General features: G+C 42.5%; 2 protein-coding genes across 3 annotated transcripts; both read left to right on the forward strand.

The window, feature by feature from the left end:
* The first annotated feature begins 12,045 nt into the window (after positions 1-12,045).
* FCRL4 (Fc receptor like 4) lies at positions 12,046-35,278 on the forward strand. The gene is given in 14 exon segments (XM_087441261.1): positions 12,046-12,100; positions 13,826-13,846; positions 18,027-18,281; positions 19,377-19,631; positions 19,922-20,206; positions 21,046-21,333; positions 27,358-27,471; positions 27,895-27,957; positions 28,627-28,654; positions 29,520-29,602; positions 29,834-29,902; positions 34,036-34,067; positions 34,167-34,204; positions 34,206-35,278. Coding segments are annotated over 14 exon segments (1,746 nt in total). The 5' UTR covers positions 12,046-12,069; the 3' UTR covers positions 34,390-35,278.
* Positions 35,279-52,440: 17,162 nt separating this feature from the next.
* FCRL5 (Fc receptor like 5) lies at positions 52,441-96,624 on the forward strand. Of its 2 annotated transcripts, XM_087441258.1 has the most exons (18): positions 52,441-52,557; positions 61,904-61,924; positions 63,181-63,435; positions 64,405-64,659; positions 64,960-65,244; positions 66,838-67,122; positions 69,863-70,141; positions 73,000-73,278; positions 76,147-76,425; positions 84,626-84,904; positions 88,058-88,336; positions 91,256-91,534; positions 91,978-92,094; positions 92,770-92,797; positions 93,792-93,874; positions 94,074-94,142; positions 96,337-96,368; positions 96,445-96,624. In XM_087441258.1, exons 1-18 carry the CDS (start codon positions 52,527-52,529, stop codon positions 96,532-96,534), a joined length of 3,225 nt encoding a protein of 1,074 aa, XP_087297384.1. In that variant the 5' UTR covers positions 52,441-52,526; the 3' UTR covers positions 96,535-96,624. The 2 variants fall into 2 exon arrangements, with proteins under 2 accessions (XP_087297384.1, XP_087297378.1); XM_087441252.1 differs by lacking the exon at positions 64,960-65,244.
* The last annotated feature ends 47,555 nt before the right edge of the window (positions 96,625-144,179 follow it).

Below are 144,179 nucleotides of genomic sequence, written 5' to 3' on the forward strand. Positions count from 1 at the left end.
GACATGCTTACATTTGCAAACAGCTGTTTGCTCTTACAAAACTAAATATCTGGACCATTTGAAGTTTACAAAACTGAATCCTATGTTGCACATACAGTGTGAAACGTAAATTCTGAAACTGATTTCTTGGTGCAGAAGAAAAGATGTCAGGTTTCTAATTTCCCAGTCAACAAATAATGAATGATGAAAAACAAAATAGTATTAATTCATGCCAGCATTACAATTTGTATTTTTAAAATTTGGATTTAAAATCTAATCTCCAATTTCACACATGCTTGTGTGATGTTGTACACACATCCAATAGTTTGGTAAAAATGATTAAACTTTTATTGCATTCTGGCAGTGATTTTTCTCACACTTTGCTTTCTTTACTCTACCTCACCTGCCTGGCTCTCACAGGCTTTGAATTCACACCCCTCCATAAGTTGAGTCAGATTAAAACAGATGCCAAGGGCACCAATCTATGAAAAGCAATTGAACCGGAGTAAATTGGTTAAATGTAAACTCGCCCCACTCCCATAAAGTAGAAAGCATCCTCCAGTGTAATTTTTTTAAACATGCTTCTCTAAAGCAGCCTTCTCTCTGTCAAGGTTTTTGTGATGTGCAATTCCAGCTAAAAATGGGTAGTCACAGATTAAATTTAGCAGCCAAATGATGAATAGTTTAATGGTGTTTACTAGCGAATAAGTGATTTTACCTTAGTGTCTAAATTTTAAATTATTTAATATACAACCTCCCAGTGAATTGCCAGGTTTGGAAAATCACAAAATCTAACTAAAAATTATGGCATTTAAAATTTTATTTTGCTGATTATTTTTCAAAATGTTTTGACCAAGGGAAGTGAAGTAATAAGAAAATCAGTTTCTACAGGTAAACACAATCAATGGAAAAGCAGTATCTCCCTTCCCCTTCCAAACAAGCGTTAGGTGGCCCCCTAACATTTGCAGGGCCCAGGCCGAGAGTATAAATAAAGGCCTTCAGTGTATACATCTGGAGGTTTAAAAGTTATAAATAAATCTAGTAAACTAATAAAATATGTTTTATCCTCCTACCTTGACAAATATACCTTTATAAGGACCTGGTAGTCCAGGTTCAAATATAAAATTCTTGGATCCTTGGAATTCCATGCTGGAGCATGGCGCCATAAGGAAAACAAGTGCCGGTCGCCGGTCCCAAGCTTGCAGCTTCCTCATTCTCTCCTCACCTCCAGCTCCATTCTAAAGCACAATACATGTGTACAAGCCAGCCTGCACATCCAAGCCTCTTACACATCCCTCAAACAGCGGTGCCTTGGCCATCCCTCAGGAAAAGATAAGCAAACGAGGCAAAATGTTAACAATTGATGAATCTAGATGAAGAGTGTACAGGTGTTCATTGTATTATTCTTGCCATTTTTCTAAAGGTTTAAAATTTTTTCAAAATAAATTCATAGAGAGAAATGAAGGTTTTGATATTTTAAAAAATTAAGTAGCAAAGTGGATTTGCCTTGACCTGTATAGCTTGTAAGTGATGGAGCAAATCCATAGCCGGGCCTTAGACTTCAAATCTAGTGTCTGTTCCACTCCCTTTGTCACATCAATGTGGGTCTGTGAATCTGGGATAGATGACACTAAGGAGCTGTGATTCTGTTCTCATTTGGCCCAGTTTTTGCGCAAAAAGATCTGTATGTTCAAGAAGATGGAGGAGTCGCTACTTAGAACAAGTAACCATCTCTGAAAAGTCTCGAAAACCAAAGAAGATTGTCTTTTGGCATTGGAGGTTAGAAATATTCTTATCTTTTGGCAGGGAAAATGAAATAAGGCTTCCAGACAGCACTAGCCCACGAAGAAGTCTAACAGCTGACTCATTGCCTTTTCTTTGGAGTTCAAAGTTGGCTATTCCAAGGAATTGTTCCTCCATCACTAGCAAATCAGACTCCACACAATGGCAACAGAAACCACAGCTGCTAGTTTGGGAGCAGAGGATGTTAATAATGAAAACAACAAATTTATCTGTCCAATATTTTTCCCCTCATAAAGCGCTCTCAAGACCACAGGCTCCCTATCACTTACTTAAAAATGCGTAATTTTCCCCCAATACTAAAGAACATACCCTGCATCCAGATTTTGAATTCTAAATATCATTCTCCATTGAAAGGAACCAGGACTCTTTGGAGAAGTGGTTGATTCTACAGATGGGGCAGGAAAATACAAACCAAGGCTAGAGCATCTGGTGGTGCCGAGATGAAAGCCAGGAAGTGCTCAAGAAAGCAAAAAGATGAGGGCATGTCAAAGGGAAACAGCAGCTAACCTGAAAGAACTCCCAATGGCCAAAGCTGAAACATTTTGAGCAATGACATTAATAAAGTAGCATTGGATTATTACTCAAAGTATAAAATAAATATACATGAGTCCGTAGTGATATAAACAAATGATTGAATGAATGGACAAATACACAAACAGACAAACAAATCAATAAATGAGGGAGAGGAGACAAATCTTCCTTACAGAAGTGGAACTTAATCCCCTACCAGCCCCACTCCCTGAGAGTGGGCTGGACTTAGTGACTTACTTCCAAACAATAGAGTATGGAAAGGGACAAATGGTAACTTTACATTGAAGAAACCTAGCATCCACTACCATAACCAAGTGATCAAGACACACAGGCCCTTGCAATAAATCATGTCGATATCATGTATCCCCTGATATGATTGACGAGAAGCACACTCTGCCTCCGTAGTATTCTTTCTGAAAACCCGTAGCCCCAGTCCAGTCATGAGAAAAACATCAGACAAACCCAGATTGAAAGACATTACAAAATATCTGACCACTGCTCCTCAAAACTGTCAAGGTCATGAAAAACAAGGAAAGATTGATAAACTGTCCCGGCTGAAGGAGATTAAGGAGAGATAATTAAATGTAGTGTGGTAATTTGGATGAGACACTGGAAGAGAAAGAGGATATTAGTGGAAAAATTGGTCAAATCTGAGTAAAGCGTGGAGTTAAGAGTAATGTAACAACCTTGGTTTCTTTGTTTTGACAAACGTACCACTACAATGCGAGATGATAACATTAAGGGAAACTGAAACCGGGTGAGGGATATATAGGAATTCTATTTACTATCTTTGCAACTTTTCTGTAAGTCTAAAATTATTCCAAAATTTAAAGTGTATTTTCAAAATGTAGAGTTTTACATGCTTCTTTTTTCTATAAGAAAAAGTTCAGAATTTTCAGTTTCTTACATTTTCCCTAAATACAAGTATTACTGTCCCTCATTAATATAATTAATAAATTAATTATTATAAGTGCAAGCAGTGTCCCTTATTAACATAATTAATATAATTCTGATTAGTCAAACAATTGCCTAATAAATTGTGGCACATGCTATCCATGGCCAACGTTTTGAAATGAAACCACAGTTTGGCACCAATAACCGAGGCATTTATGTCAGTGACTCAAACACAATGACAAAATAGTACTCGACTTACTTAAACTATTTAAACTTTTACATGGTGGTTGTAAACATGATTTTTGCGTTTTGAAATCTTATATAATGTCATAAGACTAAAGTCTTATTTGCTAATTGAAATTCAGTCTTTCAACAAAATTGATGCCAGAAATAAGAAAATACAAGACGCGATTTCAACTTCCCCTCAATCTTTAGTCAAGCAATAATATTTGAGTTCTTAACTTACTTAAAATACTCTTTTGCTGGTAGAATACTGTATCAATCATAAAATGCTTTCCAGTTCATGGTCTGAAGATAATAATAATGATTTCTTGAGTATTTACCTTGTGCCAGGCACTGGGCCATGAGTTCTACATCATTATTGCATTCACACATACATCAATATTGACATCCCCAAAGTGGATATTATTTTTATATCCTTTTTTCTCATGTTGAAATTGAAATCTAAAGAGGCTAAGTACTTGACCAAAGTCACACAACTAATAAGAAGATGAGCCAAGATTAGAATCCAGGTCCATCATGTCTTACTCCTCCTGAAACAAATGAAGTCAGCTACAAGATGACAGAAAGGTCAGAGAGTTAGGTGACAAAGGACACAAGTGCCACCCTGACACTCTTTATGTTCCTTTGGTGCCTTGTGTCTATGTCTACTGTGGCCTTACCATGTTTTTTTAAGTCTTTAAAAGATACATTTTCTTCATCTTATTATAGTTCTAAGGCCATGAACATTGCCTGGAATATAACTGATGTTCAATACAGACTCTAGTTGGAGAAAGAAACTACTATATGGAAAAATGATGTTTAGTAGAGAAATACCGACTACATGTAATTCACCCTATGTCTGTTATCCTCCCCTCATAGGAAGGTCAAGCATCATTTATTCACAGATATAGTGAGGGTTATGATGACGGTGATGGTGACGGCCTTCCATCTTTGTCCATGCTCATCTCTCAGTCCTAGAAAGACTTCCTTTCAACTTGGGTGTTACTTCCACTAGGAAGCCTCTCTTGGTTCCCCAGAACTGGATCATATTTCCTTTCTATTGGAATATCAAAGCACTTTTCACTCTGTATTTAACTCCCTGCTGGCTTTTCTGTCTGCCTCATAGAAGGAAAGCTTGTTGAGTCTTGCTTACCTCTATACTCCTGGCACCTGGCACCATCCCTAACATACAGTTAAACTATCAATGCGTATTTGTTGAGACATTCTTGTAGCAGATTTTAGATTCTAAGATCTTTTTTTTTTTAATTTTTTGTTTATTGCAGTAACATTGGTTTATAATATTGTATAAATTTCAGGTGTGCATCATTATAACTCTATTTCTGCATAGATTACATCATGTTCACCACCCAAATACTAACTACAACACATCACCACACACATGTGCCGAATTATCCCTTTCGCCCTCCTCCCTCCCTCCTTCCCCTCTGGTAACCAACAATCCGATCTCTGTCTTTATGTGTTTGTTGTTATTATTTTCTACGACTTAATGAGTGAGATCATACGGTATTTGACCTTCTCCCTCTGACTTATCTCATTTTGCATAATACCCTCAATATCACAAATGGCTGGATTTCATCGTTTCTTATGGCTGAGTAGTATTCCATTGTGTATATATACCATATCTTCTTTATCCACGCGTCCTTTGATGGGCACTTAGGTTGCTTCCAAGTCTTGGCTATTGTGAATAAAGCTGCAATGAACACAGGGGTGCATGTATCTTTACGCATTAGTGTTTTCAAGTTCTTTGGATAAAGACCCAGCAGTGGAATAGCTTCGTCATATGGTAGTTCTATCCTTGATTTTTTGAGGAATCTCCATACTGTTTTCCATAGTGGCTGCACCAGTTTGCACTCCCACCAGCAGTGTATGAGTGTTCCCTTCTCTCCACATCCTCTCCAACACATGTTGTTTCCTGTCTTGTTAATTTTAGCCATTCTGACGGGCATGAGGTGATATCTCATTGTAGTTTTGATTTGCATTTCCCTGATGGTTAATGATTTTGAACATCTTTTCATGTGCCTGTTAGCCATCTGTATATCTTTTTTGGAGAAATGTCTATTCAGGTCTTTTGCCCATTTTTTAATTGGGTTGTTAGTTTTTTCGTTGTTGAGATGCATCAGTTCTTTATGTATTTTTGAGATTAACCCTTTATCAGATGTATGGCTTGCAAATATATTCTCCAAATTGTTAGGTTGTCTTTTCGTTTTGTTGATGGTTTCCTTTGCTGTGCAGAAGCGTTTTAGTTTGATGTAGTCCCATTGGTTTATTTTTTCTATTGTTTCTCTTGCCCAGTCTGACATGGTGCTTGAAAATATGTTGCTAAAACCTATGTCGAAGAGCGTACTGCCTATGTTTTCTTCTAGAAGTTTCGTAGTTTCAGGTCTTACATTCAAGTCTTAATCCATTTTGAGTTAATTTTTGTGTATGGTGTAAGGTAATGGTCTATTTTCATTTTTTTGCATGTGGCTGTCCAGTTTTCCCAACACCATTTGTTGAAGAGACTTTCTTTTCCCCATTGTGTGTTCTTGGCTCCTTTGTCAAAAATTAGAGGTCCATAGATGTGTGGGTTTATTTCTGGGCTTTCGATTCTATTCCATTGATCTGTGTGTCTGTTTTTGTGCCAGTACCATGCTGTTTTGGTTACTATAGCTTTGTAGTATATTTTGAGACCAGGGAGTGTGATACCTCCAGCTTTGTTCTTTTCTCTCAGGATTCCTTTACCTAGTCGGGGTCTTTTGTTGTTCCATATAAATTTTAGGATTCTTTGTCCTATTTCTGTCAAAATTGGTGTTGGAACTTTGGTAGGGATTGCATTGAATCTATAGATTGCTTTAGGAAGTATGGACATCTTAACTATGTTAATTGTTCCAATCCAAGAGCAAGGAATATCTTTCCATTTCTTTGTGTCTTCTTCAATTTCTTTCAGAAATGTTTTATAGTTTTCAGTGTACAGATCTTTCACCTATTTGATTAAGTTTATTCCTAGGTATTTTATTCTTTTTGCTGCAATTGTAAGTGGGATTGTATTCTTAATTTCTCTTTCTGCTACGTCGTTGTTAGTATGTAGAAATGCAACTGATTTTTGTATGCTGATTTTCTTACCTGCAACTTGACCGTATTCATTTATTACTTCTAAAAGTTTTCTGGTGGATTCTTTAGGGTTTTCTATATATAAAATCATGTCATCTGCAAATAGTGACAGTTTCACTTCTTCCTTTCCAATTTGGATCCCTTTTATTTATTTTTCTTGCCTGATTGCTCTGGCTAGGACTTCCAGTACTATGTTAAATAGGAGTGGTGACAGTGGGCATCCTTGTCTGGTTCCTGTTCTTAGAGGGATAGCTTTCAGTTTTTCACCATTGAGGATGATATTAGCTATGGGTTTGTCATATATGGCCTTTATTATGTTGAGGTATTTTCCTTCTATACCCATTTTATTCAAGTTTTTATCATAAATGGATGCTGTATCTTGTCAAATGCTTTCTCTGCATCTATTGAGATGGTCATGTGATTTTTATTATTCATTTTATTAATGTGATGTATCACGTTGATTGATTCGCGAATGTTGAACCATCCCTGCATACCCGGAATAAATCCACTTGATCATGGTGTATAATGTTTTTAATGTATTGTTGTATGTGTCTTGCTAGTATTTTGTTGAGGATTTTTGCATCAATGTTCATCAGTGATATTGGCCTGTTATTTTATTTTTTTGTGTTGTCCTTGTCTGGTTTTGGTATCAGGGTAATGTTGACTCCAAGAATGAGTTAGGGAGCTTCCCCCGTCCTCAATTTTTTGGAAGACTTTGAGAAGGATAGGTATTAAGTCTTCTTTGAATGTTTGGTAGAATTCAGCAGGGAAGCCATTTTGTCCTGGACTTCTGTTTTGGGGGAGGCTTTTGATTACTGTTTCAATTTCCTTGCTGGTGATTTGTCTATTCAAATTCTCTATTTCTTCTTGATCCAGTTTTGGAAGGTTGTATGATTCTAAGAATTTATCCACTTCTTTCAGAGTGTCGAATTTGTTGGCATATAACTTTTCATTTTATTCTCTTGTACTCTTTCGTATTTCTGAGGTATCTGTTTTAATTTCTCTTCTTTCATTTCTGATTTTCTTATTTGAGACTTCTCTCTTTTTTTCTTGGTGAATCTAGCTAAAGTTTTGTCAATTTTGTTTGTCATTTTAAAGAACTAGGTCTTGGTTTTATTAGTTTTTTCTACTTTTTTTTTTAGTCTCTATTTCATTTATTTCTTCTCTGGTTTTTATTATTTCCCTTCTTCTACTGATTTTGGGCTTTGTTTCTTCTTCTTTTTCCAGTTGCTTTAGGTGCATTGTTAGATTGTTTATTTGAGATTTTTCTTGTTTGTTGAGATAGGCTTGTATTGCTATAAACTTCTCTGTTAGAACTGCTTTTGCTGTATCCCATAAATTGTGGCATGCCATATTTTCATTTTCATTTGTCTCCAGGTATTTTTTGATTTCTCCTTTGATTTCTTCATTGACCACATCGTTGTTCAGTAGCATTTTGTTTAATCTCTACATATTTGTGGCTTTTCTGATTTTCTTCCTATAGTTGATTTCTAATTTCATACCATTGTGGTCAGAAAAGATGCTTGGTATCATTTCAATATTCTTAAATTTACGTAGACCTGATTTGTGGCCTAATATGTGATCAATACTGGAGAATGTTCCCTGTGCATTTGAAAATAACGTGTATTCTTCGGTTTTTCGATGGAATGCTCTGTATATATCTACTAGGTCCATCTGTTCTAGTGTGTTATTTAAGGCCAATGTTTCCTTATTGATCTGTTTGGATGATCTATCCATTGGAGTAACCGGAGTGTTCAAGTCCGCTACTATTATTGTGTAACTGTCTATTTCTCTTTTTATGTCTGGTAATAATTGCTTTATATATTTAGGTGCTCCTACGTTGGGTGTGTAGGTGTTTACAAGTGTTATATCCTCTTGTTGGATTGTTCCCTAATCATTATGTAATGCCCTTCTTTGTCTCTTTTCACAGTTTTTGTTTTAAAGTCTATTTTGTCTGATATGAGTATTGCTACCCCAGCTTTCTTTTCATTGCCATTTGCGTGGAGTATCTTTTTCCATCTCTTCACTTTCAGTTTGTGAGTGTCTTTAGGTTTGAAGTATGTCTCTTGTATGCAGCATATATATGGGTCTTGTTGTTTTATCCAATCAGCCACCGTATGCCTTTTAATTGGAGCATTTAGTCCATTGATGTTTAAAGTAGCTATTGATAAGTATGTACTTACTGCCATTTTATAACTTTTTTTTTCAATGTTTTAGAAGTCCTTCTCTGTACCTTTCTCCTTCTATACAGAATTGATGGTCTCTTTAGTTTGACCTCTGTCTGAAATCTCTACTCTTTAATTCCCTTCCTCCTTCATTTTATGTTTTTGATGTCATATCTAACCTCTTTTTTGTGCATTTGTATCCGTTACCCTCTTATCATGGAAATGGATAATTTTTCCTATTTGTGGTCTTCTCTTTTCCCCTTAAATCAGTCCCCTTAGAATTTCTTATAGCACTGGTTTCTTGGTGACAAAGTCCTTTAATTTTTGCTTGTCTGGGAAACTTTTTATCTCTCCTTCCATTTTGAATGATATCCTTACCGGGTAGAGTATTCTTGGCTGTAAGTTTTTTCCTTTTAGCACTTTAAATATATCATGCCACTCTCTTCTAGCCTGTAAGGTTTCTGCTGAGAAGTCAGCTGATAGCCTTATGGGGTTTCCTTTCTATGTAACTTGTCTTTCTCTTGTGGCTTTTAGGATTCTCTTTATCTTTAATTCTCGAAATTTTGATTATGATGTGTCTTTGTGTGGGCCTCTTTGTGTTTATCTTGTTTGGGGCTCTCTGTGATTCCTGTACCTGGATGTCTGCTTCCTTCCTTAGGTTAGGGAAGTTTTCATCTATTATTTCTTGAAATAGTTTCTCTGCCCCTTTGTCTTGCTCTTCTCCTTCTAGGACACCTATAACATGAATGTTAGTGTGCTTGATGTTGTCCCAGAGGTCCCTTAGACTGTCCTCACTCTTTTTAATTCTTTTTTCTTTTGCCCGTTCAGCTTGGGTGATTTCTTCTAATCTTTCCTCTAGCTTGCAGATCCGTTCTTCTGTATCCTCTACTCTGCTTTTGAGTCCCTCTAGTGAATTTTTCGTTTACAGTATTGTATTCTTCATTTCTGATCGGTTCTTTTTTATATCTTCCATTCCTTTGTTGATGTTCTCACTGAGTTCATCTATTCTTCTCCCCAAAACAGTGAGCATCCTTAGCACTCTTTTTTTTAATCTCTGTTGGGTAGGTTGCTTATTTCTGTCACTTAGTTCCTTTTCTGGAGTTTTGTCCTGTTGCCTTACTTGGAATGTATTCCTTTGCCTTCTCATTTTTCCTCTTTCCCTGTGCTTGTGTCTGTGTATTAGGTAGGTCAGCTACGTCTCCTGTTCTTGGATAGGTGACCTTATATAAGTGATGCCTTAGGAGGACTGCAGTGTGCTTTCCTCAGTTCTCAACATTCCAGGAGTGACCCCTATGTGGGGTACGTGTGTCCTTCTGTTGTGGCATGTTTGCTCTCCCTGTAGGTTCCCAGGGAGGCTGACTTATACTCCTGGCCAGCTGTTGTAATGCTCAGCTGCTTGTAGTGGTTGTGGGCCCTTCAGTCTGTTTATTGGGTGTGGGAAGCCCCAGCACAGTTGGCTTCAAGTTCTAATACCACATTTGTGTTGCAGCATTTCTTTTAAGTGAGTAGGCCCCCAGCATGGCAGGTTAGGCTCAGGGTCTTACAATTGTTATAAGCCTCCAGCCTTTAGGTCTCTTGTCAGCTCTCTGAGGATTGCAGCTGGGTGTGGGTGGCCTTAGGCATGGGAGCACCCAATTGTTTCATGCTTTGGAAGGTGAGGCACACCCCCTATGTGGGTCTTTGAGAAGCGCAAGTCTTCTGCAGCTGACAAGCCCCGCCACCCACAGGTCCACACGCACATTCAACACACTCTTGCCCCATGTGCACACTCCAACTTCCTGAAGTGGACCCAGTCTCTCCACAGCAGGAGCCCCACACACTCCACTACTGCCCCACACTCTCCACCCACTCCTGTGCACCCCCTGCCCCACTGAAGTGGGCTCAGTCTCCAGGCTGCAGAGAATCCAGTCACCAATCTATGCAGGCCCACAAGTTGCCTGAGGGCTTGTTGTTGGGTGGGGCTAGTCCCTAGGGTGGGCTCTCTGCCCTGGCTGAGCTGGATTAAATCGGTGCTCTAGTGGGTGGGGCAGCCCCTGGGCTAGCAGGTCCCAGGGAGAACTCCAATGGTGTCTGTGTCAGCACGCCCACATCAGGCCATGACAATGGCCGCTGCCAATGTCCCAGTCCCTGGCGAGGTCTCATCTCTCACTGCAATGCACTCCGAGCCTATCAGGTGAGTCTTTTTTCCCCAAATCACTGTGCACCTTTTTTTCTGTTGATTTTAGGTTGCTTTCTGAAACGGGTGAGTCTGCACGTGGGCCCTTTAAGAGCCGGTTTTCATTTCTTTGTGAACCAGCTTTTCTGGGAGTACTCCCCAATGTTTTGGTAGCAGGCAAAGTCAGATATTATGCCCCTGGTCTCGATTGCACTGGGTCCACAGAATGCCTACAGTGGGAGGGCTCCCCGGCTCAGGGCCCTGCTCATCCAGGGAGGGCTGGGTACCTTTGGGCTGCTCCCAGGCGGCCGTGAAGCGCTGCAGCTTGTGAAGGCGGCACTTTTTCTCTCCAGAAGGGAGTTTCTGTGTCTGCCACCTCAATTAGGATTGTCCTTTGTTGCAGGAGTTCCTCTTATCCAGTTTTCAGTTCTGTCTCAGGGGTAATTTTTCCACGAGTAGTTGTAAATTGGCTGTGTTCGTGGGAGGAGGTGAGTTCAGAGTCTGCTTACGCCACCATCTTGAATTCTCTCCTAGATTCTAGGACCTTAAGTTAAAAATTTTATGGTCCATTCTCCAGGGAGAGCATGATGGGGCTGTAATTTACTCATCAATTTGTCTCCTACTGAGATCAAAGTTTGTAGCTTTCTCTGAGACAGATGAAACAGAATATTTTCATATATGTGAGACAAGATGTGAGTAGTTAGGATTCAAATGCTTCATTATATATAGATGGTCAGTTGAGTGGTCTGGCAGAGGCCATCAGGATTCAGGCATTTCTGCCTTGAATGAGAAGTTCTCCAACTCTGGAGTGATTCAGGTACATCCTTGGATTATGTGACTCTCAAGAGGACTGCAGTCTTGCCTGGTATCTGGTAGCAGAGAAACTAAGTTGCAGTTTCCTTGGAAGACAGAGTCTGGAGGGTTATGATGATCAAATGATGATCAAAGCCTTGAGAAGCTATTCACATCAAGATGTCAAAGCAGTACTTAAATAATTCTATTAAGTATTGATTTTCATTATTGGGGTTCTCTCACGCTACGTAACATGCTGTTTGATATTTTAAGAAAGATCCCTCTACTTCCTCTTTTCGCTTCATTAACGTGACCAGCTATACTCAGAGAAGTACCTTGCTGAGTTCACTCCCCAGCTGTAGGAACCAGCCTGTCTTCTAAGAGCTGCTCCTCCTCGGGCTCTCAGAGCAGTCTTCCATGCTACTGTGGGCGTCCTTGCTGGTTCTCGGTAAGTGATGGAGTGAAAGCCTTTGCTTGCTGAGAAACCTGAACTTCTCCATGAGCAAAGGCCTCTCCTCTGGGCTGCTGAACAAATGGATTTTACTCCCATTTCAGAATAGTAGAAAATGAGCAAAGGGGGAAGATATTGATTTAATGGTATGAGAAAAAAAATTGATTTCCAGAAGTGTCTTCATCATTTGCTTTTAATTGCCTACAGAAAATTCTTCCTATTCCAAAAGTGGGCTTATTTTCCATGCAAAAAAACTATAGCCAGATTCAGTTACCTCCCTAAATACAGGTCATGAAGACCCAGGGTAAAAGATGAACTGCGTCCCTTGTGAAAGGACCATGTCCTAATTGTGAGCTGATGTAGAATGATCTTCTGCTGAGAATAGTTATTTCCTTCTCTGTGTTTAAGATCAAACCTGCTCTGATGTTTGCAAAGAGCATGAGAAGAGAAGAAATAAGATGGTTTCCCTTTGATTTTTATCTTCCCTGCTTCTGTACTATTTGTCAATATTTGTCCAAATGAGGTTCTCATTTCCTAGTAGCTCAACCTGGGGAAATAAAGACCTGTCAGTCATTTGCACGCTAAATCTTTATTAAGCATGTTTGTCTTGTTCTCAGCTGTATCTCCAGACTCTAAGTATGGGAAGAGCTATTAGTGTGGCTGGCTCATCATGGGAACTCAGTAAATAGAGAATGACTGGGTATATTGGACATGGTGCAGTGCGGGCACTGCAGAGAACTCAGGGACATGGAGGACATGGCCTCTGCCCTCAAGAGCTGACTCCCCTATAAGGAAATTGAGTACAGATGCAAGAATATTTGACTTGGCAGTACAAGAAAAATATTACACAATAGGTCATAGGATAATGTAGATGATAATAATTAATTCCTGCTGGTAATAATTAATTCTTGCTGAGCCCTGACTATACCAGATACTCTTCTAAGAATATTCCATGTATTAATTTATCTAATCTTCTAACAATCAGTGAGATGGAATTGCTATGAACCCTATTTTACAGATAAGGAAACTGAGGCACAGAGATGGTCTCTTGTCTTAAGTTTCATGCAGTAGTACAGTGACAGTGTCACAGCTCGGACCCATAATCTAACATTAGAACTATGCTTTTAACCACAACTCCATCCTGCATGTCCAATTATGAGTTCCAAATGAACTGTGATGGTCGTGTTCTGAGTCAAGAGAAGAATGAGGGTGTTACAGCCTAGAGGCATCTGAGAAGGCTTCATGGATGAGGTGGGATTTCATCTGGGCCTTAATGCATGGGTGTGACTTGACTTCGCTTGGTACTGAAGGAAGAGAATGACATTCCGGGCAAGAAGATAGTGAAGCCAAGTCTTGGCAGCAGCTTCAGTCATAATAAAAAAATACTGACAGCAAGTGTTAATTGAAGACTTGCTAACTTAACTCATTAAAATAAAACTATGAGGCCACTTTTTGGGCCCCGTTTTACAGATGAGGGAACTGAGCCTTGGCGGTTTTATGTAGTTTGTCCAGGATCATACAGCTGAAAGTCAAACCTGTTTCTGCCTGAGTTAACAGCCTGAGCTTTTGGTCATGGCGTTATCTTGCTTCTCTGTGGTGGGTGGAACTGGACGTGTTTCTCCTCTTCTCTGTTGGAAGAAGAGTGCGGGCAGGTGAGCTCTCAGGATGCAATGGTTTGGGGCTCCTTGCCTTGTGCTGATGTCTGGCTCCTGACTTTTGCAGCTCCAGTCGGTGGACCAGTTGGTAAGTCTGCCTTTTCTTTTCTCTCTTATGTTTCTAGATCCTAATAACCATTGTGTGTCTCAAATACTGTAAGAAGAGGCCTTGTTGTCCCTGCATCCTTTTCCTGAGGACTGCAGGCACATGAAAACATCACTCTGCCTTGTAATTCTGACCTTAAGAGTTTGGGAGTTACACTCTCAGACGAAACCTGCCATTGTGCTGGATGAACTTGAGGGGCCTGGGATATATGTCATGGAGTTCAAGGAGAGGGGGTGCCCCCACCTGATGTGGGATTCTAGCCAACCTGACAGAATGCATAGAATCCTGAGATGGGAAGGAGAGAAATAAGCCAATGCCTCCATGGGGGAGGCCGGGGTACAAACAACTTGACTACTTCTCCATATCTCCTAGCTCCAGCTCAACAAAGCACTGCCCTATCCATGTGTAAGCAATTTATCCCAAACTTCAGCATAGGAGGTAGATATTTTTCTGTTAATAGCTCAAATCATGATGACTTTGAGCCCCCATCCTACTGGTCAGCAGAAAGTCCAGCTTTCTACTAGAAGCTGTCTCCAGGTATTTTGGCAATCCCTGTGGATTCCTTCAAGTCCATGGAGTCCATCCTGGGGGCTGCTTGCTGTCAGCTCCCACCAGCGGGAGCCACAGCCCCTTGGTGCACAGTGTCCCCTGCAGTTCCTGGATCTACGGTTCTCCCCTTTAGTGCTGTGGACACAGACCATTTCCCACAAACCCCTGCCTAACTGGGAAGAGATTGTAACTTGGCAACACTTTTCTAATGGTTCGAGGATGGAAAAATAAGATATAGAGAGTGTTTTACATCAGCTACTAGATGTGATTAACTTCAGAACCCACTAACTCCGTCCCAGCTTCAGGGAGGCCCAAACAAGATGTGTCTCCTCCTGGCCATAGGGCCACTGGCATGTAGCAGGGCCAGCTTACCTGGACCAGTGAGGAATCTGGCTGCTTACACCAAAGGAAGTCCCTTCCCTCCAGCACAGGACCTACTGCCAAGTCTCCATGCTCCCGAACCCAGGTGCTTCCCAGGAACAGAGACAGTGGGGATTTCTATTCCCTTCAGGAGAAACAACCCCGTACCCACTGTGGACACAGGATAGTCTGAACCAACCTCTAAAGAGAAAGAGAAAAAAAGTCTGCAGAAACATAAGAATAATTTACATTACCAAATAGAACTTTTAGCTTCTTCGTGTAAAACAAGCATTCAGGTTACTCGACAGTTTTTGCCTCTAAACAGAGGGAGAGTGTTTCCTTTACATTTGAGTATAACTAAAACACCTATTTGGGTAGTTTTTCCAGAAAAAGGTAAGAATATTCAAAGTCTCAAGCTTTAAAAAAGCAATTGTTTGTAAGCCCAAAATGTAGACATTGATCTCAGTATAAAGGTACTAAGGAAAAAAACACACTTAAAGTGATTCCACTTAAAATTTTACAGTAAATAGCGTACCCCCAAAATTGAGATTTTATTTTTGAAAAATAAAACAATACAACTAGAAATCATTTGTTTTATTTTCTACTTCACAGAATATAGGTTACCATAGGCAATTTGTAGAACAAAGCATGAACCTAATATTGATTTTTTTTTTTTTTCTTTTTGCTATGTGGTCGCTGCCACAGCTTCAGGCATCATGACTGTTCAAGGCAGGAAGTGGGGGAGGGGGATGGGGAGAAGTGAAACTGTAAAAGAGCTTCCCAGTATGCTTCTCTCCTTCCACCATAAAGGAAAAACCTTCCCCCGGAATCCCTATCCCTTAGTCCACTCCTAGCCTTATTCCTCTGACATCTCTTTATCCAGAACATGTGTCTGGGAAAGTTAGTGCTTCAGTTTTTCAAACCCATTGGTGGGCAACAGGCTCGAGAGAAGGGCATTGGGACTGACTTTCAGAAGCCAAACAAGTATTTTCCCTAGTATTGGTTTCTCCTCTTCAATTGTTAACAGATCTTTTTTACTACTCTTGTCAGTGACTTTGTGAGCCATCAGAACTGTGGTCCCACATAACTTTTACCAACTTCATGAATTACTGCATCTTTGCAGAATCTGGAATACCACTTTGCAATAAATTTTCTTTGTATACCTGGTGAAAGATTAGCCTATCAAGGCACTGATCTTTCAGCAGGCTGGGTAGTAGCAATAAAGGGAAAGGATGCTTGAGTAGATGTTTCCTATCATGTGTAAATTGACTTGTAATTACTTTGTGTGGTAATTACTCAGGGAAGGAAAGTTTTTCCTCTATCCTCTTATGTTTTATAATGGGGGCCTGCAAATTAAACTGACAAAGACAGACTAGCCAGAGAAAAGATATTTTTATTCACTACTTGCAGGAGAACACAGAAAAGATGAGGCAAGGAGGCGGTTGGAATTTGGGGCTTATATGCCATCTGAATAGGGAAAGGGGAAAGGGAGAAGGGCACTTAGGGGAGAACAAATGACTTTTAGGAAAGACAGAAAGGCTATGAGAGAGCAGATGAGAGCTATGACAGTTTTGTGACAATATCTGTTCAGGTGTGCTGCACTTCCAGTCTCTCGTGATAAGAATCAGTCTTTCCTAGTTGCTCCTGGGGAGGCGATTTATGACAATTGAGTTCTTTCGTGATGCTTTTAGATAGATAAGGGTGTTCAGAATGAAAAAAAAAACATATATAAAATCTATTTTCAAACGCCATGAGCTCAAAATAATTTTCATGCCACAGTGGTATATTCCGGACGCCTTCAGTTACTAGCCCTCACAACTACAAACCTCAGAAAATAAGCACTGACATAGATATAGTCTTATATCTTATAGATAAGAAAGAGCCTCAGTAACAGTTTCTTGTTGGGGAAATATAATTCAAAACAAAATCTTCTCCCAATCCAGAAATCTTCTCCACAAAAGATTAAACAAAGTATACTTTTATTCTTAAATAAGCATTAAACCAGACTGTGATGTGCATCACAGATAATCCACTAAGATGTTGCAAAGACAGAGACAAATCTCGCATTCTTATATAGCCATTCAGATACGACCTGTTACATACATGTTTTCAAGACTAAACTAGCTCTCAATTAAGAGGTCTTGACACTGCACCTTTTGTCACACATAGTTCATCCTATCTTTATCATGATAATCAGGGAGACCACCGTGTTAGCTAATTGGCTGTCATCCAGAGGAGGAGTAAACCTTTCATATCTTTAGGACTGGAGATCGTTTTGCATATTGGAGCAAGATGCCCTCCAAACTTAGGCTCTTATCCTCCCACAGGAATTGGGAGACAGGGAGCTATCCTCCTAGATGTCTCCATTTTGAAAAGACAGATCCTCTTGAGAAAGACACTCCAGAGTTGTGAGACTAGCAAGGGGCTTATTGAGCCACTATAAAGATTTATATACATTTGAGAGAAATTCTGAAAGAAAAGGGAAAGACTGAGAAACCTTTTCCCTTATTTGCAACAAGGAGAATTAAACATCGAAGTTTTAATTTGTATTTACTTTTACATTCTCCAGCTTCTGTCCATCAGTGTTTCAAAGATCTTAAAGCCTGATTTCATGCAGGGCCCATATTTTACTGTCATGCAAGAGTATGTTCGAGGTTTAGGGGGATAGGAGCACCTAGCTCCTCCCACACTCATGCTCTTTGTAGCTATTCAAATATAATTCTCACTTTGGACAACAGCCTGCTCGCCTCTCCCTTACCTACTTCTTGTTGGTAAAAATACAGCTTAGACCCTTTTCTATAATTGCATAATTGACCCCAAAATTCCTACACTTCCTCCATCACATCTCCCACCCCACCACATGCCCATGCCACATAACTGCTCATCTTAGAGAAGTGTCTGTAACATCTCGAGCCCGGGCAGGAGGGAGTCCAGGAGGAGTCTACTTGAGGACCTGGTCCATCAGAAAAGGTAAGGGGGTTGTGGGCCTCCCATCACTGATCTTTCCTGGTGAGTCGGTCCTGCTGGGGTTGCCCTCTGAAAGGCCAATCTGCTTCTGTAGACCACGGAGCAGCCCCTGCACCGCTGGGTAAGGTGGGCACAGGTGGAGAACTTGCAACCTGTGGAAACAGTAGCCCTCCCAGGAGGCTTTTTAGGGATTCTCCAAAGCCAAGTCCACCTGTCTGTCCCACACAAACCACTGTGGTGGGGGCTACAGGCACCTCCATCTCAGACTCATTTCTCTTCTCCTCAGCAACTGCACCCAAACCCACGATTTCCCTCAATCCTCCATGGACCACCTTCTTCAGAGGACAGACGGTGAATCTGACTTGCAATGGATTTCACCTCAAGGCACCAGGGAAAATAAAATGGTACCGGCGGTACTCTGGAAGAGAAATACAAATCAAAACCCCAGGCAACACCCTTCAGGTCCATTTTTCTGGAGACTACAAATGCCAGGCCCAGGGCTCACTGCCAAGTGACCCTGTGCACTTGCTCTTTTCTTCAGGTGAGAAAGAAGGTGAATTAGTTAAAACTTTTAGAAATGATCTCGGTACATCTTAGCTCCCTGGAGTTTCCAAGAACTGAGGTCCTTCATTCCACCCTAACACTTGACCTCAGCTACCTTCAATTTCACATTCTACCTCATGGTCTATAAGTGTTTTCCTAGCTACTATTGCTATTAGAGTTTAAAATTAATTTAATCAACAGACATTCTTACACATTTACATAGTTAAGGAAAGAAGTTGGTTGTAGGGGATTCAAAAATGAAACTGTCTTAGATCATGCCCTCAAGGACTTTATAGCCTCCTACAGGAGAAGTTACACATACGTGAATGTACTGAGCACAAAGCAGAAAGTGAAAAGTCCCATAAAACAAGAGTTCAGAGGTGGGAAACCTCCAGCCTCAGGCCTTGTGTCCCCACCTGTCCTAGTATCTGTCCCTTCTCTACTCCTACTTTTCTCTCTAACTGACACTCATTTCCCTTTCTGTCCAGTTTTGCCTGCTGTAGAGGTAATGGTTTGGATTGCTACACAGGCTCTGCTCTATAGGAGTAGGCATTCACTGCAGTCATCTAAGAGAGAAAGGATAGAACTAATGTCTAATTAGAATCTGAAGAGCAAGAGAATGTCCATAGTGGACCACATTCACTGTCCCTCGACCCTGGATTTGTGGCTGTGATAATAAGCCTGCTACATAGCAGATTCTGATGCACTGTGATGCTTCCCAGGATATTTCTCCAAAAGCAACCTCTTGGATGACTCCTGCTCTGAGTTTTGATGAGCAAGTTGGTGTTGATCTTTGCCGTATTCAATGACGTCAGGGATTTTGATCACACCTCCTCTCAGCTTTTTCTCTCCATATTAGAATCCTTATATTTTTAATTGGTCCTTGAATGATTAAATAAATGTGCTTGGGATTTATTTAGGAAGTGTATCTGAAGCATGTCACTGATTTGGAAGGAAAGAGGTGAGCTTGGGTCAGGAGACTAAATCCTGTGGAAGAAATAAAGAAGAAAACAACAAAGCCTTTGTAACTCAAGATACACAAAGGAAAGAGGAGTGCCCTGAATGACATATCTTGTCTCTGTGTGGTTTCCAGACCTCCTCATCCTTCAGGCCCCACATTCTGTGTTTGAAGGTGACGCGTTGGTTCTGAGATGCCGGAGAAAGGGGAAAGAGAAACTGATTGCTGTGAAATACACTTACAAAGGAAAAGTTATCTCTCATTCTAATAAAACCTTGGATCTTTTGATACCACAAGCAAGTTCAAATAACAGTGGCTATTACCAATGCATTGGATCTATGGACAAAAATTATATACTTAGATCAAGTTACAAACTTATTAAAATTCAAGGTAAACCCTTCATTTCATATAGATTTGCTTAGTAATGTCAGTGTGGGGAAATTGGGTATGACAGGAGGGGATTTGTGTGTTGATAAAAAAACTCTGGATAAATGAGAAGGCTAAGTCCTCCAGGAGGCAGAGACAGTGGAGTAATTGGACTTAAATAAAATGTGATAGAAGAGTCAATAAGTTTATCTTGCTATGTGTCTGAAGTTTCGTAGGACTGAGAATCCAAGCCTGCCTCTCCCAGGGTTCTAAATACCCTCCTGCTGAGAACTTGATTCTCCTCTTCTCTCTAGAACTATTTCCACGTCCAAAGCTGCAAGTCACAGCCCCCCAGCCAACAGAGGGAAATTCTGTGAACTTGAGCTGTGAAACACAGCTTCCTCTAGAGCGGTCCGACACTCGGCTTCACTACGTCTTCTTCAGAGATAACGGGGTCGTCCTGTCAGACTGGAGCACATCCCCAGAACTCCAGATCACAACCATCTGGAAAGAAGACTCAGGATCATACTGGTGTGGTACTGAAACGGTGACCCGCAGCGTCCGCAAACAAAGCCTCCCGCTACAGATCCGAGTGCAGAGTGAGTGTTGGAGAGCCAGGTGGGCTGGCTGGGGCTGTGGCATTTTCCCTGACTGCTCCTTCTTGCCCTATGGGGGTAGGGACTACCCAATACAGATGGATTTCTCATCCTGATGGAGGCACCTGGCTTAGACTAAGAAGTGAAGTGCTATAATAAAAGAAATATAGGATTTCATTTCCACTTCCATTTCTGTAAAAACTCAGTCTTCCTTTGAAACTCTATCACCTCGAAATGATGGAGATGATCCATGGAGTTAGATACAAGAGTTGGGGAAAATAAAACAAAAACAAGAAAACAAGGTGTCCTGCTACTGAGTTGACAGATTTTAGAATGTCAGATCTTGGGGAAAACTATTTAGGAGATAAGCATCTACCTCTTCCTAATCAGTAGCAACAAGTAGTAACGTGAGTGCCTGTGATGTGTAAAGCAGAAGAGAAGGACATACATGCATACACACAAAGATAAATACGATGAGTATCAACTTGTCTTAAGTACCAAAGCAGGACTTCTGGAAATGGGTGTGGTCCAGCCCAGTGCCGTGATGGCCACTACTGCTGTTACCTATGCCTCAAAACAATCCAGACCTCCAGCTAGGACATCAAACAAAACCCAAATGCTTCTCCAGAGTTAGCCAATTTTTTTCTCCTGGAGCCTTGTGTGTTAGGATGGAGAACTTAAATTTAGTGATGTTCTAGGTCCAAAATCCACAGTCTGTGAGCTACAATGCTAACAACTGCTAAAGAGTATATCTTAAAGTCACATAAAAAGTGACCCTGTCCAACATCCCAGCCCTGCCCTCCCCACACCAGGCCCTCACGTGTCATCTTGTTTGCACACAGGAATCCCTGTGTCTGGAGTGCTTTTGGAGACCCAGCCCCAGGAGGGGCAGGTGGTTGAAGGGGAGACGCTGGTCCTTGTCTGCTCCGTGGCTGAAGGCACAGGGGACACCATGTTCTCCTGGCACAGAGAAGACACAAAGCAGAGTCTGGGGAGGAAAAGTCAGCGTTCTCAGAAGGCAAAGCTGGAGATATCTGTTATCAGGGAGAGCCATGCCGGGGAATACTACTGTACAGCTGACAATGGCTATGGCCTCATCCAGAGTGAGGTAGTGAACATCACTGTGAGAAGTAAGTTTTAACCTCCATTTACCTTATTTATTCTCAACTTTCTCAAATTAGGGGTGGGCATTGCCAACCCTATCTTTGTGATTCTTCTTTTTGTATTTTGCCGTCTTCTATTGCCACAGACAATTTCTTCCATTAGAATATTAATAATCCAGGTTATGATGAGGTCCTACAACGAGGTAATGTTGGTCAGGAGCCATTGTGCACCTTGGAGATGATTTTGTGCCTGTACTCTGATCCATTGTGTGTTGATCTCAAAGAGCAGCCTTAACTCATTAACGGTGTTTTAGGGTAGAGTACAGTTCTATCATCCTAAGTGTCAACTATACTCTCCTTTCAGTAAATCATCCACAGCACATCAAACCAGTCTCCTCAAGTATGATAGAACCAAAGTCACAGGGCATTCCTTTACTCCATTACTGTAGGCCTGAGAGAATCTCAGTACCCAAATTGTATGCAGGTCAGGAAACCCACAAGAGAGCAGATACAGAGCAAGTTATATCCACTGAGGAGATAAGCCTTCCTTTGGGATCCCACAGTTCAAGCTTATGTCTTTCTCTTCCTCTGTCCCCAAGGGACACAGGGCAAGTCAGGTTCCCATTCAGCTTCCTTGGCACTAAGGAAATGGTTTCTACTAACTGAAATTCCTCATCTATCTCAGATTGCATCCTTGGCTAACCTATAAAGCTAGCTTTTATTGAGGAGCTACTAGAAAGCTAGATTTCCTTGCCTTTTTTTTTTTTTTTACAGTAAAATTCCTCAAAAGAGTTAGCTCTTCTCATTCTCTTTACTTCTCCTTTCTCTCAAACCCATCACGATCAGGCTTGCTTCATTCCACCAAAATAACTCTTGTGAAGATCACTTGTGACCTCCATGTTGCTCAAATCAATGGGCAACTCTCAGTTTCTGTTTTACTTGACCTATCACCAGCTTTTGACACAATTGATACTTCCCTCCTTGAAACACTTTCCTCCTTGACTTCTCAGACACAATTCTCTCTCAGTTCTCTACATATTCATCAGACACTCCTTTGAGGTTTTATTTACTGGATCCTCATCATATTTTCAACCTTTAAATTTTGGGGACTCCCAGGGCTCTGTCCTCAGACTTCTCTCTATCTGTGCCCACTCTTTAGATCATCTTACACAGTATTTAAATGTACTTATGATTTCTATATGCTTATGATTCCCAAACTCAATCTATAGCCTAGACCTCTAGTCTGAACTCAAAACCCATATATCCAAGTACCTAAATCAACTACTCTGCAGGAATGGCTAATTGGGTAACTCAAACTTAATTCATCGAAAACCAAACTGTTGATTTTCACCCAAAATCTACTCCTGCTTGGAGCCTCCCCTTGGTAAATGTTAAACTCCATTCTCCTAGTTACTCAGGCCAAAAAATTGAGCATCATTCTAGACTCTTCTTTTTATTTCATCCTCCATATCTAATCTACTTGCAAGTGCTAATGGCTCTACTTTCAAAATATAGCCAGAATCTGACTAATTTCCACCACCTCCACTGCCACCACCTGATCCAAACTGCAAGCATTCCCTGCCTGAATTATTGCAATAACACCCTAACTGATCTTCTGCTTCACTCATTGCTCCCCACAATCTATTCTCAACACAGCATCAGAAGCAACTCTCTAAATCATAAGTCAGATCCTGTTACTCTTCTGCTCAATACCTTCCCCTGGTTTCCTATCTCCTTGAGAGTGAGAGCCAACATCTTCTCAGTGGCCCACCAGGTCCTGATGATCTGACCTCCTACTACTCTGACCTATCTCCTCCACTCTTCCCTCACCTTTGCCACTCTAGCCACCATGGCCTCCTTTCTCTTCCTCAAACATTCCAGTCGCACTCCCACCTTGGGGCCTTTGCACTGCTCTTCTCTGATGTCCTCATGCTCACCATCTCACTTCCTCCAGAACTTTACTCACCTTTTCACTGAGACCTTCCCCAACCACCCTATATAACATAGCAGCTCTTCACCAAGGTGCTCCCTCTCCAGGTCCTGCTTGATTCTTCCTCACAGCACGTACCACCAATCGCCATGCCACATAGTCTTTGTTTGCTGTTTGTTCCCAGCCCTCCCATATGAGCCTCAGGAAGATAGGGCTTTATTTTGACTACTATTGTATCCCAAGTGCTTGGACTAGTGCTTAGCTCATATTATATATTCAATAAATATTTGTTGAATGAATGAATTTTATATACATCGTTTTTGTTGATCATATTAACAATCCTAGAAGATAAAGATATTATCTCTATTTTGCAGAAAAAGAATGTGAAGCTCAGAAAGGTTTGGTAATTTGCTTAAAGTCACAAAGTTTATAGCTAGCAGCCCAGATTTGAACCTCAATGCAATCATTTAGCTCAGAGAGACAGAGAGTATTGTCAAAGTTCTCCAAAGAAGTACCACGTAATCAAGTACTCATCATCAACCACACTAAATAAGCAGAGAACTGTGCTGTTTATGTCAGTGGTCAGCCCTGACAGAGCTGTGAACCTAAACAGTGTGGTTAGCGGCTCTGGGAAGGGCCTGCTATGCTAATGGCCCAGCTGCTGTGCAATTTTCCCTTCAACTCCCTGGAGGCAAGTCTTATAATCAAGCAGGGTCCTCGCAGGCCAGGGGACTGACATATCTTTCCACAAACGATGCCACAGGAGGGTCTGTATGTCACTCTTGAAATTTCTTAGTGAGCAGCAACATTGGGTGTGATTCCCAGCAGAGAAGGGTAGAGATTGAGCAGGGTGTTATCTTAATGGCATTCCAAGAATCAGCTGGGGAGGGGAAGAAGATAGCAGAGCTGAAAACGGCCAAAGGGCGCCCCCTGAAGACTTTTGAATGCCCTAAAATCCAGAGTGACACTGAAGGGAGGAGTGCTGCTTCTCCAGGAAGGCTCTTATACTGAGAAGTTTACTTTGGGGAGCCCCAAGTTTGCAATCCCTGAAGAGGGTAATGGTGAATTTGTTGGTCATTCACATCCAAGTGTGAAATTACTCATCTTCCTTTTGGAGGTTAAGGTCATCAAAATGAATTAGCCTCTTTTGATTCAGTCAGTGAACTGGTCACCTCATACATGTAATTTCACTTTACTCTCACAACTACCTTGCAAGGCAGATGTCATTGTCTGTTAAGGAAACAGATGATCTCAGGGATTAAGCAGATGTCAAGGATTCAGTTGATATATGACGAAGCAGAAATTTCTCCCTAAATCTTTTTTATTCATGGACTGTATGCAAAATCTCTGTGCTTAGAAGTGACAGAATTTCTAGCAGGAGAGAAACTCTGAATTAGCCTGGAGTACTAGGCTAATGTGGGCTCTCTTAGCTCATGCTGCTGTAAGAAAATACCATCCACATGGTGGCTTTAACAACAGAAATTTATTTCTCACAGTTCTAGAGGCTAGAAGTCTGAGATCAGGGTGCTGGCAAGGTCAGGCTCTGGTGAGAGCTCTCTTCCTGGCTTGCAGACAGCTGTCTTCTGGCTATGTCCTCACATGGCAGAGAAGGGGAAGAGAGAGAGAGATCTCTGGTCTCTCTTCTGCTAAAGACACTAAGTCCATCATGAGGACGCACTCTCATGACCTCATCTAAACCTGATTACCTCCCAAAGGCCCCATCTCCAAAACTCACACTGGGAGTTAGGGCTGCTTCCATGTATGAATTTTGCAGGGAAGCAGTTCAGTCCATAGACTGGGCTGAAGTTGGCTGGGGTGGTGCTGTGTGGGAGCAGACCTAACTTGTGGGCAGGTCCCCTAAGCTGATCAGAGGGCAGCATGAGGTTCCTGAGGGCCTAGGGCATAGTATGAGGGCAACCAAATAAGAGTTAATACTTACATAGACATAGCACTTGTCACGTGTCAGGAACTGTTCAAAGCACTTTACATATATTAACTCATTTAATCCATCAAAAACAGCGCTACTATAGTTACTTATTCCCATTTTACGGATAAGAAAGCTGAGGCATGGGGGGCTTAAATAATTTTCCCTGGCCACACAACTAGTAAGTGGAGGAGCCAGGATTCTAACCCAATGGTCTAATTCTAGACTCCACGTCATTCATTTTTTTTTCCCACCTTTATTGAGATATAATTGACATACAACATTGTGTTACTTTAGCGTGTACAATGTGATGATTTGCTATATGTATATATTGTGAAACGATTACCACAATAGAGTTAGTTAACGTATCCATCACCTCATAGTTACAATTTTGTGTGTGTGTGTGTGTGGTAAGAACTTTTAAAATCTATCTTAGCAACTTTCAAATATATGATACAATATTCTTAACTATAATCACCATGCGTACATTAAACTCCAGAATTTATTCATCTTATAACTGGAAGTTTGTACCCTTTGACCACCTTTATACATTTCCCCCCTCCTCCAACCCCTGCCCTGGCAACCACAAATTTGTTCTCTATGAGTTTGCTTTTTTTTAGATTCCACGTATAAGTGAGACCATACGGTATTTGGCTTTCTCTGTCTGACTTATTTCACTTAGCATAAAGCTCTCAAGGTCCATCCATGTTGTCGCAAATAGCAGGTTTTCCTTCTTTTTAATGGCTGAATAATATTCCATTCTACACGTGTGTGTGTGTGTACATATATATACGTGTGTGTGTATATATATATATGTATATCACATTTTCTTTATCCATTCATCCACGGATGGACACTTAGGGTGTCCACGTCTAGTTATTTTAAATAATGCTTCAGTGAATGTGAGAATGCAGATGTCTCTTTGAGTTAGTAATTTCATTTCCTTAGGATATGTACCAGGAAGAGAGATTGCCGGATCACATAATAGTTCTATTTTAATTTTTTGAGGAACCTCTATACTGTTTTCACTAGTGGCTGCACCAATTTACATTCTCACCAACAGTACACAAGGTTCCCTTTTCTCCACATCCTCACCAACACTTGTTATCTCTTGTTTTCTTGGTAACAGATGTTCTAACAGATCTGAGGTGATATCTCACTGTGGTTTTGATCTGCATTTCCCTGATGATTAGTGGTGTTGAGCACATCTTCATGTAGCTATTGGCCATTCATATGTCTTCTTTTGAAAAAAGTCTTTTCAGGTCCTTCACCCATTTTTAAATTGGGTTATTCGGGTTTTTTTTTTTTTTTTTTTTTTTGCTACTGAGTTGTATGAGTTCCTATTCTAATTCTGATATCTAATAATTCTAATATTATTAGATATTAACCCTTTATCAGATATATGATTTGCAGGTATTTTTCTCCCATTCTGTAGGTTACCTTTTCATTTTGTTGATGGTTTCCTTTGCTGTGCAGAAGGCTTTTAGTTTGATATAGTCCCATTTGTTGATTTTCACTTTTGTTGTTTGTGCTTATGGTGTCATATCAAAAAAGTCATTGCTGAGACCAGTGTCAAAGAGATATTTCCCTTATACTTCCTGCTAGGAGTTTTATGGTTTCAGGTCTTACATTTAATATATTTTGAGTTAATTTTTGTGGAAGTCCAGTTTTATTCTTTTGCATGTGAATATCTGGTTTTCCCAGCTACTCCCTTTCTATTAAGAGACTATGTTTTCTCCACTGAGTATTCTCTGCTCCCTTGTCAAATATATGCATGGGTTTATTTCTGGGCTCTCGATTCTGTTCCAATTGTCTATGTATCTGTTTTTATGCCAATATCAATTTGTGTTGATTATTCTAGCTTTGTAGTATATGTCAGTGGAAAGAGCTGGCTGCCTTTCTCCCCTTTGCCGCAATCCACTCAGACTCTTAACTCTTGCCCTCTACCACTTCATAGTGAGTCACTTCCTGTCACATACAGGCTCAGGGCTGAGCTCCCCACAAGCGGAAGGCTGCATCCTGTGCCACACCAGCCCCGGCCTAGCCCTGAGGGGCCTCATAAGTCTTAGCCCATTAGATTCCTCCCTGTCCCAGGGCTCAGGACCCCAGGGAAGCTGAGGAAAAGTTTCAGGGCATCAAGGCAATTCTAGGCCCTAGATCTCTCCCTCTGTGTCTCATACAGGCTCTTCCCCCTCAGGTGCTCTGGGTTATAGAACTGGCCTTATTGCTGCGGGAGCCACTGGGGTGTCGCTCAGCATTCTTCTCCTGGCTGTGGCCCTGATGTTTTACTGCTGGCACCAGAGGAAATCAGGTTTGTGGTGTCTCTTACCCTTTGCTAGAGTCCCTGCCTTAGACACCTCAGCTATTGCAGCCTCAGTAACCACCAAGCCACCATTCTCTACCTCACTACCCCAACACTCACAGACATACTCACACCCTTTCCTTAAAGGGCACTTTTCTTAATAGATGCTGTGGGTGAGGACTGCTCGTTTCTAGTTTGGTTTACTAAGCCCCAAGTGAAAGGCAGGAAAGAAGTAAAATTTTTAACGTAAAGTTTCAAAAAAGTTTTAACAGTTTCCTTGGGCAGTTTCTTTGGTTCATACAGGCTGGTCAACTAGATACTTCTGCCTATCCTAAATCCCCCGTAAATGGACCATCAAAATAAACCAAAAGGCTCTGTGAAGAAATGACTGGGAATGGGAGCTGGTTAATCTCTCTTCCTCTTCCTCCTCAGAGACTTCTTCGAGTCCAAGCCGGAACCCACTATCTTGTGTTTCAATGGCCCAGCTCTCCACAGGTCAGCCTGCCAGCTCCTCCCCTACCTGGGGGAGAGGGTTTCTCCCTGGTACCACCTGCCACATGCTTCCAAAGTCTTGTTGCCTTAGCCTAGGTCAAGCTAGTTTCAGATGCCAGAAAACTTGGTGTGGAAGACAGGCACAGAAATTTTTTTGGTTCTAGAACAATCACTCACATCCTTCAATTCTGTCTCTTAATTTAATTCAATTCAACTCACCAGACCCTTCTGAGCACCTTCTGTGGGCCTTGCACTGGGCTGAATGTAGGGAGCTTAAGACCTCTGACCACAAATCTCCTTAGCAAGCCCAAGTCGGAGCCCGAGGTTCCTCTGGGCATGACCACAGATGCTCCTCAAAGTCCACCTACAGCCCCTCACTACTCTACAAGAGACAATTTGGTTATTTTCAATATTTCCTGAGGTGTATCAACACAGACTTAAATCTTAATCAAGTCTCAAATAATTGCATATTTAACCCAGGAATGTGTAGCCCTGTTCCCAGCAAGTTATATGTTTTGTTCCATTTTTTTTCACATCATTTTCAGGAGAATTTGGGACCGGGTCCATGTTTGAATTTTCTGGTGACCTCTCTTAGGCAGCTCCTGTGTGTGAAGTAGTATTTGAGAAAGAGCTCCCTCTGCTGACATAAATGTGGCTTTGCTTATTTTGCAGGAGGTGGTTTTCTGAGAGACACAACCAGGTGAGGCCTCAGCTTTCTGGTTTCCCAAGAATAAAATACGCAGAACTGTGGGGTTGCAAAATTAGGTCAAGTGATTTCTCTGTGTTTCTAAGGCTGGGTGCTCCCGTTTTCACATTCATTGAAACAGCCAAAATCACAGCTTGCATAAACCTTCTAGTAGTTTGTATTATAGATTTTGGATGTATTTAGATCAGTTTCTTATCTGAAATTTATCCATTTATCTAAAATGATGATATCAAAGGTTATAGATTTTCTAGTTTATTTATTTCTGGTGCAAATAGTCCTATAATTAAACAATGTATTACTATAACTATGTGTAAAATGACTATCTGTTCTAGATTTTCCAGGGAAGTCACATTTTCTAATAATCTTCTTTTTGCTCCACATGTGCACATATATTTGTCAGATTTTGTGTCTTTAACTTTGGTTTGGAAAGTACGGTCCTCTGCTTCTGTCTGTATCAGTGTCTCAGTCTTAGGTTGTAGCCAGGGACTTGGAGCATGGACTATGTCTAATTCCTTCTTGAATTGTCCAGACAGGATGATGTGAAGACACTACCTCCTGCTGATGAGGTCAGGTTTTTTAACCAATTGTGAGTGGCCATTTTATCTATGAGATGACTGTTACTGTGATGTCAGAGGCTCTCTGGCTTTTTTCCCAGGCAAACTGCCCATACCACAGCCCCAGGGTTTCTTTTAAAATACAACCTGACTCTATATAGACCTATTGAAGGTGTGAAATTATTCAGGGCTCCCAGTCCCCTGGTGTCTGCTGACTTCCCTCCATTCCCCTGTCTCTATGGCTATTCCAATCTTGTGCATATTATAATGTTCCAGGGATGATCATGTGTTTCTGTGTCTCACAGGAGTCCTCCCACCCCAGGCTCAAGAGGGCCCTTCCATCCCACATGCCCTGCCCCAGTGGAGCTGCAGCCATTGTATGGCACTGGTAAGGATTCCCCAGTAGGAAGCTGCTCCTGGCCTGAGCCGGGGAAAGATAATGTGCTTTGAGGACTGGCAAAGCCCCCTGGTCTCCATAAGGTGTCCCAAACCCAGACATTCCCAATAAACAGTTGCTTCATCATATGTCCAAGAAGAGTGGAGAGGATGCTTAGGAAAAACATCTGCAGCACGTACCACTGCCTGAGACAGCCTAGAAAGTGTTGTTTTTTATTTCCAGCGCACACCAAGGAGGGAGACTTGGTATATTCTGAGATCCAGTTTATTCAGCTGGGAGAAGAAAGGGAAGGTAAGTCACTGGGGAGAGATTTTGGCTGCAAACTACATTCATTCAAGACATTTTTATTGAGCACTTCCTATGTGCTGGGTACTGTTGTAAGCACAGGGAGTCAATTAGTGAATAAGGCAGATAAAAATCCCTACAGTGTGGTGCTTAGACTCTGAAGAGAGAAGATAGACACTAAAAAATACATAACGTATTTTTTCTGAAGATCAAAACAAAATTAAACATCCTTCTGATAGACATTGTGATCATGAAGGTGTGTGTATGAGGGTTGCCCTTAAGTAATGAATGAATGTTTACAAAGCACCTACTATGTGGTGAGAACATTTATATATATAAATGTACATATATATGTAGCACACACACACACACATATATATATACACACACATGTATATGTTTGGTTAATCCATATAACAACCCTGTGTAACCAATATACCGAACAAGCAAGGTTTATGATTTAATTACAAAAATTTTCCGTCTCCTAGTGTCTTTTTAAACTTTATTTTGTGGGACATCTTCCCAGGCACTCAGGATGAAAATTCTGGCAGCCAAAGGCTTTTCAACACATTCTCTATTCAGTTAGGTGACAGACAATGGTGGACACTTTATGTCACAGTCTCAATTTAGTAGCTAGGATACCTAGTTCAAGATGTTAATCAAAACTTCCCCTCCCTTAGTTCAGGCAAATTTCAGAATGGATGTTGATGGATGGTAGGGATGAGAAGGTGGACAGGACAGAGTTGGCTTCTCTGTTTCTTTGGTTGGCCTCCCCTAACTAGCCTGGAGGGTGCTGGGGGAAGGACTTACTCCAATTAGTATCTTGGAAGCTGGTTTCCACTTCTCTGGGCTGGCAGATGCTTATGTGGGCACTCTCCCTTGTGAAGTGCAGGCGTGGTCTCTTCTGAGGTGTCCTGCTGGATCCCTCCTTCCTGAAGTTTCTTTGACACAGCTGATGCACTTCTAATTCCAGAGTTGTTTGCAGCTCCTTCACTGGCCTCACTCCCAGTTGATCGCATCCAGATTTCTGCTGCTGGAGTCCCTTGGTAGCTGTAAACCCCATTGGACAGGACCCAAAATGACCACACTGCTGCTTGTTCTCTCTCCCACGTGGACCACATCTGTCCTTGGGAACACTTGGACATTTCAGGTCTGCGCTAATCCAGCAACATTCTTCTGATCCAATAACGAGCTGTGTGTCAGAACTCTCAACCCTGTAGATTGGTGGCTTTCAAATATTTTATTGTAACCCACCATAAGAAATGCAAATTGTATTGTTAGCCAGGGTGAATGTGCACACGCACACACACACAAATACTGACACATAACTGAAACAAAAGCTGTATGAGACAATACTTAGTGTGATACACTCTATTTTCTATTCTACTCAAATGTATTGTTTTAATCAGCTTTTTGAGGTATAATATACATATAATCCACTAATTTTAAATGTACAGTTCAATTAATTTTAACAAATATATACAATCACAGAACAACCACCACAATCATGGTGTAGAACATTTTCAACACTTCGAAAATCCATTCATGCCCCTTTGCAGTTAATCTCCTCCCAGCCCCACTCCTGGCAACCAATGATCTGCTTTCTGTCCCTATAGTTTTGCTTTTCTATAACTTCATATAAATGGAATCATATATAATATACTGTTTTTATCTGGCTTCTTTCACAACATAATGTTTTGCAATTCATCCATATTCTAGCATATTATAGGGAGTTCACTACTCTTTTTTTTTTTTGATATGTAAAATATTGTACATATTTAATGTATACAACTCATGAGTTTGGGGATAAGTACATACCAGTGAAACAATCACCACCATCCAGGCCACAGACATATGCATCATCTCCCAAAGTTTCCTTCCACCCTCTATATTATTATTATTATTGTTGTTGTTGTTGGTATTATGTGTGGTAAGAACACTTAAGATCTACTTTCTTAGCAAGTTTTAAGTATACAATAGAGTATTGTCAGCTACAGGCACTATGCTGATAATAGATCTCCAGAATTTATTCATCCTGCATAACTAAAACTTTGTACCCTTTGACAATTACCTTCAGTCTCCCCTCCTCCCAGCCCCTGGAAATCACCATTCTACTCTCTGCTTCTATGAGTTTGACTATTTTAGATTCCACATGTAAGTGAGAACATACAGTATTTATCTTTCTGTGTCTGACTCATTTTACTTAGCATAATGTCCTCCAGGTCCATCCATGTTGTCACAAATGGTAGGAATTCCCTCTTTTTTAAGGCTGAATAATATTCCATTGTATATGTATATCACATTTTCTTTATCTGTTAATCCATCAGTGGACATTTAAGTTGTTTCCATATCTTGGCGATTGTGAATACTGCTGTGATGAACATGGGAGTACAGGTATCTCTTCAAGATCCTGATTTCAATTACTTTGGATAAATACTCAGAAGTGGGATTGCTGGATCATATGATAGTTTTATATTTAATTTTTTAAGGAACCGCCATACAGTTTTTCATAATGGCTGTACCAATTTACATTCCCACCAACAGTGTACAAGTGTTCCCTTTTCTCTACATCTTCCCCAACACTTTTGTTTTTTTGATAATAGTCATCCTAACAGGTGTGAGGTGATATCTCATTGTGGTTTTGATTTTTATTTCCCTGATTATTAATGATGTTGAGCACCTTTTCAATACCTGTTGGCCATGTGTATGTCCTCTTTGGAGAAATGTCTGTTCAGGTTCTTTGCCCATTTTTTGATTGGGTTATTATTATTATTATTTTGACTATTGAGTTGTGTGAGTTCCTTATAGATTTTGGATGTGAATCCCTTATCAAATATATGGTTTGCAAATATTTTCTCCCATTACAAATATTTCCATTTCTACGTATGGCACCTCACTTGGGAGTTTAAAAATACCCAGTATCTTTGTACCTAGTAGAAATTTCAATTGTAACCTGATCCTAAACTTATTTTGCAAATGAGATTAAGGACTTTGACCAGGTCACAAAACCAGTAAAAGACCAAGTCTTCTGTTTTGCTGTTATATCTGCTGTTTATAGTGCCTATTACTATATTTGGCCAACATATATCATCTGATCACCTGCTTTGTCTGTCACTTTGATTCTCAGCCATCTCCACTAATCAGGACCTTTTGAATGGTGGAATTAGAACTGCCAACAATTTGCTTGGGTTAATTGGGTGCAACTTATAGTGTTACCCTGATCATTTGCTGTTCTTCACACTCTGTATTTGACATATTTGTCAAAATATTATTATAGCTGAGCATTCTGTTGGTGGACTAGTTATATTTTAGGCACTTTGTGTATTGATGATCTGTAGTAAGATTTCTTCACCAGTGCTTCAAGGTTTGCATGAAGCCCCTGAGGTTGTATGCAAAGTTCCGTGCATATGACTATTTTTCTGGGAAGAGAGTATATAGGTTCTATCATACCATTAAAAAGATCTATAACCCCAAAAGGTCTATGGTAGGATTATGGTAAAAAAAAGAAACCTCAAGTGTCCCAGGATGTATCTTTTTTTCAGGCTCTATCTCTCCACAAAATTACTATGTGTTTCTGATGATTTTATCTTTTTCTCTGAGACTCTTAATTTCTAACATAGTATCTGACAAATCATGCCTGCTAAACATTTTTCTCACTGTGGCTCCATCTCTAAGAAATTGTGGCAATAAAATCAAGAACTAGAATATGCTAATGTAATGTGAGAAAAACAGGGTATACATATGAAGAGCTGTCATTGGAACTTGCTGAGCAATCAGGGGTGAACTTTGAGGTTTGGGGTGAGATGGAGGTGCTATAAGTTAAGAGAGGAAAGAACTAAAACTAAGAGACAAATTGTCTCACATCTGGTAAAGGAAGGGAGTGAGATTTCTTGGCATGGTATTGAGGGAAGACTTTACAGATCAATGGAGCTTGAAAAGAACTTTGCGAGAGCTGGATTAAGAAGTGATAAAACAGAAAATCACAAGCCTTGTAGGGCATGTTGGGGGTCAGGGTTAGGAAAACCTGACAGTCAATGGAAAGGGCTCAATGGCTCCCAGCCTCTGGGCAATAAGCTAGAAGACTGAGTTCTCAGTGTATCCAGGTGCCTGTAATTCAGTGGTTCCCTTTCTCTCCACAGCCAAGACCTCCAGAACATCTTTAGAGGACAAGGTGAGTTTCATCTCCTGTCTATTTTCTCTCCCTCTACTACCTATAGCCCCATACTCCCTTTCTCTTCACAGTTCTTCTTCTATCTTCTTTCCACCCCAGCATGCCTCCGTTGTCTACTCGGAGGTGAAGACACGGCACAGGTGATTCAACTGGAAAGGTCCGCTCTAATGATGAAGATGCCGTGGAAAGTTGCAACAACGTCCTACTCATGTGGCTTGTCCCTAATCCAAAGCCTGTAGCTCAGTGCAGCCCTCAAGGTCTCTGGAGTTACCAGCTGGTTCCAACTTCCCAGTTCTTCTTGCCCATGTGCACTGACTCCTGATTCATCTACTCTGAAGTGTTGATGGGATAGCTCCTGAAAGACTTCTCTAAAATAACCAGGATCCATAGTTAGCTATGGAAGACCCTGTGTACCTGCTCTGAGCCTAGCCTAATGTGTTCCCAAGGGTCTGATTTAGGGAAAAGGAATAAGGAGGGAGAAGGACTGATGTTGAAAAACAGAAGTGTCAACTTTGGTGAATTGGGATTTGCACATAGAATAGAGTGAGTGACTCAGGTCTCTGTTTAATACATCTACAATAATTCTTCCACTGGGGAATCACCTGCATCAATTGGTTTCACTATGAGTGGCTGCACAGGTACTTTGCAGACCGTGCATAGCCCCTTCCCTCCTGCTTACACTGTTTATACTGTCAGGATTCAGTTGTAGATGCAAGAACCCACTCCAAATGGTTTACAGAGAAAGAAATTTAAAAGAGGATATTATATACTTTGCAAAATCGTCAGAAGAGTTGGAGAGGCAGGCTGTAGGCTGAGCTTCCAAAAGCAAAAACTAATTATGTTAATATTATTAGAGACAAAGATTTTTAACATTAGAGAAAAGAAACACAAATATAAAATTAAGAAGTTAAGTAACAACCCTCCAAACCCAAATTTGAATTGGAAGTATCTGTTTAAACTGATGACAAACTCTGCCTTTTTAAAAAAGATATTTATTTCCTAGGTCTGTCCACTGAAAAGACTCAGAAATAATTACCAACCCAGTAACACTGAACATCAATTGCACATGTTGTAGTCTCTAAATACTGTTTCCTACTCAAAGGATATAGAGCCACCTTTCTTGTAGGAACTGTATCTTTGAGTTACCAAATAGTTGATGTGAGAATAATTCTTCCAGTAAATAAAGAAGGAATGAAAGAAATAGAAAACCACTATTTTGTGTGGATATTTCATGCTACACCTACTGGTTAAGTTAACATCAAAAAACAGACAGCCTAACATTACGTACCTCTTGGTGGAAGTATTCAATACCACCTACAAAGTATTCGTGCCCAAGATATCAAAACTGAATCCAATCAAATCTCTAGATCTAACTACCAAATTACAGGAAACACACGGGACAAAGGAATATGTTAAATACACCATGGGACTGCAGTCAGCAAAATTCAAACTGTGGAAAAATTCTACAGGACAAATGACCTGGTTTCTTCAACAAATAAATGACAAAAAAAGGAAGAGAAAAAAATGAAAGAGAGAGCGAAGACCGATAAATTAAATGAGACTTGAGACGGACATATCAAGCAAAAGGAATGAGTGGGCCTTGTCTGAATCCTGACTCAAACAAATCAAGCAATCACTTATGAAATACAAAGGGAAAATTGTACGCTAGTATTAAGAAATTATTGTGTGTTTTGGATATGTGATAGTTTTGTGGTTAAGTTTTTACCAAAAAAGGAATTTACATATTTTAGAATTCATACTGAAGTATTTGTAGATTAAATGATATGATTTTGCTTGAAATAACCCAATAAAGGGAGGTGGTAGGAAGTAGATGGGGGTAAGATGAAACAGGATGGGTCCTGTGTGCACATTTCTGAAGCTGGGCGGTGGGTACATTGCAGGATTCTGAAGGAGAGCTTATACTAGTCTCTGCTTTTGTATGTTTTTAATTTTTCACAATAAAACGTTAAAATAGCTATAACTGGAATACCACCTCATTTCATCACCTCCAGTGCTTCCACCCTTGTCCGAGGCACCTCTCAATTTTATTTACAGTAATGGATTCATGTCTTCCTTCTTTGTCTCTTTCCTCCCTACAGCCCATTCTCAGCACTGGGGCCACTGTGCTCAAAACCTTGCAATGAATTCTCATCTCCCTTACAGTAAGAGCCAGAGTCTTTAAGTGCCCGCAATGCTCCACCTGATCTTTCCTCCTATCGCCTTTCTGGACGCATCTCCTACTACTTTTCCCCTCGTGGCTTAGCTGCAGGCACTCTGCACATACCAGGCAAACACCCACTTAAGGCCTTTGCATTGGCTACTCCCTCTCCTTAGAAAGCTCTTCCTCCAAGATATTCGCCAAGGCCTTGAGGCCCACCCTGAATCACATAAATTTGGAAATTACTTTCACCCATCTTCAGCACTTCCAATTTCCCTTCTCTGCTTCACTTTTTTTTTCTCCATAGTACTTATTACTTTAAAACATACTATAACATTTACTTATTTATTATGCTTGTTGTACATCAGCCCCTTGGAAAGTGAGTTTCTTTTTTTTTTTTTTTTTTTTTTGGTGAGGAGATCAGCCCTGTGCTAACATCTGCCAATCCTCCTCTTTTTTTGCTAAGGAAGACTGGCCTTGGGCTAACTTCCATGTCCATCTTCCTCCACTTTATATGGGACGCCACCACAGCATGGCCCGCCAAGCGGTGCGTGGGTGGCGCCCAAGATCCGAACCGGCGAACCCCGGGCCACCACAGCGGAGTGTGCGCACTTAATCGCTTGTACCACTGGGCTGGCCCCGGAAAGTGAGTTTCTTAAGGGCAGCAATCTTTGTCTTTTTTGTTCACTGATATATCCTGAGTATCTAGAACTGTGCCTGACACACAGTAGGTGCTTAATAAATACTGTTGGGTGAATGAATTGTCTATTTCATTGCGGAAAATCACTGCCCTCTCCAAATGGAAGGGATCCAATGTGAACAATCTACTACCACATAGCAAGCTGGCCCCTCAAGGATCTGGCACTTTATCAAACTCAGGTATGGCCTCTGTGTCTGTCAGGTTGGGCAATTAAGAGTGGCCAGATTGGCCTTGGTGAGCAGATGCTTATATAACTGAGTCCATACAGCCCTCTGCGTCTTCCACCAATGCCACTGCATACATGAACTCTTTGAGCAATCAGTCAGGGGAGTAGCTAGGGAAAGAGGCTGACTGACATTCACCTAGGGCAGGTTATCATGTCCCTCGGATTATTGAGATCTTCCTCCACAGCAAGGCCTTTTGTGAGCAATCATATAAGACACAAATAGTCTCATACTCTGCGTCCATTTGGAAAAGTCCTCTTGTATAACTTTCCCCTAATCTTCCAGTTTTGTTCTCTGCAAACCCCAGACCTGTGGCCCCTGCTCATGAATCAGAGTAGACTCTCATCTCGGGATATCTCATCTTCCAGGCAAAGTGGACCACTGGATGTGCCACTAAAAGTTCTGCCACTGGCGGAATTCTTCTTCATAATCCTTCAAGGACTCCCTGGAGTGAGGCTACAGTGCTACAATAGTGCCCTCAAGCTGATTCTGGCATGTTTATACCAGGACAGACTTTTATTCCTCCTCTGTCAACTGGTCATTGGGAACTCACCACCAGGCTATAGTTGTTGGTTGAGAGAGAGGTAGGAGAGCAACAGATTGAGCCAGTCATCATTTATTCAACTTACAGGTGCCTTCAGGTGCCAGACCTTCTGTAAATCACTTCCACTTAGTGAAGGAATGATCCTGGACATGTATGAGTTCTTGGTTAGTGGATCAGACAACTTCCAGCTCACCATGAACAGCTCAGGTCTCTGGTGTGCCATGTTCAAATACTCAGTGACTACCTGATCCAAGAGCTTTATTAAAAAAAAAAAAAGGTAATTACTTGAAGAGGGCACAGATTTGCTCCAAAATCCTAGGGTCATTGGCTAGTTATTCTCCTGTCAAGGCTTGCTACAGCCTCCACACAACATCCTGATCAGCCATAGCACTTTTGGATGCTTTGGGTGTGCTGAGTCATAAAAACTAAGGACAGAACTGATTGCACTGTAACCTAGACATGCTGAAAACCTCCTGCTTGCTCAGGGGCCCACTCAAAGATAGCAGCTTTATGTTATTGAGTCAGAATAGGGAAACCAAATGTGATATATGTTGCTTCCAATATCCAGAGTTCTATCAAGTGTTGGCATTCTTTCTTAATAGAATGGGAGCAACAACTCATCTTACTTTGAAAGGACTATCCCAACATGTTGCAAAGGGCCAGTTACACTGTAAAACCCAGGAAAGGAAGGATTACATGTCAAAAGAATTAAAAGAATTTATGAATTCATAGCAGCAAAAACCTGGATATTTTGCTGAGGATAGTAGGCCAGAGGGAGAAAGATATTTTGTTTGGAGCTAAGTTAATGGATAGAGATGCACTTGGGAGAGATTCTGGATTCAGTGTATAAACACAGCAGCTGCAAGTGGTCCTAATTAATTGCTGTCTTGATGGATCAAAACTTATACTCAACAGTGGCCTGGGCTAAATGAAGCTGAGACAGCAACAATTCCTTGGTATAATGTAGTGGAAAGATTCAAAGATTTATATATATGAGATTAATGAAGTGATTTATCAGGTATGACCCACTCACATACACCCTAACTGTGTCTCCCAAGAGGGTCCGGAGGACACTCCTTTCCACACAGCATTGAAAAATGCATTAGTGATAAAAGTCCAAGTATCTTTGAAAAGCATAATACAAACAGGCCGGGGAGAAAGGTGAGGACACTGCTTCTGAAATAGGCTCCTTGATTATGATGGAGTTCAGGGTAGCAGAAACCAAGGAAGGCATGGCTACTCTAATAGGAAGCAAGGCAAGAATGCTAATCAGAATACTATGGCTGACAAGGACTTTGGACCATGGGACCAGTACAGATATGCAGACCATATCTGTATATCTGAAAACAAAACAGAAGCCTGGCTTGAATCATCAAAGAGAGTCATGGCCACCCCATTTTTTTGTGCCAATTACTCTATCAATCAGAGTTTGGTGGCAGACAACAGAACCCACTATAGCTGATTTACAAAGAAAGGGATTTAATATAGAGTATTGAGGGAAAGGCTGGAGAATGAGGCTCTAGTCTGAGCCCCCAGGAGCAACTCCCAGAAGCAAACTGCCAAACCGTCCTGGCAAGAGAGTAGCCACTCCCCCACAGGTGACTCAAGATACACAGGGCCTCTGCTGCTACTGAAAAATTTCCAAAATCAAGAAGTTGCTATAACTGCCATTCAACATTGCCTAACTGTAGACTGACCAGGCAGTAGAGCTTGCCTTCTGTAGTGCAGAAGAATAAAAACACCCATCTCTACCATCCAGCTTCCAGAAAAGCCCACAGCAGCAATTTCATTAAGCCCAAGTCCACCCCTAAGTCTGGCAGGTGATTTGTTTAGTGGAGGAGAGGCTATGTGCAGAAACACTGGCTTCACTCTTCCCATCTCTATTGAACAAGAAGTCACGTAGAAAGGATCGGTATTAGGAGAGCCGTTCTTATCCGCCATAATAGTTCTTTTAGAACGCTTTGTTTGTGCGTTCGTATACTTTAGTGTAACTAGTAAAAGTCACAGGCAGGGGAGTGTATCAAAACAGAACAGGGGCTTTTAAATCCAAGAGATTTCAGTTCAAGTCTTGAATGTGCCACTTATTAGCTAAGTCCTTAGACAAATTACTTAAATTTTGTGGATTCAATTTCCTTCTAAGAAGAATGAAAATAATATGTACCTTGTACAGTTGTGAGCACATTCCGATCTCAAGACTTTTGCCCTTGTTTTCCCTCTGGCTGTAATGCTTTCCTCCCTGATAGCTACTACTTGTTCCCTCTCAATCTCTAGTGCGGACTCAAATGTTACAATTTCCCTGAGGTCTTCCCTTACCACCTGTTTAGGATAGCCACATCTCCCAAACCCCATCAACTCCTGTCCTCCTTATGCTACTTCCTATTTCTCCAAAGTACTTTTCATCATCTGACATTCTAAAATTTTTCTTATTTGTTTATTGTTTGATTACCCCAGCTATAATTTATGCTCTGTGAGGACAGGGACTTTTATTTGTGGTGTTGACTAATGTATCCCCAGTATGTCTTTCAGAACCCGAGACAGGGTAAGCACTTAAGTAACATTTGTGAATTTGTGAATTACGAGGATTATATAAAGCAACGAATGTAAGCGCCTGATAATGTGCCTTTTGAATATCAGCATTCAATACACGTTAATAATCAGTATTAGTATTTATTAACTTAACATATTTTCTAGGTCAACAAATATTTATTGAGCACTTAGTGCAACAAACATAAAGACTGATCAGAAAAAGTTCCTCTCCTTAAGAAGTTTCCAAAGTAATGTACTGGAAGAGATAGATACATAAAGAAATAGTTTCCATGTAACACATTACATGGAAAGTAACATTACAAGCGCATTTAGCCCATATGTTAGGGAAAGTAACATTAACAGTTGTAACAGATAACCCCAGAAGTCCTGGGAGCTTTCCAAAACAAAACATCATTTACTCTCAGGGTGAAGGGCAAGCACTGTGCTCCACACAGTCATTCAGGAACCCAAGCTCCTTACATCTCATGGTACTGCCAACTTCAGGGCTCCCAATCTCTCTGCAAAAGGAGAGAGAGTGTAGAAGGTCACCCAAGAGACTTTAGGAGCCAGCCCTGAAAGTGGCATGCACTCATTCCTCCCACAGTCCATCAGCCAGAACTAAGTAACAGGTTCCCCGCCTTACTCAGGGGATGGGAAAAGCAATCCAGCTGTGGTCCAGGAAGTGGAGGGCATAGATTTTGATGAGCATCTCAGGCAGTCACTACCCCTCCTGACCAAAGGAAACTTTTCTGGAAGAGATAGCACATGGTAATGGAGAGAGCGTTTGACATGTGGAGCCAAGAAGATCTGAATTCAAATCCAAATCATGATTAGTAGCTATGTGACCTTAGTTAAGTTACTCTCAGTTACTCAAATACCTTTTCAGAGATGAAAAATGAGAATAACAGTAGAATCTAATTCATAAACTTACTGTGAGGATTAAATGTGTGAAACCTTGAGCACAGTGCCTAGAACACAGCAAGCGTTTAATAAATGTTAGCTATGAGGAAGAGGAGGAGGGAGGAGAAGGAAAGAGGGAACAGAAAGAAGAAGAAAAGGAAACTGAGTTGGAGAACTAGACACAGAAACCACAGGTTGGGGAATGATGAGAAGGACATTCAACAGAAATAGAAAATGTGCAGAGGCAGCATCTGTTCAGGAAATTACAAGCAGTTTAGCATATTTGCAAAATAAAATTCTCTTTACTGGAAAATTGCATCAGTCTGGAAAGGGTGAGACCCCAGTAGGCCTTGATGCCATAAGGAGCTTTATCTTGTAACTATAAGGAACCACTGAAGATTTTAGTCAAACAACATGTTTCAGATTGGTCCTTCAGGTAGATCTTTCCGGTGGCTGTGCAAACAATCACTTCAGGGTGGGAGAGATGGGTGACACGGAGAATGGCTGGTGCTGTTACTGTCATCTAGGGTAGAGGAACAGGGCAGAGCCACAGAGGTGGTAGAGGGGAGGGGTACAAAATTTGTTTGTAGGAAACTCAGTAAAAGCAGTTGATCCTTTGGATGTGAAGGAGAGCATCTAGCACAACTCCCAGGAATCCAGCTCAGACAACCAGGGAAAAATGATGGTGCCACAAATGGAGATAGATTGAAGTATAATTTACAAACTCTTCAGCACACCACAGTCCCACCCAGTTCTTCTCAATCTTGCATTTAATGGGCCAGAATTTAATTTTCTAAATTTGCTCCCCAAAAAACTTCTTGAAACTTTGAGATTCACATCGGGTTTCTCTCCCCTGGCCAATCATTTTGTGGCCCAATAGTTTTTAAAAAGTTTAGTGTATTTTTGACAGTTCCTTGCCTCTACCCTTGAGTCAAGTTAGAAAATTTACCTAGATAGTCTCTATGATCCTTCCATCTGGTATGTTTGATCATCCTGCTATACGCACCATCTGCCTTCAGTTCACATCAGCTGCATCTCAATTTCTTGCTTATTACATTTAATACGATCTCTAAAGCTAAGTGTGAACTTGAAGTAAGATGTAAAAACAGCCCCCACCCAAATGTCAGTTCAAGAGTCTCAGAAAGAGGAACCCCAAGATAAATATACCATTTACGTTTATGCAAAAGTGTGTTGGGTTTTCGGACTTCCCAGAGGCATGGAAAAATAACACCTCAAAAATTTACATAAGCTGGAGGGGCAGGGGGAAAGCCTCAAACCAGTCGGCTTCTATTACTTTCCGGTTAAAAAAAAAAATGAAAGTTTCATTACAAAAGGAAGTCAGCTTATCTGCACAGGGCCCTCTTTTCCTGAGAGCACAAGAAGCCAAAATTCTCCTCAGTAAGCTGCTGAGGACCATGGAGAAGACAGTCGAGTTAGATCCAGGGATGGCGACATAGTTTTCAAGGCCCAGTGAAAAATGAAAATGCAAGACCCCTTGTTCAAAAAAGGGAAAAAATGCTGTTAAATGCACTAAAATATAAAGCTTTTCCCTTTTTTTCCATAGTCCTTGACTTGTCATGATGTTATTTATTTGCTATTTGACATCATTCTGAGAAAAGAACAAATAAAATTTTAAATTATTAGCATGAATTTTATTGTTCATCTTTGTATGTTGCAATGCCAACTTTAATTGCAAATAGAAGAGAATTTTACTCCCATGGGGAAATCACTGAAATTAGACAATTTGTATTTCACAGCTCATAAGTGCAAATGCATTTTTTTCTTATGAGAAGAGTTGAAATGCCGCAAAAAAAATCTCTCAACTTTTTAACTTTTCTTAATATGTACACATTCTACCAACACTTTCTGATTAATGATAAGTGAGGAAGGACTGGAAGGCAAAGGAACTACATGTTGCCCTATCTTTCTCTTTCTTTCTATGTTATTTTCAGCATAAGTGATAAGCTAATAAAGGAAGAAAGATGTAAGAGATGTAAGAAAGATGTAAGAAAGATGTAAGCTAATACATGTAAGAAAGGATACAACAGGGCTCCTTGGTCATTCAAGTTTCTTAGGACATGATTGCCTTTTGACTACGTTTGAAGCAAGTTCTGGTTCAAATGGAAAGCATGGCTTCTTGGGGATGTCAGTCATTGACGCAGTATGCTTACTTTGTGCTTGCTTTGAGTCGCTGAACTCCCACACATCGTGGATCCAACTGGAATTCTGTGTTCATGGGGTATTGCAAATGCTATTTGCAAATGGGCAACAAGGAAGGTGGACACACATATTGCAGATATCTCCTCTGCTCATGCGCAGATTCCACTGTCCCATCAGACTTCAGTTATAAAACACAAGTTTGAAAATAAAATTATTAGCAATTTCAAGACAACAACAGCAGAGCATTAAACCAAGCTCAGGGCCTTCCTGCATGCAGGACCCTCTATGACTGCACAAGTCATTAGCCCATGAAGCCAGCTGTAGTTAGATGTTTTCCTCAAGTCATGAAAGGCTGGTCAGAGGCCTTCTCCAATGGAGAACCGACATTCTAGAATCAAACAGGCCCAAAACAAATTCTAACTATCTTTTTCTAAATTCTTCATAACTATTTGAACCCACCATTGGAACTTATAGCTATGCTAGTGCTGGGATTAGAAGGCAATTGGAACTGAAAGCCCCAGGCTGAGAGCAGCCTTGGTGAAAAAGTTACTGCGTAAATGCAAAAAAGAGCTGAGGTCAGAGTTCAGGGTGGCAGGCTAATGAACTTCATAACTGCCATTTATGCAGCATCTACTATGTGCTTGTGAAATATACTTTGCTAACGTCTTATTTAATCCCAACAGCAATTAGAAGGCAAATACAATTAATATTTGCTTTATAAATGAGGAAACTGGGACTCAAAATCTTGCATAATTTGTCCAAATTCATCCAGATGGTAACTGACAGAGCTAAGATTCAGTTTCATGTCTGTCCAATTCGAAAACCCATGTTCTTCCCACACATGCAGCTTCCTCCCTGGCCAACCATCAGAGTCTGAATAGACGAGACAGATAGTATACTGAGATGGTTGAGTTGGAAAAGAACCACAGAGAGGAGAAGGGTCTTTTTGCAGAGATTTTAGGTGAGATTCACCTTGGCAGGTTCAGCATGCAACCTAAGACAGGGAGAAAAGTTTGTTTCACAAACGTAATGAAAGGTTACTGTTTCAATTATTTTTTTCCAAATATAAACAGGTAGGTAAATAAATAAGAAATAAAAATCATTATGAACAGACTAATAGAGGGTATTCAGAGGTTGAATTAGGTGAGGGAAAAGGGCATAGATTAGAGAACTAGCAAAAGGTTGGAAGGTTGGGGAGCTTTTGTTCCTGGAGCCCTGTGCAAGGTTGCAAAGCCACAGCATACAAAAAGAGTATGGCCAGCATTCACGGACAGAAGTCAAGGGCCAGCCTAATCTGACAATGTCCCTTCTGGAAAACAGTAGCAAGTGTTCAAAATGGCCCAAAGGCATGAGAAGCTTGCCTCAGAATCCCAGAAAGTCTGATGGTGGATATCAGACATTTCTCTCTCCATCATCTCTGACTGTTGCTCTTATTTATCAAACTCAGGCAGTACCCTAAAGAAAATTGTGATATATTCCAGTAGACTCTTAACAAATCTTGATATCCTAGCGGAGAGGATTCAAATTGCAAACATCCATTCACAAAGTACTGATACATGCTAACCTGGACGAGCCTCAGAAACATTACACTGAGAGAAGCCAGATACAAAAGACTACATGTTGTATAAATCTGTTTCTATGGTCAGAATAGGCAAAGCTTAGAGAAAAAAAGTAAAGTAGTAATCTGTTGCCTGGGGCTGTGGGTGAGAACAGAGACTGACTGCAAATGGGCACCAAGTTTCTATTTGGGGTAGTGGAAATTTTTAAAAATTAGATTGTAATGATAAAACAAGTGAATTTTGTCATTGAAAATTAAACTTCAATAGTTATTAAATATATGTGCATTCACCCAATGATTTTTCGTAAGCATTCATTACCACAAGTAAAAGCATTTTGGTAGAAAAGCTGGAGTGTAGAAAGTAAATAGAGCATTGAAAGAGCAACAGATTTTGGTGTCAGATGGATATGGGTTTTGTATATGCTGAGCATACATTATCACCTTTGATTTTCACATCAACCCAATGAGTTGGGTGTAGTTGTCTGTTTTAAAAAGGAAGAAGCTTGAGAGCAAGTTTAGTAATTTGTTTTAGGTCATCCAGCTGGAAAGTGGCAGAGCCCTGAGTCTCTGGTGACAGAATCTGTGACCCTTCACCTCTCTGTTGTGACAGAATATTGCCTGTGAGCCTTTCCCTCAGCAAATGACCTGATAGTAACATTTAAAAATTAAAACCTCCTTTTGTCCTGATCTGTTTACACTGCCAAGACTCCCTCTTCATCTTTATCAACGCTGTCTCCCCAGTAGAGTCTATGAGACTTTTCCCCCAGTTGCTTATGGCCAGAGCATCCTCTTCATCACACACAGTTGCCCTCATCACTCAAAGAGCTCCTGCGAGTTTCCACCCCTTTTCCAGATTGAGAGAGCCCTGACAGCTGTGCCAGGCCCATCCAATGGTCATAAGATTACTATGGTTAATTCCCCTTTCCTACTTTAAATATGTCTCTCCCTTTGTCCTCCAAAAACCCTTTGGCTTTTATCTGTATGTGTTATAAATAGTACAGTGTGCATTTATAAACTACAGAGCACTGAGTTTCCATTTCCTGCCATCAAGGACTCAGAATAGGCACTTAATAATTGCTTTTGAGATATAATCATTTAACCGTGGAAACTGCTGCTGCTGCTGCTACAGATGGCTTTAGAACAGCGTTGTATCTAGATTCTTATTCCAATGTGTATGACTATTGAATCTCTTCCATTTGTTAGGCTCATGCTCAGACAGATCTGGATTCCAGTCCTGGCTCTCTCACTTATTATCTGTGAGTCTTTGGGCTCAGTTTTTATCATCTAGAAAATGAGGATAATGATACCTGCCTGACAGAATATTGCCTGTGTTATTTCACTGTCTAACTGTTTTAGTGCTGATGCAAAGATTAAATAAGGTAATATATGCAAAGTACCTGGTGTGTGATGCTGTACTATAGTAAGCATCCAATACATGCGAGCTTTTAAGGTAAGGATCTCTTTCAGTTCAGAATAAAAGCATATCTACCACATTTTCTTTTCTGAAATCCATAACAAATGACAAAAAAAATGAAAAATGAAACTCCAGCTTCAATGAAACTTTTGAAAAGCCACATCCCCAACTCACAAACTCTGAAGAGCTGCTTCTAATCCAGTGAAAATCAAACTAAAACAAGGGAAAAAAGAAGCTGAAGCGAACATAGACCCCTATACACACCTCTAGGAAGAGCTCCAAGTTCTCCAAAAGTAGGCGGCAAAGCCTTCAAGGTCCAAATCAGTGACCCCTTACACAGAAGGCATGATTTGGGGGGTATGGAGGCTGCAGAAGCACGCCGGCATCCCACTGAACCAATCAAAGGGCAGAGACAGTAGGGCTGAATGGAGCAGCCTTCAGACATCAGAAGAGATGGTGGATGGTACTGGTTCTACAGGTGCAAATGCTGTGAGCTGAAGAGCAGTACATGCTAAATCCCTATACATAAGTCCTATGAAATATAGGATTCACTTCAAGCCAGGAAGACCCCTTCTTTACCCTCAAGACAGAGAACATGGCAGAGATGATGAGGAAATGTCCTGAAACAAGATCACTAAGCTGAAGCTGTCTGCTGCACCAGCTCACATCTCCTGATCACTTCACACACTGTTCCTCAGTTCATAGACAGCTAGGAAAGTATGACCCTCATTCAGAGATAAGCTATAACTAGAAGATTACTAGCTTGGGATTCAGGCATGTATACAAGAGTAATTCTGGCAAAGAGTATAGCCAGAAGAAGAGCCATACCACCAAGTCAAAGGGGAAAAATTCAGATGATCTCTTCCCCATGATATCAAAGGAAATTTTTTAAGTTCTCTTTTTTATATAGTGGACACATTGGGATTGAAAAATAGAAGAAAATAAATAGAAGAAGATTGAAGGTAAATTAATATAACTTCAAAAAGGGAAAAGGAAAATAAGCCATAATAAAATCAGAAAAAGGAAAAAGAATAAAAACTGCTAAAACATACTCAGTAATAAAAGGCAGATTTGAGAAAATTAAGCAAAATAAAATAGGAAAGAACAGAGGGTTAAAGTTATTACAGGGAAAATAATTTTTATGAGTGGGACATAAAAGATATCCAATATGGCCATAAGTGGCATTTTGAAAGAAGCCAACCAAATAAATGCGAATTAAAAATATAAGAAATAATAGAAGAAAGCATCTAGAACACTGATACAGAATTGCCAACAAGATATATTCCAATGAAGTTACCGCTCTTCAAAGATAAAGAATTTAGTTGGGCAAACCAGAAAGGATCAAGTCATGTGGAAAGGGGGAAAAGGCAGTCTTGAAACTTCTCCACAGCTGCATTCAAAACTAGAAGCCGATAGATCTATGTTTCAAGAGAAGAAAGTTTAACATAAGAATTTTAAACCCAGCTATCTTTTAAGAACAAAGGCAAAGACGAATACTTTCTAACATGCAAGAATTCAGTGACTTTAGCCCCCATGAGCCTTTAAGACAAAACATGACTTAGAACTAGTACTGAGTATTGAATCCACTCAAATATAGCACAACATTAAGAAATTGTGAGAATTATGGTTATAGGATTTGGCATAAATGTTATAAATTTTGAAAATATAGAAATTATTTCTAATAAAAATCAAGAGGTGAAAAAGACGAAAGCATATGGGAAAAGGTAAAAGTAGGCTGCTTTCTTCCTTTTTTAGCAGGAAATAAATAGATATTGTCAAATCAAGAAAGAGAACTGTAAAAATACTAGAGTTACAATGCTAACCAACAAAGAGAAATAAAAAGAAACTATGACCTTTTCAAAATATGAGCAATGTAATGCATTTTTAAAAGAAAATATAGACCAGGGATCAAAAGAAAAGAAAGCAATTAAAAGAGAACATTTGATAACATGAAATTAGATAACAGAGCTAAGACAAACATACTTGTCATATGAATATATAAATGTGATAAATAATTCTATAAAAGAAATAGAGAGATTTGGGACCTCAAAATGAAACCTGGTAGATTTTTACATATATTACATACAAGAAATAATTCTAAAACAATATGACCTAAGAGATAAGTTAAAGTGATGATAACAGCATACCAGGAAGACAAACAAACACGTACATTAATATCATGAAATTAATTATGACAGTAATATCAAATCTAATTCAAAGTAAAAGAATACTATTAAATCGGACCAAAAGGGCACAATATAAGGATAAAGAGTATAATCTGCAATGAAGATTAGTTATGAATTTCCATACAACAGATCACATAATTTTACAATTTATAAATTGACCAAAAGTAAGTATTATGTGAGAGTACAGAAGATCTATGTAACATTTAAAAAGCTGGCTATAATAAATACATGTAAAACTTTCTATCCTGAAGATAAAGAATACATCTCCTTTTTAAAGGTCCACAGAATACATAACAACAACAACAACAACAAAAGACTGTATTAGGTCACAGAGAAAAAAGTCTCAACAAATTCCAGAAAGTAGAATATATATATACTCCATACTCTTGGACTAAAATGAAATGATTAATAAAGTGTCATTACTAATAGCAAAAATAGAAAAAGAAAAATTTACCACCTGGATATTTGAAAACTCTTTAAAAATTCCTGTTTCAAAGCGGAAACCAAAACTGAAATTATAAACTATCTAGAACATGCTATAATGAAAAGACTGTATACGAACTTACAGAATATGACTAAAGCACAGAAGAAAATTCATAACCCTTAGCATTCACATTACTAAATAGGAAAAATGAAAATAAACATTCAATTTAAAAATTTAGAAAAAAATATACCTAAGGAAAGCAGAAATTTACAAATTAGAAAACAAGAAAAAGAACTATAATTAAATTCAAGAGCTGATTATTTTGAAATAAATATATAGAAACAAATACCACGGAAGAAAATATAGAATTGTCCTCACATAAGAAAGGAAATCTAAACATATAAATTTTCACAGTAGAAATTTAGACAGTTGCCAAGGAACAACCTTATAAAAAACCATCAGTACAAGATAGTTTCACAGCTAACTTTTCCTAATTTTCAAAGAATGATAATTACAAAGCTATTTAAATGGTCCTGGAGCACACAAAAAATAGAAGGAGCCTTCCTTAATATGATAATGATTATATATCTCAAGACAAAAGTCAGATTCACGTTTAATGAAGAGTACTAAAATAATTTCCAGTAAGTCTGGAAAAAAGCATGGTAGTTTAGAATTGTTCTGGTAGTATGTTTCAGTCAGGAGATGATAGTTTACGCTGTGGTAACAAACAATTCCAAAAATTGAATGACTCATCACACAAAAGTTTATTTTTAATTCAACTTACGTGTCCAACTTGAGTGAGGAGCAGATTCTGTTCCAGACACTCAGAGACCCAAAATGGTGAAGCTGATAGAGGCTTCACCATTTTGTACCTGCACTGTCTGGATGTATGGGTTATTTGGATCCTGAGGCAAGGGAGGTGATGAACAGACATAGCACACCTACTCTTGTATATTTCAGCCTTGAAATAATGTAGACCACTTTAATTCACAGCCTATTGGACACATCTAGTTATGTTGCCCTCTACTATATGGGAACTTGGAAATGTGGAGCATATGGCTACTCAGTGAGCAGTAAAAGTGTGCCACATAGTACTAGCCAATGAATAATAATCAAGAGAAATAAAACATTAGAAAAATTAGAAAGAAAAAGGTAAAATTAAAACATACATCCATAACAAGCAGAAGATATGCCATAAAAGAAATCAAGAGCTGAGGTAGACTAAAATTAGTAAAGATGCAGATTTGAATGACATGATTAATAAGCGTGATCTAATAAGAAAAATAAACCTTAAGACATGAGGCTGGCCGTGTGGCAGAGTGGTTAAACTCAGCGCAGTCTGCTTTGATGGCACGGGTTTGCAGGTTCATATCCCGGGTACGGACATACGCCACTCATCAGCCGTGCTGTGGCAGTGAGCCATGTATAAAGTGGAGGAAGATTGGCACAGATGTTAGCTTAGAGCAAATCTTCCTCAAGCAAAAACAGGAAGATTGGCAACAGATGTTAGCTAAGGGTTAATCTTCCTCAGCAAAAGAAAAAAAAAAAAGGTGCATATAACCTTCAACTCGATGGGGACAGACGCTCCTGCACTTGGGACTCTTTCGGACCTTGCCCTCTGTACTTCTTCATCTGGCTGCTCAGTTGTATCCTTTATAATAAAACAGTAACTGTAAGTATAAAAAAAAGTGAATATAAACCCTCACATTATACACAAAAATCAATTCCATTGATATTATGGATATAAAGTAAAGGTAAAATAAATAAAATTTCTAGAGAATAACTTAGGAGAATGTCTTTATAACCTTGGTGTAGAAAAATTCCTTAGAAGGGATGGAAAAAGCTATAATCATAAAGGAAAAGATTGGTAAATTGGACTACATCAAGGTTAGAATGGTTGTTCATCAAAAGGCATTATCAAAGAGCGAAAAAGCAAGCCACAGATAAGGGGAAGACATTTGCAATACATATCCCAAAAAAGGATCCATAGCCACAGTTTTAAAAGATCTACAAAACAAATGAGAAAGATTGAAACCAATAGAAAAATGGGGAAATATTCAAGTAGACATTTCACATAAAGAATATCTAAATCATCGATTAAAATATGGAAAGATGCTCAATTGCATAATTCACCAAGGACATGAGATTTAAAACCACATTGAGATAATCCTAGCAGAACGGCTAAAATTTACAATACTATAATACCTATGTCAGCAAAGATTTTAGAGCAATGAGGACTCTCACACACTGGTTGGTGGGGTGTGAATTCACATTGGAAAATAATTTAGTAGTACCTTCTAAACTGAATGTATGCAAACCTTACAAGCCAGGAATTCTACGCCCAGGTATATACCCAATAGAAATGTGTGCACGTGTGCTTCAAGAGACATATACAAGAATATTCATAGCAGCACTCTTTGTATTATCTCGAAAAGCATGTAAAGGCTCCTTGTTCTCCTTGAAGTCCTCCTGCTGGATTGAGATGGATTAACCTCTATTTACTCTTATATGCTTTGCTTGTCTCGGAGTGCAGTAGGTCAGATGTGACATATTATATGTAATGTGATGTAGATTTGTAGTTATGAAATTAAATTTTCCCTTAGGAAGGCCAAAGTATGGACCCAGAAAGAAAGGGTAGGAAAAATTATTTGAAAGGAAGAAACTGGCATTCCTCATAGCAGCTGTCTTAGGGATCTTGGTTGACCAGTATGACAGGATGAAAATGTGACTTTTAAAAAGTTATAAAATCAATACACTCACATAGTAATTTTTAAAAAAGCTTTGCTTTGGCCCTGTGGCTTGGCGGTTAAGTGTGTGAGCTCCGATGCTGGCTGCCCGGGTTCGGATACCAGGCGCGCACCGACGCACCGCTTCTCCGGCCATGCTGAGGCCGCGTCCCGCATGCAGCAGCTAGAAGGATGTGCAACTATGACATACAACTATCTACTGGGGCTTTGGGGGAAAAATAAATTAAAAAAAAAAAAAAGCTTTGCTTTTTAAATGAAATGTCTCCTTCCCATCCATAGTTCTTAAATGTAACCACTATTTCAGGTATACTTTCCAGGGGAAAGAAAGGATACTTACATCAGTTTATATACACATATATTCTATTTTTTACATCTACCCCAACGGGATAATAGTACAAATACCAATCTACTCTCAGTTTTTTCTCTTCACATTGATGGGGAGGGTCTTGCCTTCTTACATGTGCAGATCTACCTCATTCTTAATGGCTCCATTGCATGTCTTTGTATTGATGTATCAGAATATTCTTAAACAGTCCCATGTCCGTGATCTTTTATGTGGCTTCCAGTGTTTTGGCAATTATTAATGATGCTACAATAAAAATTCTTTTAGAGCTATCTTCATACACTTACTTTCCTTAAGGTAATTTCCCAGCAATAGAAAATGCAGGGTCAAGGGTATGCACTTTTTAAAAATCCTAACATGTATTTTCTCACATTGATCATAGGCCAGGAAACTTTGATTAGTAGTTAAAAATGGGTACTTCCACTTCCTTCTTTCTAATTCACTAACGCATCCTGCTCTTCGAAAAACCAATTTCTCAGATGTGCTCCTTGGGGCTGGTGTGACAGTGCGACACTGTAAGACCAAACCTGAGAAAACCTCTCTTTTGGTCCCAGCCCTGGGCAGGCCAGGACTTCATGCTGCTGTGGGTGTCACTGCTGGTCCTGGGTGAGTAGAACGGCTTGACATGGGCTTTGGGTGGGGTAGGGACAGCCTCTCTCTCCACCACGGGCCTGGCCCTTTCTCGGGGCTCAGAGGTTCTTTCCTGCCTGGGGAGATTACATTCTTGGGCTTCACCATAAAGCTCAGGGATTCCTCCCTTGAGACTGAAGGAGTGGTCAGAGCTGGAGTAAACCTTCAACCCTACAAAGAAAGAAACCACAGTGACCACAACTGTTAAGGGTCTATTGTTTTTTTTTTTTCTACAAAAAATATTACTTCGTGAAGTCCAGAAAATTGATTATGTTTGCTCGTTCATATTGTATTATTCAGAGAAGACCTTGTATGACCAGCCTAGATCCTGATGCTAGCCATGGGAAGGCAAAGTTGCTAACATAAAGATGTCTCCTTCTTCTGCACACAAACGCAAACCACAGCAGTGAGTGGCAGATGAAGAACACAGGGAGGGGGAGGAGAGGACGGGGACACAGAGGGGGAAGTGAGTAAGGCAAGGGACAAACCTAAGACACGTGACATTCTGTCTTTTTCCTCCTAGGTTTATTAAAGTATAATTGACAAATTAAAATTGCACATATTTAAGATATACAAGATGACGTTTTGGCACACATATATTATGAAATAGCTACCACAATCAATCTAATTAACATTTCTACCACTTCACATAGTTGCCTTTTGTGTGTGTATCTGGCGAGAACACTCAGGATCTACTCTCTTAGCAAATTTCAAGTATAGGTTAGTATTAACTACAGTCACTATGCTGTACATTAGCTCCCCAGAATTTATTCATCTTACGACTGAAAGCTTGTTTCCTTTGACCAACGCCTCCCCTGTTCCCCAACACCCCACCACTTGGCAAACACTATTTTATTCTCTATTTCTGTGAGTTCAACTTTTTTTAGGTTCCACATATAAGGGAGATCACACAGTATTTGTCTTTCTCTGTCTGACATTTCACTTAACATAATGTCCTTAAGGTTCATCCATGTTGTGGTAAATGATAGGGTTTTCTTCTTTTTTTAAGGCAAAATAATATTCCACTGCATATATATTCCACATTTTCTTTATCCATTCATCCATCAGTAGACATTCAAGTTGTTTCCATATTTTGGTTATTGTGAATGATGCTGCAATGAACATGAGAGTGCAGGTATCTCTTCAAGATCCTGATTTCAATTCTTTTCGATATATACCCAGAAGTAGGATTGCTGGATCATATGATAGTTTTGTTTTTAATTTTTTGAGGAACCTCCTAACAATTTTTCATAATGGCTATACCAATTTACATTCCCACCAACAGTATACAAGGGTTCCCTTTTCTCCACATCCTCACCAACGCTTGTTATCTTTTGTCTTTTAGATAATAGCTATTCTAACAGGTGTGAGGTGGTATCTCATTGTGGTTTTGATTTGCATTTCCTTGTTGATTAGTGATGTTGAGCATCTTTTCATATACTTGTTGGCCATTTGTATGTCTTCTATTGAGAATATTTATTCAGGTTCTTAACTGTTTTTTAACCAGGTTATCTCTTACTGTTGATTTGTTAGTGTTCCTTATACGTTTTAGATATTAATCCCTTATCAGATATGTGGTTTGCAAACATTTTCTCCCATTCTGTAGGTTACCTTTTTGTTCTGTTGATTGTTTCCTTTGCTGTTCAGAAGCTTTTTATTTTGATGCAATCCTATTTGTCTATTTTTCTTTTGTTACCTGTGCTTTTGGGGTCATATCCAAAAAATCATGTCCCAGATCAGTGCCAAGAAGATTTTCCCCTTATTTTCTTCTAGTAGTTTTATAGTTTCAGGTCTTATATTTAAGTCATTAATCTATTTCGCTCTGATTTTTGTACATGGTGTGATGTAAGGGTCCAATTTTATTTTTTTTAGGATGGATATTTAGTTTTCCCAGCACCGTTTATGGAAGAGACTATCTTTTCCCCATTATGTGTTCTTGGCATCCTTGTTGTAGATCAGTTAACTGTAAATGTGTGGATTTATTTCTGTGCTCTCTATTCTGTTCCATTGCTCTATATGTCTATTTTTATATCCGTTTTTAATTACTATAGTGTTGGAATACAGTTTGAAGTCAGGAAGTGTGATACCTCCAGTTTTGTTCTTCTTGCTCAAGATTGCTTTGGCTTTTCAGGGTCTTTTGTGGCTCCAGATGAGTATAAGAATTTTTTCCTATTCCTGTGAAAAATGCCTTTTGAATTTTGATGGGGATTGTATTGAATATGTAGATCGCTTTGTGTAATATGGACGTTTTAACAATATTAATTCTTCCAAACTATGAACATGGTATATGTTTCCATTTATTTGTGTCTTATTCAATTTCTTTCAACAATGTTTTGTAGTATTCAGTATAAAGATTGTTCACTTCCTTGGTTAATTTTATTCCTAAGTGTTTTATTCTTTTTTCTGCTATTGTAAGTGGGATTGTTTTCCTAATTTCTTTTTCAAATAGTTCATCGTTAGTGTACAGAAATGCAACTGATTATTGTACACTGATTTTGTATCCCGAAACTTTACTGAATTCATTTATTAGTTCTAACAGTTTTTTGGAGTAGTATTTAGAGTTTTGTCTATAAAAGACCATACCATCTGCAAACAGAGACAAGTTTTACTTCCTAGTTTCTGATTTGAATGTCTATTTCTTTTTCTTGCATAATTGCTCTGGCTAGGACTTCCAGTACTACATTGAATAGAAGTGGCTAGATTGAGTATCTTTGCCTTGTTTCTGATCTTAAAGGAAAAGCTTTCAGCTTTTCACCACTGGGTGTGATGTTATTTGTGGGCTTGTCATATATGGCCTTTACTGTGTTAAGATAATTCCCTTCTATACCTAATTTGTTGAGAGTTTTTGTCATGAAATCATGTTGAATTTTGTCAAATGCTTTTTATGCACCTACTGAGATGATTGTATGATTTTTAGCCTCCATTCTGTTAATGTGGTGTATCACATTTATTGACTTGCATATGTTTGGTCTCGTTGCATCCAGGGATAAATCCCACTTGATCATGGTGTATGATCTTTTTAATATACTGTTGGATTCAGTTTGGTAGTATTTTGTTTTAGGATTTTTGTGTCTATGCTCATCAGAGTTATTGGCCTGTAATTTTGTTTTCTTGTAGTGTACTTGTTTGGCTGACCTTATAAAGTGCGTTTGGAAGTGTTCTCTCCTCTTCATTTTTTTGGAAGAGTTTGAGAAGGATTGGAGTTAATTCTTCTTTAAATGTTTGGTAGAATTCAGCAAGAAAGCCATCTGATCCTGGGCTATACTTTTTTGGGGGGGCTGGTTTGTTTAATGATTCAATCTTCTTACTTGTTAGTGGTCTGTTCAGATTTTCTGTTTCTTCATAATTCAGCCTTGGTAGGTTGTATGCCTCTAGAATTTTATTGATCTCTTCTAGGTTATTCAATTTGTTGGTGTATAAAGTTCATAGTGGTCTCCTTGATTGTTTATACTTCTGTAGTATCATTTGTAATGTCTCCTCTTTCATTTCAGATTTTATTTGTTTCTTCTTTTTTTCTTAGTCTAGCTAAAGGTTTGACAATTTTATTTATCTTTTCAAAAAACTAACTCTTTGTTTTGTTGATCTTTTCTATTGTTTTTTAAATTCTCTATTTGATTATTTCTGCTCTAATGTTTATTATTTCCTTCCTTCTGCTAACTTGGGGTTTCTTTTTCTAAATCCTTGAGATATAAAGTTAGGTTGTTTGTTTGAAAGCTTTCTTTTGTTCTTAATGTAGGCATTCAATTGCTATTAACTTCCCTCTTAGAGTTGCTTTTGCTATATTTCATAAGTTTTAGTATGTTGTGTTTCCATTTTTGTTTCTCTTAAGATATTTTCTGATTTTCCTTTTGATTTCTACTTCGACCTATTGTTTATTTGGGAGTGTGTTGCTTAATTTCCACTTATTTGTGAATTTTACAGTTTTCATCCTGTCATTGATTTCTAGTTTCATACCATTGTGGTGAGAAAATATACTGATATAATTTCAATCTTCTTAAATTTGTTAAGAATTGTCTTGTGACATAACACAGGATCTATCCGGGAGAGTGTTCCATACTCACTTGAGAATAATGTGTATCCTTCTACTGTAGGATAGAATGTTCTGTATGCATCCATTAGGTAGACATATTAGATATATAGACTATTGGGTCTACAGTGTTGTGCAACTCTGCTGTTTCCTTAATGATTTTCTGTCTGAATGATCTACCCATTGTTGAAAGTGGGATATTGAAGTCCCCTACTATTATTATATTGTTATCTATTTCTCACTTCAGTTCTGTCAATATCTGTTTTATATATTTAGGTGCTCTAATATTGGGTACATATATGTTTATTATTGTTAAATCCTCTTGATGAATTATCCCCTTTATCGTTATATAATGACCTTCTTTGTCTCTTGTTACAGTTTTGAGTTAAAATCTATTTGTCTAAGAGTAGAGTCACTCCTACTCTCTTTTGGTTACCCTTTGCAGAATATCTTTTTCCATCCCTTCACTTTCAGCCTATATATGTCCTTAAAAATATAAAGTGAAACTCTTATAGGCAGCATATAGTTGGATTTGTTTTTTTATGCATTCAGCTACTCTATGTTTTTTATTGGGAAATTTCATCCTTTTACATTAAAAGTAGTTATTAATAGGTAAGGACTTACTATTGCCATTTTGCGAATTGTTTTCTCACTGTTTTATAGTTCCTTTTTTCCTTTCTTCCTTTTCTATTGTCCTCCTTTGTGATTTGATGACTGTTTTGTGGTGGTAATGCTTTGATTGCTTTCTCTGTATCTTTTGTGTATCTACTACAGTTGTTTTATTTGTGATTACCTTGAGGCTCACTGAGAAATCTGATAGTTAAATAGTCAGTTTAAACTAAGAACTTTACTTCCGTCACATATAAAAACTCTACACTTTTCTTCTCTTACCTTCACATGTTGTTATTGATGTCACAATTTATATACTTTTATAGTACGTATACATTAACAAATTATTGTAGTTATAGTTATTTTTAATAGTTTTGTCTTCTTTAACTTTTATACTAGGGTTAAACATTATTTACATACCACCATTATAGTATGCTATGTTCTGAATGTTTTCTTCCACAAAAAATTCATATGTTGAAGTCCTAACCCTTAAAGTGATAGTATTAGGAGATGAGGCCTTTGGGAGGTGATTAGGTCATGAGGGCAGAACCCTCATGAATAAGATTAGTGCCCTTATAAAAGAGATCAGAAAGAGCTTTTTCATCCATTCTGCCTTGTGAGGTTACAGTGAGAAGATGATTGTCTATTATGAAGTGGATTATTACCAGAGATAATTATGCCAGTACCTTGATCTTGTACTTTCCAGCCTCCACAACTGTGAGAAATAAATATATATTGTTTATAAGCTACCCAGTCTATAGTATTTTTGTCATAGCATCCTGAATGGACTAAGAAATAGGATTAGAGTGCTCTGAATTTGACTACATATTTATCTTTACCAGAGAGTTTTATAATTTTGTATGTTTTCATGTGCTAATCAGTGTCTTTTCATTTCAACTTGAAGAGCTTCTTTTAGTTTTTCTTGTAAGACAGGTCTAACAGTGGTTAACTCCCCCAGCTTCTGTTTGTCTTGGAAAATTTTTATCTCTCCTTCATTTTTGAAGGAAAGCTTTATCAGGTATAGTATTTTGGGTTGGCAGTTTTTTCTTTCACTATTTTGAATATATCATCCCACTCTCTCTTGGCCTGTAATATTTCTACTGAGAAATCCACTGTAAATCTTACTGGGGTTGCCTGGTATATGATGAGTCATCTTTCTCTTGTGATTTCAAAATTCTCTTTTTGTGTTTGACTTTTGAGAATTTTATTACAATGTGTCTTGGTTTAGACCTTTTGATGTTCAACTTATTTTGGGGTTCTTTGGGAATCGTGGACCTTGGTGTTCATTTTCCTCCTCAGACTTGGGAAGTTTTCTGTCATTGTTTCTTTACATAATCTTTCTGCCCTTGTTCTTTGCTCTTTCTGGGACTTCAGTAGTGTTTATACTGGTTTTTGTAATGGCACCTATAAGTCACCTAGGCTTTCTTACTCTTTTTCATTGTTTTTTCTTTTTATTCCTCTAACTGGATAATTTCAAATGACTTGTCTTCGAGTTTGTTGATTCTTTCTCCTACATGATTGATTATGCTGTTGAAAGTCACTATTAAATTTTTCAGTTCAGTCATTGTATTCTTCAGCTCCAAGATTTCTGTTTGGTTCTTTTTTATGTTTTCTATTTCTTTGTTAAAATTCCCATTTTGTGTATGTATTGTTTTCCTGACTTCATTTAGTTGTCCTTGTTCTCTTATAGCTCATTGAGCTACTTTAAGACAATTATTTTGAATTCTTTGTCAAGCAGTTCATGGATCTCCATTTCTTTAGGGTCAGTTACTAACATCCTATTAGTTTCTTTGATGTTGTCATGTTTGCCTGACTCTTCATGATTTGTGCAGCCTTGCATCAGTGCCTGTGTATTTAGAAGAGCAGACATTCATCCAGTCCTTACAGACTGGTTTTGGCAGATAAATATCTTCTCCCACTGCTTCCCTTGACTTATAGGACTGCCTCCAGGATCACGGTTGAGCAGGGCTAGAGTTGGGTCTTGTGGCTGTTGCTGGGTCTGCAGTTGGGTCCACAGTTGGCAAGCTGTTACCAGGAGCATGGATGTGTGTGATTTCTCTTGGGTCTCAGTATGCTCTTGTTGGGTCTCTTGGCTGGTCCTTGGGCAGCAAGGACTACATTTGGACTGCAGTAGAGTGGGACTGGAGCCAGGTCACAGGATTGCTTCAGCAACAGCAGTCAGGTCTGAGGTCGGTGGGCATGTTACCAGGGCACAGATGGGCATGGTTCCTCTTGCGTCCCACGGCAGAAGGGGCTGGTGGCAGAAACATGGACAAGCAGGGCTAGAGTCGAATCCACAGGGGGATGGGACAGCTTTCACATTGCAGCTGGGATTATAATCAGTGGTCCTGCCGCCAGGGCACATACCTGCCTTCTCAAAGTGGCTGTCCTTCGTCTTTGGCTCCACTGGGGTTTCACAATCCCCTACTTGGATCTCAGATATTCCCACTTTTGTCTATAGATTGCTGCCAAATATTTGTTTCTGTCAGGGGGAACAAAAGGTGGAGACCTCCTATTCCTCCATCTTGCTCATGTCACTCCCAGCACACGACATTCTAATTATGCCTGTGAGTGTGCATAAGTCTCTATCAATTCATACATATAAACAGGTTGTTTGTTACCAAAGTTGAAAATATTAGAATAAAATATATTTATTCATTTGTTCACCAAAATTTTTTAGTAACATTTATGCACAGCACTGTACTAGGTGCTGAGAATAATGGGAAGATGCGGGAGGCAGTATTTCTGTGCTCAGGAAGCTCATTATATAGAAGGGCCCCCAGCAAGGTCAACGTACAAGAAACAGCTGTGTAACAAGATCACGGTTAAATAATTGTCCAGGAAAATTTACCAGTGATGGTGCAAGCAGATAATAAACTATCTGCAAGTAGCTGGTAATGACTTTATGAAACAGAGAGAAAGTGGGAGCTGGAGGGGGCAGGAATGGAGTGGAGCACAAGGTAATAAAAAAGGACGCTCTAGTTGGAAGCTGCATGAAATACTTCAGAAATAGGAAGCACATCCCATTGTAGCACCAATACAGAAAGGCAGAACAGGGTAATGGACAGGAGCATGCACTTTGGAGTCAAACAGGATGGGTTTAAACAAATGGGCTCAAAACTCCATCCTGTCACATACTATCTACTTAACCAGTTTCTCATCTGTAAAATGGGGATAATCATAGAACTTATCTCATAGGGATATTGACAAGATTACATGAAATAATATATGTGAATGTCTACCACATAGAATACACTCAGAAAAATATAAACTACATTTAAAACAATACAAAATCCATTGTGACCAAGATATCTAGGTATTGGCAAATAATCCATTGTTCCCTATAAAACACTTAGGTTTAGATTGCTCCTCCATCAGCCAGCCCCACGTGGACAGGGACAATCTCTCTCTCTCTCTCTTTCACTGCTGGATTTCCATTGCCTTGTCCAGTTCCTGGCACGTGGTTGGCATTCCAAAAATTTTTGTTGAATGAATGAACAATCTGTCCCTCATCTGGAATGTCTGATCAATTTATAAACTTGCCAATTTTGCCTCCTTTCTCTCCCCATTACCCATTTCTCAAACCTATATCCTCCCTTCTCTACTTACTGACCTAGTTCTCTAATTGATTACATAATGAACAAATATTTACGAAATATCTCATATGTGCCAGGCACTGTTATAGGTCCTGGGGAACACATAGTGAACGCAGGAGAAGTCCCTGATCTCACAGAATTTCTACTCTAGAGAGGGAGAAGTAAACAAAGTAAACAAGTAAGTAATTTAGGTAATTTCAGATAAACACTCTGAAGAAAATTAAACACTATCTTCTCTTGCCTGCCTTCTAACAAGTCTCTCTGCTTCACATCTGGTCTCACTGAAGCCTACTCCCTGACAGAGTGATCCATCTAAATTACAAATTCTAACCTTGACACTCTCTTACTTGAAACCTTCCATGGATCTCCATTGCTTTCGTAACAAAATCTGAGCTACTTACCATCCATGACTTGGGCCCTGCATGCCTCTCTAATCTGATTTCTCCCACTACTCCCTACTTTCCAGACCCCCCCCAACTCCTGAACACCAATGCTATTTCTTCACTTTTGTGCCCTTTCTGCCTTGATTACCCTCCCCATCATCTCTTGCCATCCACAAACACCTTTTAAAACTGTATAGGATGCAATATTCCTGCAGGTATCTCCACAACGTGATGTTTTCAGAGGAGTTTTTCTGGCTTGCTGATTGGAGAACATCCTATCCTAAGCCCTGCACATTGTTCTCATTCAGTTTGCTCAAACATCACTTCCTTCAGGTACATCTCATGGTTCACTCACATTTTTCACCACACATACACACACCATACACACTGGGATGGGTGGCCATTCTGTGTATTCTATTACTGCATTTACACCTGTATGACAGTTCTATTACTTTGCTTCATGTTTCTGTTTCCCCCACCAGTCAACTTCTTACTAGCAGATACCACTTTTCATTCATCTTAGAGGTCCAAGCACAATGCCTAAGGTACATAGACATTTAATAAATGACTATTAAATTTTAAAAAATGAATTTTTAATGAAAGAAATAATAAATGGACAGAAAAAATAGGCGTTATTTTTGAAAAGCCAAAGAATTCTTGCCATGTGCTTATCTTTGGTTCTTTATTTCTTTATTTATATTTTGCAGCTCCTGTCAGTGGACAATTTGGTGAGTTCTCCTTTCTTTTGCTCTTCAGTGTCTCTGGATTAGAACGTCTCCCTGATAAATATGAAACATTTGTAACAGCTGTTTGAGGATCCCCAATATCTCCTGTTTTTCTTGCCAAGACCAGTGGAGATGTGAAAGTGTCACCTGGTCTATTGACATTGCCCAAGGGCCAGGATAGCTTCATGGTCACCCTCCGAACCTCCCTGGAAGAAGTGGCAAGTGCATACGCAGCTCCTGGCCTTTGCCTTGCCCTGCACTTACTCTTATGGCAAATGGACTCCAGTTAACCAAACAGGACGTCTTCAACTCCAGGACAAATGTGCAAGGCTTGGGATAGGATGTTCTCCAATCAGCAAGCCAGAAAAACTCCTCTGAAAACATCACGCTGTGGAGATACCAGCAGGAACATTGCATCCTATACAGTTTCAAGAGTAAAATCCTCCAGGAAATGTGTGGGAAGCAGAAGAACATCCAACAACTGAGCCCTTAAAAGGAAGAAATGCACAAAAAGGGGAGATTAGGGGAGAATACAAATTGTCTATATCACATATTTTCTTAGTTCTGACTCTTTTTGCCATTCTTCTGGGTCAGAGAATGTCTGGGATATTTGAGGACCCATGAATAGCAAGAACTCTCTTCAGTTTCTCTCCTTGTCCAAAATCAGCTGCCCTAGGGTTTCATTCTTGTCTAGGTCACCTCTGGACTCCAGTGAATGACTTGTCCATTCCTTGCTCAGCCACAATTAGCTATGATGGGATTTTTCTGGGCATTTGAATAATCATGTATAAAACGAAGGTGTTAGACAAGTTAATCTCTCAAGCTTTTCTCAGTGCTAAAATCTTAAGATAATATAATTTATCCTTTTATGAAAAGTGCAAAATTGTGATTTAACAACTCCTTGGGAAGTTCTTATGGGTTTATGAACACGATGAAGTGGCAGGGGCAGGCGGTGACTTTCTCTAGGATCCAATTCCACAACAGGCTAACTAGCCATTTTTTCTCATCGACATTTGGTAGTGAATCGTGCTGGTATTGCCCTCTTAAAATCATTTTGCTCGTTGCCATCCCCTGAGCAATCACTGTCCCCTGGAAAGGTGAGTTCTTTGGCTGACAGGCAGCCTTGAGCTCTCAGTGAACTTCCCAGGGGGCTTTCTTAGGGATTTTCCAAAGCCAGATCCTCCACTCTGTCCCTTACAAACCATTGTGATGGGGACTGCAGGCAACTCCACCTCAGACTTTTTCTCTTTCCTCCTCAGCAACTGCACCCAAATCCGTGGTTTCCCTCCATGCTCCATGGACCGTTGCCTTCCAAGGAGAGACGGTGAAACTGATTTGCAATGGTCTTCACTTCAACCCAGCACGGAAAGCAACATGGTACTATTGGTACCATGAGGGAAAAATGTCAAGCAAAACCCTAAGTAACACCCATGTGGTTCATGATTCTGGGGAGTATAGATGTCAGGCCTCTGACTCACTCCCGAGTAACTCTGTGAGGTTACTCTTTTCTACAGGTGAGAAAAAAGTGAAAGAATTAAAAATTTTTGAAATCATATTGTTATGCAGAACCTACCCAATATTTACTCCTTCAAAATCTATAGGAAGAGGACTGAAGAATTTGTATTTTTTACAAGCTGCTCAAGTAAAAAGAAATTTGAGAAGCAATTTATTTGAATGGTTCCTAAATCTATGTATGGTTTTAAGACTACATAATTTACTTGAAATAATAAGCAGTATGAGGATTGTTCATATTTACAGATAGATATACACAGATAGGCAGATAGATAGACATAGAGAGAGAGAGAGAAAAGAAGAAACATTTCCTTTTTTGTCCTAAAGCCACCTGTTTTGGATTTGAAGCAGTATCTCCCTAGTTATAATGCTCCTTAATTTAGTGAACAAGGAAACAATATAGTAGCAAGGAGCAAAAAATATGCTAATCTTCTTTGACCTGACAATTCCCCTCTTAAGAATTTACCTACTGAAACAATCATAGATATGCACCCCCAAAACTGAAGGACCTTAAATGGTCAAGAAAAGAACACTCATTAAATAAATTACATTGTTGCCGTTGAAGGAAAATTTTGTAGCCATTGAAAACTAGGTCCAGGCATGATATTGACAACAGAAAAGTGTTCATTACATAGCAAGTGAAAAGCAAGTTATCAAATAGATAAATAATGTTACAATTTCGTAAAACGAAAAAAATACACACAGACTCTCACATACATGCACATGGAAAAGAGAACTGTCAAAACGTATGCCAAAATCTGGGTGGTGAGATGATAGGAGGTTTTTATGTACATTTCTGCTTTCCTAGTTTTCTCAAGGCATATGTGTTTATTTTAATATCAGAAAGCAGAATTGACAATTATTTTAAGAATCCTTTTTCCCCATCCTCATTCCTATAAAATCTACTTGATAACAAAAAGAAAGGAGAAACAATGGGATGAAACACATAAGTGGTCTTGTGTTTCCTACAGCTAACCTGATCCTGCAGGCTCCACTTCCCGTGTTTGAAGCCGACTCTGTGGTTCTGAGATGCCGAGCAAAGGCGGGAGTAGCAGTGAATAATATGACACTATACAAGAATGATAGATTCCTGGCATCCCTTCATAAAACTTCTGACTTTCACATTCATCAAGCAGATCTGAAGGACAGTGGTGAATATCGCTGTAGTGGAGTTAAGGAAAAGTGTTGCTCTGTTACTTCAAACACAGTCAACATCCAAGTCCAAGGTAAAGCCTTCATTATTTGTGAAGTGGGTTAGTCAAAAGGAGGGTCCCTGAGGTTGTGGAGGGAGAATAGGAAGAAAAGGGTGGACTGGAGTACTATTGAACCTCAGGGCACATTCTTGCAAGGAACAGAGAAAGTGCAACTGTGCTTTGGGCTGTAGGATGTTAGGAATCAAAAGTGGCATCTCTTTCTTTGCCCGCTTCTGTATGCTCTGCTTGTGGGTGCTGAGGATGAATTATGTTTTTATCCAGAGAAGTTCCAAGCCTCATTGCTCTGAGGACTGTTGTGATCCTTCTCTCTAGAGCTGTTTCCACCTCCCGTGCTGAAAGCCAGATCCTCTTGGCCCACCAAGGGGAAACTAGTGACCCTGACTTGTGAGACCCAGCTCCCTCCACAGAGGTCAGATGTCCAGCTCCAGTTCCACTTCTTCAAAGGTGGACAGACCCTGGGGTCAGGGTGGAGCAGCTCCCCAGAATTCCAGATCACTGCCATAAGGAGAGAAGACTCAGGGTCTTACTCGTGCGAGGCACAGACAGTGACTTCCCGTGTCTGGAAACAGAGCCAGACGTCCCAGATATATGTGCAGAGTGAGTGTCAGTGGGTTCTGAGATTTACTGGGACTGGGGCTGGGAAGAACCAGGCAGAACTGCACATCTTCTTGGGCCACTGGTCCATGTCGAAAGTGCTTCTTATACCTGTGGGAATGGGATGAAGAAAGGTATGAGAGAAGAAACCTCAATTCTTATGGACATCTTAGAGGAGCTTAGAAACAAGAAACTCTAAGAGAAGACTATTTTTTCTTTCAATGCTATGAGATACAACTCTTTCTTTGCCCTCTGAAAGCTCTCTTCCTTGACATCACTATTTTTTCCTGCTAGGCCCATAGGCATAAGCTGTGGGCTATGGCAGAGCCCTCTGGCTGGGCTGGAGGGACTCTGCTCAGCCAGATGGACAGATTCCTAGAATGCTAGATGCCTGGAGAAGAACACTTCAGAACAACAAAATCAAAGAACAAAATCTTTGGGAATAAATAGTTACAACTTGATGTCACTAGAGATGGTTGTGTACCCACTATTGCTTTTCTCTAAGTCTCTGAAGTTGTATAGGTTTCAAGCATGACTGCTAATCAATGGTCAAATGCCTCCCCAGATTAAATCTGACCTGTCTCATGGGAAACCTACTTGAGCATTAGGAAGGGATGCATAGTCTGGGGTGCATGCTTTCCTGAGTGATAAAGGAGTGAAAGTGGTAGCATGCTCCAAAAATTCACTCCCATTTCCAGGCCAAAAAGAAAAAACATGGTTCTATAACTCTGTTTCTTCTAAAATTCCTAGATTTTATTAATCTATTCTCCAATCACAGGGAACAGGTGTTTCTTAGGTCACCAGTTTAAAGAATGAGAATTCAGGGGAGGTGGAGAGGGTGTTATCCAACAATTGCAACACAGTAATTTCTAGCATAGGATCTCCCTCAATGTAACTGATGGAACCCCAACCTCATGCTCTACTCCCACTCTGTTCAGGTATCTTGATCTTCAAGACTCCAGGACGATTCAAAAAAGCACTGCTCTAAGCCAACCTCATTATGTGAAACCACACACACCTAGAGTGTGGAAACCTTTCATCACAGGTTTCCCCACTTAGGGGTACTGTCCTGGGTTCACCTTCTCTGACCATGTAACTGACAAGCTAGAGGGGTTAAGACGTGCTTTCCTGAGGGCAAGCTTACTGTATATGCGAATGATTGATTTCCAACTAGCCGCTGCAGTTACCACAGCTCCAGGACAAGTACCTCTAATGCCAAGTCTCCCTGTACCCTTCACCACCACCACTACTTCCCTCAAGCAATGCCACTGTTGGGCACTGGGTGTAATATATGGAATGACTGGTCCAAGCTTTATGAGGGGATAGGTAAGACATGAGGAAAGGTGGGCAGTGTTGCCTCTATTCGTTAAGCCAGATGCTCTGCAAGATCATTAGAGAGTAGAAGGTCTCCCAAGCAATGGAAGGAACACAGTCTCTCCATCACTTCCTCCTTCTTCTCAAGGACCAAGCCCAATTCCATTCCAGGCCAACATCCCACATTGGATCAGCAGATTTAGCCCTTCCCATCCTGTGACTCTTTTCCAGTGATGAGTACCCCACTGCCAAGAGTCCCATATGTCATTTTTATTCATTTAGGAGTTGTTGCCAATGTTCAAATACATACCCGCCCAGCCCTAGAGTTGGTGTTTGAAGGGCAGGAACTGGTCCTCACCTGCTCAGTAGTTGGGGTCCCAGGGGCCGTCAGAATCTCCTGGTACAAAGGATCAAATAAGCAGCGTATGAAAACAAAGATTCAGAATTCCCTGAACGCAGAATTCAAGATCTCGATGGTGAAAAACAGTGATGCTGGAGAGTATAACTGTGAAGCCAGCAACGGTCACCTCATCCTTCAAAGCAAGCCAGTGACCATCAATGTGAAAGGTGAGTCTGCCAGATATTATCTGAGGAACGGGTTATCAAACTTAGTGAAGATCATAAGGCAGTTGGGTGGGAATGGATATCGATAGTTAACAATAATTTAATACTCTGAATAACCTACCATGAGTTAGACAGAGACTAGCAGGAGGGGGAGTTTGGCCCAGAAGGATCTGTGGGCAGTGGGAACTTTTGGAACTCTTAGAAATGGAGGTTAGAGAACAGGCTCGGTGATTGGCACATGTATAAACCCTTTATATTTACAAATTCCCTCTTAGTTTAAGGAAATCACTCCTGGGAATAAAGCCAGAACAAATAGGATGTTAGAACCAGGTCTGATCTGGCTCTACGTCTCTCAATAAGACTCCTGGATTTAAGGATGTGCAGGCACCCTCCCTGACCACCTGGTTGTGTCTTTCATCCCCAGTGACACATCCTTTCTTCACCCTCAGGGCCGCTGGGGCACAGGATGCTGCAAAGAATTTCACTGTGAAACCAAGGGAGCCTCTCTCCCATCCTATATCAGTTTTATCATGAGGCTGAAATCCTGAGGACCCCAGACCCCTATAGCTGAGGAGCATCCCTCAATCTCTGTGCCCACAAAACAGTCTGGGAATGACTCCTGTGCTTAGACAATGGCCTGGGGACCCAGCTAGCAAGGACAGGCCAGTCTCCATCAGAAGTGAGTTAACTCTGACCACCAGAAGTCACAGCGAGGGTCAGGTTGCATGTTCCCCCACAGTCTAGAGACTCCAGCTACAAAGATTTACAGGCTTTTGGCTCACGTGGGATCAAAGCAGGCTTGTTGCCTCTGCTTGGCAGTTCTGAGCTCCTTCCTGTGACCATACTCTCAGGAACTCAGGAATTCCTTAGAGTGAATCATCAATGGGAAAATGTACCATCTGACCAAAACTCCACTAACATAGCTTTGAAACTTTTCAGAGTTCAAAATTTGTCAGTTCAGCAATCTCTGGCCAAAGAGAAATTACACAGTTCAGCTTTGTTTGGCTTAGATGATACTCAGTCCTTGATTCTTCTGTCAATCAACGAAAGTACAGCCACTCCTGGTTAGTCTTTCTCTTACTGCTCTCCAACAAATCTCTACTCACTTACCTGCTTCCTGTTCCTCCCCCAAGTCATCTGCATTAGTCTGTTCAGACTTCCCTAACAAAATACCACAGACTGGGTGGCTTAAACATCAGAAATTTATTTTTTCACAGTTCTGGAGGCTAGAAGTCCAAGATCAAGGTGCCAGGAGGATTGGTGGGAGCCCTAATGAGGGCTCTCTTTCTGGCTTGTAGTTGGCTACCTTCTCAGTGTGTCCCCACATGGCCTTTCCTCTATATGAGGTCAGAAAGGGAGACAGGTCTCTGGTGTCTCTTCCTCTTCTTAGGAGGACGTCAGTCTTATCTGATTAGAGCCCCACCCATTTAATCTCATTTAACCTTAATTATCTCTTTAAAGGGCCTGTCTCCAAATATAGTCACATTGGGGGTTATTGGAGGTTAGGGCTTCAACATATGCATTTTGGAGGGAGAAAACTCAGTTCATAACACCATCCTAATGTCCCCATTGGCTCCCAGATCTTTGAACAAGTGTCTATCTCTTGTGGGCCTCATTCTTCAATGAGCCCAGATGCCATCACACCCCTTAATGTGTCTGCAGCATCTCTCTCTCTCTCTGTCTGGTCCCCGACATCTGTAGAACTCTGTTTTTTTCTCTTTCTTCTTTTGTCCTCTGAAGGCCCAGATGTCTGAGTACCGAATCAATTTCAGTAGCTCACAAATCATTTCTTTTTACCAGGGATATGGAGGTATCCCTTCATATGTTGTCCCAATTAACAGTTAATTTTTGACAGTAACCAATGTGCAAATCCCTGTAGGATACAGAGACAGGTAGCAACATCATTGATACTCCAAAGATGTAACTACGGAGGTAGGGAGAACCCCAGACTTCATCACCTCCTTTACCAGTATATGATGCCATCCTGTCCTCAAAACTGTGAAGGTAGTTATGATGGTGAGAGGAAAACAGCTTCTGTGGAGCCCTGTGCCATCCCCTCTATTCATGGCAGACTCCAGGCCCACTGTTAAGGAGATGATGTGATTCAGCACTGGACCAGCAGTCAGGATACAAAGCCAACCCCTGGCTGGCCCTGGAAACCAGCCTGCTAGGTTAGGCTAGGCGTCCTAGCCTCTTGCTGACTCAATTTTCTCACCTGTAAATAGAGAGAGTCAGGCTGGATGCAGGGAAACTGTAGGAACAGAGGAGAAGGTCCTAGAAAAGTATGTGAATCTGGAAAGGAAAAGGGTTAAGGGCAGAGCCCTGAGGTCAACCCCAGTGAATGGAGAAATAGAGAAGAGGGACTGAGAAGAAGACTCAAATGGCTTGGGAAGGGAGGGGCACAGCTCTTCTACAGTCATACAGCAGGGGGACGGAACAGGGTAAGGGTGTGGGTCTTATGGTGGCAAGATAAAGGACTTCTTTCCCGAGAGTGGTTTTCCTTCTGGAAAACAGGAGTGAGGTCAACTAACAAGGGGGGACAGCAGAGGAGAAGGGGCCAGAGGTCTGATGGGAAAGGAAGAGACTAGGGTGAGGACAGGAGAGAGATGGTGAGAAAGGCCTGGGAGGTTGCTGATCCACCCTGAGGGCTGGTGGAGATGAGACTGGCCATTTCACTGGCCATTGGTTGAAATCTATAGTAAGTGGTAGAAGTAACCGTTGACTAATTTTTTCTCTCCCTCAGTTCCCGTGTCTCATCCTGTCCTCACCCTCAGCCCTCCTAGGGACCGAGCTTTTGAAGGAGATGTGGTGAGACTTCAGTGTGAAGCCCAGAGAGGTTCTTTTCCCATCCAGTATGAGTTTTTTCATGAAGGTGTAATTATCAAGAAGATAGAAACCACTTCATGGAGAACAAGTTTCTTCAGGTTCACTCTGACTGCAGAGCATTCTGGGAACTACTACTGTACTGCTGACAATGGTCGGGGGACCAAGCAGAGCAGGGCAGTGCACCTCTCCATCACCAGTAAGCCCTCGGTTCTGTCATCATCCATCTTTGGCCTTTCTCACCAACCCCTCCACAAATGTGTTCTCACCTTCAAGTTTTCTCTCCTTCTTGCTTGGGCTAACCCAATGTCCTTCGAGACTCCTTTGCTCACTGAAACACCTCTCTGCTGCTTTTGAGCCTTGTTCCTTGAGCAGCCGAGGTGCCATCACACCCCTGGCGGTCGATACAACAGCTTTCCTCTCCTGGCCCCCAAACACTGAGGAGCCAAATGCTTTTCTCTTTCTTTCTACTTGTCTGTGAATCCCTAGGTGCCTGATTTTTATTCAGTCAATTGTTCTCAGTAGCTACAACATCAGTTCCCAGGGGCACAGAGGTGTCTCTTGTCCCTTTCATATCAGTTATTGATCATGAATAGTGTACAAAACCATGAAGGATACAAAGACAGGTAGCAGGATCACAGTTACTCCAAAGATGTCCCTCTTGCTTAAATATTTTCAGAATTGCTTAGGCAATTGTGTGAGGGAGAACCAGACAGGGGAGAGGTTGGAAGCGGGGCAAGAGATAGCCCCTTATAAACAGAGATGACTTCACCTCTGCTTCCTAGGCTTACTGACTCAAAGGCAGTGAAAGGAATTGTGAACTAGTTATGAAGTTAAATGGTTTCTGTTGAGCCTTGAATCTCAGTATCGTGCCATCTATGTGTGGCCAAATTACAAGCCCAATTTTAGGGGACAGGGTGATTTGGGCGTATACTGGTGGCAGAGACTCTGGTCCTGGCTGGTCCTGGAAGCAGCCTCAGTTTCCTCTTCTATAAAAAAAATAGAACAAGGCTGGAGACAAGCTGGAATCTAGTCCCTCAAACAATAGATGTGCAAAAGATTATAAAGGAAAGGATCAGAAAACCTTGGAGGGAAATATCAAATGAAAGAGAGAGGGAGGCTTTGCTCCTGAATCTAGAGGCCCGACGAAATTGGAGGCAGTGACATTATTATCAAATGCTCTCAGAGATGTATAAAGTTCTATACAGTGACATTTATTCACCTAATAAATAATGGTTGTGTATATAATGTATGTCAGACTGCACCAATGTCTAAGGATGCATGAGACTAGACCAACATGGCCCTGTGCACACAGTTCTCAGGGTCTAGTAGCAGATGTACATGAGCAATAGGGCAAACACCAAACCAAGGGATAGAAGTACCTGGAGGCTGTGGGGGCCGATGGGAGAGCACCCCAACCTGAGTTCGGAGATGAGAGGGCATTTCTTAGATGAGTTCGTGTGTGCTCAGAGGCCTGACAGTGAGTAGGAACATTCCAGGAGGAGAAGGGAGGGGTTGAGGGAGAAAGAAAGAGGCTGTGTTCCAGGTTGAGTCACGTGCTAAAGAATCGTGGTGAGGGAAGGAAGAAATGTTCAAGAACTGGAAGGAGATCTTTTTGCATTGAGAGCAGCATAGAGGGAAATGGTTGAAGAGGCAGGATTAGGTGGGAGAGGGAGGCAGGGCCAGGTTATGAGGCATTAGAAGCAATGGTAAGGGCTTGGGCTTTTTCTAAAGGGTAATCAGGGATTTGTGAAGGGTTTTAATACTGGGGAACATCACTCCAGTCACAGGGTGAAGAATGGATGGTAGAAGGGCCAGTCTGGGTAGCAGCCAGGAGTAGAGAAGATGGCCCAAGAGAGAGTGTCCAGTCAGACAGAACCCTCAGGCCAGCCCCCACTGAGAAGCAAAGTCACTGAGAAGAACTGTGGCTGAGAGGAGACACTGTGAAAATGTGTACCTAAAACACAAAGGAAGAGAGATAGCAGGATAATTCAGATAAGGCAGAGTTGATAGACGAAAAGCTAATAACTGAATCACCTCCCCTGAATTTAGTCACAAATAACTGAATACAAAAGCAGAAGAATACAAATGAGAAGTGGAATACCTGGGTCTGACTGCTGGCTCACCACTTACTAACTGGGGGGTTTAATCTCTTTAGGCCTCAGCTTCCTCGTCTGGAAAATAGAGACAATAGTAGTACCTGCTTCATAGGATTGTTTTGATAGTTAAATTAATGTCTACATACATATATATACAAATTGTGTAGGACTAACACACATACACCACACACGTAGTTAAAGGCACTACATTATCATTATAAGTAACTATTATTATTATTATTATCATCATCAGTATAATCATAAACATGAAAAATCAACTTTAGTACATTGGTGGGGATAAAATCCAGATTAATATTATTATTTGTTATGGACAAAAAATAAACGTGAGGTAAAGAAGTGGAGACAATAAATGTAGCCCACTTTTTCCAGAAGTCTGTCCACAGAAAAGAGAAGTGACCATGGGGAAAACTAAATGCACGTAGGGTTGTTTGTGTTTGTTTTTTGTTTTTCTAACATGGAGAAGATTAAATGCATCTAAATGGTGTTTGGAAGAAGCTGATAGAAGCAAAGAATTTACATCCAGAACAGAGGCAGGTTGGCTTGGGTCGAGATAAAGGAGCGTATTTCTTAAGTAGGAGAAGGGAGGGCTCTTCCAGGCTCAATGGGCAGAGGGGAGGAGCAAGGGGCTAATGTAGACAAGGGTGTGGGTCTGATGGTAGCAAGATAAAGGACTTCTTTCTCGAGAGTGGCCTTATCTCTGGAAAACAGGAGTGAAGTCACCTAACAAGGGGAGACAGGAGAGGAGAAGGGGCCAGAGGTCTGATGGGAAAGGAAGAGACCAGCGTGAGGAGAGTAGACAGCTGGTGAGAAAAGCGTGGGAGGCGTCTGGGTGGCACTGAGGGCTGGTGGAGATGGCACTGGGCATTTCACTGGTCACTGGTTGAAATCTACAGTAAGCAGCAGAAGCAACTGTTAACTAGATTTTTCTCTTCCTCAGTTCCGGTGTCTCATCCTGTCCTCACCCTTAGCCCTCCTGGGAACCGGGTTCTTGAAGGAGAAATGGTGACCCTTCAATGTGAAGCCCAGAGAGGTTCTCTTCCCATCCAGTACCAGTTTTTTCGTGAAGATGTATTTATCAAGAAGATAGATGCCACTTTACGGAGAACAAGTTCCTTCAGGTTCACTCTGACCACAGAGAATTCTGGGAACTACCACTGCACCGCTGACAATGGCCGGGGGGCGCAGCGCAGCACCACAGTGCACCTCTCCACCACCAGTAAGCCCTAGGTTCTGTCAATCACCCATACTTGCCTTTCTCATCAACCCCTCCACAATTGTGTTCCCACCTTCAAGTTTCCTCTGCTTCTTGCTTGGGCTAAACCAATATCCTTCGAGACTCCCTGGGTCACTGAAACAGCTGTCTGCTGCTCTTGAGCCTCATTCCTTCGGCAGCCGAGGTGCCATCACACCCCTGGCTGTCTGCACAGCAGCTTCCCTCTCCCGGCCCCCAAACTCTGAGGAGCCAAATGCTTTTCTCTTTCTCTCTACTTGAATCCCTAGATGCCTGATTTTTATTCAGTCAGTTGTTCTCAGTAGCTACTACATCAGTTACCGGGGGCACAGAAGTGTCTCTTCTCCATTTCATATCAGATATTGATCATGAGTAGTGTACAAAACCATGGAGGATACAAAGACAGGTAGCAGGATCACAATTACTCCAAAGACGTCCCTCTTGCTTAAACATTTTCAGAGTTGCTTAGGCAATTGTGTGAGGGAGAAACAGATAGGGGAGGGCTTAGAAGCAGGGCAAGAGATAGCCCCTCATGAGCAGAGATGACTTCACCTCTGCTTGCTAGGCTTACTGCCTCAAAGGCCATGAAAGGAATTGTGAACTAGTTATAAAGTTAAATGGTTTCTGTTGAGCCTTGAATCTCAGTTTTGTGCCATATATGTGGCCAAATTCCAAGCCCAATATTAGGAGAAAGTGTGATTTGGGCTCATACTGGTGGCAGAGTGTCTGGCCCTGGCTGGTCCTGGAAGCAGCCTCAAGTTCCTCTTCTCTAAAAAAGCAGAACAAGGCTGGAGACAAGCCAGAATCTAGCCCCTCCCACAATAGATGTGCAAAAGATTGTAAAGGAAAGGATCAGAAATCCCTGGAGGGAGACATCAAACGAAAGAGACAGAGAGGCTGTGCTCCTGAATCCAGAGGCCCAACGAAATTGGAGGCAGTGACATTATTATCAAATGCTCTCAAGATGTATAAAGTTCTGTACAGTGACATTTATTCACCTAATAAATAATGGTTGTGTATATACTGTATGTCAGAGTGCACCAATGTCTAAGGATGCATGAGACTAGACCAACATGGCCCTGTGCACACAGTTCTCAGGGTCTAATAGCAGATGTACATGAGCAATAGGGCAGACACCAAAACAAGGGATAGAAGTACCTGGTGGCTGTGGGGGCTGATGGGAGAGCACCCCAACCTCAGTTGGGAGATGACAGGACATTTCTTAGAAGAGTACATGTGTGATCAGAGGCCTGACGGTGAGTAGGAACATTCCAGGAGAAGAAGGGAGGGGTTGAGGGAGGAAGAAAGAGGCTGTGCTCCAGGTTGAGTCATATGTTAAAGAATTGTGGTGATGGAAGGAAGAAATGTTCAGGAACTGGAAGGACATCTTTTCACATTGACTGCAGCATAGAGGGAAATGGTTGACAGATGCAGGATGAGGTGGGAGAGCGAGGCAGGGCCAGGTTATGAGGCGTTAGAAGCAATGGTAAGGGCTTGAGCTCTTTCTAAAGGGTAATCTGGGGTCCATGAAGGATTTTAACACTGGGGAACATCACTCCAGTCGCAGGGTGAAGAACAGCTGCTACAAGGGACAGTCTGGGGAGCAGCCAGGAGTAGAGTAGATGGCCCAAGAAGAGAGTGTCCAGTCAGACAGAACCCCCAGGCCAGCCCCCACTGAGAAGGAAGGACACTGAGAGGGACTATGGCTGAGAGAAGAGACACTGTGAAAATGTGTACCATAAAACACAAAAGAAGAGAGTGTTTTAAGCAAAAAATAGCAGGCTAATTCAGAAATGGCAGAACTAATAGATGATGAAAGCTAAGAACTGAGTCACTTCCCCTGAATTGGGTCACCAAACACTGCATACAAATGCGGAAGAACACAAACGATAACTGGAATACCTGTGTTTGACTGCTGGCTCACAACCTACTAACTGTGTGGTTTAACCCCTTTGGGTCTCAGTTTCCTCCTGTGTAAAATAGAGACAATAATAGTACCTGCCTCATAGGATTGTTTGATAGCTAAATTAGTGTCTGTGTACATATATATACAAATTGTATATGACTAGTACACTTACACCAGACAGGTAGTTAAAGGCACTACATTATCATTATAAGTGTCTATTATTATTATCATTATGATCATGATTATAACTATAAACATGAAAAATCAACTTTAGTACATTGGTGGGGATAAAAACCAGATTATTATTATTATTTGTAATGGACAAAAGGTAAACGTGAGGTAAAGAAGTGGAGACAATAAATGTAGGCCACTTTTCCAGAAGTCTGTCCACAGAAAAGAGTTGAAAGTGACCATGGGGAAAAATAAATGCACATAGGGTTGTTGTTGTTTCTTTTTTTTTGTTTTTCTAACGTGGAGAAGATTAAATGCATCTAAATGGTGTTTGGAAGAAGCCGATAGAAGCAGAGAATTTACATCCAGGACAGAGGCAGGTGGGCTCAGGGTCAAGAAAAAGGAGGGTCCTCCTTGGGTGGGAGGAGGGATGACTCTTCCAGGGTCAATGGGCAGAGCGGAGGACCAAGGGGCTGATGTAGGTAAGGGTGTGGGTCTGATAGCAGGAAGATAAAGGACTACTTTCTTGAGAGTGGTCTTCCCTCTGGAAAACAAGTGAGGTTAACTAACAAGGGGAAAGAGGAGAGAAGGGGTCAGATGTCTGATGGGAAGGAAGAGGCCAACGTGAGGAGAGGGGAGCTGGTGACAAAAGCCTGGGAGGCTGCTGAGCCACCCTGAGGGCCAGTGGAGATGAGACTGGGCATGTCACTGGCCACTGGTTGAAATCTACAGTAAGCAACAGAAGCAACTATTGACTAGTTTTTTCTCTCCCTCAGTCCCCGTGTCTCATCCTGTCCTCACCCTTAGCCCTCCTGGGGACCGGGTTCCTGAAGGAGAAGTGATGACACTGAATTGTGAATCCCAGAGAGGTTCTCTTCCCATCCAGTACCAGTTTTTTCATGAAGGTGTAATTCTTAAGAAGATAGAAGCCACTTCACGGAAAACAAGTTCCTTCAGCTTCTCTCTGACCACGGAGCATTCTGGGAACTACTACTGCACCGCTGACAATGGCCAGGGGGCCCAGCGCAGCACCTCAGTGCACCTCTCCATTGCCAGTAAGCCCTAGGTTCTGTCAATCACTCATCCTTGTCCTTTCTCACCAACCCCTCTGCAAATGTGTTCCCACCCTCAAATTTCCTCTGCTTCTTTCTTGGGCTAAACCAATATCCTTTGAGACTCACTGTAACAGCTGTCTGCTGCTTTTGAGCCTCATTCCTTGGGCAGCCAAGGTGCCATCACACCCCTGGCTGTCTGCACAGCAGCTTCTCTCTCCTGGACCCCAAACTCTGAGGAGACAAATGCTTTTCATTTTCTCTCTACTTGTCTGAATCCTCAGATGCCTGATTTTCATTCAGTCAATTGTTCTCAGTAGCTACAACATCAGGTGCCAGGGGCACAGAGGTGTCTCTTGTCCCTTTCATATCAGATTTTGATCATGAGTAGTATACAAAACCATGAAGGATACAAAGACAGGTAGCAGGATCATAGTTACTCAACGATGTCCCTCTTGCTTAAGCACCTCAGAGTTGTATAGGCAATAGTGTGAGTGAGAAACAGATGGGGGAGAGGTTGGAAGCAGGGCAAGAGATAGCCCCTCATGAGCAGAGATGACTTCACCTCTGCTTGCAAGCCTTAGTGCCTCAAAGGCCGTGAAAGTGATTGTTTACTAGTTATAAAGTTAAATGGTTTCTGTTGAGCCTTGAATCTCAGTTTTATGCCATCTATGTGCAGCCTAATTCTAAGCCCAACTTTAGGGGATAGTGTGATTTGGGATTCCACTGGTGGCACAGAGTCCAGTTCTGGCTGGTGCTGGAAGCAGCCTCAGTTTCCTCTTCTGTAAAAAAACAGAACAAGGCTGGAGACAAGCCAGAATCTAGCCCCTCCCACAAAAGATGTGCAAAAGATTATAAAGGAAAGGATCAGAAAACCCAGGGGGGAGACACCAAATGAAAGAGACAGAGAGGCTACACCCCTGAATCCAGAGGCCAAAGGAAACTGGAGACAGTGACGTCATTATCAAATGCTCTCAGAGATGTATAAAGTTCTATACAGTGACATTTATTCACCTAATAAATAATGGTTATGTATATACTGTATGTCAGACTGCACCAATGACTAAGGATACATGAGACTAGACCAACATGGCGCTGTGCACACAGCTCTCAGGGTCTAATAGCAGATGTACATGAGCAATAGGGCAAACACCAAACCAAGGGATAGAAGTACCTGGAGACTGTGGGGGCAGATGGGAGAGCACCCCAACCTCAGTTGGGAGATGATAGGACATTTCTTAGAAGAGTTCATGTGTTTTCAGAGGCCTGATGGTGATTAGGAACATTCCAGAGGAGAAGGGACAGTTTGAGGGAGGAAGAAAGAGGCTATGTTCCAGGTTGAGTCATGTGTTAATGAATTGTGGTGACGGAAGGAAGAAATGTTCAGAAACTGGAAGGAGATCTTTTCTCATTGACAGCAGCATAGAGGGAAATGGTTGAAAGAGGCAGTATGAGATGGGAGAGGGAGGCAGGCCCAGGTTATGAGGCCTTCGAAGCAATGGTAAGGGCTTGGGCTCCTTCTAAAGGGTAATCTGGGGTCCATGAAGGATTTTAATACTGGGGAACATCACTCCAGTCGCAGGGTGAAGAACAGATGGTAGAAGTGCCAGTCTGGAGAGCAGCTAGGCGTGGAGGAGATAGCCCAAGATGAGAGTGTCCAGTCAGACAGAACCCCCAGGCCAGCCCCCACTGAGAAGGAAGAACACTGAGATGGACTGTGGCTGAGAGAAGAGACACTGTGAAAATGTGTACCACAAAACACAAAGGAAGAGAGTGTTTTAAGCAAAAGATAGCAGGCTAATTCAGATAAGGCAGAGGTGATAGATGATGGAAGCTAAGAACTGAGTCACCTCCCCTGAATTTAGTCACAAAACACTGAATACAAAAGCAGAAGAACACAAATGAGAACTGGAATACCTGGGTTTGACTTCTGGCTCACTACTTACTAACTGTGCAATTTAACCCCTTTGGACCTCAATTTTCTCATCTGTAAAATACAGACAATAATAGTACCTGCCTCATAGGATTGTTTTGATAGTTAAATGCGTCTGCATACATATATTTACAAATTATATCTGACAAATGCATATGCACCAGACACATAGTTAAAGGCACTACGTTATCATTTTAAGTATCTAATATTATTATCATTATGATTATCAATATAATCATAAATATGAAAAATCAACGTTAGTACATTGGTGGGGATAAAAACCAGATTACTATTATGATTTGTGCTGGACAAAAATAAACGTGAGGTAAAGAAGTGGATACAATAAATGTAGACCACTTTTACCAGAAATCTGTCTGCAGAAAAGAGAAGTGACCATGGGGAAAATTAAATGCACATAGAGTTGTTTTTGTTTGTTTTTTGTTTTTCTAACGTGGAGAAGATTAAGTGCATCTAAATGGTGTTGGGAAGAAGCCAATAGAAGCAGAAAATTTACATCCAGGACAGAGGCAGGTAGGGTCAAGGTCAAGAGAAGGGAGAGTCCGCCTTGGGTGGAAGGAGAGACGGCTCTTCCAGTGTCAATGGGCAGAGGGAAGGAGCGAGGGGCTGCTGTAGGTAAGGGTGTGGGTCTGATGGTAGCAAGATAAAGGACTTCTTCTCCAAGAGTTGTGTTACCTCTGGGTAACGGGAGTAATGTCACTTCACAATGGGAGATAGAAGAGTGGAAGGGGCTAGAGGTCTGATGGGAGAGGAAAAAGACCAGCATGAGGACAGGAGAGAGCTGGTGAGAGCAGCCTTGGAGGCTGCTGGGCTGCTCTGAGGACCGATGGAGATGAAACTGGGCATTTCACTAGCCACTGGTTGAAATGGTCAGTAAACAAAAGAAGCAACTGCTGATGAATTTTTTCTCTCCCTCAGTTCCAGTGTCTCATCCCGTCCTTACCCTCAGCCCTCCTGGGCCCCGGGATCTTGAGGGAGATGTGATAACACTTCATTGTAGAGCCCAGAAAGGCTCTCCTCCCATCCACTACCAGTTTTATCACGAGAATGTCACCCTAGGGAGCAGTTCAATCCCGTCTGGATGAGGAGCATCCTTCAGGTTCTCTCTGACCGCAGAGCATTCTGGGAACTACCATTGTACAGCTGACAATGGCTTTGGTTCCCATTGCAGTGAGTCCATGAGTCTCTCTGCCACAGGCAAGCCATGGATTCCTGCCAGTCACTCATCCCTGACCCCTCTCGCACTAACCCCTTCAGAAGTCTTTGTGTACCTTCCAGTTTCCTGCCCCAATCAACCTAATGTCCCACTTGGCTCCTCTCTCATAGAACCAGCTGTCTGTGGGCCTCAGTCCTCATCCAGCCCTGGCTCAGCCAGAACCCTAAGATAGCTCAATACACTCCCCAGCTTTTGCCAAATGAATGTATTTTCTCAAATTATCTTCTCATAACCTGTATGTTCAGTTCCCAAGCCAATTTCTCTTAACTCGATGCACAGAAGCATCTCATATTTCCCCACTAACACTTACATATTAACTTAGCTACAAGCACAGTCTTATGGACAAATAGTGAGCAAGACCTTACTTTCTCCAAACAGTTCCAAAGCAGTTCAAGCTCTCACAGCAGGTTTGAAGAGGGATGAAGGTGAAGAGAAGGGAGGAAATGGCTTCCTGGGAACCAGCTCCTTGGTTTTCTGGGGTTCCTATGATCTCTTGTCTCAATCCATTAAACTAAGTGCCATTTTATTGTATTATGTTTTTAAAAACTTTATTGAAGTACAACATACATTCAGAAAAGTATACAAACCATAGGCTTACAGCTTATGGTTACCCATATAACCATCAAATGAGTGTCATTTTAGTAGTGAAATTGCTTCTTTTTACACTTGGATCTTTGTTTAGTAAAGAGAGAAAGTTCAGTTTTCTTTTCAGAGAAGCAGAAGTATGATAGAAAAATCTTGAGTCTAGTTCATCAGCCTATTTTACATCACAAGAAAACAGAGACCCCAGGTGTCCCCAGTGAGTGAGGGTTTCTTGTATGGATATCCAGGCAGTAAGAAAAACAAGACAGCATATCCACACTCATGGAAGGAGAACTGAGAGATCTCTCAGAAAATAATTCGTTACTCAAAAATAGGTTATGTTGATCCCTGATGAGCTGAAAGCTTCCATTACTCTCTACTCATAGGCCCATCAACTATTTTTTTCTGTGTCCTTTTGCCCCATTGCCCTTGCAGCTCCTAAGTGCTCTCCACTCTCAATCCCGCTATCTCATGACTTCTCTTTACTCAAAGCTTCTGCTAACCCCAGCATCGACTGCCTTGGGCTTATGTGTATGACTACTTGCTAACTAGTGGTTCTAACTGGTCTAGCAGTGATTCTAACTACTATAACTGGTAGGGCAGCCTAGCCCCTAAGCCATCTCCTAGAACACTGGCAAGTCTATTCATGGGTTTTTCTTAAACCAACTGCCCACCTCTAGTTCAGCAAATTATGGACAAAATAGCAGAGTCACTTGGGACAACATGACACATAATGAACTATGCTTAAGAAAATACTTTTTTTAGGGTAATAAAAAAAGCACTATCCATGGCTGGGACTCTGAGGTTTCCTAGAAAGGACCAGTGTACATGAAAAACACCTTGCTTGGGTTGTCTGATACAAGTGTGTGTCAGAAAACCTAAAATCTATCTCTGGCTGTGAAAATAGCTAGTTCATAATTTGGGCAAAATATTTAAACTTTCTTTGTCTTATTGTTTTCACTTATATTGAGAGTTAGATAAGATAAGAAGTATCCTTCTAGCCCCAGAATTCTGTGATTTGAGTTGGAACAGGAATCCAAAGGCCAGGAATTCATGAAGGTCTGGAAGAAATGAGGCGAGAAAGAGGCTGAGAAGCATTTGTCAAAGCCCCACACAGGACTGCCAGAGAATCCTGTGGGTGCTACAGAGCTGGGCTTATTTACCTGGCAAAGCAAGAGAGAGCACGACCCTGACAGAGTCTCATCATGGCTCACAGGGGAGAGTTAGGGGAGGGAGGTACTTATAGGGTTCCAGAAGCGGAAATTAGTCCCAGTGTGATTGTAACAGAAGTGGGGTGTGGTCAGAATTTGTAAACTACTCGAGTTGCAGGAAGAGTCTGTGGTCTTAGCAACACATGAGTCCATTTGGATTTCCTATTACTATGGTCTTATCTTGGAACATATGAATCTGAAGGATCACTTGCTCCTTGATAGCTCTTGTTTCAGGTAATAGAAATCAAGAATGACCAAAGGAAGACATTCCCCCAATATAAATTGTTGGGTAAAGAGATTATTTAAGAAAGTTAAATTTTATGAGACCCAGACTCCAAAGCCAGAACCCAATCTATCTAGGAAAGCCCCCAGCCCTAAGGCATCCTCTATCCCATTATTTTCTTCTCCAATTTAGCAATATCTAAAACCTCTTTATTTCCTGTATCTTGTATATCTCCTTCAATACCAGAATATAAGCTTCATGAAAATGGAACCTCATCAGTTTTGGTGTCCACTACATCCTTGTGCCTACTTGGTGTCTGGCACAGAGTAAGTCCTCAGTCAGCATTTGTAATTCAATGAACAAACAGTCTTTGAGGTGAGATGAGGAAGAGAAAAGCAGGCAAAGAACACTGATCTTTGCATCTGCTTATATCAACTGGACAGAAATAAATGAGCTCTAAGTTAGCAAACAAGTTGTTTGTGAACTGAGAAGCTTCACTGTGAGCCAGGCAGACTTTCTGGCAGAACAATCTACTTTTCTTGAGGGAATGTACCCCACAGAGAAGACACAGAGATTTCATGGGAATGTGTTCTGATGTGAATTACCCATTTTGACTCTATCAACAGGCCTGAGTCACTGAAATACACACACACACACACACACACACACACAGCATTCTGAAGCAAATAAAATACTCTGAATATAACTTTATTTATTGAAGGATAAGTTATAAGCAAAAAAAGTCCAATATGGGAATCTTTGCATTTATGCATTTAAAATTATAAAAGGGAAAGAAAGGAACATAATACACAATACTTTTAGGAAGAATTGCTATAGGAAATAGAAAAAAAAATTCTTCTGGATATTCTAAATACAATTAAAGAAAATATGGACTCCAGAAAAAAGAAGTACACAAAGGAATTTTACAAGATTGAAGAAGATATGATAACAGAAAAAGATTAAAAAATTTTCTAGTGAAGCTCAGGAGAAAAACCAAAGAAAATAACAAAGTTATTTTAGAAATGAGACCCAAATTTGAAGCAGTAAGAATAGAATGTATACTTCTGAAAAATGTTAATTGAACGGAGAATTGGTTTGAGAAAATAGTACGAACACAAAGTAGAAAGACACGGAAATGAAGGCAAAAAGAAAAAAAATTTAAGTATGGCGATCAGGCAATGGAGACCTCATGTGTGGATAATTAAGTGTCTCTTAGTTAGAAAACCAAACTGAAGAGAAAAACAAAGCTCAAAGATGTGACAAAAAATTTTCCTGAGGTGAGTAAAAGAATATGTAGATCAAAAGACATATCCTAATGAGGTTATTGAATGTCAAGGTTAAAAATACATGTGTGTGTGGATAATTATGGCAAAAGGGAAAAAAAAAGCAGTCATTATATCAGAAAGGAAAAATATGAAGTTGGTCTTAGCCTTTCCACAGAATTCACTGCTAAAAGAGAGGAGTGGTGTCCGTACTGCACTTTCTGGGGAGGAATGAGAACTGAGAATTTTATATCAAATCAAAAGGGCATTCTCAAACATGCGGGGACTCAGAGAACTTAGTACCCATTAACTCTCCCTGAAAAAATTACTTGATGACAAAATCCAGTCAGCCAAGCTATGAATCAATATAAAGGACTCAAAATGAGGAAACCATGGTATGAAATGTGAGTACTGAATCTATTTAAATTAGTGGTTCTCAACCCTGGTTGCATATTAGAATTACCTAGGAACTTTGAAAAAAGACTTATTACTAAGCCCTCTCCAGACCAATTAAATTCAGAATCTCTCAGATGGGGCCTCAGAATCCAAATTTTTTAACGCATCCTCGGATGAGACTATTGTTCAGATGGGGTTGAAAACTACTGATACAGATATAAAAACAAAAGCTAATCAACTATCAGAATTACAGTTACAGAATAGAAAGCAACTATTATAAATGCTGAAAATGTAAAAACACGTCACAAAAAATCAATTCGTCAGAGGGAGAAGAAGAAATAAAGGAACAATAATTTTCTCAATATTATTATTATTTCATAGGGGTGAACAAAAAAGAATTGCCTTGATAATTTTGAAAAATTAATGATAGATTTCAAAATTTCCATTTTGAAAATAATTTGAATACTTCGTGTACGGTAACTCATCATTAATAGATTATAGTTCACTAGCCATCCATGAAAAATCAACCAGTAGACTGAAGGATCACTAGAGGGACCTGTTCAGATGACAGAATGAGTGAAATGTTCAGATGGAACAACTGTAGAGTTGAAGACTAGGAAAAGAGAATAAATAATAAAAATAAACCTCTGCATTTATATGACTATAATTGATCGGCAAATGGGGAAACAGAAACTCTTATATACCATTAGTGCAAGTGTAAATTGGTCCAACCATTTTGAAGAACAATTTAGCATTGTATATCATTATTTGAAATGCCCATATCTCTCATCCCACAAATTCCACTTCTAAGAATTTCTTCTAGAAAATGCATGCACAAATGTACACGGATATAGGTACGGGATTGTTTCATGTGGCATTATTTGAGATTAGAAAATGATAACAATCTAATCATCCACTAATGGGATATTGCTTAAATATATTATGGTAAATCCATACAATGGAATGTTCTGTGATTATTAAAAATAACCAAGGAATATTTATTCTAAGTTATGAAACTGTAAATTTAAGAGAGTTGCATTTTATTGTGTGTAAATTATGCCCTAATAAAGCAAGTTTTTAAAAGTGAATGAGATAGATCTTTAAGTAATAACATAGAAAGATGCCCATGATATGTTGCTTAAGGGAAAAATCAGGTTGTAGACCAGTACACATATTGTGATCCCATGCGTGTGTGTGTGTGTTTTAATACGTTTATTAGTGTGTTGCTATGAGTGAGTGTTCTTATATGTAGAAAAGATCTAGAAAGTGTCACCAAATACTCAACAGAGATAATCTCGGGAAAATGAAAATTAAAAAACTAGGAAAAGATATTGGTGTCAACTAACTCATTTTTGCCCTCAGTTCCAGTGTCTCGCCCTGTCCTCACCCTCAGGGCTCCCAGGGCCCAGACTGTGGTGGGGGACATTGTAGAGCTTCACTGTGAGGCCCAGAGAGGCTCACCCCCGATCCTGTACCAGTTTTATCATGAGGATGTCACCGTGGGGAATAGCTCGGCCCCCTCTGGAGGAGGATCTTCCTTCAAACTCTCTCTGACTGAAGAACATTCTGGAAATTATGCCTGTGAGGCCAACAATGGCCTGGGGGCCCAGCGCAGTGACACAGTGTCACTCAGTGTCACAGGTAAGTTGACTCTTCCAACTATAGCACAACCAGGAACAGACCATCTCCCCATCTTCCCCAGGAGCCAAGATTGGAGGTTCCACAGGGCCATGTGGTGTGTGACATGACAGCAGACCTGCTGCCTATACAGCCTCCATCCAGGAGTTCTGGATTCTACATTTTCAAGAACTTGCACCTTCCCTTTGCTTGCTATGCCTTTCCTGGTAGCAATACTGCAGCCATTGTGACAAAAACTTCCCTAACATAGGAGTAAGGGCTTTCACAACACAAACTATGTCCTGGTTAACAAGGATCAGCAAGAAAGGAAATTAAAGTTCAGCATGTCTCACCTCAGAAAAGATTTAGTTGGCGATTCTTCTGTCTGTCAATCAATAAAAAGGCCAACTCATTCTCTCATTGGCTCATTAATTTCTCTCTAGCTTCTCCTGCCCCTGTCCCAGAGCAGCTCAGCACCCCACCCAGAACTCTTGCTAGAAGACTTCCCAACATCATTCTCCTGACCTCTTACATGTCCCTAATCCACCCAGCTATAGCACTCTCTCACCTGGCCCTGTCATAAGCTGACCTCCTAGTCATGCCTATTTTCAATATAGGCTCACAGTCTATGTAGTCTATACCCTATATTCTGCCATCATTCCGTGACTCTAATGTCCACATGGATGATCCATTGAACACGATGGCTTGTCATCCTCTCCACATCAGCCATCCTCTCCCACATACACACACTACTCCAATTATCTGACCACAATCTCCTATCCTTCTACTTGCTTCTTCAACTCCTCTAATCACTATTCTTCTCAGACCTCAACAGAACCCCCAGTTCATTAACACCTCTACTCCCTCCCAGACAATGACACCCTCGACTCCCACCATATTGAGTGTTTGTCTCTGTATCTGTCCAGTAACTCTTCCTTCTCCTCCTAAGGTATGGAGGAGAGGACTGTGTTCCCTATGAAAGGTCAAAATCTCCATCTGATCTCTGGATTCCATCCTTTCTTGCATTCTCAGACACTTTGCACAACCATTTCTCCCTTTTTGTCCTATGTCCCCCAATGTCTCCCTCTATATAGGATCCTTTCTGTTGACATTTAACATGCTACATCTCTCCCATGTCTAAGAAAAACCCTCACTTGATCCTACTTATGCCTCCAGCCACTGCTCTATTATGGCTAAGATTCTAAAAAAAGTCAGCTGCACAGGTTGTCTCCATTTTCTTTTTACCTACTAGGTTCTAATCCATTTGTTTCTTCTGACTTTCTACCAAGGTGTTTCTCACAAAGTCACCAATGACCTCCATGACTTTAAATCCAATGACCATTTTCCAATCCTCATCTTACCTGATCTCTCAGAAAGTCCATATTGTTTACCTTTACTTCCTTCTTGAAACCCACCCTCACTTGGCTTCAATAACTCAACACTCTCCTGGCTCTCCTCTCTCCACCACTGCTTCTCAGTCACCTTTACTGGCTCTTCCTTTAATAGACAAACTAACTGTTGGTGTGTTCCGGAACTTTGTCCTGCGTGCACTCTCTTCTCTTATCTATATTTTTTCTCTGGATGATCCTGAGGATGTCATCTTTAAATGATTTCTGAACTTATATCTCCAAAGGAAACCTCCCACTTGAGCACTTGCACATGCCATATCTTCACTCAAATATCTTAAAAGCTCATGAACTTGAACATCTCTAAAACTGAACTCAGGGTATTCCCCCAAGACCTGTTCCTCCTCCAAGCGTCCCAACCTTTGTGAAGACACAGCTATTCATCCAGATATCCAAGGCAGAATCCCAGGAGTCTTCCTTGATATTTCTCTCCATTGCACTTCGTAGTCAGTTAATCATTAAGTCCTGTTGATTTTACTTCCTAAATATTTCTTCGACCTTTTCTTTCTCTCTCTACTGCCACACTGCTAGACAAACCTACCATCATTTCAATTATACTCCAATACCACCTCTCCACTCCACTTCTGTCCCACTGCAATCCATTTTGCACACTGACATCAGAATGGTCTTTTAAAAAGATAGATTTGATCATCTCTGTGAAGAAGGATCAAAATCCTTACTGTGGCTCATGGAGCCCTGCCTAGCTCTCCAGCTCCTATTTCATGGCAGTCTTCAGGCCCTTCTCTTAGTGCTGCTATCAACTTGTTTCAGTAACTCAAAACTTCCAACCTTCTTCCTAACTCAAGGCCTTTGCGTATACTATTTGCCTGCCTTGTGCATTCTTCATTTCCCTCTTCATCTGGTTAGTTTCAAATGTCACTTAGTGAGGAAGCACTCCCTGACTAACCCAGTTAGTTACAGGTGCCAGTATTATACATTTCATAGCACCTTATTCTTTATTTTGTATTAATTATCAGTGTTTTAATTCTATATTTATATTTTTGTTTAATTGCTGCCCATCATCTCTTCTAGATTGTAGGCTTCATGAGTACAGAGACTGTGTCTTTCTCTCTATTGAATCTCCAGCATGTAGTGCAGTTCCTGAGACTTATTAATTGCTCAATTATTTTTTGATGAATGAATGAATACAAAAGTGAGAAAATAAATTAATCAATATTCATTCTCTTGTGGGCCTCATTTCTGATGCGGCCCAGGCTCAGTTACATCCTTGGCAATGTCGGCAACAGGTCTCTCCTTTTCCTTATTTTCCATTGACCTGAATTCTCCTTTTCCCCAATTGTCTTTTGATTTTCTCAGATGATACTTCGGTTTCAATTTAATCTTTTTTTTTGTTGTTGTTCTTTTTTTTTTTAATTTTATTTATTTTTTCCCCAAAGCCCCAGTAGATAGTTGTATGTCATAGTTGCACATCCTTCTAGTTGCTGTATGTGGGACGCAGCCTCAGCATGGCCGGAGAAGCGGTGCATCGGTGCACGCCCGGGATCCGAACCCGGGCCGCCAGCAGAGGAGCGCGCGCACTTAACCTCTAAGCCACAGGGCCGGCCCTCAATTTAATCTTTGTTTTTAGATTCTCCAAACACATTTGAGATTGTATATCCAAGTACTCCAAACTCTATGTAGCACTACACAAACGGTATTGTTTCTTCAGATTCAATACTGAGAAAAACATTTTTCTGTTTGAAATGTCTTTCCTATGGAGGAATATATTTAAATAGCAGGAACTGATGGTTAACTCTTTTTCCTCCCTCAGTTCCAGTGTCTCGCCCCGTCCTCACCTTCAGGGCTCCCAGGGCCCAGGCTGTGGTGGGGGATGTGGTGGAACTTCATTGTGAGACCCAGAGAGGCTCTCCCCCAATCCTGTACCGGTTTTATCATGAGGATGTCATCCTGTGGATAAGCTCGGCCCACTCTGTAGGAGGAGCATCTTTCAACCTTTCTCTGACCAGAGAACATTCTGGAAACTACTCTTGTGAGGCCATCAATGACCTGGAGGCCCAAAAGAGTAAGATGGTGACACTCAATGTCTTAGGTGAGTTGGTGCTGCCCACCAGCAGCACAACAAGGACTGACTGCCTTCTCTTCCCAGCAGCTGAAATGGAGCTCCAGCACTCCCATTTGCTGGTGTGAAGTATCCCAGCATACTTCCTACCTACAGAATCTCCACTTGGAAGTCTGGGATCCTTCCTGTGGTTTCAGCTTTAGAACCTGGACCTTCCCGGCAGCACGGTTCAAGTAGTCTTCTTGAATGTGATCAAAATTCCACTAAAAAATGCAAAGAAGACTTTCTAGAACACAGCCTATATTCTTATCTGTCATTATGATACAAAAGGGAAACTAAAGAATTCTGAGCTTGGGGAGTCTCTGTTCCAAAAAAGGTTTGGCCATTCCTTGTCCAGGTTTTTCTCTCATTGACTCTCAACAAGCCTCTACTCTTGAGCTTCTTTCATTAGCAGGGATAAAAATAGGCCTCACATTTCCATATTAAAAATTCTATATTGATATTAGCTATGTGCGTAGCCTTTCAGGAGATACAACTAGTCCAAGTTAGTTTACCAAGTGATTCTTAAAGCAATGAGACACAGGGAAGCAGCACTGAGAAGGTGGAATCACGATGACATGGACTGGAAATGGCCACCCATCAATCAAATTCCTTCATTCTCTAAGCTCTCTTTTGACCTCTTGCCTTTAAGTGTAATATCCAAAGGAAAACTACTTGTGAGCTCTGAATCTGTTTTGTGATGACCTCCTACAGACCAAACCTCCAAACCCCTGTTTAGAGAGACCTAGGGTATAACAAAACCATGCTAAGGGCTTGAGATGAATGTTCTAGCCTTGACTCTGAAGATAACTAGCTGTATGATGTTGGCCAAGCATCTTTCCCTATATTGACCTCAATTTCCTCATCCATAAAGTGGGAAAATCAGACTCCATGGACATCACAGTCATCCCCAGCCCTAGAATTCTACGATTTTGGTGTACAGGGAATACAGAGTATTTCAGACTCAAAGGTTCCTGGAAGGAGACATACAGAAGGAGAAGCTGGGAGTCCTTGCTCCTGGGATACATCCCAGAGAAACAGGAGACCATGAAATGGCATGCAAACACCCTCTAAGCAAAATACTGACTGATCCTCTTAGTTTCTCTTGCCTGGGTCCCTGAGTGTCATAAGGAATAGGGAGAAAGTCACGTGAGCAGGTTGGTGTGGGGATGCCACCCCAGGATTCAGCATCTCTTCCAAGTGGCTGGTGCAGCCATCTTTTTGGCATCCAGGAGGCAACTTGATTTCAGATTTGATTTTTTTCTATTCAACCAGTTCCTTCTTCTTCCCCTACTGGCAGGCAGCATCCACCTCAGCCAATTTTCCTCTGAGATTCACAGGGAATCCTACCACAAGGTTGACACACTTACCTCTTAGATACACCACATAGGCATGCACCACTGACCCAGTGCTTCTCCTCTCTTCATAACACAGTGGACCAGCAGCGCATCATACCTCCTACACTCTGTATTCATGATTTTCTGCTCATCCCCACTCCTTTGTTTCTATGATTCCCTGATACAAAGGCATGTTATTTCTGCTGGTGCTATCACACCTAAAGGACTTCTTGCCCAGCCTAAACGAATTGTGTCTGAGTCCTGGAACTAGGATACGGATCATGGAGATCTGCAAGAAAAAGAAATATTTCTCATTACCATTGTCACCACCACCACAACCATCATCGTCATCATTATCATCATCAACACTTACTGAGCTCTCACATGTGCCAGACCCTGTGCTTGAGACATGCAATATCTCATTTAATCTTTAAGATAAACCAGTGAGGATAAAAATTATTGATTTCATTTTTATCCCCAAATTGCAAGAGAGGAAACTGAGGCTTAGACAGGTGAAGTAACTAGTTTACAGATGCAGCTAGCAATGGTAAAGCCAGGTTGAACCATGGGTTTATCCAACTCTTCATGTAAGTCCACGTTATGACATTTCTTCATCCTTTGTGGCCACATTTTAACACAATTTTTTAGTTTTTAATAATTGTTCTGAAAGAATACATAAATATTCATGATAAAAAAATCAAATGGTACAAAAGGGACGAGACGAACAGTAGATATATCTTTCTACTTGCGTCTGCACGCTTTCATATCCACATACTTCCAAGACATAACCACTGTTAATAGTTTTGTGTATATTTTCTAGAAATATTCAAATATATTATAAACATAAAGGCATAGAATTTTCCACAAAAGTAGAATCATATTACACATATAGTTATGCAACTTGCATTTTTTACTTAAAAATACATCTTAACTTTAATATAAAAAAATACACCTTGGATATCTTTCATATTGTATTAGCCAGTCAATTAGGTTATCTCTAGTTTTTAGCTATTATAAAAATTCTACAATAAAAATCCTTGTACAAATATCTTTGCATATCTTATGTCAGTGTCCCTAAGGGAAATAGTTTTAGAAGTAGATTTGCTGGGTCAAAGTTATGTGCACTTTAAATTTGGTAGATATTGCCAAATTGCCCTTCTAGGAAGTGTCTCAAATTTGCATTCCTACCTACAGCACATCGAGATGCCTATTTTTCTTCAACCTCATCAGCATCATCTATCTTGTTAAGCTTTACCAATCTGATAGGTGTTTTTATTTGTATAAATTTAATTAGTAATGAAGATGATAATCTTTTTATATATTGACTATTTTAAGTATTCAGTGGTTCATACCGTTTTCACACTTTTCTGTTGGATATTTTTCTTCATTGAGAGCTCTTTGTAGATTAAAGTCGTTAGCTTTGTCTGTCATATGTGTTTCAATGTATTTTCCAAGACTGAAATCTGACTTCTGCCATTAGTTTATAATATTTTTGTTTATAATATTTTTATAATATACTCCTTTATGAGTATATTATAAATAGGAACTTCTATTGACTTTTTTTCTCCCTCAGTTCCAGTGTCTCGCCCTCTCCTCACCCTCAGGGCTCCCGGGGCCCCAGCTGTGGTGGGGGACGTGGTGGAGCTTCATTGTGAGGCCCAGAGAGGCTCTCCCCCGATCCTGTACCAGTTTTATCATGAGAATGTCACCGTGGGGAGCAGCTCGGCCCCCTCTGGAGGAGGAGCTTCCTTCAACCTCTCACTGACTGCAGAACATTCTGGGAACTACTCCTGTGAGGCCAACAATGGCCTGGGGGCCCAGCGCAGTGAGGTAGTGACACTTTCAATCACAGGTAAGTTTCCTGTGCCCAGGCCACAGATGTGGACAAAATATATCCTCCAAGGATACTCTGACAATCCTCATGATACTTGACCAGGACAACACTTCTCAGGGACAGGTACACAAAGCTGGCAGTTCTCTAAATTGTTATTTTCTGAAGTGTTTCTGAAGTAATGGTAATTGAGCAGGAGAGGGGCCGAAGAGGATCGTTGAATTTAATGCCCATCTGCTGGCCCTGTCCATCTAGACCCTCTCCCATTGCTTCAGCTGCAGAGACAAGCTACGTCACAAAGAAAAGAGCCATTTCATGTGCCACACCAGCACCTACTTAGCCTCAGGAACCCTAGTCCCCTAGGTTCATCCTCTCTCCCAGGCCCATGCATCTGCTCCAGGGGAAGGAGCAGTTCCAGACCACAAGCCTCTCCCTCTGGCTGATGCATGCGGTTTCCTCTTCAGGGGCGACAGGGAGCAGAAGTGGCCCTGTTGCCACAGGCGTCACTGGGGGCCTGCTCAGCGTCATGGGCCTTGCTGCTGTGGCACTGCTGTTCTATTACCGACTCCTGAGAAAACCAGGTGGGTAACTCCCTGGCTAACCTTTGCTGGAGTCCATGCCCTTGCCATCTCCATTCCCTCAGGCTCATGCTGCTTTTCAGCCACCCCCAAGATCTCAACAGCTCCTCCCCCCACAATCCCACACTACCTATCTTCCCCTCTAGATCCTCCAGAATTTGTCTTTACCAAACGCAAAGTTCCTAAAACAACCCTATTGGGTGGAAGATGCCTTGATGAGCTATAGTTTATCCAACATCATAAACTGCAGTGTATCTCCCTCTCTCTCCTTAAAGACCCCCAAGAATGGGAAGAGGAGAAGAAAGACTCTGAGAGATAGGAACAAAAACAGAAACCAAATAGGCTTTGATAACTTACTGATTTTTTTTAAAAGTCCAGTATTTTCATAGCTGATCAAGTCTATTTTCCCACCTGCAACTATTGCCCATTGTTCTTTACAAACTCCAGGTTAAAGGATTATGGATTGTGAGCTCCCCTTTCACATTAAAACTATACCCCTTTAGAAGCCAGTGTCCGTACTTTTTGCCCAATCTGCCACCTCCCTTGGGCATAGCAAAGAAGGGTTCACACTTTAGTGACAGCAACTCCTGGCAGGTTCTAGGTGAGCTTCCTACGAGCTGAGCTCCTTGTGAAGGCCTCTTTCTCCTGGATCCAATGCCCCTCTGCTTTCCTTTGCAGGAGGAAGGCTTACCTCTGACGGTTCCAGGTAAGATCTGGGCTGTACTTGTGTGTGGTTAATGAAATGCCTGCAGGGTATAAAAATGGAATTGAGTCAGTTACCACTGAGAGCACAGTCACTGCTTCATGTCGCTGAGACAGGTTACACCAATTTTATATTGTCACCTCCCTTGGGATATCTCAAGGCAATTCCCAGGAGCTTCTCACCCACCACTTTAGCAACATAGGCCTTTTTCTTGCATCAAGTGTTAATTGCTTTTTATTTATTAACTTACATGCTTGTATCATTGTCCCCTTGGTTGTCTGAGTGATAGCTATGACCACTGAATCCATCCATGTCCTAAGATGATATTAACTTAATTGACCTAGAAATTCTGGACATGGCCAACCTAACCAATACCTATTACGATGACAGCCAAGAGAATGGAATCACACAACTTGGCAACCCAGAAAGACCAATCTGCCAATAGCAAGTGGTGCCTGTGAAGAAGGGGCTGCCATCTTGGATCCCAAAGGATGCTTTAGCATCCACACCACAGCTCACTATCTCTGGGCAAGCCCATAGTAGCAGGATCCAAACCATGCAGGGTTCCTCAGAGCCTTTTAATTACTGATTTCTCTGAGATCCTGATCTCTCTGAGAGTGGAAGCTTTGGAGCCAGGTTTGAATCTTGGCTCTTTCCCTTTCTAGTTACATGGTCTTGAGCAAGTCACTTCACCTCTTGGAAACTCCATTTATTTAATCTATAAAATAGGGATAATAATAGAATCAAGTTAATATTGTTATAAGCACTAGCACAGTGCCTGGTACCTACCATGTGACCATAAAATCTGGAAACACAGATAATATTAATTTATCATGATTTGTAATATAATATTCCATAACAATGGACCGTTCGTTATATAGTTATCTTTGTTTCCAGACTTGGCAGCCACCCTGTGGTAAAGACTCACTAATAGGGAATGATCATTATAGCTACTTTGTCAGGATTCCTGGGAAATATCAACATTTCTGTATCATAGGAACCCTTCAAACTCAGACCCCCAAGAGCCCACCTACCACAACGTACCAGCTTGGATAGAACTGCAACCAGTGTACAGCAATGGTGAGGAACAAGGACCCTCCATTTTGACAAGGACCACAGGGTGGGCCTGGGAAGAGGTGGCAGGAAATGAGGACCAGCCTATGCAGGGACCTGCAGGGCTCCAGTCCCTCCAGAGAACAAGCTTTAGCTGGGGGAAGGGGGGAACTCAGACAAGAGGCAGGAACCTTGGAATGCTCTCAAACTTCAACTTCTTTCCAAGTAAACCCTGAAGGAGGAGACGTGGTATACTCGGAAGTCCGGAGTATTCAGGAGGGAAAGAAACATGCAGGTAAGACCTGAGGACCTTTGGTTTTGACAGCCCAGCCAATTGCTCAGTATCCACCCCTTTGGTAGGTCTGGGTCAGCCGGACACAGAACCACACCCCATGCTGGGTCCCTGGGCTTCTTAACTTGTGCCCACCTACACTGCTGGGGTTGATCCAAGCCCACCACACAGTGCTGCGTTCTCCATTCTCCACAGATGCCTCAGTATAACCCGAGTCACAAAACTGTCACCTTGGGCAGTCACTTAACCTCTCAGAGCTTCAGCGTCCGCATCTGTACAACAAGACAGAACTATCACTCCTTTCCAATCTGTATCAGTTTTCTATTGCTGCTGTGGAAAACGGCCACAAACTTGGTGGGATTAAACAATATAAATTTATTATCTTACTGTGCTGTAGCTCAGAAGTCTAAGACAGGTCTCACTGGGCTAAAATCAAGGTGTCGGCAGAGCTGAGTTTCTTTCTGGAGGCCCCAGGGGAGAATTTATTTCCTTGCCTTTTCCAGCTTCTAAAGGACACACCTTTCTGTGGCTCATGGCCCCCTTCCTCCATCTTCAAAGAAATGTTGCATCTCTCTAACCGTTCTTCCATAGTCATATCTCCCTCTGACCACAGCTGGGAAAAGTTCTCTGACTCTAAAGTTCTCCTTAAAATCTCACCTGGATAATTAAGGATGATCCCCCCATTTCAAGGTCTTTGATCTTAATCACATCTGCAAAGTCCCTGTTTCCATCTAAAATCACATTTTCACAAGTTCCAGGGATTAGGACTTGGACATCTTTGGGAGGGGGGCATTATTCTGCCTACCACGTTATCTCATAGGGTTATTGTGAGGATGAAATGAGAAAATAGATGTGGAAATGCTATTACAACAACAGAGTATTAAGCAGCTTTGATGATGACTATATGCTGGTTGTCTGGCTATGTGGTCAGTCTTCACTCAGGGTAGATGGTCTTTGATGATGGATCCCAGCCTGACTTCCTCCTGCTACGAGCAGGAAAGGAAAACAACAGCCTTTGGGGCAGACTTCTTCCTAACTATGGCCTATAAAAAGCGCTATGTGATTTTAGCCATTTGACTTCCCTCTCTGGTTTTCTGATCCATCTTATATAAAGTCAAATGAATTGTGTTTGTGCCCCATTCTTGGTTCAATGGCCCACCTCTAACACATATGAACTCATTCATACTTACAACCCCCTTTGAGGTGAAGATTGTTATTATTTCCATTTTACAGATACAGGAACTGAGGCAGAGAGACCTTAAATGACCGGCCCGAAGCCACATAGCTAGTAAATTGCAGAACAGTCTGTCCACAAAGTCTGGGCTCTGAATCAAGCTCTGCTCCTCAGTGTAGCTCCAGGGAGCCTTGAAGCTCATTCCAAGCCAAAAGGAGACAACCCTGTTTGAAGAATGTCGTATTTCACTCCAGTTTTAAGCCAATATAACAATAATAATAACTTGTAACATCACATCAACATGTGTGGAGCAGTTCCTATGTGCCAGGTACAGTTCTGAATGCTGTAAATAAATACACCATAAATATATATGCCATAAATATATGCACACATATATATTTATAGTTTATTTATAGCACTCAGAAGTGTACCTTGCATGTAGGAGCTCCTCAACACATGATAGTTGTTAGAAATCACACACACACACACACACACACACACACACATATAAACTCAATTTACAATAACCCTGTAAGGAGATGATATTATAATTCCCATCATATAGATGAGACAACCAAGGCAGGAGATATTGAGTGACTTGCCCAAGGGTTGCACAGCTGACCCAGGGCTCTGTCTGAGGTGGTCTTGATCCAGAATCCACTCTCTAAACCACTGTCCTGCCTCTGCTCCAGGCCCGGTGGCCTCTCCATGATAAGTACTATGAATCTATGATCAAAGCACTAATAAGATAAAAGGTATATTTTTCTTTTGAGAGCCCCTAGGGAGCTCAGAGTGGGGAATGAAGTGTGAAGTGATGTTGAGGAGAAATCTGGTCAAAGCTGTGAGGCTGAGGATCTTAGGAAAGGTGCAGTGACAGGACAGGCAGGGGACCAAAGGAATGGCTGACATCTACAAAAGGCAAGGGGGCCCCGAGAGGCAGCAATGGCTGGGCTAACAGCACAGATGCAAGGAGAGAGCTCTGAGCGGGCCTTTCACAGCTGAACACTTTCCTTCTTTCCACAGTGGCCTCCACACCAGGGCTTCTCAAGAACTCGGTGAGTCCAGTGACCTGTGTGCCCTCCCGCCATGGCCCACCAGCCTCTGGCCTCACTTGTGTGCTCTTTCCCCCAGGATTCCTCTGTCATCTACTCCCAGGTGAAGGTGGCTGCAACGCCAGCCTCTCGGCCCCAGCTCTCGGCTTCCTCAGCTCCTCATAGATGAGTTTGCAGAGCTCCCTGACTGCTGTCTCAGCCTCTGCACCCCAAAGCCATCCTTGGGAGAGAGGGGACGTCGAAGTAGGAAGATTTAAACTGCCCCATGCTGCATCCAGTGGCCTCTGCATCAAGTGCCCGCACCTCAGTCTGACAGGGCCCTGCAGGACTCCCGCCTGTTTCCCAAGTTACAGCCCTCCCCTCGTGGTCTTTTTGTCTGATGACGTGTTGCTCCAACCCAGGGCCCATCATGTCCCCTGGCTTCCTTAGTGGGCTTCAGCTTTGGTCACTATTCTGAGTCCTACTCCCATACACACCCCCACCATTCCTCTATGAGGACTGCTCCTGAACTCCGCCATGGACATCCTCTCTCAGTGGGTCCATTTCTCAATCTCTGTCAGCCTGGTGGGGCTACTGTGGTGCTCTGCCAAACAGGACAGCACCGCCCCTGGAGGCACATACACTGGGCTTGTTATGGACCTCTCCATAATGGGACTGCATCTCACACTCCCCCATCTATCTGAAACTCTAAGGTCAGCCCCTGACACCAGGATAACTTCTCTCCTGCCCATGTGCCAATGTCTGCCTGCCCAACTAAGTGGATTGCACACCCCTGGCTTCCCATCCTGTCAGAAGTAACCCAGCACATTCATGGCCGGGAGGACCAGGAATGCAGAGAGAGTGCATAATGGAATATAGGTGGTGCTCTATTACTATTTAATTGAATGAATGAATGAATGAATGAGGAAGATACAAGGGATAATTGTGAAGCATTCCTACCCTCCAACTGGCATTTGATCCAGTGTGCTCCCTAGGAAATCCAGGAAGTACTCTTCTGTCTTCCCTGAGTAAGAAATAAACTAAGAGAAGGAGTTTGAGTGAGGAAAGCTCTGTTCAGCAAGCGGGAAGGCTTCTCAAACTTTAATGTGCTTACAGGTCACCATGGGGATCTTGTTAAAATGCAGACTCTGACTCAGTGGATTTGGGTGGAAGTTAAGATCCTTCATTTCTAACAAGCTCCCGGGGGATGCTGATGCTGCTGGTCCCAGCACCAGACTGAGTACCAAGGCCCAGTGGGTCTTGGCAGAGTCCTGTGGAGAAGCAGTGTGAGCTCTGGCTGCCCACTACCTAACTGTATGGGGGCCCTTCATGCAGGTCACACTGCTCCCTGTGCTGTCCTTCTGCTAGAACACCACCAGCTGCTGTTCCTCAGAGAACTTCTCCATGACGTGCTGGGTTTCATCAGCCACCCTGGGTGGAGGAAATGCAGCTGCCACCATCTTTGTTTCCCCACCTCAGCCCTCATACTTTCTCATGAAAAGAGGGAAGGAATATACTATGAATAAATATATTACCCCTTAGCCTTCTCCCGTCAAAGTTGATCTATCCCACCTCTGTGCTGTGGGATGTTTTGTTCCATAAAACAACTTTTATGATGCCCATCACACCTTATCTAGATCTCCACCTCCAGTGGATTGTTCAGTAGGGATCATTTCTAAGCTCCATTGCCCTGGAATAAAATCTTTCATAACATTCAAGGTCCTTCTCCACCTGGTGCCACCTACCTACCCCTCAGCCTTTCCCACCCTTGTTGCCCTCCACACCCTGCACCCAGACACAGGGTGATCTGCTGCATTCCCTAACACAGCCTCTCCACACTTCCTGTTCCTCGAAAGCCTTTCCTCGTCATTTCCATCACTGGAATCCTGCTCATTCTTTGTGCCCCAACTCAAAGGTCATCCTCTACCAGAATTAATCCATCTCTCCTTTGGGTTCCCATTGCACTTTTACACGATGATACTTGGAATCACCAACGGTTAATATTTGGAGGGAACTTAGAGTTTATCTAGGCCAACTCTCTAGTTTTGTAGTTGGAAATTAAGAACTAGAGAAGAGAAGCAACTAGCTGAAAATCACACAACTATTAGTGGCAAAGGCCATACTAAACTAAACCCAGGACTCCCAACACCCAGGGCAGTATTCTTTCCTCTACACAGCTCCTCTGATACAGGGACTTGGGCATTTCTGTTTCCCCAGTGAGGTTGAGAGTTCCCTAAAGAAAAGCCCGAGTCCAATTTGTGCATATGCAAATCCCAGCATGGTGCCTGGCATTCAATTGGTGCTCAATGAATTGTTGTCATATTGAATGTCAATTAAGTCCCCCTGCTGAATAAACATTATCTCCACAAATTCATCTATATCTTTACCTGCTCCCTCTTAATCCAAAGAAGTGCAATACGTGTACTGAGATCTCAGAGTTTTTTAGAATACCAATAAAATCATTTCTACCAATCCACCTCTCAGTTTAAGATAAATATTATACCTTTTTCAAAATATGCATGTAGGTATCTCAGACACAACATAAAACCCAATGTTGTCCCCATAAAACTTGTTCCTCTCCTGTATTCACTCTTTTTCCTTCCTTCCTTCCTTCCCTCCTTCCTTCCTTCCCTCCTTCCCTCCTTCCTTCCTTCCTTCCCTCCTTCCTTCCTTCCCTCCTTCCCTCCTTCCTTCCTTCCCTCCTTCCTTCCTTCCCTCCTACCTTCCTTCCTTCCCTCCTTCCTTCCTTCCCTCCCTCTCACCTTCTTTCCTTCTCTCCCCACTTCCTTCCTTCTTTCTTTTAGATGAAGTTACCAGCCTCTACCCAGTCACCCAGGATAGAAGATACATAGCCATATCTGAGTCCCTACATTGAACTGGTCACCCAGTCAAATCCGGTTAACTTTATTTCCTAAATATTTCTCAAATCACGTCATCTTTTCTGTCCCCACTGCCCCTGCCTTAATACAGGCCGCCACCACCTACCACCAGGGCTATTGTAGTAGCCTCATAACTGATTTCCCTAACTGTAGACTCTCTCCTCACACAACCATCCCCAACAAGGTTGCTAGTATGATCTTTCTAAAATCCAACCCTATTTATTCCTCTGCTTGAAAACCTTCTATTTTCTGGAGTTTAGACTCTATCATGGGACACAAGGGTCTTCATGTTCTAGTTCCAACTTACATTTCAGCTTCATGTCCCAATATTCCCCTTAACCAAAAGGACCACATACCATGTGCTCCCGACACACAAACCTCTCCATTTCCTGGAAAAACCACTTCCTTCCAAGCAGACATGGCTTTGCACATGCTATACCTTTTCCTAGTGACTTTCCCCTTTTTTGTCCCCTCTGTCAAACTCACTCATCCTTCAAGACCTAGTTCAAATGTCACCTTTCAGTAAAGCCTCACTTTTCCCTCTGGGTTTTCATAACCTTTTGAATCTACATTTCTTATTGTCCTTACAAGAGTGTGTGTGTGTGTGCGCATGCAAGTGTGTGTGTGCATGTGTGTATGCGCTTCTCTCCCTGGACTACTTAAAGCCTCTCCAGGGTTGAGTGTTATGACTAGTTCTAGTTTATAATCCTCCCCCCTCACATTACCCCCAACACACAGCACAGGGCCTGGTAAATCATAGATGCTCAATTCCTAGTGAAACAATGAATGTGCAATAGTGATGAATGGGACTTTTCCTGTTTTCTCAGAATAACACTTGAAACCCCAAGCTGAACTCAACAGTTGATAGTTACCCCCATGTTCTGAAGAGAAGCTTCTAGACACATCCCCACAGGATTGACTAAAAAGTGGCCACACCACCTTTGAGCACTTCCCTGGCTCCTTATATATCTTTTATCAGCTGATGTCTAGAGTTCATCAAGGGGGATGATAAGGGAGGAGATGGTGATCCAGTGAGGGGTGCTGGGCATTTTACCTCCCATCTGAACTCCAGCCAGGGGAAGACAGGACTCCTAGACAATTGCTTAGAGAAGGGAAGACAGCACCTCACCACTCAAGGAGACTTGTTGAGCCTCAGGAAGTCACTGGCCCTCATGGGGTGGCCTCCAGAGGAAAGCCCAGTGAGAAAACTTTTAAGAGATCTTGACATGAGTGCCCTGGAGTTTGAGAATGTCAGAGAGGAACATCTTCTTCCTCACTTCTGTTGTTTCCTCCCATGGGGAGGGAGTGTAACACTCTTGAGTGAGGTTTAGTGTGTTTAGAAGGAGAACATGGGCATACATGGTCCCACCCCTCCGTCTGCATTTCTGATGGCCAAAAGCAGCCCACAGGAGCTTGTGTTCTCCTCTGCTTTAAGTTTGAAAAGGACCTGCGTTTACAGAGGGGTGGTTATGGTTTCACAGGCATAACCCCAACCTGAATATTTGACACGTGAGGCTTCAAACCTTGAGAAATAAAAATAGATAAGTCAGGGGAGCAAAATGCACAGCAAGAGACAAAGGCTTCTGCTCCAACCGGGGCAGATGGCTTTATGCTTTGGAGGTACTTACCAGGCTCAGGCCCTGTGGGTTTTACTGCAATTTTTTATGGCAATTGACTGAGAGCCACCAGTCTGTTCGGAACTGAGTGGGGTTTTGGCTGCTGAACCTGGGAAGGGAGCTCTAAACCTTAGGCTGTAGTGTTTTGTGGCAAGCCTCTAGAGTTTGGACAGGCTTTGACTAAGGTCTATGGGCCAGGGATGCACACACTGACCGTTAAGCAATGGTGAGCAGGTGCCCTGGACTCTTCGGCTGGAGTGGCCCTAGATACGGCTTGCACTATTCCTTTGGTTGTGAATTCAGCCAGCTTCTCCTGCCTATTAAGGGTCCCAGTTCCTCCTGGCACTTGGGGGCATGACCTCACAGCACCTCCCTCACACACACATCATGCACCTCCCACCTCTGCCCTGGGGCTCCCCTCTTGGGCTGAAGTGCAGATGTGCAGAGAAGTTGACCTAGACAATGGGATATTGGAGTCAGTGGATAAATTTTCCTCCTTTTCTCCTCTCTAATGGCTTCCTCAATGCACTACTCAGAGATACAAATGCCTTATGTGGCATCCCTTTGGACATCCTGAGAGAACAAGCAATCTACTTGTTGCAAAGCTATGACCAAGGTAGGTACACACACCCTCAATTGTGTCCTCCTTCTTCCCCAGCCTCTCCATCCCCTCTCACTCCTGGGATTGCCCTGGGATTGCCCTGGGATTGTACTTGCCGTAATGGGTAAGCACATGAGCTTTTGTTTCAGGCTATTTTCTAGGGAACCAGAGCTAAGATGGCAGGTTCCATAGGCCTCAAGCCACAGAGTGTTTCAGCCAAATGGTGGCCATGTGGGAGCTAACAGTCAGATGCCCAGCATGAGGCCTCAGCAAGGGTGAGGGAGGGTCAAGGGCCTCAGCAGATGGGAGGGGGTGGAGAGGGCCTCAGCAAAGCAAGCAGCCTTGAAAAATACCCACTTTTCCTTCAACAGATCTGGCTTTCTGGAACAGCTATGGCTGTGGCAAAGATTCAACCATAAAAAAAAGAAATTGTTCGTGAAAGGCCTTTGACATATTGGGAGCCAGGGCAATATTTTCTGCTTTTAATCTAAGGCAGCTGACTCCTTGTGTGTCATAGAGCTTTTCAAGCTGTTATGTGTTGGGTCCTTGCTGAGACAGGCAGAGCTGGGTCTGCTGATCCAACCTCAGCTGAGTCTTTCAAACAGGAAACCAGACACCAGAGACATGAGCCTGAACTGCAGCCAGGTGCTGCTTCACAGAGCATGAGGGAGAGACGTGCCCCTGTGTCTGCTACAGAACTGTAGCTAACACAACGATGGAGCAGAGGAAAGCATTCCCCAGGAGGTGGGATTTTAGGCCAAATTGCAAATCAAGAGATGCCAACAGGAGGAGTAGCTCACAACCAAAGGAAAACCTCTGTTCCAAGTCTATTAATGGAGGCCACCATTACCAAAAAAAGCTCACACCCAGTGCAGCTGTGAGAAGGCAGAAGCAGCAGGCTCAAAAAAGGAAATTTTAAAATTGCTCAGTGGGAAAGAAAGGCTCCTCCTAGGTGGATTCCCACCCCTTCCCTGGTATGGTAAATGCATCGTGGCAAAGCACATCTCTTGCTGAAAGATTTCTTCCACTTGAGTTAAAATTATAGACTCTAGACAGATGTAAATATTGATGTCATTCTGGCAAGACTAACACTAAAAAGACCTTTTCCATCCACCTTCCATGATTCAGACACCAGTCTCTCTGGCAACACTAAATGCTAGCCTCTGGGGACACAATTTCATTGGGATAACTATTTCAGGAGCTTGAGATTGGCTTCTTTTCTAAAGTGGGTGAGTCTAGGGCCAGTGCTGCGATACTCTGACCTGTCCTATTAACTCCCTAGATTCTTTTAAATACTGTCTTAGTCTGCTCAGGCTGCTATAACGAAAATACCACAGACCAGGTGTCTTAGAAACAACAGAAGTTTATTTCCTACAATTCTGAAAGCTGGGATTTCCACCATCAAGGTGCCAGCAGAGTCAGTTTCTGGTGAGGTCCTGCTTCACGGTTGACAGACATGTCCTCACATGGCAGAAGGGGCAAGGGGGCCCCCTGGGGTCTATTTTATAAGGGCACTAATCCCCTTTATGAGAGCTCCACCCTCATGACCTAATCACCTCCCAAAGGCCTCGCCTCCTAATACCATCATATTGGGGATTAGGTTTCAACATATGAATTTGGAGGAGACACAAACATTCAATATGTAGCAAATTGTAAGACACATCAGCTACTAGTTAACCTTGGGATAACTGAGCATGAAAAAGAATATTGATGGTAATTAGCTATAACACATTAAACTTGAAAAGAATTCATGAGATAATTATTTTCAAAGCAAAAAACAGAGCAGGCAAAATCTATTCTTTACAGAAGACAACAGATAATAAATTTTGGAGGAATGCTGACATTAGGAAATCACCACTTTGCAATCCTCTGGTAACAATTAATTCAAGCAAAGATCACTGATGGATGTTAAAATTACTGGAGGAGAGGTTTCTGGGCACAGGAGATCCACACGGTCTCAATGCATTACCACTGCTAGAACATGTTAATCAAAAGGGGAACCGTACCTTTACAACAGAGGGATCTGCTAAGGCCAGCCTTAATGAAGTGATCAGACATGGCATCACTAGAAGTAGGCACCACTGACCCTACATGCTCTCTGATGGGTGCAAGTCCATTCTCACCCTTGGAGGGCTCTTGTCAAAGAAGCTAACCCAGAACCTATGGGAGGAGACAAACAATTCAGAACATGGGCCATTAGGAGAGATACTCCTCAAAACTGTCAAAGTCATGAGAGACAAAATCACAAGGGCAGTGAGACTAAGGGAGGCTAAAGAAACATGACAACCTCAGAGGAACTTTGATTGGATTCTGGATCCAGAAAAAAAGCCATGGGAGAAATTTTGGAGACAATTAGGGAAAGTCGAATATGGACTATATATTGTTGACACTATTGAATCAATAATCTGATATTACTTTAGAAATATTTTTGAAAATATTTGAAGTACTTTCAAATGATTCAGTAAAAATTTTAAAATGTGTGTGTGTGTAGCGAGAGAAAAAGAGGCCAAAGTAACCCCCCAAAAATTAACAATTGGTGAATGCAAGGAAAGGCAGACCAGTGTTCATTGCATTGTTCTATTTCAACTTTTCTGATATTTGAAAATTTTTTAATTAAAACATTGGGTGAGAGAGAATGGAGCACCTCAGACACTGAGTGTTGAATTGATAGGTGCCCTGAGGTGCCGACAGAACATCCCCCAATCTTATGGGCCACCCTTTCCCACTACTGGTGCAGAAAGAACTCTACTTGGCTCAGACAATGGAACTGCCAGGCCAAGGACAGAGCCAGGCAAGACATTGAAGACGATGACTGGGGTTTTTAATCTAAAATATTTTGCTTTAATTTCCTTGCGGATTTAATCTTGGAGCTGTCATTCTTCCTTGAGGGTTTCCTAACGGAATGGAGTTTGTTTTCATCATCAGAGTATCTTTGTGCTGGTGTGTTACGATTGGAGGACTAAATGATGTCATTGACTCTCACTGTAGAACCTCTGATCAACTGTTAAAAAATATAGATGAAATAACTCAGGATGGGTAATAGAACAGAGGGGAAGTTCTCAGCTTCAGGTGCAGGTGATCTGGAGTGGACTCTAATTAGTTCACTGCTCTGACACATTTCAGAGCTCTCTAGGGACAAAACCTCACCTGCCCAGCAGTGTTCCCAGGAGGATGCACAGAAGTAGAATATTTGGTTTGGGGGAGCAGTCCCACATTGGTGGTCAGCTCTCTTTCTGCCGAGCTCACCCCTAATCGACCACAGGCTTAATGGATGAGCACAATGGTCTGAACAAAAGGCTATGGAAAATTAGCATTTTCCCCAAACACCCCCTTGCTCTTCCCTGATTAGTGGGTGACAGCCATTGCTTCACTTGTCTTCACTGGGGTGAATCTACTCTATCCAAGTCCTAAGCATGGGGATTTGTTCTCTTTTGTCCTCACTACCCAGGACCGGTGTGAGTCTGCAACCTAGAGAAACATGTCTTCTCTGAAAACTGGAAATTTCCCTCAGGTGGCCTGTCTCAAGGTACAGCCTGGAGAGTAGGCAATTAGCCAGCCCATTTGGCTCGTGCACCTCAGCTTTATTGATCATTGCATTAGGGTTCTCCAGAGAAACAGAACCAATAGCATGTTTATAGAGAGAGAGAGAAGAAAGAGATTGATTTATTATGAGGAATTGGCTCACGTGTTTATGGAGGCTGACAAGTCCCAAAGTTTGCATTTGGCAAACTGGAGACCCAGAGGAGCTGATGCTGTAGTTCTAGTCAAAATGCCAGCGGGTTTAAGACCAGAAAGAGCAAGTATTTCAGTTTGAGTTCAAGGTAGGAACAAAAATGATTTCCCAACTTGAAGTTAGTCAGGCAGGAGAAATTCCCCCTTCCTTGGTGGAGGGTCAGCAATTTTGTTCTGTCAGGCCTTTGACTGATTGGAAGAGGCCCGCCCAAATTAGGGAGAAAAATCTGTTCTACTCAGTCTGCCAATTCAAATGCTAATTTCATCCAGAAACACCCACACAGACACAGATGTCTGGGTGTCCAATGGCCCAGTCACATTGACACACAAGATTCACCATCAGAATCATTAAGGTGGTCTTTTGGTACCACTAAATCTTTTGGTTTGTTTCTCAGTTGATTCAGAACTCTGACAGGGAAGAGGGGTATTATTTGGGGGTCTCCTCAAAGAGGAGAGGTGCCTGCCTGGCCTCCCTCACTTTGTGGTTCAAAGAATGTCAACCACATCAAGGTTGTACCTGCTTTCTCTGTCTGTTTTGTCTCTATCCCTCCTCAAGCTCCATTTTTCTTTTTGATATCTGGCTGATCTGCACGTCTCCTGATTTAACTCCTTCTACTTCAACCAGCCAACCTTGTTGTCTTCCCTCCTCCTACCCCTCTGATCAATTCTGCCCACTCAACAGAGTCCTAGCTCATAAGAATAGCTGCTATTTATTGAAGAATTACTAAGTGTCAGGCATCATGCTAGGCATTCTGCATAAATCATTTAATTCTGACAACAAACCTATGTAATGAGTATTCATTACTGTCCCTTTTATGGCTGGGGAAACCGAGGCTTAGAGAGATTAAGCAATTTACCTAAGGCCACACATTAGTAAGTTGGAGCTTGAGCTGTTCAGCACCCACGTCCATGCTCTTAGCAACTTCACCAAATGACCCCCTTGGATCGCTAGTCCCATGTGGACAGAGGCATTTGTGAAGAAGTGGAGGAGCACACGAGACTTGGAATCAGAAGGCCTGGCTTCTGTAAGGGCCTCCACCACTCGCTATGTAGCCTTTCCATGCTCTGGTTCCCTCATCTGTAAAACAGGAAAAAGTAATAACAGCTGCTGACTGGATTACGTATTGAAAGAAAGAAGGTTTATATAAACACTGAGCAGTTGGTCCCAGAAGCAGGTGGTGAGGTATCTATGCTCATTACAGAGTTTGCCATGGTTTCCCTTTACCTTTATTGGTCCCGACCCCATCATTACACTGGAGCAGCTGCTGAATTGCCAAAAAGATAGTCCAGAAAAAAATGACGGAAAATCATTTGGTACGCTTTCTAACATGAGGGGAGTGGGATAATTAGGTGGTAGGTGTGGGAATACATATGTTTAGCATTTCGGCAAACGACCTTTGTGATTTGGGTGTTGTTTGGTCATTTTCCAAAGAAATAAAAGCAAAGGCATGATTTCCCTAGACACATTCTTCCAGGTCTCTTCCCAACAAAAGAGTATATTTGCTCACAAAAGGGTTTTGAATAAATACCAATTCCTTGGGCAGAGGCCCAGTATACCCTGCAGTGCTAGGTGTCCTGGCACCAGACAGCTGAAGAGATCAAGGACTAGGATGAAAAGAGATAAAATGAGAGTGTTCAGGCTGATAGGTCCCTCAGGGCCATTTCTCCACACCCCAGCCCCAGTCTCCCTTCCCATCTGGTCGTCACTGTGCTCATCCAGATCTCTCCCGTGCTTGCTCCACACATGTGAACCCACATGTCCGCTTGCGTCTCCATGTGGAGAACCACAATGTAAACTGGATGGATAGGTCTGGTCCAGAGCCAGCCATGCAGACATGTTAGTGACAAGGAGCGAGAATTGGGAGAAGATATGGAAGAGGAAGGCTGGGAGGCAGGTGTCCCTCACTGGCCTTCCTTCCATCTGTGGAGGCTGGCCTCTCTCACTCAAGGACACTTCATGTTGCCTTGTCAAAAATAGAATAAGTTCTGTGCGGGAAGGAAACGAGATTCTGTGGCCATAACCATGGAGTAATAGGAGTGTAGGGAGGGTCAGGGAATGGCTCAGGAGCACCCAGAAAGGCCAGAGATTCCAGGGCTGTGACTCAGGTTTTGGGGAATGGGAGAGACCAGGGGGAGGTCAGTCACTTAACTATCAAATCTTATTATTAGAGGAGAACTTGAAAATCATCCAATCCTGATACTTTTCTCATGCTTGAGTAGCTTCACATTATCCTTACTGAGACATCATCCAGCTTATGCTGGAATGTCTCCAGGGCCAGGGAGCTCAGCACCTCATAGGGTCTGAGATCACAGAAGGTTAGAGCTGGAGAGAACCCTTGAGACCAACTGGTAGAGTGAATGCTTGAGTGGGAAACCCTCATGCTTCCTGTTACCCTTCTTGCACTCTGCAAGACACCTCCCTGTGACTCTGACCCTTAAGAAGATTCTGCTCCCTGGACTTATTAACCACATTAACCCCTCCAGGTGTTACATTACAGAGCTGGACTAGTGGAGCAAGCCAATGTGGGAGAACCTCAGCTCTCCCCACTGCCATTCACTCATTCATTCACCAAATATTTAGCCAGGGACTGTGCTAGGCATTTGGATATATCGGTGAACAAAATAGGTCAAAACTCTGCCCTCAAGGAGCTGACATTCTAGTAGGGGAAAACAGATACTAAACAATAAACTTGATAAATAAGTAACATGTGTAGTGATTTAGAGGGTGGCGTGTGCCACGGAAAAGAAGAAGAAGAAGTAGAGCAGAATCAGGGGGATCAGGAGTGCCCAGGGCAGGCTGCAGTTATAAATAGTGGGGTCATGGAAGTCCTCACTGAGAAGACACCTGAGCAAAGGCACAAAAGGTTCCATGGCCCTTTGCACAGCCGTTGGGCGTCTGAAGGAGGAGACTACCATGAAGAGGGCACAGGCTGTAAGGCAGGATCATACCTGACAAGTCTGAGGATAGACAGCAGGCAGCAACAGTGGAGGCAGGGAGACCAGTTAGGAGGCCATTGCACGGTCCAGGAGAGAGGTGATGACAGCTCAGACAAGGGTAGGGGTGGTGGTGGTGGTTAGAAGTGTGGGATACACAGCATAGGGTACACAGGATTTCCTGATGGATTAGATGTGGAGTAAGAGAGAAAGAAAAGAATTAACACGACTCTGAAATGTTTGACCTCAGCAACTAGAAGAATGGCAACCCCATCCTGAGCTGGAGAAGGGTTTGAGTGGAACCAGTTTTTGGGAGAAGATCAGGAGTTTAGTTGTGAACCAGTTGCATCTGAGATTCCTATTGGACATGCAAGCAGAGACATCAAGGAGACAGCCAGGGATGGGAGTCAGGGCTTGGGAGGGAGGTCTGGAGACATGCATGTGGGAGTCTTTGGCATAAAAGACAGCACGAGATCATCAAGGGAGAGCACTGTGGCAGAGTGGTCCTCCATGACTACTTCAGAAATATGCTTGTCTGCCATTCTTCAGGGCCACCAAATGAGCACATCGATTTACTCCTCTCCCTCCCAGAATCCACAAAAATATTAATTTTTATTGTTTATTGGTCACTGTTATCCCATCCTGAAATAACCAATGTGGGTGCTGTATTTGCCCATTTTTCAGATGAGGACACCAGGGCCCTGAGCACACAGTTGTTCAAGAGCACAAGATTAATATGTGGTGAAGCCAGGTTTCCAGCTCAGGAGACCAACTCTTAATTGTTGTGCTATACTGATGGAGTATGCACCCCAGCAAATCTAAACTTCAGCAATAACAATGAAATCCAAAATAGAAAACAACCCCAGATCCAAGAAAATGTGGGACTCAGGTGGGCAATGAAAAAAGTTCCAAGCTGACAACCACACTGCAGCCCTAGAAAGCAATTGGTCCAAAGACAGTCAGAGGGCTCTGTGAAGATGGTGCTCAGGAAGCAAGTCCCTTCTACTATACAAATTATATGAATAAGAACTCAAAATAAAGATCCTAAGCAGGTCTTAGTCAATTCTAAACATTAAAATGAAAATATATGATTCTCTAAAAACAACAAATAAATTGGCAACTAGAAACCCTGGAAAAAATAAGACAGTCTAAGAAATTCATGGTTCAAATTTGATGCAAACTAAAGTGTGGGGTAATTGTGGGTAAATGACAGAGTGGAAGAAAAGAGAGCTTCATTCATAGAACATTCTCCTTGAGTGCCCAAAGTTTAATTATATGGTATTTTATTTCCTTTTCCATGAGTCTAATCAGAGGACTTGGTTCTGCAGTGAATAATGTTTACGTAATCACAATGCATTAAACACTGTTTAAGGGCTTTCAGTTTTCAGAATCAACCCAAAGTAGAGAACACTTAATTACGGTTGCTTCAGTATTTAAATACCATAAACATGCTCAATATGAAAGCGATGGTATGGCTGACAGAATTCTGGAGGAGAGCAGAGGGAAGTCTATATGCAGTAATTTCCTTGTTCTGTGTAATGGAGTATCAACAGATTTTGGCTAAAGATGATACCTCAAGAAATAGAGGTTTAAGTACACTCTTTTTAAGTATAAATCTAACCACTAGAAAACCTACTAATATTATAAATCAAAACCAGGAAGCAGAGGGGGCAGGAAGAAAAGAAGGTCATATAATGCCCTAAATTCTTTATCTTTCATACAATATAGTTAACAGGTACTATCTAAAGTTGATAAATCAATAATTTACATGTATTATCACACTATTTATATTTGTGTGCTAATAACCAGATGAGTAAAAACAGAAATTTTTTATTGCAGGAGTAAAATTGGAGCAATAGGGTGGAGATACTTCACTATTATTGTATACTTCCATCTCTTGGTTGACTTGTTAAACAGAAACATGTATCCTGTATACACGAATGTGTCTATTTAGCATGGGGGAGCATCAGAGCTGTTATTGTTACACGTAGGAAATTAGAAGTGAAGCCGCAGTTCTTACTAGTGACCTCTAGGTGTCACTGTGTCCCCAGGCTGGTGCAAAGCCAGGACACTGCTTAGTACCGGGAGGAGCTGCCTCCTGTCTCCTTGGGACCTTGACAGGGAAGAGGGCAGAGGGAGGCAGCAGCTGGAGACCAGTGGCTTTGCCAGCAGCAGAAGCTGGCATTCTGCACACAGCCAGCCTTGCCCCCGACATGGGCAGCTTCAGGTTGGACAATGGGGGGCAGACAGCTGGCAGCCCCCCATGGCACCACCAGGGGAGAACACGTCCTGATGGACAAGGTGCCACAGAGAGGCTGGGCCTGGGCCAGTCTGCACGTGTTAGGAGGGGCAGAGACTGCGAGAAAGCAGAGGAAGCCAGTGAAACAGAACAGACAGAAGCCAATGGGCAGAGAGAAGCAATTATATCAGGGGAGACAGTTGAGCCCAAATTCCTAAGATCCAACTCAGAACAGCTTTGTGACCTTGGGCAAGCTGCCTAACCCAAGAGAGCTCCGTACCATCACCTGGAAAGTGGGATAATGATGGCAACCACCCCAAACAGTTGCTGTGACGACTAAGATTTAAAAAATTAAAAAACAACTCTTTCTCAACTTGGCAGTTTCCTATAAAGTTAAACACACATTTACTGTTCAACCCAGCAATCCCACGCATAGGTATTTACCCAAGTGAAATGAATAGCTCAGTTTACACCAAAACCTGAACGTGAATGTTTTTAGCAGTTTTGTTGACAGTGGTCCCAAACCAGAAACAACCCAAATATTCCTTACTGGGAAATAGATAACAAAATGGACAAGTTCCATACTATAGAATCCTGTTCAGCAATTTAAAAAAGAGAAAACTGCTGATATATACAACAACATGGATGAATTTCAAATGCACTGTGCCAAGGTAAAGAAGCCATTCTCAAAAGCTACCCATTGCATGATTCCACATTTATGATATTCTTACAAGGCAAAACTGTGGGGACAGCAAACACATCGGTGGCTGCAAGAGCCGGGGGGAAGAAAAGGTTCACTACAAAGGGGCACAGGGTTCTTGGGGTTGATGGAATGTTCTATCTTGACTGTGGTGGTGGTTATATGAATGTGTATATTTGTCAAAACTCGCAGACCATACACTAAGAAGAGTAAATTTTTAAATGGGAGGGGGAGCTGTTTTTCAGTCTAGGTTATTCCTGCCTGGGAGACTTTGCCCTTGCTGTGCCCCCCACTTCTTCCCCCAGAGTTTTGTGGGGCTCACTCCTGCACTGCATTCAGATTTCTACTCAGATGCCACTTCCCGAGAGAGGCCGGCTCTGACCCTTCTACCAAAAATGATGCCACACATCGCCCCTCCCTCCATCACTCCCTGCGCCTTTGCCCTGTTTTTAGTTTCTTCGTGGTACGTATCATGGCATGACCTCGTGTTGCACAGACTTGTTTCTTTGTTTATCTGCCCTCTGCCCTGCTCCAAGGGGCCGTCCATGAGGCTGAGTCTGTCCTGTTCTCTGCCTGTCCTCCTCTTAGAATCATACTTGGTACGCAGTAGGACCTCATTAAGTACTTGATAATGATGAATGAGTAAAATGCTTAGAGCAGTACTCAGCACATAGAAAGAACTCATGAAACATTAGCTATTACCATCATTATATATAATTATATATAATTACTACTACCAATAGTCGTAGTAATTGGTAGTAGTAATAGCTCCAGTCCATATGTCAGCTTTCTTAAAATGACAAATGGCATTGGGAGTAATGTAAGTGAACCTCTCTTCTCCAAAGGACAACATAGGTTGCAAAGGCTCAGCCACAGGCAGGTCATATTGTTCTGGCTTTCCATGCATAAAACAGTTGCTACAAAACCCAAGAAGGCATGGCGGCTGCAGGCCATCATGTGGCTGTGGGCCAACTCCCCCATGTGATGAGGGACATTTCCTTGATGCCGGGAATTCAGCCCTGCTGAGAGGGGAAATGGGGATGCAGAGAGACAAATAGGTCTCCTGATTCTTTACTTTCAGCTCCTCCCAAACTACAACCCAAGTCTTTCTACAACCAAGTCTCAGCTCCTCCCTAAATACAACCCGTGTGCATTTCTGTCCATCCTCAGCCTCTATGCACATTCCACTCACCCACCCTCCCACACGCACACACCCGTATCAGTGGCAAATAAGAGCTCTAGTCTCAAAAGGTTACCACAGACTGCACCTTAGGCACCTTTGGTCATAGACTGCTGGTGCCTGTGAAGGAAGACGGACTGCGGAGTCCAACACTCAGACTCACCACTACGGCGAGTTTTACTAACACTCAGAAGCTTTGGTGCCGACACAGAAACTCAAGGCTGATACCAAGTAATACTTGACATGTCTATCTCCTTAAATTTTTTTCTAGTTTAGTACACTGAAAACTATAAGACACTGATGAAAGAAATTGAAGACACAAATACATGGAAAAATATTCTGTGCCCATGAATTGGAAGAATTAAAATTGTGAAAATGTCCAATCACAAAGATTACCCGAGGCAATCTACAGATTCAATGCAATCCCCATTAAAATTCCAATGGCATTTTTCACAGAATTAGTACAAATAATTCTAAAAGTTGTATGGAACCAAAAAAGATCTGAAAAGCCAAAGCAATCTTGAGAAAGAAGAACAAAAATGGAGGTAACATGCTTCCTGATTTCAAACTATACTACAAAGCCATAGTAATTAACACCGTATGTTTTATTGGCATAAAAACAGACACATAGATCAATGAGACAGAATAGAGAGCTCAGAAATAAACCTACAAATATATGATCAATTAATTTATGACAAAAAAGCCAAGAACATACAATGGAGAAAGGATGATCTCTTCAATAAATGGTTTTGGGAAAACTGGGCAGCCACAGGCAAAAGAATGAAACTAGACCAGTATCTTACACAGTGCATAAAAATTAACACAAAATGGACTAAAGACTTGAATGTAACATCTAAAACCATAAAATTCCTAGAAGAAAACATAGATGATAAGCTCCTTGACATCGATCTTAGCAATGTTTTTATGGATATGACTCCCAAGGGAAGGGAAACAGCAAAAATAAACAAATGCGACTACATCAAACTAAAAAGCTTCTGCACAGTGAAGGAAACCATCATAAAAACAAAAAGGCAACCTATTGAATGGGAGAATATGTTTGCAAATATTACATCAGATAAGGGGTTAATATCCGAAATATATAAAGAACACACACAATGCAACAACAAAAAAACAAACAACCCAATCAGAAAAAGGACAGAGGATCTGCGTAGACATTTTTCCAAAGAAGATATACAGATGGCCAACAGGCACATGAAAAATGTTCACCATCACTAATTATCAGAGAAATGCAAATCAAAACTACAATGAGATATCACCTCATGCCCATCAGAATGGCTATTATCAAAAAGATATGAAATAAGTGTTGGCGAGGATGTGGAGAAAAGGGAACCCTCGAACACTGTTGGTGGGAATGTAAACTGGTACAGCCACTATGGAAAACAGTATGGAGGTTCCTCAAAAAATTAAGACTAGAACTACCATATGATCCAGCTATTCTACATCTGGGTATTTATCAGAAGAACATGAAAACATTATTCCAAAAGATATATGCACCCCTATGTTCATTGCAGCATCATTTACAATAGCCAAGACTTGGAAATAACCTAAACATCCATCAACGGATGAATGGATGACGAAGATGTAGTATATATATACTATGGAATACTACTCAGCCACAAAAAGAATGAAATCTTGCCATTTGCAACAACATGGATGGACCTTGAGGGTATTATGCTAAGTGAAATAAGTCAGACATAGATAGACAATACTGTATGATTTCACTTGCTATTGGAATCTAAAAAAACAAAATAAATGAACAAACAAAACAGAAACAAATTCATAGATACAGAGAACAGGTTGGTAGTTACCAGAGGGAAAGGGATTAGAGGGTGGGCGAAATGGGTGTAGGGGGTCAATTGTATGGTGATGGATGGAACTAGACTTATCGTGGTGATCATTTTGTAGTATATACAGATGCCGAATTCTAATGTTGTACACCTGAAACTTATAAAATGTTATATACCAATTTTACCTCAATAAGACTTTTCTAGTTTATTGTCTGTGGTTAAGGTTAAGATCAACTGGTTAAATAAAGTGATATATGTTGAGAAATAATGCAGGAGAAATGAATGGTTATAACTCTAAGGAGGCCTAAGGGAAAAAATACTGCTACCTCCCCCAAAATATTTTGAGGTGAAACAAGAGCCTCATCGTTATCAATGTGATAACACAATGTGGTAACAGACGTCTTTTCAGTAGATAAACCACTTAAAAATGATTATGAGCTCCACATCTGCTAAATCTATTTCTGGCTTGTGTTCCTCTCTCATCTCCTCACCTGGGCTTTCCTGCATGTCATCTCTCCTCTAAGTTAAAGTTCCCCTGCCCAGATTCACCTCCTCTCTCAGGGCTGCTAACTACGCTACTCTTCCAGAAGAGGGAAAAACAACCCCAAAGGCAACTCAGAGGTCATAAGGGCCATCACCTCAGTTTCAACAGGCCAGATGACCTCCTCCCAAAACCTTTGGGGTGGGACTGCCCTGCAGAGCTGTGGAGGCCAGGACCCCCCACCTAAAGCCATGGGGGTGAGGCTGCCACCCCAGTGGGCCTGGAGGGCAGAGCATTGAGCCAGAGAGGATTATTCTTGAACCTAATGGAACTTGCTAGGTTTCGGACTCGCCCGGTTCCCATCACCTCTTCTTCATTCCTATTTCTTCCTTTTAGAATGGAATGTCTATCCTATGCCTGTCCCATCATTGTATTTTGGAAGCACATAAGTTGTTTGGTTTCACAAGTTCACAGGTGGAAAGGAATTTTGCCTCAGTAAGAATCGTACCTTGAATCTCACCCATATCTGATTTAGATGATAGGTAGATGCGAGTTTGTATTTTAGAGTTCATGTTGCAACAAGTTAAGACTTTCGTGGCTGTTAGGATGAAATGAATGCATTTTTCACATGACTTGGGGGGGGCAGGTGGAATGGTAAGGACTGAATATTTGTGCAACCCCAAATTCATGTATTGAAGCCTTAGCCCCCAGAGAGGCTGTGTTTGTAGTAATGAAGTAATTAAGGTTAAACAAGGTCATGAGGGTGGGGTCCTCATGATGGAATTAGTGCCTTTATAAGAAGAAACACCAGAGCTCACTCACTCACTCTCTCTCTCTCTGTCCCTGTCCCTGTCTCTCTCTGTCTCTCCATGCCATGTGAGGACACAGCAAGAAGGCAGCCTATTCTGTAAGCCAGGAAGAGAGCTCTCACCAGAATCCAAACCCTTCAGGACTTTGATCTAGGTCTTCCAGCCTCCAGAACTGTGAGAAATCATTTTCTGTGGTTTAAGCCACTCAGCCTGTGGTATTTTGTTATGGCAGCTGTGAAGGTTAATTTTATGTATCAACTTGACTGAGCCAAGAGATGCTCAGATAGCTGGTAAAACATTAATGCTGGGTGTTCTGTGAGAGTGTTTCCAGAATAAATTAGCATTTGACTTGGTAGACCAAGAACAAGATCACCCTCAGCAGTATGAGTGGGCGTCATCCAATCGGTTGAGGGTCTGAATGGAACAGACAGGTGGACGAGGGGCGAACTCGCCCTCTGCTTGAGCTGGGACGTCCGTCTTCTCCTGCCCTCAGACGTCAGTGCTCCTGATTTCTGCGTCTGTGGCTCAGACTGGGCCTTACACCCCCAGCTTTCCTGGGCGTCCACCGTGCAGAGGGCAGATTGTGGGGCTTCTCAGCCTCCATAACTGAGTGAGCCAATCCCTCATAATAAATCCCTTTTTATCTACCTATCTGTCATCTATCTATCTATCTATCTATCTATCTATCTATCTATCTATCTATCTATCATCTATCTATCTATCTATCTTATTTATCTATCTATCTACCTATCATCTATCTATATTTATCTATCTATCTATCTATCTATCTATCTATCTATCTATCTATCTATCTATCATCTATCTATCTGTCTACCTACCTACCTATCCATCCATCCTATTGGTTCTGTTTCTCTGGAGAGCCCTGACTAACACAGCATCTCTAGTTGACTACAACAGCTCTAATCAGTAAAGTTCTTGGAATCAAGATTTAAAGAAAGGGTCTCAGGGCAAAAATTTGTTGTCATTCGGTTTTGTTTTCAGTTTATTTTGTTTTGCTTTGACCACACTCACTATATTCAAACTCCTAACCAACCATGATAAAGAGAACTCCCTTAATCCAATGAAGCTTGCTCATTTTTTCTCACATAATACACATTAAAACCTTCACATTTCAATAGTTGGAAGGACTGAAATATTTAGATAAGTTATTTAAGTCATAAGAAAATAATTAGGGTAAAAATGAAAGGTGATTTGGAAAATTACATAGGTTGATACCAACAACTCAGTAGTAAACATCAAACTTTTTAAGTGCATAGTATTCAAAAACTTATTTTTAATGCTGAAAATATCATTGTGGTGTCAAGGGAACAATTTCACTGTTCTCTTCCAACAAAAGAATATTTTAAGTGATTTCTGAATTTTTTATTAAAATCTAAAGCCAATGTAGTGATTTCCTTTTGGTAATCACTGTCTTCACATCTCAAACAAACTCTGCCCTCTTTCCAGCTCCCACTAGCAGTGGAAAAATACCCCCAAGGCTTTTGGCTGTGACTTGCCACCCAGTCTCCCCTTTCTCACGTTGGTATGTACCCCAGGGCCTGCATGAAAACCATAAGGTTTTCACAAAAAGTCCTAGCAGCTATTAAGCCTCAGGTTACACCTGTAGGAGTCCTGAACTTTATAACTTGCCTATTTTTGTATCCCTAGTCTGTATCCCCAGAATAAAGACCAGTAAAACCCTGAAAACACAGGGCCCAGGAACATGCAAACACAAGGCAGCTGGATCCAAAGTCAGGGTCAAGGGAAGAGAAAACCCCAGTTAAATTGGCTGGTGAAGGCTTTAAAAGGAAAGAAAAATAAGTTAGGTCCTCAGTCCTGTGGGAGGGAAGGGAAGGGGGTCAGGGAGGGCCAGGATTCCTACAGGAAGGCCCGTGGGACCACCTGACATTCTTCCGACTCTCAATCCACAGCAGAACTTGAAGCCACATTCGTGAGGTCACCGGCCTCAAAACGGAAAGAGTCTTCAGTTTCTGTCCTTCCTCTAAGACCGCTGAGAGCTATTCGCCCTGTGTGGTGTGTATGAATTGCACGGACCACTAATACAGGGATGCGGAAATATAAAAGGTGCAGGACTCAAGTGACCAAAGCAGGACGTGTGGTGGGTGTGTGGCCAGCCAGTGAGGCGGGACTGTCAGGGCTCCGGAGAGAAGCTTCATCAACAGTGTTTTCTAGAAGAGTTGGTGGGAATAAGCAGATGTTCGAGCATCAGAGCAAGATTTTCCATCACAGGAAGTGCTGAATGAATGAGATGAAGCTTGAGAAAAATACAGTAGTCCCTCTTATTCATGGGGAAATGTTCAAAGACCCCCAGTGGATGCCTGAAACTGCGGATAGTACGGCACCCTATATAGACTACATTTTTTCGTATACAAACACACCTATGATGAAGTTTAATTTACAAATTAGGCACAGTAAGATATTAACAAAAATAACATAATAAAATAGAACAATTATAACAGTATACTATAATAAGAATTACTGTAGACCTTAGCAACCTCGGCATATGATTTTTTCATTCCTTATTAAGTTGAGAACGTTCATCTTTTCACTTAAAGGAGGCACTTTACGGCTTCTCTTTGGCACATCCGTTGGCCAGCATCACTACTCTTGCTCTTTGGGGCCATTATTAAGAAAACTAAGGATTACTTGAGCACCAGCATTGTGATACCACCAAAGTCATCTGATAACTGAGACGGCTAAGTTACTAGGGGCGGGTAGTGTATGCAGTGTGGATACACTGGGTAAAGAGATGATTCATGTCCCAGCCCAACAGAGTGGGATGATGTGAGATTTAATCAGGCTACTCAGAATGTCAGGGAATTTATGTGAATTATTTCATTCTGGAATTTTGCATTTAACATTTTCAGACTACAGTTGACCATGAGTAACTGAAATCGTGAAAAACAAAACCACAGATAAGGGGACTGCTGTACACTCCAAGCAAAGACATAAAAGTCCTCGCTGATCATTTCAAAACTGGGCTCCTGGTTAGTGAGCCCCTAACAGATGCTGACAGTGCCCTTCTCAGAGGTTCCCGTTGCCCAGTCCCTCCCACCCCCAGCCACTTCCACCCATCTGGTTAGAGGCCATTTGTAAAAGACCAACCAAAAAACAAAACCAAAAAATTAAAACATGATAGTAAGATATTGTCATGTGGACTTGAAGAACTTGTCAGATAGTGCAGCTGTGTAAGGACGCACAACACAAATTCTCACAGGTCCTTTTTGGGGTCAGCCTGCTACTGTAATATGGAGCTAAAAACCATTTCCCCAAAGGGAATGTCAACTTTTTGGTAATTGATGATGTAGTGTGTGAAGCCTCAAAAACTCCCCACTTAGGTGCAAAAGTCTTTCACAACATATTTTCTAGAGTAACACCTATATTTTATTCTTTGTGAAAAGCTATTTTCACAAGACTGCCAATCTAAGTAATAAACAAGTTCTTTCAAACAAACGATCAAACAGAAAAAAACAAACAAAAAAGTCTCGAGACAAATGATGGCAAGTGTCCTCAGCCTGACAGATGAACTCAGGAGAGCCTCCTTTCCCCTGGGCAGAAATCCACAGAGTCACTAGAGAGTTCACGGCTTCTCCACGGAAAACTTACACCTTCCCTCCCCCACAACCAGACCATCACCTCAGTCTGGCCAGCTACATATGACTGCAAAAGAGCTTTTGGTAAAATTATGGAAAGATGGAAAGATGCTTGACTAGGACATAAATATCATTTATCAATGTCTGTAAGGGCAGACATCAGCTTATCTCAGCACATATGGAAGAATTTATCACCCAGTCAGGCAAGAGCTGTACCATGTGGGGCTACTTCTAATATTTCTGTGAACACTCAGCAAAGGAGCACGCCCATATTAAAGGAAAAGGGAGGGGTATAAAAAGAGTGAGAAACAAGTGCCTCACTCTCAAAGCCCAGAAGCATCCAGAAAGAAAGCCGCTGGCTATGGTGGCGGAAGGGAGGGGAGGCAAGGTGGTTCAGCGTTTCTCACCTTGCTCTCTCCCTGGTCTTTGGGCCGACATCCATGGACACACTGAAAACTCGTGCCCCACATGAAGAAGCTGAGAAACATTCAACCTGACGGGAGAAAGCGTTCCTGTGTCCAGGACCCTCCCGAGAGGACCTGTGTGTGTTTCTCCCAGCTAGGGGCGAGAGGAGAGAAGAGTAGAGAAAACAATCTCCTTTTATTAGCGCACTTGTTTTGTCAGCCACGATGGTGGAAAGGGCCGAAAGGGGAAGTGTCATTTAGGGTCAGGTTTCCTTAAAGCAGAGACACATAGCGATTTCTTAGCCTCCATTCAACTCTCATCATTTTGGTCACAGCATCAGCACACAGGCTTAAGATCTTATTGTAAGAAAGGTCACCAGAAGGTCAGTACAATTTATAGATGGGTCACCATGGTGCCGTCACACCCTGACGTCACTGGATGTTGTTACCACTTCGTAGACCCCAAGTTCCAATTATGAAAGGACTGGCTTCTAATAGCAGCCAGGATTCTGGGCCTGTCCCTGACCCTGCGTGATGGGCACCCTCAAAGTCTGAGCAGACAAGGCCTCACTTCCTCCAGAACATTAGAATCATCCAGGACACTCTGGATATTTTCTAGGAGCTCTCTGAACACATGTGAATATCCCCAAACTCACACCTAAGGAGCCACTGGGGCAGCCTCCCTCCTGTCCCCAGAATCACACTTTCATTGAGTCAGACATTTCCTGTGAATATTCCCCTGCAGTAAGTCAATGCAATTTTGTCTTTCACCAACAGCTTTCTCACATTGGAGAGCCATTTTCTCTCTCTCTCTCTCACGCACACACACACACACACACACACGTTCTTAATCAAATCTCCAGAGTTATTATGCTTATGAAGACCTGTAGAGAACCACACTGGTTGGGATTGCTGGGCAGTCTGCTAGGCTCACTCACTAGCTAAGCAACTTACAGCACATACCACCCTCACAGAGCACATGATTCGAAGTTTTGTACTTGTAAATTTATAAATTACTAGGTGTTACAGACCTTCAGGTCATTCATGTATAGTCAAGCCCACTGATGTTCAGTTACAGAATTTCAAAGGTCTTCACAGTCTTTACCACATTCTCTCCTTGGCAGCATATGCCTGACCCCACTCCCATTACCATGCAAGCTTTCCCATCCAAGTCATGGGCCATACTGAAAAAGTTGTTTGTAGAATCATGGAGGCGCTAAACACTTCTGGACTTTTCATAATTGTCTTTTTGCAGGCAGGGATGGGGTAGAGGGAGAGAGGGATACCTCATGATTGGTCTCTAGAGGCTTCCTAAATTTTATAAATCCAATCTTCATAATCCAAACCATTTAACAACATGTTACAGCATAAGCCCTCTCCCGTGACATCCCAGACAACCAGTCAACCCCTTTGGCCCTGCTCTGTCACCCATGGGCATTGCAGTAACTGTAGCTTACCTCTGCTGATGTCCCACCATATGCAGACATATGGTGGGACCTCACTGCATTATTCCATGCAACCCTGTGGGGTAGGTGCAATTAATATATTCATATTCTTGTTTTAGAAAGAAAGGAAACTAAGTCTCAGAGAAGTTCAACTAATTTGCCTAAGCTCACCCAGTTAGAAAGTGACAGAACTGGCCATCCATCTGCAGAGCCTGCATACTCAATCTTTGCTCTCAGAGCACGTCTGCAGGTGGTCAGTCACATGTGAGACCCACAAAACCATGCCCCATCCCCAGGCCACACAAATTCCCCATGATCCTTACAGGGCATCAGACCCACCCGCATCTCCATGGGGACCATCTCTGACTCCAAATGGAAAGCCTGGGATTGCAGTCAATAACGTGACCATGCTGCCAGGGGTTCCCCAAATGGGCCCAAAAGTCAGACTCCCTGAAGAAGTCTGCATGCTCCCTGGGCAAAAGATCATGGTGTCACCTGATTCTGAGGAAATTCCTGTCAAGTTCAGCCAGGGCACCCACAGTCTCCAGCAGGTTGTCTGCAGGCAGGAAAGCAACGATGGGGAAGATGGTCAGGTCAGCAGCATAACATGTGGATCTCAGATCTTAGATCAGGTAGATCATTCAGGGTGAGTAGCACCTCCCACAAACAGCACAGATCCAGGGCTTGCAACAGGGAGGCTCTGTGGCCAGAGACCTGATTCCAAGGAAGGGCCTCGGGGCATTGCTGAGAAAGCCTATGCAGAAATCATTTGTATCTGATCTCCTTCCAATTCTGGGGAACCTGGTACTACGAGGCCTTCCCACTCCTCTTAACGGGTTAGGCAGCCTCCTTTGTGTAATGAGAACTCTCTTGTTCTGCCCCCACTCTCCAGTTCTGTAGAAACCATGGAAGATCCTTGGTTTTGCTTTGTTTTCAATATTTCTTTAGATTACAAGTTCTTCTTATCTCAGGATCCACATATGTCTCCTCTTTCTAAACAGGATGTTGGTCACAGCAGTACTCACGATGAATATCTCATAACCTTTCAATTGCATTTTGCCCATGACCTTCCTAACTTTATCACATTTGTTTTAGACAATCATATGTTATCCTCACTCTTCTTCCTGGCCTCTGTGTGTTTTCCCTTCAGGTGTGATAGTGGACAGGCCTCACACTTGTGGGGCTGTTTTGGGGATTGCATCTCCTTTTTTTATTGGAATTACTCTATAATCTATGGCTCTGACTCCTGAGTCCCCATCTGCACATATTGCCACACATTGAGCACATGGCCACCTTTGATTCTCTCAGTGACAAAGGCACAATTCTTTCCCTGATCTGTTGGCAATTTGGTGCACATTTTCTCTCAAAAAGAGCTTCAAGAAACATCTTCGGGTGCAGGCAGCCTCCTCTAGAGCAGTGCTTCTCACACTCTGGGCTGCGTCACAACCACGTGGAGGGACTGTTGGAACATAGATGGCCCAGCCCGATCCCCAGAGTGTCTGATTTAGAAGACCTGGGGTAGACCCCAAGAATTTGCAGGTCTAACTATTTCCCAAATGATGTCCATGCTGCTGGTCCTGGGAACACACTTTGAGAACCACTGGCTTAAGCAATACTGTTGTTTCTGGAGAAGAGAGCCTTGTTGGCTTGCAGCATGTGTGCTTTGTCCCCACTGAGCCACTGTCATACAATCTCTTCCCCTTGCCTTCCAGTGTCAGGGCGATCATGTGCCCAAGCTGCCAACATGTCCTGGTGTAAAGGAGATCTCCTTCACTAGGCCCTGTGAGTCAGAGATACAGGGAGATTCTTTTAAGTGGAATCTTTTATTTATATAGTAAATAAGAACCAAAAAATAAGACCCATTTTGTACATAAGAAATCTTGATTACATAAGGTTACAAAGTACAGGTGTGTCATTGCTGTAGTTTTTTGTCTGGTACTTACATGACTATGGCAGTCAAACATATGTACAAAATTAACCAAAAATAATTGGAGACACACACACTCCAAATCAATTCAATGCAGGGACCTACTTCCTAAAACACAAAATGTTACATTTTCCAGTTAAAATTAGTATTTTGAATCAAAAAACAGTCAGATGCAACACATAACTTTAGGACACACATCGACAAATCACAGAACGTTCAGGGCAATCCCAAACCACAAATGTCCTGGTGCAAGTCATCACTCCATATTAATTCTTCATCCTTTAACCAGTGTTTATTAGGTATCTACTATATTCCAAGCAATATTCTTCTGGGGACTGAGGATATATTAACAAATAAAACAAAATCTCATAGTCCCAATGTTGTAAAAGCAAATTAGTGGACCAGAAAATGGAATAGAAGTCACAGAGTTCATCACATGTCACAGGGTCAGTGAAGTAATATGTATTTTTTATTGTGGGTCTGGAGCAAAAACATTCAAGAATCACGCTGTTCTATTACCTCTTTGCCAAGAGTTCCTCCAGCCTCTGCTCCATTACTCCCAGGGCGGGAAACCCACCGTTTTCCAAGAGGGCACCTTCAACCCTGGGGAGCTGAGAAGAGTCACACCCCGTGTGGGAGACAGGAGTGACAACCAGGAGGTCAGCGTTGTCTCTGGGTGAGTCTTCAACAAATATCTCTCACAAAATATTTTGCCTTTTAGGGGTATGTCTCCACATTGAGTTGATTTGGGGTGTGTGTGCCCCCAATGTTTTGGCTAATCTTGTACATACTTTCGACTGCCAACATCACACAAGCACCAGATATAAAACTAAAGCAATGACACACCTGTATTCTGTAACCTTTAATCAAGATTCCTCATGTAAACGATAGGTCTTATAGTTCAGCTGCTATTTATTATATAAGGAAAAGGTTCCACTTCTCTCCTTTTTCTCCTGGGGCTGCTCAAGACAGGGTCAGGGAAAGGCCTCCTTGGCTTCCATTCATGGGGCTCCCCCTGGCTCAAGCTCCATGGTGCTCCCACACTGTGCCCAGGTCGGGGCCAGGCCATCCCTAACCCCCAGGACAAGGATTCTGAGCCCAAGCTTCCCTGAGCTGACTGGATTATCTCCTCACTTGTTTGGAAAAAGATGCCACAGGAGAGAGAGATGCCCCCAAGGCCCGGCTCAGGACAGTCCAGGGGCTGAGCATCTCTGCCCACTGGTCAACATAGTCACTTCTAGGACACCCCAGGGGAGAGGGCAGCAGCAAGGTTTTATTCAACTGACCATAATAAGGGCTCAAACGACTTGAAGACGGTGAAGACGGAGGCCTGGACGGACACTTTCCAGAAGGGGATGGAGCAGAGAGGGCCTGAGCCCAACAACCTGGACCAAGGGGTCTTGCCCACCTGCTCCTCTTCCTCCTCCCACCATCATACAGTCACTGGAATCAAATTCAACTCTGAGTCCAGAGAGTCTCAGGGCTGCAGTGGGGCCAGGAGGCCTTCTAATCCTCTCACAAAGTGCAGGAGACCCTTCAATAGAATCCCTGGCCGGTGGTCATTAGCTGCTGGTTAAACACTTCCGGTGGCAAGGAATGTATTACTCAGAGGGCACAAGGTCAAGAAATGTTAGAGCTACCAAAAAAATAAAATAAAATAAAATCGAAGATAAGAGAATTTCTAGCCAAACTGTGTACACTGTTGGATCATTCGGTTAGAAGGGCGTTCCTGAAATCTTCCTCCCTCTGAAAGTCATCATTTGTTTCCATGTTCTGTTCCCGGCACATGAAGTCTAATTCTCTCCTCCATATAGTTGCTTCATATAGCTGGAGAGCCACAGTGTGGAACAGGCCAACATGGGAGAGACGAGGGACTGGTGGTCACCTTATTTCAAGACCCCACCAGAAGAAGGCAAGTTTATCCAAGGCGAGGCTGCTTAAAGGGGCCACCACTCAGTGAAGTTGCAGTTCTGCCTCCAGCCACTAGGTGTCACTGACATTATGTGTGGAGGACACTACCAGTGCCAGGGCTGATATCAGAGATACAAGTAAAACTCATCATGTACACTTTGAATCCCAAGTTTGATTTAAATTTTTTATAATTACTTTACTCAAAGATGTACAAATGCAAAATCTGCACATGCTTATGCTTGTCTCATATCAAAAAAATTTAAAGTATAAAAATGGAAACAGAGCAATAAAATTCAAGTTAACATTAATTTAATGTGGTGGGTAATGTTATTCTGCTGGAACTAAATTAGTGATTTGGCACGTAATAGGATTAATGTGCATTCATATTTTTTGATCCAGTGGTTACAGACTTGAGTCTATTTACTACAAACATGATGAATCAGCATTTGAGTCATTTTTAAAATTCCTATTTAAAAATTTACACATTTAAAACCATCAACCATTTAAACCATTTATTTCCATGAGCCAATAAATTGAAGAATGCAACCTCAATAACTCAGTTCACTCATATTGTATTTTACACAACCCCTTGCAGTATCGATTCAATATAAGGCTAATTACCTTTGAAATATTCTCCTAAAAGAGTTACACATAAATACAAACCACTGCAGTTACTATTAATATTTTCCTCATGCTCCTCAGCCAATGACCCTAGTCAGACCCCGGGGAACAGAAACTACCAGGTCCCCTCCCTTCTCCTGACACCCCTGCGAGATGCAGCGTGCGCCCAGATGTGCAGCTGTTCACCTTTGCCCTGGAGGTCCTTGCAGCCTCAAGGCCCCACCACAGCCACCTCCACCAGCTTGTGTGTCAGAGACCACTGACCTCAGAGCCATGAGCCACTGCAGCTGGTGTCACCTGTGAGGCCAAGCATCCGGGTCCCCCTTCCAGCTCAGCTCAGCTCAGCTCAGCAGCCTCAGCTCTGGACCTCACAATGCAGAGTCTGAAAGGGGCCTTAGCAGAACAGCAGTGAATGCTGGGAAAACAACTGGAAAGCTGGGAATCTATGCCAGGGATCCACACATCCCTGAGCCTCTGAAAATTAAAGTATAAGGAGAGGAGCCCCATCAGGTCAGCTGAGTTACCCATCCTTTCCCACGGTGCTGGTGTACAGGACAAGACACGTGAGGATGTGGCTAGGCATCTGAATAGAAAAGTTCCCAAATATTCCATTGTAGTTTCAACATTCTCTCCAACATTCTGCAATGGAAGCTGGTCTGCCCCGACACCAGTGAGCACCTCAAGTGTGAGGAATTGCTTAATTCCAAGTGAACCCAAATCTCAGTTCTGCAACAGCCTAGATCCCCTGCTATGCTTTTTGCCGCAGTTAAAAAAAAAAGTTTTTGTAACTTCTGCAAAGCTCTTCATCCTCACCCAAGAATTTCTCCCAGGAGTGTCTGCAATGAGCAGGGTTTGCCACCATGCTGTTTTCTTCTGGCTCTGCTCCTACAGATGAATACTGATGATGCTGGTTATCAAAGTGGCAGGCCGTGCAGAAATGAAAATACACACACACAAATCAAAGGGGCACCCCTGCCGCCATGGAATAGAACCAGCTCATAAGACCAGGGCACTGGCCTAAGTTGCAAGTGTTTCTAGCAAATTCAGAGAAAAACCACAGAGACCAAGCTCTCGGAATGGCTGCCCACAGTCAAACGCCTGAATGCACCTGTTTCAACAACTGAGTAGCCACACAGACAACATCAACATCTGGCCCCACCCCTTAGGTTCTACTGGGAAGATCCAAACGGAACGGGGAGGCACGGTTTTACTCATAATATCTTGATGCAAATGCCAGACCAAATTGTCCCCGCTCCAATTTATGAAGTAAAAACATGAGCGAATCTAATACACAGTTGTAGAGAAGTTAAAATGTTTCTCTAGAAAACACAAGAAAATCTTGTTGTCCACTTAAAATTGGTGACTGTATGTAATTACATTTCAATAAAAAAATAGTCTCTGAAAAACGAACCTTGCTCCCTCCTACCTCAGAGCTTTTCACATGCCATTCCCCCTGCCTGGAACGTGATATCCGTTGTCTCCCAACTGCCAGCTCCTTCCTACTAGATCTGATCTCTGGCATCCTTTACTTGGCTTTTGAAGCATTTGTTATTTGTAATCAAGGATGGCCATGTCTGTTTCTTTAACATGTGGTTCTCTCTTTAGATGTATGCTCCATGAGAAGCTGTTTCCTCATCACCGGATGAGTCCAGGATGCTACCTCTCACCCAGTCCTTGGACAGTGAAAAGCAGAGGACTCAGAACAAATCCTCGTCTGGCGTTTGGGTCAGTCCCCAGCAGGGCCTATATTGCCCTTGAGCCTAAGGGCTTCTAAGCCTGTCTCAGGGATCCAACAAACTCTGATTGCCTCCGAAGGATGTATTCATTCACACATTTACTTAAATGTATCCAGTGAAGTAGCCACCACCACAATCAAGATGTAGAATAGTTCTATCACTTCAAAAAAACTCCATTCTATCCCTTTGCAATCATCCCCTTCTCTCTGGATTCTCCTGGATCCAGGCAACACTGATCTGCTTTCTGACACTGTAATTTTGCCTTTTCTAGAAATTTATGTAAATGGAATCATACAGTATGTAGTCTTTTGTGTCTGATTTCTTTCACTTAGCGTAAACCTTGGAGCGTCCTCCATGTTTTTGTGAGTATTGGTAGTTCATTTCCTTTTGTTGTTGGGTGGTATTCCATTGTATGGATGGATCACTATGTGACTATCCATTCACCAAAGGATAGATATTTAGGTTGCTTCCAGATTTGGGCTATTACAAATAAAGATGCTATGAACACACATGTCTTTGTGTAGACATGTTTTCTCATGACTGGGACTGGGGTGAAGCAAACAAGACATCTAGCGTACAAAATTCAAGGAGGCACTCACTGTCAGAGTCCTGAAATTGCAACTCTGGGAGTTAAATTTTGCTCCCTGGGCACCTGTCTTGCCTCACCTAATCTCAGCATTGGTTCCCATTTCCTTTGAAATGGCACACATTTCATGCCATTAGAAATGGCACTGTTGAGTCAATATCTAAGAGTGAAATGCTAGGTCACATGGTGAGTGTATGGTTAAAATTATAAGAAAATGCCAAATTCCCAAAGTGGATGTACCATTTTCATTACTTCCAGCAATGTATGAGAATTCCAGTTGTTCTAAATCTTCTCCAACAGTTGGTATTTTCAGTTTTTTTAAGTTAGCCATTGTTGGGTTGTGTAGTGGTATCTCAGGGTGATTTTCAGTTGCATTTTCCTACGATTAGTGATGTAAGCACTTTCCACCTTTCATCTGCTTCTTTGGGATCTGTCTGTCTCCCTTGCTGAAGTATCTGTTTCATTTGCTGGGTTTTTAGAGGTTGTTCATCTTATTGAGTTCTAAGAGTTCTGTATATATTCTCAATATAAGTCCTTTATTATACTTGTTTTACAAGTATTTTCTCTCACTCTGTGGCTTCCCTTATTATTTTTCATAAATGACTTTTATCAGTTTCAGTAAGTTATCTTCTATTTCAGTATGCTAGGAATTTTTATCATAATGTTGAATTTTGTCAAATCAATATTTTTCTGGATTTATTGAGATGATCATATAGTACTATGGTAAATTACATTGCTTGATTTTTTTTTTTTTTGTGAGAAAGATCAGCCCTGAGCCAACATCCATGCTAATTGTCCTCTTTTTGCTGAGGAAGACTGGCCCTGAGCTAACATCCATGCTGATCTTCCTCTACTTTATGTGGGATGCCGCCACATCATGGCCTGGCAAGCGGTGCATCGGTGCACGCCCGGGATCCGAACCCAGGCCCCCAGCAACAGAGCGTGGCACTTAACTGCTATGCCACGGGGTTGGCCCCACCTTGCTTGATTTTTGAATGTTCAACCAAACTTGCATTCCTGGCATGAAACCCACTTGGTTAAAATGTTGTATTCTTTTTATATATTGCAGGATACAATTTTCTAATATTTTGACAAGCAACGTTGTGTCTATGTTCATGAAAAGTACTGGTCAGTAGCTTTATTTTCTTGTCATGTTTTTGTTTGTTTTGGGTGTCTGGGTAACGCCAGCCTTATAAGGTGAGTTAGGAAGTGTTTCCTCTTCTCCTATTTTCTGAAAGCATTTCTAGAGAATTGGTGTTATTTCTGCCTTCAGCGTTTCGCAGAATTCACCAGTGAAGCCTGTGGGCCTAGAATTTTCTTTTTGTGAAGATTTTTAACTATAGATTTAATTTCTTTAACAGATATAGGGCTATTCAAATTACTTATTTCTTCTTAAATAAGCATTGGTAATTTGTGTCTTTCAAGGAATTTGTCTATATCATCAGCATCATCAAATTTATTGAGAAAGTTTGTTTTGATATTTCTTCTTTCTGTATTTGTGAGGAAGATTATCCTTGAGCTAACATCCGAGGCCAATCCTCCTCTTTTTGCTGAGGAAGATCAGCCCTGAGCTAACATCCAATCCTCCTCTTTTTGCTGAGGAAGATTGGCCCTGGGCTAACATCCATGCCCATCTTCCTCTATTTTATATGGGATGCCGCCACCACATGGCTTGACAAGTGGTGTGTCATTGCGTGGCCGGGATCCGAACCTGCGACCTCCGGGCTGCTGCCGCGGAGCGCATGCACTTAACCGCTACGCCAGTGGGCCTGCCCTGTTTTGATATTTCTTTATTATTACTGTGATGAATGTTGTGTCTGTAGTAATGTTCTCTCTCTTCTGATGTTGGTAATTTGTGTCCTCTCTCCATTTTCCCTTATTATTTAGTTAGATGTTGAACAGTTTTTACAATATTTTTAAAGAATCAGCGTTTGATTTTGTTGATTTTTCCTCTACTGATTTTCTGCTTTCTATTTCATTGATTTCTGGTCTTTTCTGTACTATTTTCTTTCTTCTGCTTACTTTCAATCCCATTTGCTCTTGTTTGTCTAATTTGCTAAGGTGGAAGCTCAGATGATTAATTTGAGAACTTTCTTTCTTATATCAGCTGCAATGCTAGAGAGCTTTCACTACATCCCCCAAATTTAACATGTTGTGTTTCTATTGTCGCTGACTTAATATTTTCTAATTTCCTTTGTGATTTCTTCTTTGACTCATAGGTCATTTAGAAGAGTTTTTTTTTAATTTCCAGATATTTGGGGGCTTTTTTTCAGACGTTTTATATGTTTCGACTTCTCATTTAATTTTGTTGTGGTCAGAGATATTTCAATATTTCAAAAAGTACTGATGTTTGTTTTATGGATGAGAATATTGTTTATTTTGCTGAGAATTTCTTATGTTCTCTTGAAAAGATTGTGTATTTTGTAACAATTGAGTGTAGTTTCTATAAATGTCAATTGGGTTAAAGAGATTATGTCATTCAGATCACCTATATTCTTACCAATTTTTTTGTCTAATTGTTCTATTAGTTTCTGGGAAAGATGTATACAAATCTCCAAAATAGTGTTATAATTTTTGCTTTAAAGAATCATATGGTTTTATAGAAAAACAAGAGAAGAAAACCATATTTATGAACAGTCTTTTACATTTATCTACATTTTTACCATTTCCGGTGTCTTTGTTTCTTCTTGCTGATCTGAGTTGTCCTCTTGAGTCATTTCCTTTCGGACTGAAGAGATCTCTGGAATTACTCATAAGATATGCTGGAATCAAATATCTGTGTTATTGTTTATCTGAATATGTCTTTACTTTTTCATTTTTGAAGGAGTGCTTCATTAGATTTCAAACTCATTGGAATCAACTGACATTTTTCTCCTTCACCACTTTGAATAGACATTCCAATGTTTTTTTTTATATCTATACCTTCTGATGAAGAGTCAGCCGGTAGCGTTGTTCCCTGTAGGTAAAATGCTATTTTCCTCCGTCTGATGTCAAGATTTTTCCTTTACCTTTGTTATAGCAGTTTGACTATAATGTAACTAAGGATTATCTCCTTTGAGCTTCTCAGATTTGAAAATTAATGTTCTCCATCAAATTTTGGACAAGTTTGAATCTTTTTTCTTTAAATATATTTTCTGCTTTTTGCTCCTCTTTGTCTGGAATTCCAGTTACACTTGTGTTGGATTTATTCATATTCTCCTACAGGCCGCTGAGGTTCTGTTCATTTTTATTCAATGTTCATTCTCACTTTTATTCAGAGTGAGTAATTTCTATTGATCTATTTTCTAGTTAACAAATTCTTTCTTCTGTCATATTTAATACGCTTGTGAGCAAATCAAACAAATATTTTTTTTTAGGTCCCCAAATGTGAGTTTCTTCAAAACTAATTGTTGTATAAGAATTATCAGAAATCATTGAGGAGGAGGGGGCAGAAAGGGTCTAGGGAATGAATTATGTTCCCAACACAAAACCCTCCTCAGCTTTGTCCCAGGAGATCAGCTTCTGTCTGGGGGGCTCATTCAGCTGGGTCAAACATTTTTTTTTTTTATTTTGAGGAAGATTGGCCCTGAGCTAACATCTGTACATCTGTTACAATCTTCCTCTTTTTCTTTTTTCTCCCCAAAGCCCCAGTACATAGTTGTAGGTCCTTCTAGTTCTTCTATGTGGGATGCTGCTTCAGTATGTCTTGATGAGCTGTGAGTAGGTCCACGCTCAGGATCTGAACCGGCAAACCCCAGGCTGCCAAAGCAGAATGTGAGAACTTAACCGTTAACGCCATCAGGCCAGCCCCACAAATATTTTTAACTTCAGTTGTACTTCTAAATTCTAGAATTTCCATCTTATTTCTTTTTTATAATTTCCATTAAGATACTGTATGTGTTCATTCATTGATAGCATATTTCCCTCAATTCTTTGAACATAGTTATAACACATAGTTTCAAATTTTTGTCTGCTAAATCCAATGTCTGGGCCCTTTTAAAGGCGGTTTCTAGTGATCATCTTTTTTCCCGAACATGGATCACACTTTACTGTTTCTTCACATGGATCACATTTTACTGTTTCTTTGCATGTCTAGTATTTTTGGTTAAAAACTAGTCATTGGAAATAATATATGATAGCATTTCTGGGTTCTGTCACCTTCTTCTGAGGATGAATATTCTCTAGTAGGCAGTTAATTTGCTGAAATTGAAACAGAAAATGTTGTCTCCCACACAGTATGCAACGGCCAACATCTGTTCTTTCGACTTCCCACTGCTGTTTCCTTAGCCTGCAGGACTTCCCTGAGCCTGCGACACTGGCAGTCAGACAAGATTTGAGCAGCGATGGCCTCACCCTCTCAATGGTTTCCTTGCTTCTAGGTAGTCCCCCACTTTTGCCCATTGCTCTGCCATATTTGGACTCTGCTCCTTAACACTGCAAGCCTGTCTGGCTTTGGCTTTTTGCGGTCAGGCTGCATACAATGAGGGTATGAATTCAGTTTAAAAGAAATAAAGATTCACAGGTCTGGTTTGCATGGTTCTACTTGTCAACAACAGATTTCTCTCTGCTACATCCCGGATTTTTCATCAGTTCCCTTGTGTCTCCATCTCATATGAATATAGTTTAGCCCCCATCCAGGGATTTAAACAGTTTATTTTGTGAATTTGGATTTCAGACTCCTAAATTCTCATGTTTCCAGTTTTCCTCTTAAACTTCCAGTTACCTGACAGCCCTGAATCTGATCCCCAGCACCTTTAGCTGGGAAGACTGTGATGTCGTGTTCCAGTCATAGCTGGGAGTTCCCTGGGGCGCACTTCTCCCCTCCACTCTGCCACAGCTTCTACATCCACCAGCCCAACCCCAGGATCCTGGTCTGAGGCTCTGAAGGGGCAGAAGGACCCAGGTTAAGCAGCTGCCAGCATAGGGAGGATATTCCCCTGCCCTCCCTCCTCCTGCTGCACCTGATGCCACTGCCGTATGGTGAGTGACCCTGGAAAATGACAACCTCCCCTCCTCAGCCCAGCCTGGAGCTCTCTGTGTGTCCTGTTCTCAAAGCTGAGTGATGACTGCAGAATAACCTGCCTTTTCTCCCCAACCTGAGCCTTCTATAAACTTCTACTCTACTCTAGGCTCCTTTTCACACAGACTCAGGTTTAAGTCTGGCTCTGCAGGGAACTAGCTGCATGACTGGGCATTGCTTAATCTATCTGAGCCTCAATTTTCTCATAATATCATATAATAGTATTGGCCTGTTTAGGATGACTTTAAGGATTAAATGGAAGAAAAGCAATCAGTACAGAGCCTGGCACAGAATAGAGCTCAAAAAATGTTAGCTACTAGTACAATTATATTGAAGACAAAGTTGCATGGATTGGATTATGAAATACTGTCTTGCATCAAATTCTGGCTCCTTCCTGGTTAGTTGGTCTGACATGGATAATTTACTTAACCTCCCTGAGCCTGAGTTTCTCCATATGAAAATAGAGATGATAATGTCACCAACCTTGTATGGGGATGCAAGGAAAAAAATGACATAATACGTATTAAAGATTTAGGTCAGGGTTTAGTACATAATGAGAGCTAATAAAGGTTAGCTATTATTATAGCTAATCCTACACAAATCTTGCAAAGGTTTTCATCATTACCATATTGTTCTTGAGGAAACAAAGGCTCAGAGGTTAAGTGACTCGCCCAAGCCCACCCAGCCAGTCACTGGGGAGCCAGAATCCCATCCTTCTATGAATGAAAAACAGACACAGTCCAGACTACCTTCCTCATCCTCAAAGTGGACATTCATTTCTCTGATTCCAGAGCTCTCTGTGCTTCTAGTATAATACTATTATAGCCTGCCTTATGCTGCAGGGACTCCCTCGAGGGCAAGGCCGGTGTCTCACTCATCTTTTGTGTACCAGCACCTGACATCAGCCAGTGGAAGGTGCTCAAGAACGCTTGCTGACTTGAACCGAAACGAGGTGACTGGGGTTGGATCCCTGTAAAAGGCAGGGCTGCACGTGAGCCTGTATCTGGGGAGTCAAAGGCGACTCCAGGTTTCAAGTCTGGGTAGGTGGGGAAGGTGGAAGTGTTGGCAGAGAACAGGAAGTTGGGAGAAGCTGATGGCTTGGGTTGGAGAAGGAAGTGGGGGAAGGGGAGATGCAAAGGTCAGGTTTAGGCAGGTTGTGATGGAGAGATGGCGGCCATTGAATTAGGATTCCAGGTTGATAAAACCCTCTGGCAGCTCCCCCACCCCCTCCTCATGGACTGGCTTGTGACCTGACATCAAGGTCCCTGCCCTGGAGCTGTTCCTAATGGTAGAGACTTGAGACACACCCAGGAAACCACAGTGTTAGAACACTTACATAGCCGCCTATCGACGCCTAGCAAAGAAAAAGTGTCTGGTCACTGTGGTGAGGATGAGGAGTCCTGGAGTGAGTGGGGTGCAGAGGGTCAGTCTTGGAGGAGGAGGAGGAGGCTCAGCTTTGGTCAGGAGGGGGCAGTTAGATGTAAAGGAGTAAGAGGGAATTGGGGAGTGGGTTGCTCACTGAGGGAAGACAAGGCTTACTGCCCTTGGCTGGGATTCTGGGCCTGGCGCCCTAATCCATCAGCAGGAATGGTGGAGGAAGAACACATCACAGCTGCTGTGAGGGGGCCCGGAATGAGATCTCTAGGGAAACAGGACAAGAATAACCATTCCAATGCCCAGCACCATTCAGTGCTCAGCTGCCTTCTTCTTTCCCTGTGGGGGCTCTGCTTTCTACCATGTGGACACCCCTCATTCCCACTCCCTCATTCCTCTACTCCCTAACTTTCTTCCCCAGCAGACCGTGGGGAGGAGGGACCCCACCTCCCAGCGTGTGGGGGAGAGTGGGCCTTGCCAGCTGCCTCCTCCCTCACCTCAGCCTGTCAGGATCCCTTCCTCCTGGGCTGGCAGGGGCCCCACTCTGGTCCTGACAGACAAATCGGGCCTCCCTCCATGTCTCCCAGCCCCCACCCCTCCTCTCCACTCTCCCTCAGCCCTCACCCTCTGCCCTGAGCTAGCAGATAGTGATAGAATCTCGATACCAAAAGTGATTGGGTGAATGAGGTCACCTGTCTCTCTTGGCCCTGCGCCGTCTTCTGGTATCTCCCCAGCCCTGTCCTCACCTCCCATCCCTCCTCCTTTGTTTGTCCCAGCCTGAGCCCTTCCGGAGTGCCCCAGCCCCATCCTCTGCCCTGGGACCCCCTCTGCCTTCAGGAGGCCACAGCAGCTCCTTGCCTTGACCTGGGCGGGTTGTGAGTCCTGGTTGAGGGGGCCGGGGTGGGGCAGGGCAGGGGCAGGGGCAGTTCAGCTTCTGGGATTTCCCCAGCCCAGGGCCAGCAGGAAGTCTGCCTTAGACAGGGGAAACCTTATTCTTGGCCTCAGGCCAGCTACTAAGCCAGACCAAAGTTCAGGGGAGGAGCCTGTTTCCCTGGTCAGCTGGGGACTCCCACTGACCTCTACTACTCAGGTTTGGGGGTTTAGGCCTCAGGGGCCCAGAGAGCAAGGTCAGGGGCTGGGGCAAGAGGGAGAAGAGGCACTGGGGGCAGTGGGTGAGAGATACTCTATGCTGCCCTCTGCCTGCATCCCCTGTCCTGGCTTCCCCTGTCCCTTAGCCTCTGGAGCAGGGACTGTCTCCTCTCCCAGCCCAGTGTGTGTGCCAGGCCAGTGTGGCAGGGCACAGAGTGTGGATAAGGGGCCTGGGGCAGCACCACCCTCCCCAGCCCTCAAGGGAACCAGAATGTGGCCCTAGAGTAGAGGGGGTGTGTGGGCAGAGTCCCCACAGCTCTCCTCCTGAGACATCCAGGAATTAGGGGCAGGAAAGGAGGGCACCTGGAAGCCAGCATTTTCTCTGGCGCCTGTTTCCCCACGTCTGGGGTGGTTGCTGTTGGAAGTGATGAACCCTGAGGATGGGGCTGTGGGGGAGTGGCCTCATTTCCCAGTGGCTCTGGCCCGGTAAAGGTCTCCTAGTCTTTAGGACGCCTCTCTCTCCCCTCTGAATCTCGCCTTTGCCCTTACCCCTTGATTGCCCTGTTCCCTGCTCCAAATGAGCCCCTAGGGACCCCTCTGCAGCAAACACAACAGGGAAAGAGCAAGAGCCAGCCCCCAGGGAGCCGGGCAGACAACAGGGTGACTGTGCACATTCCACACCACCCTGGACCCGGCCTTCAGGGCGTCGTTCCTCATCTCCTCCTCCTCTGCCCCTCAAAACCCAGGCTGGGGTCCTCTTTCCAGAGCTCTTCTTGGGGCTAGGCTGTCCCACCCCACAGCCAGAGGCAGAGGCAAGAAAGAGAGAAACTGAGGCAAAGGGGCAAGCAGGGGTGGGAAGGAACCACTGAGTGGGCTGGAGTCAGAGTCTGATACGGCGGGGGGCGACACTGCAGAGCCAAGAACAGGAGATTTGCAGAATGGGAGGGAGAAGCTGCGCACCGGACCAGCGCCCCCTGGTAGACAGTGTTGCAGCAGCAGTCACCCGGAGCGAGGTCTCCCAGCCCTGTGTTGTGGCCAAGTGGGCAGTCTTTCCTGGACACCTGGAGAGTGGGGAGCACAGCCCTGCAGAGGGCCCAGGCAGGTCTGCTCCAGCAAGAGCTGGGTTTGAGAAAGACCATCCAGGACCCAGTGCATCCTACCCTGTTCGCCTCCTTTCTCACCTGTCCAACAAGTGACGGGTTACCACGCCGGGTTTGAGGCCCCTTCTGGCTCCAGCGTCCTAAGATTCTAGGTCAGGATGGACCTAATCTGGCTCCCTGTTACCTCTCTGATCTCAGAATCTCCTGCCTCTCTTGCTGGGGCTCACACCTGCTCCAGCCACACTGGCCCCCTGCTCCTAGAACACACCGGGCTTGGTCTCCTCTGAGGGGCATTACAGGGCTGTCACCTCTGCCAGGAAAGCTGTTCTCCAGTGTCCACTGAGTCACTTCCTCACTTCCTTCCAGCCTTTTCTCAGAGTCAGCTCCGTGATGGAGCCAGTTCTGACCTCCTGATGCAGGACTGAGCCCACTCCCCAGGTCCTGAAACTCCCAACCTGCTCTTTTTCCAGAGCCCTTATCACCTTCTCACATACTGGACCATTTCCTTATCCTTTATGACTATTGTGCGGTGCCTGCCTCCTTCTAGTAGAATGACGAGGGCAGAGTTTGTTGGATTCATTCACGGATGGGTCCTAAGCACCTGGAGCAGTGGCCAGCGTGTAGTAGGAACTCACGTTTACTGTTGAAGGATTGAGTGTACCATTGAGGAGGGTCCTGGTTGGGGGCAGACAGGTCCACCCTGAATAGCTCATATTTAGTGAGTAGCAATGGTTGTGCTACTGTGACAAAAATGGGGTTTCACTGAGAGGCCCACATTGCTGATGAGCTATCACAGGTGGGAGAGTGAGAAGGCGAGGGTTCGTGAGGAGAACACACAGAGCTTGGCTCCTGTCATTCACTGTATCCACAAACCAGCACCCAATTCACCTCCATCAGAGGTACTCCATGGAACATCCATTCTGAGAAATGTTCCTCAAAAGAGGAGTGGGGTGCAAAGGTCAGATAAGGTTGGGAAATGCCACAGACTGGATCCCTTATGAGATAGTCATAGTCCCGATTCCAGCAGGAACATCAGTCTAAATCCTTTCCTCTGGTATTTCACAACATATGTGACCATGGGATTCCACATACCTTCTTCTTTTTTTCAAGCAAAAGCCCCACTGAGCTCCTGCTAAATTAGTGTCCAAATCACCACACACTTTGGGAAATGCCACCTTATAAGGTAAAGCTGAACTCTGAGCATGGCATCCAAGGCCTTCGTGGTCTCTTCCAGTCTCTCCAGACTAGTCTCAAACATGCCCCACGTTTCACCCATACCATGCAGTTCTCTACCTGCTCATGGCTCTTTCAGCTACCCACCCCCCAGCCCCATCTCCAGAACATCCTCCTGGCCCGGATCACCAGCCCCTTTCCCCAGCCCTGCCTGTGTGCATCATCTACACCCAACACTGGGTACTCAATTAGCCTGGGCTCAGTTGTCTTGTTTTGTTTGCCGCCCCTCTTGTCCTGCTCCTCCCAGCAGGTACAAAGCGGGCTCACTCCACATGCCCGGGGCCCACCCCATGAGCTGGTGCAGTGGACGAAGGATGAGTGGAGCCAAAAGGAAAGGACTCATACAGCTCTGCGTCCACAGCCTGGGGAGGGGACGCCAGCTCCTCACAGGTTCCAGAAGAAGAGGGGCCTGGCTGCTCCCTCCAGTAGCCCAGGCCCCCTGGGGATCTGGAGTATATTCCTCTCTGTGGGTCCTTCTCTCCCACAAAATGCTGAGGAGTCACCACCCCAAACATGACTGGATTTCCCCAAAGGTACATATTCAAAGATATGTGTAGATGACTCACAACATAGAAAGTACAACCAGCTAAGAAACATTTGGGCATGGTTTCTACCTTAATAGGAGTCATAGAAACGCAGATCTGATAGGGTCTGTAATGTGCATCAAAAACTGTAAAATGTTCATGCCATGTGCCTCCTTACCCATATCTGCAAATAAATCCTAAGGAAAAAACAAAAATATTGGAAACACTCAATAGTTATCCACAATATTCTTTTGTTAAAAACCTTTTTAACTATAAAAAACAATACATAGAAAGCACATATAGCCATAAACATATAGCTTAACTAATTACAAAGAAATAGCCATCACAAGCGCCACGGGTCACTAGACAGAACTCCTCAGCACCCCAGGAGTCTCTGTGTCCCCTACAAATCACAAGCTCCCTGCCCCTCCACAGAGAACCACTTCCTTGCCTTTCTCCCCGTTTGTCCATCTCAGTAGGCGTCCATGAACATGATGGTTTAGTGGCCTATTTTGGGGGTTCACACAAGTGAAGTCACAGAGTGATCCAGCGTTACAGGAGACTTTGCCCTGTGTCTCCCGCAGGTGCAGGCATTTCTGTAGACCAGGTAGTTAGGGGCAGAATCGCTGAGTCACGGGGATTACGTGGAGAGCCTACAGAAGTCCCTGGCACAGACTCAGCACGTGGTGGGCTCTCAGTACAGGTCCCCTTCTTTCCCAGCTCTGTGACAAGGGCCCGGCTCCATTTCTGAAGGAGGATTCTCCCTGCGCCCCTCCCCAGCACCGATCTGCTCCCCATCTTGCTTCCACCACTTCTTACCACCACCCTGAGTCCAGGCTCTCTCCCTGGCCACCAGGGACAGAGCTGGCTCAGTGTTCTTTCCTCTCTGCTGTCCACATAGCTCCCGCTCCTCTGAGGGCTCCTCAGGATGTTCTTCCAGGACAAGCGTGAGTCGACCCAGGCGGAGCCCACCCTGTCTCCACCCCCATTCTTCACTAAGACCCTTCATTGAAAGGACTGTGCTGCTTCACTTTTCAGCAGGCGGATCTTCACACAAGGATACGGGAAAGAGTTCATCTGTGTTTTGAGGAAGATGAATACTCAGGCTTTTCAGACATTTTTTGAAAGAAGTTTCGGCAAAAATAATGAAATCCGGGAAGTGAAGCCCACATGAATATGCAGGGGTGGGAGGCATGGGGGAAGGGCAGCAGGGAAGTGCCTGGCTTGGGGAGGGGCAGTGGTGGGCAGGGCAGGGTCTGGAGAAACAGCCTTGGTGCCTTAATCCCACCTCTCTTTGATGCTGTGTCCTTTAAAAAGTCACCTTTGTGTCCCCACTGCTCAGTTTCCGGTGTCTTGTGCCATTTTGCAAGGTGGGTCTTATTGTACTTGCCACCTTGAACACCAGGTCTCAGGAAGAATTCCTGAAAATTCATATGGGCTAAGGAACAGGCTTTATCGGGGAAACTTACCAGAGAGGTTGGCAAGAAGAGAAGAGGAAATGACCCCTCATCATCCCTCTCCTCGTCCCATGGAACGGCGTGGCTGGGCCTCAGTGATGTGGTAGACACACAGAGAGTGGGGCTGTGATCCAGAGGAGGGACTCTGTTCCCAGGTCCTTCCCCCTTCTTATAGGGCAAGGGGTGAGGGCACCCTTGACAGGGAGGGGACGGGGAGATCTCTGACCCCAAGAGTCCAGGTTTGGTGCCAGCAATTGATAAGAGTTTTCTGGGAGTGCAGGCTGCCCAGTCCCAGGGGCCTGGGGGAACTGAGGACATTTGTAAGCCCTCTGCCCAAGGAAGAGAGCTCATGACCTCGTGGGAAGTTGAGTGTCGGAGGAGGAGGAACCCCTAATAGCAGTTGGGATGGTGCCCAGGAAAGCGCAGAATGAGCTCCAGGGCCGTTTTTGTTCAGTTCTGCTCCTGGCTGTCTAGGAGGCCTGGTGACAGTCAGCCTCTGTTCACTGAGTCCGTGAATGAAGTCATGGCATCAGGTAGAGAGAAACACCAGGCACGCAGCCCGCAGTCGCTGTCCCCAGTCCTGACCTGTGCTGGTCCGGGTCGCGGCTGTGCTGGGGCCGGGTGCAGAGGTGCTAGGAGGAGGTGGCCTTCTCTGTAGGGACCTCTGGGAACTGGGTGGTTGGGAGGCCGAGGAGCAGAGTTGAGAGCAGGCGGGCGCCTCTAAGCTTTGACTGGAGTCTGGAACGCCTTCTGGGGATGTTAGCTCAGAGCCCGAGGCCCTTTAACCTCAGTGAGACCTGAGGGGTGGAGGATTCTCTGGTTGTCTCAGGTGCCGTGTTACCACATGCAAGCTTGGTCTCCGGAGGAGAACTGTCTCAGTTCCACCCCACATGCTTCTGGAAGCTGAATGGTCCTCACAGCCAGCAAACGTTTACTCAGCACCACTGCCTGAAGGGCCTGAGTGAAGCCTGAGGACACGAAGTGGAAAACACTGCCCTTGTCCTCGGGGGCCTCTATTTCCTGTGGAGGCCACGGCCCCCCCCGCGGCAGGACCGGGACCCACCGTCCGGGAGGTGGGAGGTGAGGGTCTTGCTGCTCCTCTGTATTTTCATCACGTTGATGTGGCCGTGACGCTGGGCTCTGTCCACCTTCCCTGGTCCCGGCAGGCCTTGCTCTCCTGGCCCTAACCCCGGTCAGTCCGGCCTGGCTCTGCCTCCCTGAGTGTGGCTTTCCTCGCCTCCCACACCCCTGCTCCCGGTTGGCTGAGTCTTGCTTTGAGTGGACGGTGGACCAGGAACCTCCTGCTGCTGAAGTCTGTCATCACCCTCGTCTTCAGGCTCCTGTTGTCAATGTCCATCCTCTTAGGGCCTGGCCCTGTGACCACCAGCCTCCGGCTCGCATCAACCCTCTGAACACTGATCACACAGCTGAAGGGGCGGTGCAGGCGTCCGTTCTCCTCACTCAGTCCTGTGTGCTCCCCTCCCCTGTGCTGAGACCCTGAACCTCGCCTAAGCCCCTGGAGACGTGTGAAGAGGGGTCTGGGGACAACCCAGGCAGGCAACGGGCTCACTTACTCCCCTTTCGTCCTTCCCCCTCAGACTGTCATGCTACTGGTGAGTTTTTATGCACGAAAAGCTCATTTTTTCCTGTTTACTTCACTTTAAGGCCATTGCTTTGCCAGCGTCTCACGTCCTTAGCACAGTGACCTGCAGCCTCAGGGGTGTGGGTCCCACAGCACCAGGATCGTCTCCTCCAGTTTACAGAGACCCGGGCCACAGGGCCCCGAGCTACCTCTCCTCCCTTCCTGCAGCCCCATCCCCTCCTGGTGGCCGTGTGCTCCACCTGCCCCCAGCAGGTCAGCCTGCTGGCCTCCTCCAAGATGCCTTCCTCCTTATTTCAGTTCCCACAAGTGCTGCTCTGTCTCCTTGATGAAAAAGTGCTTCTGCAGCGTCTGTACTGAGGCACTTCAACCTGCACTGAAATGATTTCTGCTCTACCTCCCTGGACTGTGGGCTCCTCTAGGACAAGGACTCTGCTCCTGTCTTGTATCCCAGGGTGCTGGCACACAGTAGGCGCTCTTATATGTTTGTTGCATGGTGATGTGATGTCACAAGCCCTCCTCTCAGAAAATCTCTAAGGGCAGTTTGGTCTTCGGCCAGCAGGTGGCACTAGTGCCCCGGCGCTGCCGGTGGGCGGGGCAGGAGGATGTCTTGAGGGAGGCTTAGGCACTGGTTGCAGGGGGCGCTGTGGGGTTGGAGTCTGTCCCTTTGACTCTCAGATTGACCACAGGGGCGGGAGGAGTGGGTAGAGCAGGAGGAACTTGGGGTAGTGGGGACAGGTCTGTAGCTGGTGCGCCACTAGAGATGTAAACACGTCCTGGGATTCAGTGATTAGGAGCCAAATCCAGGCAGTCTGAGCTCAGGTGAGAAGTCAGGGGCGAGGTCCTGATGTAGGAGAGGTCGAGGCTCGGGATTCAGGCGGGGAACTTCAAGGTCCACGTCTCTGATAGGGCTGTGGGTGAGAAGTATTTTGGACTGGGAGTGAGGTGTGGTACAGTTTGGATTGGGGACCCTTGAGGATCCTGAGTCTCAGAACTGAGGTCTTGATCCAGATAGGAGACTTCTGAGGTGAAACAGCCTCAAAGAGGAGAGTGGGCAGCCTCTGCCCCATCCCTTGAGACAGACTCTGAGAAGTGAAGGCAGATTGCCTGGGGGAGGGGAGATGGGACACGGAGGATTTTCTTGGGCTGGGGGTCATTCGGGAGGAAATATCCAGCTCTAGAGAGAATATTTTGATCCCTGGAAGTGGAGCCTGCTTTGAAGGACTGAAAAAAGCCCCACAGTCAACAGCAACCCAGCTCCCACAATGAGGTCTCTGTCACCCTTTCCATCCTCACCTCTCTGAGCTGGTTTTCTTTTCTGTAGAGTGGAGATAGTCCTCCCCGTCTCTCAGGTCAGTTTGCAGACAGGTTGAGATGATGGATGTACGGTCGTTTGGAAGCTGTAAGGCAATTGTCTGGATCTTTTCTCACCTGGAGCACTCACAGCTTGGGTGCCTGACTGCTGGGGTTGGAAGCCTGGTCCCCCACCTCCCTGGCTGTGTGATCTTGGGTAATTCACCCAACCTCTCTGCACCTCGCATTTCTCATGATTCCTCTAAGGATATTAACAGGACTGACTTCATCAAGCTGTTTAAAGGATTAAATGAAATAATATATGACTCATTGTTTAGCATAAATACTCAACAAATAATACCCTTTTTTAAAAAAAGTAGTGTAAATTTTATTAGCTTAACTTTTGTTTTTTAATTAATGATACAAAGGAAATAAAACATTCTATATTCTTTCTGGCAAGTAGTTCCTGATGACAAAAATCATGTAACATACACATGATTGACAATTCAACCAATGTTTACAGAAGCAAAAGATAGTATCCCTTCTACCTTTGTTTCCTGTAACCTGTCTCCTCAAGCGTAACCACTCTTATTTTCTTACAATTTATAGTAGCTACTAATTTTAACAAACCTCCACTTGTATGAGCATTTAGATACATCAATATATTATGTACCACTAAGTAACATTGGTTCAAAGATGTATCCCAATTTCTGAAATATTCATTGTGAAAAAAATGTGTGCCCAAGGCTTCTTGACACACAGGACACCATCACTCCGCTTCCCAGAACCTCATGTAGCAGCAGATGAGGCCACAACCTCCTTTCCAGTCATGCCTTTTAACCCTTCTCTCTCCATCTCTTAGTTCAAGCTGCTTCCTCCCCCTGCAGTGGCCTTCCCCACATCTCCTAAGTCGGCTTGTTGAAATCCTGCTCCTGGTTTCAAATCTAACTCAAGTCCTCACTTGTCTCTGACGTTTTCCAGACTCTTCTCTTGACCACTCCCTGCTCCCATGGTTAATGGTGTCAGTCCCCCTGAAGTGTGCCCTTTCCCCTGTATTCCCCCTGCTGGAAGACAACACTCCTAAGGGAAGGTCTCCTATCTCCCTCACCTGTTACCCCATGAGGCCTTAGTCCAAATTCAATGAGTGGTGACAGAGCTGGAAGTGACCTAAAGGGCCCCTAGCTGGCCTTGTTAGGGTCTGGACACCTTTATTTTGGGCCAAGGACCCTCTTGAGAATCTGATGAAAGCTTAGGAACCCCTTCCTAGAATGCGTACAGCTACAAAAGCAATACAAGAAAGAAACAACCTGAAAATGAGAAAGTTCCCTTAGAAATGGAGATAAAGAACTCAAAGCAGGAATAAAAAATTACTGAAAGGCACTACCTCGGGTGCATGATCAAGGTCAATATCACAGTGATAAGTCATGTTGATAGTATGTACCCCTGAGATGATGTGAAGAAAATGGCACATCACTTCTGTGGTCCTCCTCTCCAAAATCCACAAACCAGTCTCAAGCATCTGACTGAGGTAGTGTTTGTCAGATTTCTCCACCATCGAGTTATTCCTTTTTCCCCCTTTCCATACTATACTCTGGAGCGAAGTCTCTACGGGCAGCCCGCAGGTAAGGAACGGGGAGCTATGATTCACTTCCTTTAGAATGGAGTATCTACCTACATTATTTTAATTTCTTCTGCATGGGAAGTTCGTCTCTCCTCCCCCATTTATTTATTTTTTCAGTCATTTATATCAGTATGAACTCACTGATATTTATTTTATATTTTGAGATATAGTCAAGTCCTACTTATTTTTTTTTTGCTCAGATTGTTCCAGCTTCAGCTGTCAGGAGGTCCCTGAGTTGGCTCATGTGTCCCTTTGACATACACTCATCAGTGTAGGTGGGTTTTTGTTTCTTTGGTTTTGTTTTGTTTTTGAGCATTTCCTT

This window comes from Ceratotherium simum, chromosome 2 (genome assembly GCF_057802395.1).
Source record: "Ceratotherium simum simum isolate JZ-2026a chromosome 2, ASM5780239v1, whole genome shotgun sequence".
NCBI classification, from domain to species: domain Eukaryota; kingdom Metazoa; phylum Chordata; class Mammalia; order Perissodactyla; family Rhinocerotidae; genus Ceratotherium; species Ceratotherium simum.

Coding starts and splice junctions, on each gene's coding strand:
- FCRL5 (XM_087441258.1), top strand. CDS start 52,527: ATGCTGCTGTGGGTGTCACTGCTGGTCCTGG. Junction 63,436..64,404: donor GAGGTTACTCTTTTCTACAG/GTGAGAAAAAAG, acceptor TGTTTCCTACAG/CTAACCTGATCCTGCAGGCT. Junction 88,337..91,255: donor GGTGACACTCAATGTCTTAG/GTGAGTTGGTGC, acceptor TTTCTCCCTCAG/TTCCAGTGTCTCGCCCTCTC.